General features: G+C 40.4%; 1 protein-coding gene, 1 non-coding gene and 2 pseudogenes across 4 annotated transcripts; 2 read left to right on the top strand and 2 right to left on the bottom strand.

The window, feature by feature from the left end:
- Positions 1-35,693: 35,693 nt before the first annotated feature.
- Positions 35,694-35,788, bottom strand: LOC114111200 (U6 spliceosomal RNA; annotated as a pseudogene).
- Positions 35,789-36,497: 709 nt separating this feature from the next.
- Positions 36,498-75,223, top strand: SLAMF1 (signaling lymphocytic activation molecule family member 1). 3 transcript variants are annotated; one of them, NM_001040288.2, is given in 7 exon segments: positions 36,565-36,658; positions 45,315-45,653; positions 47,603-47,887; positions 61,848-61,946; positions 66,291-66,364; positions 73,501-73,593; positions 75,164-75,223. In NM_001040288.2, coding segments are annotated over 7 exon segments (1,017 nt in total). In that variant the 5' UTR covers positions 36,565-36,582; the 3' UTR covers positions 75,215-75,223.
- Positions 75,224-108,744: 33,521 nt separating this feature from the next.
- TRNAK-CUU (transfer RNA lysine (anticodon CUU)) lies at positions 108,745-108,817 on the top strand. Its single transcript has one exon. It is a non-coding gene; the product is annotated as a tRNA-Lys (tRNA).
- Positions 108,818-123,036: 14,219 nt separating this feature from the next.
- On the bottom strand, positions 123,037-123,468 carry LOC114118707 (small ribosomal subunit protein uS14-like; annotated as a pseudogene).
- Positions 123,469-138,298: the final 14,830 nt, after the last annotated feature.

Genomic DNA, 138,298 nt, shown 5'->3' with positions numbered 1-138,298 from the left:
ACAGTCTCTTCAATAAGTGGTGCTGGGAAAACTGGTCAGCTACGTGTAAAAGAATAAAATTAGAGCAATTCCTAACACCATACACAAAAGTGAACTCAAAATGGATTTAAGATGTAAAAAACCAGAAACTATAAAACTCTTAGAGGAAAGCATAAACAGAACACTGTTTGAACAAATTATAGCAAGATCCTCTATGACCCACCTCTTCAGTCAGTTCAGTTGCTCAGTCATATCCAACTCTTTGTGACCCCATGAATTGCAGCATGCCAGGCCTCCTGTCCATCACCAACTCCCAGAGTTCACTCAGACTCATGTCCATCGAGTCGGTGATGCCATCCAGCCATCTCATCCTCAGTCGTCCCCTTCTCCTCTTGCCCCCAATCCCTCCCACCATCAGAGTCTTTTCCAATGAGCAACTCTTTGCATGAGGTGGTCAAGTACTCAGGATTGATAAGCCCTGAGATCAATCCCAGGGCTGATCTCCTTCAGAATGGACTGGCTGGATCTCCTTGCAGTCCAAGGGACTCTCAAGAGTTTTCTCCAACACTACAGTTCAAAAACATCGATTCTTCGGCACTCAGCTTTCTTCACAGCCCAACTCTCACATCCATACATGACCACTGGAAAAACCACACCTCCTAGAGTAAGGTAAATAGAAACAAAAATAAACAAATGTAACCTAATTAAACTTAAAAACTTTTGCACAGTGAAGAAAACTATAAACAAGGTAAAAAGACAACCCTCAGAATGGGAGAAAATAATAGCAAATGAAACAACTGACAAAGGATTAGTTTCTAAAATATACAAGCAGCTCATTCTGCTCAATACCAGAAAAACAAACAGCTCAATCAAAAAGTAGGCAGAAGACCTAAACAGACATTTCTCTAAAGAAAACATACAGATGACTGAAAATGTGCTCAAAATCACACATTATTAGAGAAATTCAAAGCTGGCTTAAAACTTGACATTCAAAAAACTAAGATCATGGCATCTGGTCCCATCACTTTATGGAAAATTGAAGGGAAAAAGGGGGAAACAGTGGCAGATTTTATTTTCTTGGGCTCCAAAACCACTGTGGACAGTGACTGCATCCATGAAATTAAAAGATGCTTGCTCCTTGAAAGGAAAGCTATGACAGACTTAGACAGCATATCAAAAAGCAAAGACATCACCTTGCCAACAAAAGTTTGCATAGTCAAAGCTAAGGTTTTCCAGTAGTCATGTATGGATGTGTGATTTGGACCATAAAGAAGGCTGAGTGCTAAAGAATTAATGCCTTTGTATTGAGGTGCTTGAGAATACTCCCGAGAGCCCCTTAGAAAATAAGGAGATCAAACCAGTCAATTCTAAAGGAAATCAACCCTGAATATTCATTCAAAGCACTGCTGAAATTCCAATACTACGGTCACCTGATGTAGAGATCCGACTTCAGATCATTGGAAAAGTCTCTGATGCTCAAAAAGAGTGAAGGCAAAAGGAGAAGAGGGTGGCAGAGGATGAGGTGGTTATATAGCATCACCAACTCAATAGGCACGAGTTTTGGCAAACTCCAGGAGATAGTGAAGGACAGGGGAGGCTGGTGTGCTGCAGTCCATGGGGTCACAAAGATTCGGACATGACTTAGCAACTGAAAAACAAAAAGAAAATCAAAACTACAATGAGGTATCACCTCATACCAGTCAGAATTGCCATTCTCAAAAATCTACAAACAATAAATGCTGGAGAGGGTGTGGAGAAAATGGAACCCTCTTGCATTGTTGGTGTGAATGCAAATTGATACAGCTACTGTGGAGAACATTATGGAGATTCCTTAGAAAACTAGGAATAAAACTATCATATGACTCAACAGTCCCACTACAGGGCATATATCTGAAGGAAATCATAATTAAAAAAACAAACAAACATGTATCCCAGTGTTCATTGCAGCACTATTTATAATAGCTAGTACATGGAAGCAACCTAGATGTCCATCAACAAATGAGGTGATAAAATGTGGTACATATAAACAATGGAATATTACTCAACTGTAAAAAGGGACACATCTGAGTCATTTCTAATGAAGTGGTTGCACTTAGAGTCTATTATACAGATGAAGTCAGAAACAGAAAAACAATTACCATATATTAACACATATATATGGAAAGATGATATTTATTATCCTATTTGCAGGACAGCAAAAGAGACACAGACACAAAGAACATACTTTTGGACATAGTGAGGAAAGGAGAGGGTAGGATTATTTGCAAGAGCATTGAAACATATATATTATCATATGTAAGATAGATAGCCAGTGGGAATTTGCTGTATGAGGCAAGGAACCCAAATCCAGTGCTTTGTGGTGACCTAGAGAGCTGGATTGGAGAAGGCGATGGGACCCCACCCCAGTACTCTTGCCTGGAAAATCCCATGGACGGAGGAGCCTGGTAGGCTGCAGTCCATGGGGTCGCCAAGAGTCGGCCACGACTGAGCAACTTCACTTTCAATTTTCACTTTCATGCATTGGAGAAGGAAATGGCAACCCACTCCTGTGTTCTTGTCTGGAGAATCCCAGGGATGGGGGAGCCTGGAGGGCTGCCATCCACAGGGTTGCACAGAGTCGGACACGACTGAAGCAACTTAGCAGCAGCAGCAGCAGCAGCAGCAGCAGCAGCAGCAGCAGCAGCAGCAGCAGCAGAGAGCTGGATGGGATGAGAGGTGGGAGGGAGATTCAAGACAAAGGGGATATATGTATACCTATGGCTGATTCATGTTGATGCATGACAGAAACCAACACAATATTTAAAGCAATTATCCCCCAATTAAAAATTAAACAATTAAAAAAAAATGGGACAAAAAAAAGAACAAAAAGGCTTATCCTCCCACAAGTTTAGAACTCCTCCTGACTGTCTTCAAGCTAGGATATTTGGTTTTTCCTGACACTATCAGCTCTCCTGGGTCTCCAGCTTGCTGTCTTGAGACTTGTAAACTTCCATAACTGCATTAGCCAATTCCTCATAATTAATCTCTGTACATGTGTGTGCACGTGTATGTATTTGTGTGTGTATGTGGTATGTTATTGGTTCCATTTCTCTGGAGAACACTGACTAATACATCAACCAATAGAAAAATTTTTTCCAAGCTCCCTTTTCATCTAACTGGGGCCATGTGCCTGGTTTTAGCCAATAGAAAGTGGGTGGAATTGACATAACAAGAAGCGATGGACTCAGAAGTGGAGCCACATAATGCAATGAACCTGGGTCCAAGCAATTGTTTGGAAGCTGGCTATCTGATCTGCATTGGACATGCATGGTAAGAAAGTTTGGGTTTGTTTGTTACAAGAAGATGGCCTGGGCTCCCTAAGACACCCCTCTCTTTCCCTCAGACCAGCTTGCATATCCATCCCAAACTCACCTCTGATCAGCTCTCATCCTCCAATCTTACTGTCTAGATCTTTCTGTATGCAGCATCATCCATTATTTTGGCAGAGGAGGAAGTTTTGTCGGGAGAAAGACAGACAGACAGACAGACACACACACACACACACACACACACACACACACACATACACGGGCATGCATACATAAATATACATGAATGGAATAAAAGAGCAATTCTGGGGGAAAGAGTAAAAAGAAAGAGAAACCATTGTATATTATAAATCAGCATGTTCCTGGGCTGCTAAGAAACAGGCACACCTCTCCAGGCATCATGCTTCTACTGATTCTAGTTACTTAATACTTGGAGCAAATCCCACCTGAGACAACTTAGGTGCCCCGGCAGCAACTCTTCTCTGCCTCTCCCATCTCTGAGGCAGTGTCAGGCACACATATGTGGGGCTCAGTGAAAAATGAAAATTTGGGAATACTTGTTCAAAAAGTAGAAAAAGAGTGCCATTGTTGTTCAGCTGCTAAGTCGTATTTGACTCTTTACAACCCCATGAACTGCAGCATGCCAGGCTTCCCTGTCCTTCATTGTCTCCTGGGCTTGCTCAAACTCATGTCCATTGGGTCAGTGATGCCATCCAACCATCAAAAAGCAGAAAAAGAGTGCCACTCAGTTCAGTTCAGTTGCTCAGTCATGTCCGACTCTTTGCAACCCTATGAACTGCAGCACGCTAGGCCTCCCTGTCCATCACCAACTCCCGGAGTCCACCCGAACTCATGTCCATCGAGTCAGTGATGACATCCAGCCATCTCATCCTCTGTTGTCCTCTTCTCCTCCTGCCCCCAATCCCTCCCAGCATCAAAGTCTTTTCCAATGAGTCAACTCTTCGCATGAGATGGCCAAAGTATTGGAGTTTCAGCCCCAGCATCAGTTCTTCCAATGAACATGCAGGACTGGTCTCCTTTAGGATGGACTGGTTGAGAGTCTTCTCCAACACCACACTTCAAAAGCATCAATTCTTCAGCGCTCAGCTTTCTTTACGGTCCAACTCTCACATCCATACATGACCACTGGAAAAACCATAGCTTTGACTAGACTGACCTTTGTTGACAAAGTTATGTCTGATTTTTAATATACTGTCTAGGTTGGTCATAACTTTCTGCCGGGGGCCAGCGTGAGGAATTCCGCCCATGGCAAAGGTAATGAGGAAGGAGGCTTGGCATACACAAAGGCGTGATCAAGCCTCAGGAAATCCCCTGTTCCCGAGCATCTAACCCCAAAACCAGAATCTGTTTTATGCTCCCACCTACACCTCTGACTTTACGGGGGCTCTCCCCCATAACCGTTTCTCTCGGAGAAGGAGTAAACGTGCAGCTCCAAGGCAATAAAAATTCCTGGGCGTGACAAGAGTGTTTCAGCTTGCGGACTCCTCTGAAGGTTGTCTAGCCCACCTGTATAGGTTTGTCCGGCCACATGTGATTGTTTACAGCCTCCCAATCTGAGAGGCACAAGATGTTTTAGACTTACTAAAGGCAAATTATTTGGGGGAGTTAGAAATTATTAGTATAGTTGGTTAGGAATTATATTGGTGAAGGGTTTCTTCATTTGTTGTGTCAATAATTGCTGCTAATTCCCTGCTCTGGGTGGGACAAGGATGTCTCAGGTCAAACCTCTCTGCTGACAGACTAGCTTATGTGACAGGATTATCCATACTGCTGCCACTAGGCACATGATTGTTTACCACCTCTTAACCATAAACAGCACAGAGAGTTTTGGAGTATTTTGAGAGTCTTAATTAGCATAGGGCTTTTTCTTCTTGTTGAGTCAATGATTGCCGCCAGGACTCCATATCCTTAGGCACTTGGGAATATAGTAATCAATGTATTTGGAATATAGCAAAGGAAATATAGTAGTTTTTAAGGTTAGCAATACTAGACTTTTTGAGTTAATGGATTTTCTCTTTTGTAATAGATCACTATACTTTGTTATAAATCATTGTGTCCTTGCTATGTAAGAATGTAACTTTATCATATCTTAAGACTAAACAGATCTTAAGGGGAGCATTGGTGAAAGGATTTTCATTTGTTGGGCTGATGTTTGCTGCTAAATCTCCATGTTCCCTACCCTTATAATGAATATAACTAGCATATAGAAAGAAATAAGTATTAACCTTTAAGCATATAGGAGAAATAAGTATTAACCTTTAAGACTAATCATGTTAACCTTGGGTTAAATAAATTCCTTTCTTGATTGTAACTCACTACACCCTCATCCTATAGGAATGTAACTTTATTTGGAGGGTGGTGCCTCGTTTAAGAAAAAACACCCTTGGAAGAAATAAGTTTTTGGTTATCAGAAAGAAAGGATCATAAAATGTCAGCAGGTCTCACTCATGGCCAGAAGATGATGTAATATTCCTAAGACCTTTTTTTTATACATTTATGTGAAGCACCTGATTTTGATAAAGGTCAGGACTGCTGATCCCCACGTGACTCTGTATTCATCCCTATGTGTAACAAAAGATATATAAGCAAACCCCAAAATAAAGAAATTGGATCAGTTTCCGGAAAGACTGATTCCCCCATGTCGCTTCTTTCTTGCTCCCGCTTTTCTGGCTGAATTCCCATCTGCAGCATGATGCTATTCCACGTAATCCAAGTTATTCAGCCTCCTTTTCTCCACTAATCTTTCCACTACACTGTCCATTTCTAATCTCTCTATATCTGTGATTAAATATGTATTTTTCCAAAGACGCTGACTCCGTCCCCCCACCTTCGAATCACCCTGGATCCACCGGGGCTGGACCCCAGCAACTTTCCTTCCAAGGAGTAAGCGTCTTTTAATTTCATGGCTGCAATCACCATCTGCAGTGATTTTGGAGCTCAAAAAAATAGACTGTTTCCACTGTTTTCCTATCTATTTGCCATGAAGTAATGGGACTGGATGCCAAGATCTTAGTTTTCTGCATGTTGAGCTTTAACCATTAAATGTACAAAATAAAGTCTTCCTCAGGCTCTCTTCTTGAGATGGTACTTTCTAACTTGCTATTTAATGTTGTTCTAAGTAAAGGAAAATTAAAAATTTAAATTATTACTATGAGTTTTACTGTTTATATTGTGCAATGTCAGCTTAGAAAGAAATACAAGAACATTTAATTTGTATGTATAATCATTGAAATTACTCAATTCATGTTTCATAGCTCATACATGCACACACATTCCACCAGTACTCAATCTGAGTCTCCTTTGTACTCATTTGAGTCTCACTTAACTCCTATGCTCATGGGGTATGATGAATAAGGCCATAAGGAACAGTTATTGACACATACTGTACAGAACTGCTCAAGAGTGTGCCCCCTTGTTCCAATGAACTTCACTTACAACACAAATTGAAAGATTAAATTATTAGGAATTTCAGCTCCAAATATCACAGGATATTACTTACATGCAAAATCTTAAAAAATGATACAAATGACCTTATTTGCAAAACAGAAACAGACCTTGAAAGCAAGTATAGGGGGAGGGATAAATTAGGAGTTTGGGAATGACTTATACACACTACCATATATAAAATAATCAACAGGGACCTACCATATAGCACATGGAACTCCATTCAGTATTCTGTAACAAACTATGTGGGAAAAGAATCTGAAAAAGAGTGGATATATGTATAGGTATAACTGAATCACTTAGCTGTACATCTGAAACTAACACAACACTGTAAGTCAACTGTACTCCAATATGGGCTTCCCAGGTGGCTAGTGGTAAAGCCAGTGCAGGAGGCATTGGAGTTATGGGTTCAATCTCTGGGTTGGAAAGATCCGTTGGAGAAGGGACTGGCAACCCACTCCAGTATTCTTGCCTGGAGAATCCCATGGACAGAGGAGCTTGGCAGGCTATAGTCCATAGAGTCAAAAAGAGTCAGACATGACTGAAGCGACTTAGCATGAATGGATATTCTAATATAAAATAAAAATTAAATTTTAAAAAGGGAGGAAAAAAGAATTTTAAGATGATGACAACAGAGTACTAAATGAAGTGCAGAGCCCTTCTGAGCACAGGGCCTTGTTTGATTGCTTAGGTTTCATGCCCATGAAGCTCAGTTTGCCTCGAGGGTGTCTGATCCCCTATCCCAAAGGGATTGCTTCTCTGATAGTCCCAGTACAGGGCTCAAACCAGATTCTCATGTACTCCCCAGACCCTCATATGTTTCAAAACTTAGTGGGATGATGATCAGTGAACTCAAGCACTGATGTCTGGTGGTTCCACTGCAGCAAGTTTAAATTTAAATGCCTTGGATTAGATCAGTACTTCTCAAATCTTCACTTTAACGGTAATAAATCACCTTGGGATCTTGTTAAAATGCAAACTCTGGATCAGCAGGCCTAGGGTGGAGATCAAGATTTTGTATTTCTAACAAGACCTCTACGGGATGCTAATGTTGCTGTACATGGACCACTTTCTGAGCCACAAGGTGCAAGAAGACGTCTATAAGCTTTCTTACTTTGAACTTAGCTTCATGGTTCTAGGCCTGTCCATGGGACTTTGTTCTCTCTTCCACTGCCTGCCCTGCTCTGCTCCTGGATACCACCCTCCTCTCCTTCTCAAGTTAAATTTTCCAGTGGTCCCTCCCAGGTGCCTAGTGTCCTCAGGTGCATCACCTATACCACCAGGGACCAGTGCCGGGGTCCAGCCCCAGTGGATCCAGGGTAATTCGAAGCAGGGATGGCATGGCGAGGAAAAACTTATTTATTTGGAAATATAAATGAAATTAAGAAGAAATAATATAGTAGGAAAATTTAGTGGAGAAAAGAGGCTGAATAACTTGGTTTACGGGGAAAGCCAATAAAACTTCAGGACAAGAAGTTTGCACCGTCTACGTTAGGCCGCTGGTGCTCGTTTGAATAGCGGAGGGTGCCCCGCCTTGGGCTCCCTCTCTCACGGGACTTAAAAGCCGGGACAAGTTAGTAGATGTGGCGAGCCTCCCCCCTCCAGATGGGAATTCAGCCAGAAAAGGAGAGGGAGGGAGAGGGAGAAAGAGAGAGAGAGAGACACGGGGGAAACCAGATTTCCAAGAAACTAGTTTGAGAGACTAGTCTGAGAAACTGGTCCATCCTTTATTATTCAGAAGGCTTTTTTATACTTTTTGATTGTACATAGAGATCAATGGGTAATACAAAATTATGCAGTGTCAGCAGCCCTGACTCTTATCGAGATCAGGCTTTTTCTCTGCCTACTTACTTGTCTACACAAGTCTTAGGTGATTTACATCATCTTCTGGCCAGAAGGCCAATTAACATTTTACGGCCATTTTCTGATAAGGGTTTGTCAACCAGAAGACTTATTTGTCTTAAAAATGTTGTTCTTCCCAAAGTCTGGTGCCACTCTCAGAAAGCACTAAATAAAGTTACATTCTTATGTAGCAAGGATACAACAATTTATAACAAGTAAAAGGAGTACAGTGATTTATAACAAAGAGAAAAGTAATTAACTCAAAAGTCTAGTGTTGCTAACATCAAAACTACTATATTCCTATTTCTGCATCCCGATTACATTGATTAATATCTTCCCAGGTGCCTAAAAGATAAAGAATATGGAGGCCTGGCAGCAGTCATTGAGTCAACAGTGAAAACCCATCACCAATATAATTTTTAGCTCTTTAGAAAAGGCTCTATATCTTTAAGATGCTTTAAGCTTTGTGCCTCTCGTGGTTGGGGGGCTGTAAGCAATTCACAAATTGTAAAAGCCCGGGGGAACCTGTCAGGCAAGTTAGAGAGCCATCGAAGGGGTTTGAGCTGAAACATTCCTTTCATATGCAGGAGACTGAAGCCCTGAGTTAACTTTTTTCCAGAGAATGTCAGAAGAGTGGAAAGCACAGTACAATAGAGCATGTAGACTCTGGGGTAGATGTTCAGGAAAACCCAGGGGGAACCCCTGAAGCCAGATCACGCCTTTGCGTTTTGTCGGGCTTCCTTCCTCATGACCTTTGTCACAGGTGGGATTCCTCACACAGGTTCCCAGCAGACCAGTTAGTCCCAACAGGCAGCACAAGGAAGGTTTGCAAGGCCAAGAGCTCCTATGAACTGAGAGGATACAGTTTTCATATCTGGCTCTGCACAAGGCCCTGGTGGTGGGATCAGGCAAACTAAACCAGGACTCTTGGATCAGTGAGTTCATTCATTCTCTGCCCATATTTAGTGAGTGCCTGGCCATGCTTGTTGCCGAAGCTCTATGTTGGGAGCTGCTTAATACGAACTAACATTGATGGAGGTCATCTATGTGCCCAGCTCTGTGATGAGTTCTTGTCTTGAACACTCTCCTTTAGGGGGCAGTGCTGGGAGTTGGGAGAAGTCTTTCCAAAATTCTTCACTGGGTTTTGGATTTAAATAACTTCCTTGACCATGTGTACTTACATGACTCTTGCTGAGACCAAAGCAGTCTTAGAAAGGTTCCGTCTTTTATCTTTATTTCTTGTCCAGGAACAACAGTATCAACCTCCTCCAGTGCCTCTGGGTTATGTTTAAGTGCATTTGTTAAGGTGGCAGACCCTCCACCTGGAGAGGTGTGCTCTCCCCTCCCCCAACCACCTGCTATTCTCCTTTACTCCCTGCACCTTCTCAGCAGATTGCATGGTGGGGGAGGGGAAAATTTAGCCCATAATCACCTGCACCAGCTGGAAAGTGGCAACCACAGGCCCTGATCGTCTTTCACCAGCTGCTCTGCCCATCCTCCCACACTCCAGCTGGGTAAGCGATTTAGCACAGTCCCTTTGCCCAGGCCCCTCAGCATCACCCCCACCTCTTAGTCTTCCCTCCTGTCTCCTCCATTGTCTTCTCTCTTTCCAAATTTCTGTCACCCTCATTTTCTGTTCCATTTTCCCACCTCTTAATTTTTCATTCCTCTGTTCTACCTCACCCTACTGATTGTTTCTTTCATCACTCCTGTCTTTTACCGAGACATTTCTGCCTCTGATGTTCCATCGGTTGATGAGAGTCTGTACATCTCCTGATAGGCAGTGCCTTGGATGGATTCTTTTCCTCCTTAATGAAATAAGAAATGTGACCCCCTATAAATGTTTCCCACCACAGTGACCTCTGTGCCTGGGAGCCCAGCTGGGGCAGAGGATGGAACAGACAGCACAACAAACACATTGGCTTATCCTCTCAACAGATATCTGTAATGGGGTTCCTGGCAGAATTTTTCCAAATGTCTCAGATTTAGAAAGAGAAAGAGATCTCACATTCTAAAGAGAGCTACAAATAAGTCAGGGACAGCAAATGTCTAGGCTCAGTCAGGGATGACTGTGAACTGAATTTGCTGCCTCAGCAATCACCCCAGCACTCTTCACCCCTCTTCTTTTTAAATTTTATTTATTTTTAGCTATGCTGGTTCTTCATTATTGCATGTGGGCATTCTCTAGTTGTGGAGAGTGGGGGCTACTCTAGTTGCAGTGTGGCTTCTCATTGCAGTGGCTTCTCTTGTTGTGGAGCACGGCCTCTAGTGCAGGTGAGCTTCATTGGAGCTAGATGAAAAAGCAGCCTATATACTCACAGCTTGATATGTAGGAGTTTCCACAATGGACTTGGCAGACAGTACCTGGTTTTAGTTGTCTTGCCACCTTGGCCACCAGGAAGGCAGATCTCAGCACCAAGAGGGTGTATAGTACATCATCAGTGGGAGCTGAGTTGGGAGAAGGCAGGAAGCAGCCACACCAGAGGACATCTCCCACATCGGCACTCTTCAGTGGAGAGCTCCTCACCCCCACCACTGCCAAGGCTCTCCAAGTCATGCTCCACGCAACAGCCAGCATTCAGGCATGTGTCAGAGAAGCCGTCTATAGTGGATCAGTATCATCATCTTTCATCAGCTGCTCTGCCTATTCTCCCGTGCTCCAGCTGGGTAAACTATACAGCATGGTCCCTTCGCCCAGGCCCCTCAGCATCATCCCCACCAGAGAAACAGAGATAACTAAGAAGCCAAGTAACTAAGATATAGTTTGGCCCGTTCGTCCCTGACTTAAAACCACGTCAGAAGCTGGAAATGGATGAGGTAAACTAGGAGGATGTGGGGGAGTTCAAACCATATCCACCTCCCTATTATAGATTTTTGGACCATGAGATAAGCCTGAGCTGGAGTGACAGGAAGAGGTTAAAGGGGAGTTTTACACTGAACTGTACTGTTAAGTTACTAGAAGTGATAAAAATGAAACTGAGGGATTTTTCTAAAACATCCTTAAGTGACAGAAGGCAGTTTGACATAGTCCTGATGTAAAGGGTACTCAGGCTTAGATGTTAGCTCCCAACCAATCAAGCTCAAACTGTTTAAAAAGTGGTTATGTGTATTTATTTAGCAGCTGCTATGATTCAAACACCATCCTGATATAGCACATAAAAAGACAGACACATCCCTAGTCTTCATGCAGACTATATTCTACTCTGGAAAGTGAACGTGAAGTCGCTCAGTCGTATCCAACTCTTTGCGACCCCATGGGCTGTAGCCTACTAGGCTTCTCCATCCATGGGATTTTCCAGGCAAGAATACTGGAGTGGGGTGCCATTGCCTTCTCCAGGAGATCTTCCCGGCCCAGGGATTGAACCCAGGTCTCTCGCATTGTCAGCAGACGCTTTACCATCTGAGCCACCAGGAAGTCTTCTACTCTGGAAGACAGCACTAAGTAAAATCAGTAATTTTATTTCAAGTGTGACAATGCAACAGAAGTCAGATATGATAACTGCTATACAGATGAACTTGTAAGAGTTGAGCAAATGCAGACCAGGAAGTTGGGTCTGGTTTTGAGGGTTCAAGAGAACTTCCCTTTGGAATCAGAGGCTGAAAAATGAGGAAACATTAGATAGCTGAAGGAACAGTGTGTGGAGGAGACTTCAAGAAAGAAGAAAGGACAATGAAGCAGGAATGCTCTAGAAGAAAAAAATCAACCCGGTTGTTGGAAAGGCCTGAATTAAAAGGTATCTAAAATAAGCTACCACCACATTTCTAGGTGGAAAATAGAGAGCCATCTTGGATAGAGGCTCTTGAAAAACAAATCAGTTCTCAGAGAATCAAATGTTCCTTAGCACAATAATTCTGGGGCTTTGATGTCACAAAAGTTGGGTCAGATGATGAGAAAAATCATTTTCCTGGGATTTCCCTGGCAGTACAGAGGTTGGGACTCTAGGCTTCTACTGCAGGGAGAATGGATCAGGGAGCTAAGATCCCACAGGGGAGAAAAAAAAATCTCATTTTCATAATATTACTGACATCTACTTATTTCATAAGAATATTAGTGAGAAAATCAGCTGCAAAATTTCACTGACAAGGAGACTCAATCAGAATGGAATGAACCCATTTTCTCCCTCATCCTTTAGACTAGAGCTTACTTTTCTCCACTCCAAAATCAATTTTGATTTAGCAAAGGAGAATTTCAAGCAACATCAGGGCAAAGCCAGGGCATTTGTATTTGCAAAAGATGGGAAAGGACTGAAAGAGCAGAAATGGTAACTCATGTATCAGCTGGTTATATGCAAGATACCCAAATAAAAAAGGTGAGGGAGAATCTTGCTGAAGGGTTTTGGAGTAAACTGAAGAATCCAGAGAAAAGTAAAACACTGACATCTAGGTAGCAAGATTTAGGAGGTAAATTTTTAGGGTTCCCCACCAAGGTGAATCAGCTTCACTTGCAGACTTGTGACATTCTGCTTTATATGCAAATTCCCATGACCACTGTTTCTGATAGAGTTCTCCAGGCTTTTGAGATCCCATGGACAATTCAGTAAAGACCTTTATATATATACACATAGTAGACTGGGGTGTCCTTCTTAAGAGAAAAACTACAAAGGCAGGAGGTACTAAGAAAAGAGCCTATGATCCCTCTCCAATCTCTTGTAAGGGCTGTGGAGAGGTAAGGCTGGAGAAGAATCAACCCCATCCTCTTATGAATGTCTAAGAAGAGTCACAGTTATTGGTACTATCAGATAGTTCCATAGATCAGCACCTATAGAGATGTAGCTCTAATTCCTACCTCCTCTCTCCTTGCATCAGCACCAGAGATACAAGACTGAATTCATAAAACCACAATTCAGGAGAGTCTTGTCATTCCTGAAATTCAGACTGAGAGAAGACCAGTGTGTCTGGAAAGCTAGAGAAAGCATGGCAGGAGACAAGACTTTACGGGGTAGCAGGGGCTGTATCTGGTCATAGAGAACACCCTCTTCCAACAACACAAGAGAAGACCCTACACATGGACATCACCAGATGGTCAACGCTGAAATCAGACTGATTATATTCTCTGCAGCAAATGATGGAGAAGCTCTATACAGTCAACAAAAACAAGACCAGGAGCTGACTGTGGCTCAGATCATGAACTCTTTATTACCAAATTCAGACAGAAATTGAAGAAAACAGGGAAAACCGCTAGACCATTCAGGTATGACCTCAATCAAATCCCTTATGATTATACAGTGGAAGTGAGAAATAGATTTAAGGGCCTAGATCTTATAGATAGAGTGCCTGATGAACTATGGAATGAGGTTCATGACATTGTACAGGAGACTGGGATCAAGACCATTCCCATGGAAAAGAAATATAAAAAAGTAAAATGACTGTCTGGGGAGGCCTTACAAACAGCTGTGAAAAGAAGAGAAGTGAAAAGCCAAGGAGAAAAGGAAAGATATAAGCATCTGAACACAGAGTTCCAAAGAATAGCAAGAAGAGATAAGAAAGCCTTCTTCAGCGATCAATGCAAAGAAATAGAGGAAAAGAACAGAATGGGAAAGACCAGAGATCTCTTCAAGAAAATTAGAGATACCAAGGAAATATCTCATGCAAAGCTTGGCTCGATAAAGGACAGAAATGGTATGGACCTAATAGAAGCAGAAGATATTAAGAAGAGGTGGCAAGAATACACAGAAAAACTGTACAAAAAAGATCTTCACGACCCAGATAATCACAATGGTGTGATCACTCATCTAGAGCCAGACATCCTGGAATGTGAAGTCAAGTGGGCCTTAGAAAGCATCACTATGAACAAAGCTAGTGGAGGTGATGGAATTCCAGTTGAGCTATTTCAAATCCTGAAAAATGATGCTGTGAAAGTGCTGCACTCAATATGCCAGCAAATTTGGAAAACTCAGCAGTGGCCACAGGACTGGAAAAGGTCAGTTTTCATTCCAATCCCAAAGAAAGGCAATGCCAAGGAATGCTCAAACTATCGCACAATTGCACTCATCTCACATGCTAGTAAAGTAATGCTCAAAATTCTCCAAGCCAGGCTTCAGCAATACATGAACCGTGAACTTCCAGATGTTCAAGCTGGTTTTAGAAAAGGCAGAGGAACCAGAGATCAAATTGCCAACATCCGCTGGATCATCGAAAAAGCAAGAGCGTTCCATAAAAACATCTATTTCTGCCTTATTGACTATGCCAAAGCTTTTGACTGTGTGGATCACAATAAACTGTGGAACATTCTGAAAGACATGGGAATACCAGACCACCTGACCTGCCTCTTGAGAAATCTGTATGCAGGTCAGGAAGCAATAGTTAGAACTGGACATGGAGCAACAGACTGGTTCCAAATAGGAAAAGGAGTGCGTCAAGGCTGTATATTGTCACCCTGCTTATTTAACTTCTGTGCAGAGTACATCATGAGAAACACTGGACTGGAAGAAACACAAGCTGGAATCAAGATTGCTGGGAGAAATATCAATAACCTCAGATATGCAGATGACACCACCCTTACGGCAGAAAGTGAAGAGGAGCTAAAAGCCTCTGGATGAAAGTGAAAGAGGAGAGTGAAAAGGTTGGCTTAAAGCTCAACATTCAGAAAATGAAGATCATGGCATCTGGTCCTATCACTCCATGGGAAATAGATGGAGAAACAGTGGAAACACTGTCAGACTTTATTTTGGGGGGCTCCAAAATCACTGCAGATGGTCACTGCAGCCATGAAATTAAAAGACGCTTACTCCTTGGAAGAAAAGTTATGAGCAACCTAGATAGCATATTCAAAAGCAGAGACATTACTTTGCCAACTAAGGTCCATCTAGTCAAGGCTATGGTTTTTCCTGTGGTCATGTATGGATGTGAGAGTTGGACTGTGAAGAAGGCTGAGCACCGAAGAATTGATGCTTTTGAACTGTGGTGTTGGAGAAGACTCTTGAGGGTCCCTTGGACTGCAAGGAGATCCAAGCAGTCCATTCTGAAGGAGATCAACCCTGGGATTTCTTTGGAAGGAATGATGCTAAAGCTGAAACTCCAGTACTTTGGCCACCTCATGTGAAGAGTTGACTCATTGGAAAAGACTCTGATGCTGGGAGGGATTGGGGGCAGGAGGAGAAGGGGATGACTGAGGATGAGATGGCTGGATGGCAGCACTGACTCAATGGACACGAGTCTGGGTGAACTCCGGGAGTTGGTGATGGACAGGGAGTCCTGGTGTGCTGTGATTCATGGGGTCGCAAAGAGTCGGACACGACTGAGCGACTGAACTGAACTGAACTGAAGGGGTCGTATCATACAGGATCTTGGGAATTGTATCCTAAAACATTGGCAAGTCATTGATTGGCTTTCAGCAGGAAAGTTGGGGAGCCAGATTTGTGCTTTGAAAGGTTACTCTCACTGATATATGGGGAACTTCAAGGATGTTATAGGTATTGGTAGAAGTAGTTCCACATGAATTTTCTGCAGGATGAGGCAAGTTATAAAACTGTGAAACAAAGTATTTCATTGAAAAGTTCCAGATGTTAATTTGGTTTTATTTTATGTTTTTTCTAGGTTCAGAATAATTAATGTAGTGTAATACCAAGGCTTTATAGGCAGATCTGTGGGCCTCAGTAATAATCCTGATAAATAGATATATAAATTTTATTATGTGTTTATCTGTGATAATGCTGCTGCATGGCTGCTGCTAAGTCGCTTCAATCATGTCTGATTGTGCGACCCAATAGACGGCAGCCCACCAGGCTCCTCTGTCCCTGGGATTCTGGGCTGCCATTTCCTTCTCCAATAGATGATGGTAAAGTGATATAAATATATTTATATGCTAAATAATTATATACTTCTATACAAAGGGGAAAGAAAATAGGTTCCTAGTGTTGTGACTCAAATGGACAAAACTAGGGAAGAATTTGAAACAAATCTTTAAAAGGCAGTATGTTCTCCCAATCACCTTTTCTCATTGTCTTTCTTTATTAGAATATTACATATCAATGTACATATTAATACATTCTGAAAGGCACTTGGTAAATTTCTACAAAGGAAACATACCTCTACATTTAGCACCCAGGTCAAGAAATTTGCCTTTAACTGTCAATAAATGTGAGGAATAAATACTACTGTGACACTGTTCTCAGAGAAAAGATGAGCACATAATGTTAGTAGATGCCCCCCTCCATTTTCCTAGACTGCCAACAACGTGTTATGCAAGCGCAGGCACCTCCTTCTTTCCATAATCCGATTACAAAGATGTCCTTACTTCCATGATCAAGCCATTCTGTGGGTGGCAGAGACTCATAATTACTTACTAAATAATTCATCTTCCTTTTTTTCTACAACAAACTGATATTTAGTTGAACATGTTCCAGTCATCTAAAGGGTACATTTCCCAACTTCTTTATATGTAACTATGTTGGAGCCATTGCTATGCAAACAGAGATTGTGTGGGATTTCCGGGAATGACTGGAAAGGTATTTTCCATTTCTTCCTTCATCCTGCTGCCCGGGACAAAAATGAATGGAGGGAGCTTCAGTGCCATTTTGAACTAAGAGAACAAAGGTTGCAACATAAGGATAGTATTAATAGAACTACCATATCTCAGATATTCTAGAGATATCCAAAGAATCACCATAGCAAAATTAACTGCCTACCTTTATCTCTTTTAGCTTAGTTGTATACATGCATGCTAAGTCACTTCAGTCGTGTCTGACTCTGTGCAACGCCACCAGCCTCCTCTGTCCATGGGATTCTCCAGGCAAGAACACTGGAGTGGGTTGCCTTACCCTCCTCCAGCAGGGGTCTTCCTGACCCAGAGATTGAACGCACCACTCTTTCATCTCCTGCATTGGCAGGTGGGTTCTTTACCACTATCGCCACATGGGAAGCCTAGTCAGCAACAAGTCCCTGTGTCAGTCTGCTTGGGCTATCAAAACTAAGTACCACAGTTGGGGGACTTAAGCAACAGGAATCTGTTTTCTTACCATTCTGAAAGTTATAAGTCAGAGATCAAGGAGTCAGCACGGTTGGTTTCTGCGGAGGCTTCTCTCCTTGGCTTGTAGATGGCCATCTTCTCCCTGACTTCATGTCATCTTCCTTCTGTAAGTATCTGTGTCCCAATCTCTTCTTACAAGGACAGCAGTCCTAGCGGATGAGGGCCCACCATAATGGTCTCACTTTATCTTATCTGCTTCTTTAAAGACCCCCATCTCAAATACAGTCACATTTTATGAGGTACAGAGACATTACTTTGCCGACTAAGGTCCGTCTAGTCAAGGCTATGGTTTTTCCTGTGGTCATGTATGGATGTGAGAGTTGGACTGTGAAGAAGGCTGAGCGCCGAAGAACTGATGCTTTTGAAGTGTGGTGTTGGAGAAGACTCTTGAGAGTCCCTTGGACTGCAAGGAGATCCAAGCAGTCCATTCTGAAGGAGATCAGCCCTGGGATTTCTTTGAAAGGAATGATGCTAATGCTGAAACTCCAGTACTTTGGCCACCTCATGAGAAGAGTTGACTCATTGGAAAAGACTCTGATGCTGGGAGAGATTGGGGGCAGGAGGAGAAGGGGACGACAGAGGATGAGACAGCTGGATGGCATCACTGACTCGATGGACATGAGTCTGAGTGAACTCCGGGAGATGGTGATGGACAGGGAGGGCTGGCGTGCTGCAATTCATGGGGTTGCAAAGAGTTGGACACGACTGAGCGACTGAACTGAACTGAACTGTTGCGGAGGGGGGGGGAGCGCAGGTGGGGTAAGCACTTGAACATGTGAATTTGGGGAGGATACAATTTAGCCCATAACACTCCCCATTCCTCAATGCTGCCTAGTTGAGGGAATAATAAACATGTTGCTTAAGCCTCTCTTTTTCACACTTTTTCAACTCATCTAATCCTAATGCTAACTGATTCAACATGTGAAGCCTCAAATGGATTTACCTGCTACCCAAGAGGAACCAACTAAAAGTTAGAGCTAACTTTTGTACAGAGAGTCAAGTCACATCATGGTTACAGACTTCTCTGACCTCAATTGTCCAAGTGATGGTTATTCTTTCAGTTCTCTGTATTATAGGCCAACCTCACTTGTGTATAAAATTTTTATACAAAATATTAACAAGCTGAATTTATTAACTCAAAAAGATATACCCTTGGTTTATCCCAGGAATGAAAAGATGGTTTAACTTTTAACAGTCTATTTATGTGAATAACACATTTGGCTCATTAAATGGGAAAAAGCATACAATCACTTCAATAAATGAAGAAAAGATGTACTCATAAAAAGATTTTTATGATAGTTTTAAAAAGTCAACCTAGTATATGGGAATTTCCTTAGTAGAAAGAGAATTTCACACACCCGCAAATAGTAGATGTAAGCAAAAAGTGAGAATGTATGGACCTCCTAAAACGCTCTCATCTATAAAAGCAATGAGAAAACTGGGTAGGTGGGGAATGATTAGAATCAACTTTTTCCAAATTCTAAAAATTGACCAAAAGCTTACAATAATTCAGGGATGTTTATTAAACAAAAAACAAACAAACAAAAAATGGCTGAATCCCAGTAAGAACAGTGAGCTTTAAGGTATTTTAACCTGCTCTCTTCCCATTCTACAGTCTCTAGCCTCTCTGTTGCTTTTAAAACCAAAAGTCCACAGTTAAGGTGAAAACCAACAGCCTGGCAGCCACTGAAGGAGTAGAAAGGGTTGGAACTCCTTTAAAACCTCATTCCCAGAGAACTGTCCTTATTTGATCTGGTGGCTCCTTGAAAGACCCCATCTGCAAAGTTGTCTTTATTAAACCTGGTTGGAAAGTCACACAGTGTGAAAATTTTTCCCCTGGGAGTGTTTCTCAAAAACAATTAGAGGCAGTTAATTAACTTTGCAGCTCTATAAGGTGTGGATAACAGTGCTCTTAACATTTTTCGGTAAAATCAATCAAGAAGAGAAGAGGGCTGCCATGGAATAACAGATAGGTAGGGGCTACAGGTGGGCTGTGGCTCTGGAGGGCCTATTCCACAGATGTCTTTCCATTCCAGTTCCCAGGCAGCAGGAGCAGACCCTTTCTTTGCTGTGCTATTATCTGGCAGAGGGCAGAAATACAGAGCAAAAGGTTTTTTGTTGTTGTTTTGTTTTTTTTTTAAGCACTAGTTTGTGACATTTCTATGCTTACAGTCTTCAAGGATAAACTCTTTAGAGGGCCTCAAGATTACTATTAATGCCTGCATGACTTGGTTTCTGTGGATTTCTCTTATCTAATTTCTAGCCTGGCCCCTTCCTTTGCAGCAAGTGCTGCAATCTTCCTGAAACACTTGCAGTTCCCCAAACTCACTCAGTGCCTTTGCTCAAGCTTTTACATTTCCTGGAATCTCCCCTCCCCCTCCTAACAAACTCCTACTCATTTGTCAAGATTCAAACTAATTGTTGCTTCTCTAAAGCCCCCAAACCACTTCTTAGGGATGAGTCTCTCCCCACACATCACCTCTTTCCATCCCCTTGTGATGGAGATGATTATTACAGAAAAGACTTGAAAATCATCATCAGGGAAGCCCAGAAAATTTACATTTCCCCATATTTTCTTCAGTCTTGGAAAACCAAGAGAGGGAAGTGGTGTGCCCAAGACCATGTAGCAAGTTACCAGCAGAGTTGAGGCTGAAAGCCAAAAATGCTTTCTCCTTACTTTGGGATTTGCTGATGCCCACCAGGCCCTCCCTTGGTCTTGACCATATTTTATGTTCATAAAAGTCTCCTGGATTCTCCCAAACCTCAGATCACTGAATTCTGCAGGGTCTGCTAAGATGGCAAAATTGAAGATCTTACTGGCCCTTAGGGAAAGCCCTGGAATAAACATGTTTGGTATCCATGCTTAGACTTAAGACCTGGAACCACACATAATGGGAACCTCTAGAAGACTGCATGGTATAAGGGAGAGATCATACCCTTTGGAACCAGACAGTCCTAGGTTTGAGTTCCAAATCGACCAGTTTTAGAACCTCAGGAAAGGTAAACTTTCTGGTCTCAGTTTCCTGGTGTTTAAAAAAAGTGGACAATCTTTTTACTGGTATTAAATAAGACAACCTCAACAAATTATCCAGAACAAGATCTTAGCCTAAATTTCTCCAAATGTAAAGTAAGAAGGAATTGATTACATGATTTCTGTGCCCCCATAACACCTTCTTTCTATTCTTGCTTTTATGAATTTTTCATTCATGTCTGTGGACTCCACACAAAAGCTGTCATGGGTATGGCCTACGCAACAGAGATTTGACTCTCAGAGGAAGTGAAGAGAGTCTGGGAGGCACCTGTGGAAATGCAAATTTGGTGACTAAATAGGACCTCCCTGGGTCTGATGATTTCCAAGATGCCACTGAGGTATAATTTCAGAGATGATGTGGAGAGGAGAGGCCAGCCCTTCCTCAAAGAATGGTTATAATTAGTATGTTCATTCTACTCTATGGCAGCTGTTGTTAGATTGGGGAAACAAACATAGAGCAAACTCAGTTAAGGGATGGGTGCACTGACCATGGAGACCTGATTTCTGGTCACAGCTTGACAGAAACTAGCCATGTAGCTTCTGGCAAGTCCCTCAAAAGTGTTAACCTCTAAACCTCAGCTTTCTGAGAGTGAGAAAAGGGAATTGGAAAGGTGGCTTCTAAGGGTTTTTTTTTTTTCCATTTTGTTTGTTGCTTTTTTTTTTTTTTCTCCAGATTATACCTCTCCTCTGACACTCAGCTCTAAATATTCATGTAACCCTTGGAAGTCTCCATCTGGATGAACCATAACCACTTCAACTGAACATAACCTGAGCAAACAAAGGAATTCATGCTCTTGATCCAAATTTTGTCCCAAAGTTATTTCCACCTCCTATACATCCTATCTCAGAGAATGACGTTGTTCTATATGCCTAGAAACTACACCATAAGTCTAAAGGCCACTCTAGAGGCCCTTCTCCTTTACACCCCACATCCTATCAGTTGCCAAACTGTACTAAATCCAGCTTTAAAATAATTCTCCAATGGACCTCCTTCTCCCCGATCTCATTGCCACTTCTTAGTGGAGACCATTATTTCTTCTAATCATCTCCCAGCCTCTAGTTTTACCTAAATTTCTCACACACTATGGCCAAAGGAATCTTTCTAAACAGTAATATGACCTGGTCACTCACCAACTTAAAATTTTTGCTGGCTCCCATCAAGACGGTGAAAGACTTTCCAAGCATGTATTTAACTATTTGTATGCGAAAAGGAGTTTTGATCAGGTTGGAAAGTCTAGGTTCACTAGACCAACTATCACTAGGAATAAAAGAAAGAATAGAAAAATAAGAAGAGGAGGGAAGTAGCAAACATTGAGTGTCCATACTATATCAAATACTGTGCTTTATATACCCAATGTTGTCTCAACATTCAAAAAATATATGAGATATCTTAAGTCAGGTCTTCCCAGCATAGACTGAGATGGAGATGTGTGTGCAGGAAGTTTACTGGGGAGTACTTGTGGAATCCACGCCTGTGGAAAGCAAGGAAAGCAGAACTGAGCAGACAGAAAAGTTGAACTGTGGATGCACTTATTGCATAAAGCCTCAGCTGACTCTGTGAGGAGCTCTGGCACTGGGATGCTGCTCAAGAGCTGCTCTAAATTTAGGCAAAGAGTTCATTGACCAACTGACCAGTTGTTAGATGTGGGTGGCCCCCAGGAAAGGAACTTGCTGAAGGCAGTGCCTAGAGATGGACTCAGCTGAGAGCTGTCAACCACTAATGCTTCCAGCAACTGGGGAATGATTGCTTTGGTCCTGAGAAGATCCAAGCAGCATATCACAGTATCCACCGGGTAACTTGTGGTGCATTATTTTATAGGTAGAAAATCTGCATCCCATCAATAATGTGACTTATCCTAGAGGTTATACAAGTTGTAAGTGAAGCTTCTGTGGCTCACATTCGTATTTTTCTGATTCCATCCTCCTTTGACTACCTATACTTTTCTAATTTGGAAAAAATTTTCATTAAAGTCAAACTTGAGCCCTCAGATACCTGAATGGCAGTATAAGCTGTCACATACATTAATCCTTTGAGGAAAAATTAGAGAAATAGTAAAGGCAGGTATTGAAAGTCTTAGATACAAATATCTATTGACATCACTTATATGTTCAGTTCAGTTCAGTGGCTCAGTCGTGTCCTACTCTTTGCGACCCCATGAATCGCAGCACGCCAGGCCTCCCTGTCCATCACCATCTCCCGGAGTTCACTCAGACTCAACGTCCATCGAGTCCATGATGCCATCCAGCCACCTCATCCTGGGTCGTCCCCTTCTCCTTTTGCCCCCAATCCCTCCCAGCATCAGAGTCTTTTCCAATGAGTCAACTCTTCACATGAGGTGGCCAAAGTACTGGAGCTTCAGCTTTAGCATCATTCTTTCCAAAGAAATCCCAGGGTTGATCTCCTTCAGAATGGACTGCTTGGATCTCCTTGCAGTCCAAGGACTCTCAAGAGTCTTCTCCAACACCACAGTTCAAACGCATCAATTCTTCAGCGCTCAGCTTTCTTCACAGTCCAACTCTCACATCCATACATGATCACAGGAAAAACCATAGCCTTGACTAGACGGACCTTAGTCGGCAAAGTAATGTCTCTGCTTTTGAATATGCTATCTAGGTTGGTCATAACTTTCCTTCCAAGGAGTAAGCGTCTTTTCATTTCATGGCTGCAGTCACCATCTGCAGTGATTCTGGAGCCCCAAAAAATAAAGTCTGACACTGTCTCTACTGTTTCCCCATCTATTTCCCACGAAGTGATGGGACCAGATGCCATGATCTTCGTTTTCTGAATGTTGAGCTTTAAGCCAACTTTTTCACTCTCCTCTTTCACTTTCATCAAAAACAAAGAGATACAAATGAACTTATTCACAAAACAGAAACAGACCCACAGACTTTGAAAACAAGTGTATGGTTACCAAAGGGGAAACTTGGGGTGGCAGGATAAATCAGGAGTTCAGGACTGCTATATACACACTGCTGCTGCTGCTAAGTCGCTTCAGTCGTGTCCGACTCTGTGCAACCCCATAGATGATAGCCCACCAGGCTCTGCTGTCCCTGGGATTCTCCAGGCAAGAACACTGGAGTGGGGTTCCATCGCCTTCTCCATATACACGCTAGTATACATAAAATAGAAAATCAACAAGGTACTATTGTATAGCACAGGGAACTCTACTCAATATTCTGCACTAACCTATATGGAAAAGAATCTGAAAAATAATAGATAGATGTATATGTGTAACAGAATTGCTTCTCTGTACACCTGGAACTAACACAACATTGTAAATCAACTACAGTAAGTTCCCTACATACCAAAGAGTTCCATCCCAAGAGTGCATTCATGAGCTCAACTTATTATTAAGTCCAACAAAGTTAGCCTCGGTATCCGACTAACACAGTCAGCTATATAGAACTGCTCTGTAATAGGTTTATAACGCTTTCTACACAAATATTACATTAAAAAAAAAACACACCAAAAAATAACATTTTTAATCTTACAGTAAAATACCTTGAAAAGTACAGTACACAGTACAATAGCTGGGAGACAGGGACATGTTCACATCTTTGAAAGTTTACACCTTGAAGGTTTGTATGTAGAGGGACTTACTGTGTACCCCAATATAAAGTAAAATTTATACTGAAAAGAAAAAGAAAGTCCTATAGATTACTGAGAAAAGACAGAGTAAGAATCAGGACCTGTGGAGCCTCAATGTGAAATTGAGGACAAGGCAAGCAGGATCATGCTTATGGCAGGACCAGAATGAGTCTGTAGAAAACTGGCAGCTGAAAAATCCAACAAAGCAGTGACCACAGACCTGGACCAGTCGCCAGAAACGTTCTGAGAGCTAGAGAGCTCAGAGTGCTAATAGGAGAGGGACAGAGGGAGGGGAAGAAAGAGGCAGCCTGGGGTCAAAAAGGAGGCAGTTCTGAAGAAGAGGACAGGAAATACTAAAGAAGTCAAGAGTCATAGATACTTACAGATATTTACATAGAATATAGGGTTCAGAGCCCAGAAAGAATGCGATGGAGTGAGGGCACAGGGGTCATAGCTGTTCTCCCCTGATCTCTGATTACATGGCCTTCTTGTCCCTGGACTTTAAAGGGCTTTGATAATGGCTTTGCTAGGAAGCATGTATTCCAGGCCAGTGGGGCAGGAGGTAGGAGAACTTATCATTCAAGTTCTGTGCTTGCTATTTATTTACTGTGTGACCTCAGGCAAGTTATTTAACTCTCTAAGCCTCATTTCCTCATGTGTAAACTGGGGATAATTGTCATGTCTAGGCCTGGTGCAGAGCTCATGGGAGAAATAAGCTATTTCTATTTTAGAATTCTCATAATCTTCCACACCCATGACCTAACACACCTGTGTGGACAAACCAAATTTAGAACCCAGGCTCTTAAGGTAGATTCTTATATTTTAGAGAGTTTAGTAAATAACATGGGAAGCAACACGATTGCCTACCTTTCTCCCAGCTTTCTGTCCTCGTGTGCCAGGAGCCAGTGTGAGGAACTCCGCTCATGACAAAGGTCATGAGGAAGGAGGCTTCAGCATTGCAAAGGTGGGATCAAGCATCTACCTCCAAAACCAGAGTCTGCCTACTTTACTGTTTTATGCTCTCATCTACACCCTGACTTTATGGGGGGCTCTCCCCCACCTCACCTCTCTCGGAGAAGGAGTTAACCTACAGCTCCAGTTAATAAAAATTCCTGGGGGTGACAAGAGTGTTTCAACTTACTAACTCCTCTGAAGGTTATCTAGCCTGCCTGTACAGGTTCGTCTGGCCACGTGCGATTGTTTACAGCCTCTCAACCGTGAGAGGCACTAGATGCTGTAAACTTTCTAAATACAGATTCTTTTCAGAAGTTAGAAAATTATTAGTATAGTATAGTGGGTTGATTAGAAATTATATTGGTGAAGGGTTTTTCATTTTGGGGGCCAATATTTGCTGCTAAGTCTCCATATTCCCTGCCCTTATAATGAATATAACTAGCATATAGAAGAAATAAGTATTAACCTTTAAGATTAATCATGTTAACCTTAGGCTAAGTGAATTCCTTTCTTAATTATAACCCACTACATCCTTACCCTATAGGAATGCAACTTTATCTGGTATCTTTGGAGGGTGGTGCCTGGTTTAAGAAAAATCACCCCTGGAAAATAAGTTTTTTGGTTGACTGACCATTATAAGAAAGAAAGGATCATAAAATGTCAGCAGGCCTCATGGCCAGAAGATGATGTAAAACCCCTGAGACCTTTTTGTATACATTTATATGAAGCACCTGATTTTGATAAAGGTCAGGACTGCTGACCCCCGCATGACTTTGAAATTTCCATTTGTCTCTATGTGTAACAAAAAGTATATAAGCAAACCTGAAAATAAAGAAAAAGGATCAGTTTCTGGAAAGACTGATTCCCCCAGGTCTTTCTTTCTTGTTCTCCATTTGTCTGGCTGAATTCCCATCTGGAGCGTGGGTACTCACCAAGCCTGCTAATTTTGCCCTGGCTTTTAAGATCCATGTGAGAGGGAGCCCAAGGAGGGGCACTGTCTGCTACTCAAGTGGGTGCCGGTGGCCTACATAGGTGGTGCAAGCTTCTTGTCTCGAAGCTTTATTGGTATCCCACGTAAACCAAGTTATTCAGCCTCTTTTTTCTCCACTAATTTTCCTACTACACTATTCCTTTCTAATCTCTCTTTATACTTCTAATTAAATAGCTTTTTCCTAGGATGCCAACTCCATCTCTGCTTTGAATTACCCTGGATCCACCAGGGCTGGACCCCAGCACTCGTGTGGAAGTCTCTCCCAGGAGGAAGAATGGACAATCTGAGATTTAGAGGGAACATCTGCAGAAACCCTTGTGGGAGGCTCTAGCTCATGGAAGATTTGAGGATAGCTGGGGCTCAGGTTACCTGAGCAAGTAGGACTTAATATCCCAGCCACCTGGGGCCCAATGAGACCAAGATTCAGCATTTAATGTCCTGCTTCTGTCATCAGAACTGGGAGCTATAAGGCATCCTTCTTAAAGATAAGACAACATAAGTAGAGGCCTCTTCTTTGCAAGAGACGTAAGAGATGCAAGTTTGATCCCTGAATCAGGAAGATTTCCTGAAGGAGGAAATGGTAACTCATTCCAGTGTTCTTGCCTAGAGATTCCCATGAACAGAGGAGCCTGGTGGGCTGCAGTCCATAGGATCACAAAGAGCTGGACATGACTGAAGTCACTTAACACACTTTTTTTTTAGAGGCCTCCTCTCAATTGATTTATTTATGCCCTGGAAAATGTCATATGATGGGAACTGCTCCTTACTGTTTCAATTCTGTTGTCTTGCTAAACAACGCAAAGTTTAGAAACAGCAAAACTAAACAAGGAAATCTCTGTATCTGGTTACAGTCTATAATTCTTTTACCTCATAGAATACCTTCTAATACTTAGCAATTTAAACAGTCTCATGATCTTCCTTTGCTCTCTTTTCAAGGCCAGATAATTAACATAATATTATTTTTTTCATCCTAATATATCTTTTCCATGCCTGTGGGACCTCAGTTTCCTGACCAGGGATGGAACCTGTGCTGCCTGTAGTGGAGCTCTGTGACAACATAGACGGATGGGATGGGAATGGGTGGGAGAGAGACTTAAGAGGGACAGAATGTATAGACACAGCTGATTCTCACTGTTGTATAGCAGAAACCAGCACAACTTTGCTAAGCACTTATCCACCAATTATTAAAAAATAGAATATATTATCTTCACACAGAGGCAATAAAGAAGTCTGTGTTCATAAACTAAGCAACAGATATAGCAATACATTTTTATGTATTATGTTAAATTTAAAAAAGCAAAAGTGTGTGCATACCTGTCATTTTAGTTACATATGTGCTTATAGAATGAGCAGCCCACTGCAGCAAGAAAATACTTCACTTAAGCGACTGCACAGTAAGGAGTATTGCTTCCACTGTCTGCATACTGTGCAGCTGCACCTTGATTGTAATTATTTGGAAGTATCCCAACTATCAGAGCTTCCCAGGAGGTGCTACTGGTAAAGAACCCACCTGCAAATGCAGGATACATAAGAGATGCGGTTTCGATCCCTGGGTCTGAAAGATCCCCTGGAAGAGTGCATGGCAACTCAATCCAGCATTCTTGCCTTGAGAATCCCATGGACAGAGGAACCTAGAGGGCTACAGCCTATAGGGTCACAAAGTGTTGGACACGACTGAAGTGACTTAACACATGTACACACAGCCCAACTATCAGATGTTTAGTTATGATGATACCCAAAGGCATTTTTAATTGAAATTTCATAACACAGCAAAAGAATAAGTTGAAGTGACCAAACCCACACTACAGGATGAGAATAAGTCCCCCATAGGTATTTTATATAGTTACAGTTGAAGTAAGTAACAAATGCAGTTATTATACTGTGTAATTTTGATATTGGCTTCAAATCCTCTCACACGTGAGTTTTGCAAAACTGTATCAGGTGTAACTAAGGGTTCAGTTCATATTTTCATTCTGTTTCAAATTTTCAGTTCTGATTCATATTCATATTCTGATTCATATGTTACTGTTCCTGTTCTATTTTATACACTGATATTTTTCCTGATCAAATGTGATAGTCTGTTCTGAGAATTTTTGATTGCTTTATCCTTTAAATATTGATTGCAGAAGATTTATCTTTCTGTCTTCAATAGCTAAAAGTTCTTAATGGTTCATCATGTGCTTTGCCTCTAATTTATGCTGGAAATTTACCGTCGGTCTTATGAAGAAGCCTAGGAATGATGTTCCTTTCCAGAGTGCCTGAAGCATTCTGTCTCAGGTCTCTGAGGATGGTCCCTGGTCTTGACCACAGGTAGTACTCCCTGTGCCTCACCTGCTGCAGCTTTAAGGCTCATCATTTAATCACTTACACCTACTTTCAGGAAATAATGAAAATGACAGACACCAAATGCAAAATGCCCACCAAATACTGCGCTGTACACCTTGAAGTGAAGTGAAGTGAAGTGAAGTCGCTCAGTTGCATCTGACTCTTTGCAACCCCGTGGACTGTAGCCCACCAGGCTCCTCCATCCATGGGATTTTCCAGGCAAGAATACTAGAGTGGGTTGCCATTTCCTTCTCCAGAGGATCTTCCCGACCCAGGGATCGAACCCATGTCTCCTGCATTACAGGCAGACGCTTTAACCTCTGAGCCACCAGGGATGCCTGGACACCTTACTTGAATTAATGTCTTTTAGGTCTCCCAACAAACCCATGAGAGGGTGGTTCATCTTAACTCTGCTACTGATGAAGAAAGAAAGGCTTAGAGATATTAAATAACTTGCCAGAGTCACATGGTTTATAAATAACAGACTAGGGACTTAACCTCAGGTCTGTCTGACTACGGAACTGAGCTCTTTCTTTTAACTTTCTAAAACTTTTAATTTTGTATTGGGATTTGGTCTACAAATGTTGTGATAGTTTCTGGTGACTAGCAAAGGGACTCAGCCATACATATCCATGTATCCATTATTTCCCAAACTCCCCTCCCATTCAGGTTGCTGAATAACATTGAGCAGAATTCCATGTGCTATACAGTAGGTCCTCACTGGTTATCCATCCTAAATATAGTAGTGTGTACATGTTCATCCCAAAGTGGAAGTGTGAAAGTGAAAGTCAGTCGTGTCAGACTCTGCGACCCCATGGACTATATAGTCCACGGAATTCTCTAGGCCAGAATATTGGAGTGGGTAGCCTTTCCCTTCTCTAGGGGATCTTCCCAACCCAGGGATCAAACCCAGGTCTCCCTCATTGCAGGCAGATTCTTTACCCGCTGAAGCACAACCGAACTCTTTAGCTATTCCTTCCCCCCAACCTTCTTCCACTCTTTGGCAACCCTAAGTTCATTTTCTAAGTCTGTGAGTCTGTTTCGATTCTGTGAGTAAGCTCATGTGTATCATTTCTTTTTAGATTCCACATATAAGGGATATCATACAAAATTTCTCCTTCTCTGGCTTACTTCACTCAGTATGACAACCATGTTACTGCAAATGCCTAGCCAAAATTCTGAACCAGTCACTCCAGCACGTTATAAACAAAGATTTAGAGGAGATTTGCAAAATTGAAAAGTTGTGACAAGGCTAGGAAACTATGGAAGATTTTATTTTCTTTCTTTAAAAATTTTCTTCAATATTGTGCTATATTTGCAATTTTTAAAAGAGGAGACAGAATCCTAATATTTAAAAACTCCAGTTCCTAAATATTCTGCTCTTAACTAGTAGTGATATCTGATAAAATAATCCAGGTGGTTGATAATTAGATGTGTTAGTCCTCATACAATTACATGAAAAAAGAGCGTTTGGAGTCATTATATTTTAACCAAGTGGAATGGTTTTCTCAGGGTTAGTGTTGGGGCAAGCAAGTGGATGGAGAAGAGGAAGCTACTAAACTTCCTCTACCATCCTTCATCTGGGTCTCTCCACATAATTCATTGTGCTCTCCAGTGACCCCAGCTAGACTCTTCGCTGAAGCTTTCTAGTCTATAGCTCATTGTTGGTTTTTTGTTTTGTTTGCTGCCTTTAAGAGCCTTTCTTTTATTGGGAAATCAATACAAACAGGTGAGTCAGCCAACATATGTAGTTCTAGGGGCTACATATGTAAGAGGAAAGAGGCTCACTTTCTCAGAACTCAGCTAGTATGCTAACTTCTCCCTTTTCCCTGGACTCGCTTCAAGTCAGTCCACTTCATTGGCATGATGACACAGAAATCCCTGTTCTGGGCTGGTCCATTAGCATCTCAGACAATCATTGAATGATCTCACAGAAGGTGCAGTGCTCATTCCACAGCTCTGTCTCTCAGGGAAGCCACGGTGGTTGGAGACTGGATCTATTCAAAGAGAAAGGAGCATTTTGCTCCTTGCCAACCTTTGCAGGAGAAGTGCTCAGTAATGTACCAAAAAGCCTTCCAGAATGACTGAAGATGAGGCCTTGGGTTAAGCTGTGTATAGAGGGAAGAATAAGGTCGACAGTGATTTTTCGGGGTTTCTAGAGTACTTCACAAATTATTGTCATATTTATCTATCTTGTCTAAAAAGGTAGATCAGGGACTTCCCTGGTGGTCCAGTGGTTAAGAATTCACCTTCCAATGCAGGGGATGTGGGTTCAACTCCTGATCAGGGAGCCAAGATCCCACATGCTGCAGGGCAACTAAGCCTGCATGCCACTACTACTGAGCTGTGTGCTCTAGAGCCCATGAGCTGCAATGAAGAGCAGAGTGTCACAAGGAAGACCCAGTGCAACAACAACAAAAAAAAAAAAAATGGAGAGAGAGAAGGTGGATCAGAGTTATGGGAGGCAGTTTTTGGTGCACAAGAAAAGGTTTGAGGTTGGTGCCTCAACAGCCACTGTTACTGGTTCCTGAGGCTTGTTCCTTCCTAGAAGGTGTGGGCTGATAAGGGCACTTCCCTCTTTCTAGTGGCTTATGCCTGTAGAAAGCAAGCTAGCAAACTACATGGCTGCCATGTAGGGCAATTTGGGGGACATTAAAGAATACCCCCAACCCTACCAAGAATGCTTCTCAAAGAGCTGCGGAAACTTCAGGTACATGAGAAGTTCAGGGTCAATTTCCAAAAAGGTCTCAGAAAGGGAGAGCTCTCCACACATTGGCTCTGAGGTCTGGAACGATGGCAAAAGCATCAGGGAAGTGAGAAGATTTGGGAGAGAAAATCCTCAGATTACATATGCTCATAGATTTCTCTCTTCAACCTCCAGACTCCATTGCTCTGAACCGGATTAGAGCAGGCACTGATGTGGGAAACTTGGTAAAAAGCTTTGAAGTGGGCAATCTGATTAGCACAGATCAGGTAAGGGTCAGAAGACACTGCCAGTGGGCATCATCACAGACTGTTCTGTGCTACATACCCAGCTCCCTTCCTTGAGCCTGGGCACATCGATCTGCTCAGGAAGGTAACTTCCTGAGTTCTCAGGGGAAAGATGCTGGATAAAACCTGGGTCTAGATCTGAGTGACAGCCACCTCATAGTCTCGTTTTCGCCCCCGTCTCCCCTCAACCCTACAACCCCAGGCCATGGTAGGGCTGTTTGGTACACTGTTCTGCTCAGCCTCCATAGCAGACACCTGTCCCCAGTGAGCTTCCTCATCTCACCCCACAGGGCAGACCCCAGGGTGTTTTTCCCAGTGATTTCCCCAGGCCAGTTTTAGACTGCAATCAAGTCTCCTAGGAGATGTTTCAGAGTTTGGGGGAATTTCATACTTTCATTTTGTTTTTGTGGGGTTTTTGTTTTGTTTTGTTTGTTTGTTTGTTTTCACTTATCCAGATAAATGAACTCATCATGGGCTCCAAGTAGCCAGGTGGTCTGGAGAGCTTCTCAGTGACCCTTCCCTGTGGGGCTGGCTTATATTATAGGGACCTCTGGTATGAGACCAGAGAATGGTCATTGGCTGGGAAGCTGGAATGCTCAGGGGCAGTCCAGAACCAGGAACCTTCAGGCAGGTCACTTTGCCATCTCTCACCTTAAAGTGTCAGAAGAGAGAGTAGCAAGTCTCAGGGGGATTTATACTGTCCTGTTTAAGAGCAGGAGATTACCTCATTGTGCAGCCCACCTGAGATTGTTTGCAGAGGGGTTTTTTTTCACAGACACATGGTCCTCCTTGCTCTCAGAGAGGGGCTCCACATAGGCAAAGGGAAGGAAGTGGTGCTTTGTGACAAGTGATGAATGTGTGGGGCAGAAATTGTACTCATCTGGATGTTCCTGATGCCTATGCCCGTCTCTGTGCCGAATGGAATCTTTTATGGATAATGGGCTATTGATCAACACAAGCTTGAAGATTGGTTAGGATTCTTGTCCAGTGTAATGTGAAGGCTTTTGAATATGACTCTGTATATACAAAGCGTTATCACCGGTGTATCTTTTGTTGTTGATCTGTCAGAGTCTGTTCTTTATAGCTGACGAAGCAGCTTGGTGCACCAAGTTAATAACTGCAAACCTCAGGTTAGTCACCTTGCCCCTTAGGTTTTAAAATAGTTTCCTGTGACAGCTGTAACAAAGCAGCTATAACAAATTACCACAAACTTGATGGCTTAACTATAGGATTTTGTGGATATTCTTTATCAAATTGGGAAATGCCCCTTCCCCCATTTCTAGGTGGTCGAGAGTTTTTATCATGAAAACCTATTCAATTTTGTCGAATGTTTCTCTTCATCTATTAATGTGATCATGTGAGTCTTCTTCTTTAGCCTGTCGATATGATGGATTAACTGATTTTCACATGTTAAACTAATACTTGCGATAAATGCTATTTTGTTGGAAGTATATAGCTTTTTTTTCCTCCTTGTAGTTCTAACAGTTTTCACCTTATTATTTGAGCTCTGTTGTTAGGTGCATACATGTTAAGGATTGTTATGTCTTTGTGGAGACTTCCTTACCATTATGTAATACTCCTCTTTATTTCTTATAGCTTTCCTTACTTTGATGGCTTGCCTGTCAGAAATTAATATAGCCACATCTGCTTTCTTTTGATTAGTATTAACTTGTTTTCTTTTTCCATTCATTTACTTTTAATTTTATATGTGTTTATATTTAAAGTGGGTTTCTTGAAGACATATAGTTAAGTCTTGTTTTTGGATGCACTCTGACAATGTCTGCCTCTTAATTGGTTCATTTAGACTGTTAACATTCAAAGTGTTTACTGATATTGTTGAGGTAATATCTACCATGTTTGTTACTATTTTCTATTTGTTAACCTCATTCTTTGTTGAGCTTTTTGTCTTCCACTCTTTTTCTGCCTTTTATGGTTTTGATTGAGCTTTTGTAAGATTTCATTTTTTCTTTCTTAGTATGTCAGTTACACTTCTTTTTTTAACTTCTTTTATTGATTGCCCTAGATTTTGCAATATGCATTTACAACTAATCCAAGCACGGTTTTAAATAACACTATACTGCTTTATGGGTAGTATGAGTACTTAATAGTAGCAAAATAACCCCAATTCCTCCCTCCTGTGATTTGTGTATCATTGCTGTCATTCATTTCGCTTATGTATAAGCATATATACACAAGGCATATGCATAAGCATACATAATTTGGTATGTTGTTTATATATTGTTGCTATTATTATTTTGAACAATGTGTTATCTGTTAGATCAATTAAGAATAAAAGAAATAAAAGCTTCTATTTTTACCTTCACTTATTCCTTCTCTGATGCTCTTCCTCAGTAGATTTGAGTTTCTGACCTTTATTATTTTCCTTCTCTCTAAAGAAATTCTTGTAACATTCCTTACAAGTCAGAACTATGGCAACAAATTCCCTCCATCTTTGTTTGTCTGAAAATATCTTTATTTCTCCTTCACTTTTGAAGAATAATTTCACAAGATACAGAAAATTATAAGTTGGTGGTTATAATTATATAATTATAATTATATTGTTATAATTATATATGTATTTATATAATTATGTTTTTTTCTCAACACTTTTAAGTATTTTATTCCATTCTCAATTGTTGCTTGCAGTTAATCCTTTTCAAGTTAAAGAAATGTGAAGACATATAGAAGACATATATTGTGACACTAGTGACTTTATGTTAAAAGTTTTTAAATACTAGAAAATATTTCCTCGATTTTTTATGCATTTCACAATTAAAACTACAGTCTTGACACACTTTTAAGTTTAATCTTTTTCTCACTTTCTTACATCTAGACAAGTAACAAAACAATAAATCAAGGGACTTCCCTCACGGTCCAGTGGTTAAGAATGCCCCTTGCAATTCAGGAGATGTGGGCTGGATCTCTAGACAGAATGCTAAGACCCCGCATGCCACAGAACAACTAACCCCGAGCAACGCAACTACTGCGAGCCCATACACCACAAGAGAGATCGAACATGCTGCAACTAAGACCTGATGCAGACAAATAAATAAATATTTTTAAAGCCCAATGAATCAAAACTCTGATATATATCATTTTCCTCTTTTCATGGCATATATACTCTCACCCTGGCTGATTTCAAGCTACCAGCATGATGTCATTGAGTGCAAAGCTGGGGAAAGCCATGTAGCAGCACCCATGATCAGATATTTTGTTCCCATGACAGAGATACAATAGATGTAATGTTCTCAAGAGCATAAAGAATAGTGAAATGTAAAATAATTAAGAAGTAATGAGTTTTGAGTTTTCAATTCCCTCAGTTTTGGATGTATTTTATTTAATTGTAAATTTATATAATTCCATTTTTTAGTAATATAATGTTTATCAATAACCAGCTCACAAGCTTTCTGAAACTTTAACAACTGGCTCTCATGAGTTGATACGTGCTGACTCCAGCACAGCACTGGCTAGTGTTGTGGGCAGGATAGTTGGGTGCCAGGTGTTTATGTACGCGGAAAGGGGAATGATGAGAATAAAGAGCACTGTCACTATGTCACCAGCTCTTATTACCCTTATCCTCTTAGGGAGGCCCATTGGAAAGTGACTTTGACCTGTTATATGGACTTTAAAAATACCTGTTACAGGGGCTTCCCTGGTGGTCCAGTGGTGAAGAATCCACCTTGTAGTGGATTCTTAGGCAGGGAACATGAGTATGGGAAGATCTCACATGCCATGGGGCAACTAAGCCCGTGCACCACAATGACTGAGGCTAAACACCTAGAGCACTAGAGCCACAACTCCTGAAGCCTGTGCTGTGCGACAAGAGAAGCCTGAGCACCATGGTTCAGAAGCCCCCGCTTGCCGCAGCTGGAGAAGCCCGAGCCCAGCAATGAAGACCCAGCACAGGACCCCCTCCCCCAAAAGAAAATACCGGTTACAGTTGCATCTCAAAGTTTCCTTGTGAGCCAGTAATAGTGTGTTTCATATTTATTGCTTAACTTATGGAAAAGCACAACATCTTCTGTCAGTTTTAGTCCCTTCTCAATAAAAAGATTAGTTGCAAGTTCTAAAACAAGGCAGCCCCTCCAAACACAGCATAGGGCTCACTAAATTCTACCACAATGTACCCAGCAGGGAAATTGGGTTTCTGCCAGCTGACCCACCCTTGCCCACCTCCATCTCTCTGTGATTTTGGCACCAGGACCTAACTGCATGGAGAGATGTTCTCTGAAATTATGGAACAAATTAGAAGTAAAATGTCCATCAGCTATTAAAAGTCAATCATTCTTGCGCAGGAGTAATGCTAATCTTCTCTGTATTGTTCCAATTTTATTTACAGGGGAACAATGGAGAAACAGACATAGAGAATAGACTTATGGACGTGAGGAGAGGGGAGGAGAGGGTGAGATGTATGGAAAGAGTAACATGGAAACTTATATTACCATATGTAAAATAGATAGCCAACAGGAATTTGCTGTATGGCTCAGGAAACTCAAACAGGGGCTCTGTATCAACCTAGAGGGGTGGGATGGGGAGGAAGACAGGAAGGAGTTTCAAAAGGGAGCAGATATTTGTATACCTATGGCTGATTCATTTTGAGGTTTGATAGAAAACAGCAAAATTCTGAAAAGCAATTATCTTTCAATAAAAAATAAATTAATTTTTTAAAAAAGTAAATCATCCGAGTACAACCTGAGCTAACTCATCCAAATTTGGGGTAGCCTGACACAACTACATCTTTTCTTTTCACTATAAGAGTTACCAGACAGAACCACCCAGAGAGGCTTGACATCCCTTTCCCGGAGACAGCTAAGAAAGGGAGAGGGGGGAGGACATTTCTGCCAAGGCTGGGGGTTTGACCGAGGTGATTACACAGATCCCTTCCCGGCTCTTGCACTGTAACCACCTGACTCTGACTTCTTGGGAAGAGCAGAGTGACTTAAGGCTTGAAAGAGATGACCAATCCTCGAGGCACAGGCAGAAAAAGCCCCAGTGAGACAGGAAGCCTGCTGGTTTCTGATGCATAAACTAGACAGTAGAGGCAGCACTTGGCTGGTGCAGAGCTCTCTCTGCTCTGGCTGGTGTCTGAGAGCAGCTGTTGGGCTCTCGCCAGACTCCCTTCCCTATCCTCACTGGCTGATGGATCCCAAAGGGCTCCTCTCCTCGAATGTCCTGCTGTTTTTCTCTCTGATCATTGAGCTGAGCTGCAGAACAGGTAAGTGTTCATCTGTTTGAGGGCTTGGGTCCTAGGATTACCTACGAGGAATCAGCTATAGCCACCTAGACAGAGAGAGAACTCAGCAGCCAGGGGTTGTTATTTGGCTGCGGGTAGAGGGCAGGGGGTAGGGGGAGAGCTGTGATCTGCTGCCTCTTCCTCAGAGACTGAGTTCCTCCTGCCTCTGTCGGAGAGGAAGGAAGATTGTGAGTTACTGGGCTCCTGGGTCCAAGGCTTAGCCCCGCCTGTCCTAGCTTCCAAGGTAACCAGGAGTTCCAGTCAAAGACACTGGTCACATTCTAGACCGGCCTCTCTGGGTGAGAGGCTGCAATCAAAGTCCTGGCTGAGTGGTTGGTTTTGTGTGAGTATCCTTCTGGCAAAGGCACAGGCTAAGGGAATGAGCTGGGGAGAGGGAGCTCTGAGAGAAAATTACTCCTACAGCCCTGTCCTGGATGGGGATCTTCACACACACACAAGCAGACAAACCAAAAACATGGTCCACCTACAAGAAAGGGCTGTAGTGGGAAGAGAGGGTAAAAGTAAAAACCCCAGGCAATGGTTGGGAACAGACAGTGGCCACAGCGTGGTTGTGCTGGTGGTTACTTTCCTGGAAGTAGCACTCCAAGGCAGCAAGAGGGGAAGAGGCCAGGATTTTTGGAGCCCAAGGCTGGTTACATTTAGTGAGAAATGTAAATGAGGAATGCTCAGAGTAGCTTTAGTGTTCAGTGTTTGGAACTGAACTCGGCTCCTATTTTCCGGTTTGCTGACATTCTCTTGTTTAGTAGTTTTGTGAACTACTGTTTAGAGCTCTGAGAAAAGGTGTTTGAAAAAGAAAAAGCCAAGCAAGGAGCAAACTTTGGGTTCACTAAGGAGTGGATGAGCATCTCCATTCTGCTTAAATGCCTTCAGACTTTGTGGGAGGCAGCCTAAAGTGGAAGCGGCATTAGGGAAAGAGGGAAAATCCTGAGGCTCTGGATGTTTTGTTCTTGGGGTTTTCAAGACCGCAAATCCATTGTGGACTTTTCCAGGAGAAGCCCAGAGATGTGCTGAGTTTATCTGAGGGGCTGCACCTGAGATTGATCTTTTGACAGATTCCCAGATGAATAGCTTTTCCTTGGCCCTGTGTTTCCTCAGAATCAGACAGACTGATGGCTCTTGCTGCCCAAGGTCTCAGAGAGCAGTAATTGAACTCAGGGTTCAGAAAGCTATATGGAACTACTTTAAGCCATAATGAGGAGATGGCTTAGATGGTAAAGAACCTGCCTGCAATGCAGGAGACCCAGCTTCGATCCCTGGGTCAGGAAGATTTCCTGGAGAAGAAAATGGCAACACACTCTAGTATTCTCGCCTGGAGAATTCCATGGACAGTGGAGCCTGGCGGGCTACAGTCCACGGGTTCGCAAAGAGTTAGACATGACTGAGCGACTAACCCTTCACTTCAGGAAGAGTCAAACCTTCCTAGGGGCACCCCATTCATGACTCCACCATTTTTGGAATACTTTCTGGTGACTATCAGGAGTGACGAGTTTGAACAGTGAGCTGAACTTTTCTATCCCTGTGCTGACTTGCCGTCTGGTCAGCCTGGCCCTGGCATCTCAGGATCTGTTGACAGCAGCTGCAGGCAAAGCTTCGGAGGTCATTGGTTAGTAAGAAACAGCCCAGCCCTTTAGAGGCGTGTCTATCCAATCAGCAGTGTTCATCTTTCTTACGATTATCTTCTCTGAAATATGTACAAAAATTTTATACTGTTTTTATTTTTAAACATGCACTGTCTTGTGAAACCCCAATGAAACCCAGGCGGAAATGCTTTGCAAATGGGACAGGTCAACCATGACAGATTTACCCAACCAAGAAGCCCACTTCTTGTAAAATTAGTACCCACTCCCCTTCCCATCTCTACTCAGCTCACCTTCCAATTCCCAGTCAAAACTGTAAAAGTCAAAAAGTCCACATGTCCCTTCCCCCAGTGAACTGAAATCTCCATTTCCCTCAGTGATACATTTTTTAATAGGCTTCTCTTTTTCAGAGCAGTTTTGGATTCACAGCAAAATAATTGAAAAGTACAGAGATTTCCCATGGCCCTCACATACACATAGCCTCTCCCATTATCAATGTCTCCCACCAGAGTGGTGCAGCTGTTACAGCTGATGAATCTACCCCAGTAGGATTTTTTATTCCTCCATTCAGGTCCTCCTCACTTCCTTCACACACATAAGAGGAGAAGTGAGGGGCAAGTTGGGGGGTGGTTCTAGACTTTGCCCAATCTTGCGTATTCACTGTCCCATTCTACCCCAATATTTAGATCTAGGCACTTTTATTTCTCAAAAAGTTTAATACTGTGACATAATGCCACTGACTTCACTATGTCCGGTGTTAGACTGGAAATCAGAACTTCAGGGCTATTTGGTTTTATCCATAGACTGACTTTGGACCATCTCATTCAGCAACTATCTATTAGGACACATGGTATGCCTGGCGCTAGGTGACATGTGGGGTAAAATGAACAACCACAGCCTCTGTCCAGAGCTTGGCACAGAATCTGGCACACGAGAGCCCTTCTACAAATGTTTGTTGAATGATTAATAATAGTATGTACAGAATTTTCTTGCTATATACCAAACACTATTGTAAGTGCTTTATGTGTATTATTCATTTAATAATACCAAATATGAGTTGGTATTGCTACATTATGATTTTATAAAAACAGGCACAGAGTAGTTAGTAATTTCTCCTTAATCACACAGCTGGACTCCAGAGGCTCAAGGAATGAAACTGGATAAGCTTATGTTTAGGGAGGAGAATCCTAAAATTTGTATTCAGGTCCCATGGTAAAAATTAGACTGTGCTGTCTATAATTGAACCATATGAGTTGATTCTAATTGAGTTGAAATTAAATGTAGGAATTCACAAAAGGTGAGAGAAGTTGGATAAATCAGAGAAGGAAGCAGAAGGCATATGGAAGTATTTGATTCAGGATTTGGAAAGTAGAAACATCTTTCATCATGTAGTTTTTTTTTTTTTTTCAATTTTTTGTTAACTAGTTGTTTATGGAGGAGTATCCTACGTAGGTCTATAAAACTTCAACAGTATAAAAAGGTATTGAAGAGAGATTTGTCTCCCTGTTATAGTGGTAAACAAAACAGACACAGACCCTACTCTTAGAAGCTTGTAATTGCATAAGGATAAAAAGCATTGAACGAGAGTTAAAAGTGTGGTGGGTGATATGAAAGGAGGGACCCAGAGTGCACTGGAAGCACATGGCAGAGCAGCCGTATCTCAGCCAAGGGCTAAACGTAGAGGCCTGAAGGACAGAAGGAGATAGCCAGGCAAATAAAAGGCAGTGGCTGACTTTCAGGCTGGGGAACGGTAAGCACAAATATTCTAAGAAAGACCCAGCAGCATCAAGGAATGGGACTAGAAGGACACCTGGTAGGACTTCAATTTACAAAGGAGACTTAGACACATTATCTTTTCTTTGTGAGCCCAGATTTCCCATAAGAACTATGAGGGCTCTGAGTCCTCCCTGAAAGAAATGCTATAGCAAGATGCCCAGTGTCAGGGCTGCCCCCCACCAAAAATGGTTATCATTAGGTAGAGTCCCATCTTATGAAAGGGTCGGCTAAATGCTACTAATTTCAGGAAAATATCCATGGGCTCACGTGAATCACTCTACTTTCTAAGTAGAATTGCCCTGGAAGGAAAGTGAGTTGGTGTTAACAGCTACAAATGTTTCCTCCAGACTCTTAATAAACAGGGTCTGACTGAATCACAAACCCACTGGAAAACAGTCATCAGGCAGTAGGATGTTTCAGGAGCTGGTACTCTACTTGAAGGGTTTTATGAACCACTTTAAAGTCCCCACTTGTTTTTCCACTCTTGCTCAGGTGTCAGTGAGGTCACACACCCCCTACAGACCCGGCCACTCACACACTCAGTTGTTACATCATCATTCTTATGTGGGTTGTGGTGTGTGAGGGTCTGTTCTTAATGAAGCTTTGATTCCATTCCCCATGGCCAAGTCTGCTTAAACCACTCATCCTGTCATTCTCATCTGCCCTTTCCTTCCCTCTTAACCTCTTCTTTTCTATAAAAAAAATTTAAAAAAATTTGTTTTCCTTTTTTTGGCTACTTCTTGCCCCATCCTCTGTCTCCTCTTCTCCTGGCTCCCTTTCATTTCTAAATTCCAAAAACAACCATGGTGTAAAGAGTCTGTTGGATTGGGTGGGTGGAAAGGACACACACGACACAAGGGAGGGTGGAGGCTTATGGTCTATAAATGGGTATCATTTGCATTTTTTTCTCCATATCAAAATTGATCTAAAAAAAATAAGTGTGATGGGAATTCTCAACCTTGATTTGAAGCCCAGACACCTTTGAGAAGTGACATTCATGGCTATGCTCCCAGAAAAAATGTACATATGCTTACTTATATGACTTCTATATTCAATTTAGGGGGCCTGTATACCATGTGACATTTCTACTTGCATGGATGGTTCTAGTTTTCTGCCATCCCTTTATTGGTAGAAGTCTAGGTTCAGGATTCTTTTTTTTTTTTTTTGCTTTTTATTAAACAATTTTTTAATATAAATTTATTTATTTTGATTGGAGGCTAATTACTTTACAATATTGTATTGGTTTGCCATACATCGACATGAATCCACCACGGGTACACTTACACGTGTTCCCCATCCTGAACCCCCCTCCCTCCTCTCTCCCCGTACCATCCCTCTGGGTCATCCCAGTGCACCAGCCTCAAGCATCCTATATCATGCATCGAACCTGGACTGGCGATTCGTTTCATATATGATATTATACATGTTTCAATGCCATTCTCCCAAATCATCCTACCCTTTCCCTCTCCCACAGAGTCCAAAAGACTGTTCTATACATCTGTGTCTCTTTTTGCTGTCTCTCATACAGGATTCTTGGGTATTATATGTACCACATTATCTGGACAGCCAGGCATCCATAAGTGCAACTAGAAGGAATTTCAACATGTTCTCTAACATATCTTTGTAAAAATAAAATACCAGCACCAAGAATAGCATTCCTGTCTAATAAATTAAGCAACTGTTTAATTAGGCACTCTGTTTCAAGAGTTGATTTAATAGCAATATGCAAAAGAACAAATGCTGATTGTCTTTCCACCATTCCTTAATAATTATGTGCCAGGAATTCCCTAGCAATCCAGTGGTTACGACTCAGTGCTTTCACTGCTGGGGGCCAGGGCTTAATCCCTGGTTGGGGAAATAAGATCCCACAAGTCACATAGCATAGGAAAAAGAACGTACAAGAGTCAACCATTCAAATCTGAATTTTCTTTTTCCCAACCTTTAAATCTCTAGTCTGATATCAGCAGGGCCCTTTGCAGGATATCAAAGCATTTTGCTATCAAGAACATCTGAATCTGTTTGCCCAAATTTCCAACAACCCATCTTAACCACAAGTTAATTGTGCCTTCTCTAGGTGTCTGCATTATTTAAGCAGACAGTTTTATTGTACTCTTTTGACTTTCTTATCAACTAGAACAATCTGTGCCCTCTCTGAGTCATGGGCTCCTTCTTTTATGAACATTAGCTTATGATTAAGTTCAGTTATGAAGTGAAGCCACATATGGGTCAAAGCTAAATAAGAGAGATTTTAGTCAGGTAACATGGCTTTCAGCATTCATAAATTTAACAGATATTTATTTAAAACCTATTACATGCCAACCACTGCTGTAGGTCCTAAGGAAAAAGCAATGAACAACATGAACTTCTTCCTCTTGAGAAGTTGGCATTCTAGTGGGGGGGAGACAAAAATAAAAATGACCAAATATACAGTATAACATCAGACAGTGATAAGTGCAGCAAGAAAGGATAGGATATACATAGGATCATCAGAGCAGGTCTTTCAGAAAAGATGACTTTTTTGAGCAGAAATCGAAAAGAAAATGAGAGTATGAGCTCTTTAGATACATAAGGGAAGAGATTTCCAGAAAGAGAAAGAACAATAAATACAAAAGCTATGAGATGAGAATGCTCTGGATGAGTTAGGGACCAGCTGGAGCTGGTGTGGCCATAGTGTAGTGAGCAAAGAGTAGACAGAAGAGGGAGTCAGAGAGGTCCAAGGGACCGGATTATTCAGATTCTCTGAAGCCATAACAAGGACTATGGATTTTGTTTCTCTTTGAAGAGAGACAAAATCTGGCATAGCTTTAACAGGTTTCTCTGTCCATTGTACAGATGCAGGAAGATTAGTTGGAAGACAAAAGAAGAGCCAGGCCTGTGATGACGGTGGTAGAAATGAAGAGGGTTAGAAGTTCTCAGATGCTGGATATATTGTGAAGGCAGAGCCAATAGGATTTGCTGATAGATTGAGTATGGAATATGAAAGGAAGAAAGGAGTCAAGGGTGATTCCAGTGTTTTGGCCTGGGAATTGTAATGTTGTTTGCAGAAGAGGCTACAGAATCAAGAGTTCATTTGCTAAGTCTAAGATGCCCTTTAGACCTCCAAACACTAATACCAATTGGTGTAGGCAGTTTGGAGTACAGTGAAAGATTTGGATGGGAGATACATCCCTGGAAGCATTCCAGAAACCTGTCAAACTATGCAACTATTAATAGATAAGTGTGGATGGAAAAGAGAAGAAGTCTGAGTACTGATCCCTGGAATGCTCCAATTTTAGAGGTCTTTAAGAGCAGAAGATTTTAGTCAAGGAGACTGAGAAAGGGCAGCCAATGGAATAGGAAGAAAACCAAGAGAGTGTATTGTTCTCTGGGCCAAATGAAGTCAGTGTTTCAATGAGGGGATGTGAACTTTCTCAGCACTCTTGAGAAAGCAAGATGAAGATGGAGAATTGACTTAGTATCATGGGGTATACAGTGACTTTGACAACCAGTGAGGGGTAAAGAAGAAGGCTTATCTGGAGTGAGTACAAGGATAAATAAGTCAAGAGATGGGAACAGAAGGGATAAATACACATTAAAGAACTTTAGGATAAAGGAAAACAGAGAAATGGGAAATTGGCTGGGGATGGACCTGGGATCAGGGTTTTTAAGATAAGGGAAATTACATGTTGGTATGTCGGGTGTTAATAGAAATAACCCACAGTGTACCATAACAATAACAAAATTGATGGTGCAAGGGGTGGCAGAAGTTGCAGGAGCAAAGCCTTGAAGTGGGTGAGTGCTCCACGAAGGAAGAGGCTAGCCTTACCCAAGAGCAGAGACCATCCATCCAAGTATGTGGGTTGACTTGGTAGCGGGAACAAATGGAAGCTCTCTTTTGTTCTTTTCCTTTTTCAGTGAAATGAGAGGCAGTTTCATCAACTGAGGTTGTGGGTTTGAGGAGAGAGGAGGTGTTAAAAAGTCAGCAGTAGGATCACTTACAGTGGGTATGAAGGGTTTGGGTGTGTTTTTTGTTTTTGTGTTTTTTTTTTTGTTTTTTGTTTTTTTTTTGGCTTGGCACTTTTGAAAAAGAGAAATAAAATAATTTCTTTCCCTCAACATTATTAAATATCTCAATGGCTTTTTGGAAAGATAACATTCCACAGGCTCACCTCCTCCTTGACTCCACATCCCTTAGACTTTTCTCTTTCCTTCTCATTTGAAATGATGCTTCTGTAACCTTGGTCTCTTGGGCTCACAAGCTCAGAATTAGCTTCAGTTACTCTCCTTCCTTCATATTATTTATGAGTAAGTCCCATATGTATGAACGGGTTAAGTCCCCTATGTGTGAATGAGTTACATTCTGAGAGGGAGCTCATAAGTCCAATTTGCTCATAAATCCTATTTGTTGTACCTAGTTAGCCTAGGTACTCAACTAATACAATTGGCTATATAGTACTGGACTGCACTAGGTTGATGATATTTTTCACACAAATAATACTTTAAAAACAAACACATAAAAAGCATTTTGAGAAGATCATGTATACACTGCTATATTTAAAATGGATAACCAACAAAGTACCTATTGTATAGCACATGGAACTCTGCTTGATGTTATGTGCCAGCCTGGATGGTAGGGGCGTTTGAGGGAGAATGAATACGTGTATATGGGTGGCTGAGTCCCTTCACTGTTCACCTGACACTATGACAACATTGTTAACTGGCTATACTCCAATACAAAAGTTTTGGGTGTTAAAAATAAAATTAAATTAAATTAAAAGAAAACATTTTTAATCTTACAGGATAGTACCTTGAAAAGTACAATAGCACAATACAGTAAACAGTTGGCATATAAGGGCATGTTCACATCTATGAAAGTCTGCAACTTGAATGTTCATATGTAGGGGAGTTACTGTATCCAGTGGTGGTGAGAAGTCTGGCTGAGGAATTAATCTTGTAACTAGTTATATGACTTTAGGCATGTCATTTAACTTCTCTATGCCTTAGGTGCCTTAACTGTAAATCTGAGTTGATAGAATTCCCTTCTAGATCATAAAGACCAAGAATTCTAGTTAGTCTATACAGCTCTATCACAAGACTTCCATTGGGATTTTTTAAATACTGAGAATGCAGTGAGATCCTTATGACAGTCCTTATAAACTACTAAGGATCTGGCAACCCCAGGGATTGGCCAAGAGGAAGAGAGATGCTCCAGTCTGTTTTTCCTGATGCACGGACTTAAGTCTCAAAGGCTTCTATGATAAGATACTTCCCTCTCCTTTCTACAGGTGAGGGCTTGACCAGTTCCACAAAGACGATTCGTGGGCAGCTGGGAAGCAGCGTGCTGTTGCCCCTGGCATCTGAGGAGATAAGTAGGAGCATGAACAAGAGCATCCACATCCTTGTCACAATGGCAGAATCACCCAGAGACACTGTCAAGAAGAAAATAGTGTCCCTAGATCTGCGGAAAGGTGGCTCTCCACATCTGGAGGATGGCTATGAGTTTCATCTGGAAAACCTGAGCCTGAGGATCCTGAAGAGCAGGAAGGAGGATGAAGGCTGGTACTTTATAAGCCTGGAGGAAAATGTTTCAGTCCAGCACTTTAGCCTGCAGCTGAAGCTCTATGGTAATGACCGTGGCTTCCTTGGCCCACAAGGAATGCCGTAGTGCCTTGCCTAAGAAATCAAGCTTCTCTCAGAAGCAAAGGGCGTTCAGAATCAGAAGCAACTTGAAAGACATGTTCAGTCTAGGGTTAAACAGGGTTTCAGGGAAAAGTTTTAGAGGTTCACAAATCTTTTTTTTTTTTTTTTTGGTCCAAATTGCACATTAGTAATAGCTGATTAGCACTAGTTACCTTTTCCCCCATTTTCTAAAGGAAAGGAGCCCAGCTGTCTGTATGCTAGAGGGCCTGGAGCCCCAAGAGTCTCAAATTACAAATAAGATTTTGTTTGAAAAAAGTGGGTTTTTCTTCTGATTTTTAAAAGTTTGAATACCACTGATCAAGCAAAACCTCTCTTTCATAGGCAAAGACACTGAAATCAAGAGATAAGTGGTTTGCACATGCCTACTCAAATCTGCGTAGGTGGTTCACTACACTAGGGGTCCTGGGAGAAGGAGAGCTGAAACTCAGCCCACACACCACTCACCACTCACCAAGCCCTGCATCCTGGCAGAGGATTTCATCTACCTGGTGGAAGAAGCATAGTTTTCTCAGTTAAACAAAGGCCCTGGTTATAAAAAAAAAAAAAATCGCCTAGTTGCAGAACTGAAACTAAAACCTAGGTCCATCTGAATCCAAGACCAGTGGGTTGGTTTTTTTTGTGTTTGTTTTTTTTTTTTTTTGAGCCTCTTTAACTGCCAGCCCCTCTTGAATGTGCCCAAAGTTTGTCTTTTCAGTCCCAAAGCTCCTTTGAATTCCCAGGGATCCTGGCAGCCATGTGTGGTGTCCTGCTTCTTCATAGTGGTTTTCTTATCTCTGAAGATGGGTCAGGAAGCCCCATACACACAACATTTCTTTAAAATTCTCAGGTACCACAAGATAGCAATTCCCTCCCTGGCCTTCCCTTGGTATCTTTCCTTTCAATGTCTGCAGAATTCCCACAGCCCTTCACCAGGTATCAGGGTGTTCTGATCATTCCAGCAGTGTTTCCAGGGCAAGGCTGCCATAAGCACAAAGGTTACACATAGGTTTTCTAGAATGGTTCACTGTCTTTGTCACATCTTATCACATTTTATGATCAAATTCTCACCTTAGAAAATATGTTTTCTGCAACCATGGTATTCTCTCAAGTCAAAGAAAGAGGGTGGATTTTGGAATCAGACAGACATACGTTCAGATCTCAGCTTGGCTGTTAGAAATTGAGTGTCATTATGTAAGACACTCTACCTCACTGGGACTCAGTTTCCTCATCCATAAAATGAGAATAATTAGAACTAGGATAATAATTGTTGAGAAAGTTGTTGAAAAGATTAAAGAACATGATGAGTGTGAAATCCTAGTATTCTGCCTGTCCTATAGTAGTTACTAAATAAAAAGGACTTTCCCTTTTACCTTGCCAATTTTACATCATTAGAGTGAAAAAGTTTGGTGAGGCCTGTGGCTATCCCAAGTTCAGACATCCTAAAGCACTTGCTGTACACACACACACACAGAGTACAGATGAAATCCCACCACTGAAAAGTCATTCTTTTAGATTTAGAAGGTAATACTTTAGCCAAGGACATTCAAACCCATGGGAGAATTAGCTGAGAGAAAACTCCCCAGATGGAATACAGGAGAGCAACCTAAATTAGAAACAAGAGGAATGCAAGGGGAGCCATAACAGTCTTGGTGGCAGGGAACTAAAAGACAGTATTTCTCTTCTCTGTTTTATTCCTGGTCCTGGCAAGGAGTCTAGAGGAGTAGTAAGGGGAGGGAAGGTGTGAAGTAGTAGGTTCCTACTAGAAACATATTACACAGCAGATCCATAGGGAGGGAAAGTGCTGTTAGGTTGCATTTTTTTCTAACAAAAAGGTTAACTCACCATTCCAGAGGATTCATTTCAGTGATGGCTCCCTTCCTCCCCCTCTTGACAGAGCAGGTCTCCACTCCGCAAATTAAGGTGTTGAACTCCACCCAGGAAGATGGGAACTGCAGTCTCATGCTGGCCTGCATGGTGGAGAAAGGGGACCACGTGACTTACAACTGGAGTGAGGAAGCAGGCACCCCCCTGCTGAGTCCCACCAATAGCTCCCACCTCTTGTATCTCACTCTTGGCCCTCAGCATGCCAACAACGTCTACATCTGCATTGCGAGCAACCCCATCAGCAACAGCTCTCAGACCTTCATCCCTTGGTCCAGATGCAGCTCCAGGCCCCCAGGTAAGTGTCTGAGAGGCTGCTGTTATGCCACATTAATGATATGGACTGAGTCCCCACCTGGACCAATGCTCTGCTTCCATAGCCATAGCCTTCACCTTAGGAACAACACTTTATATTTTCTCTATGGTTTGTAAAATCCTCCCATGTGCATTCAGTGAGTGGCTACTCTTCATAATGAGCAAGGTGTCGTTATGCTCCATTCATAGTTGAGAAAACTAGTGAGAAATGATGGAACTAGACCCAGAGCCCTGGGTGAACCCTCCCCTCCCCTCCCCTCCTGCCTTTGTGCCAACCTACAAGGCAGGCGGGGTAAGGGAGTGTTGGGGGCAGGTCCTGACTTCCAATTCATGCTCCACTAACAGTGGGACGGTTCTACACCATCAATAAGTATTTATCAGTCACCTGTGCTGTAGGAAATTGGGAATAGATATAACATACAACGTCTGCTGTCCAGATAATACATGAAACATGTGCTCAATAATGAAAAGCAAGATGTAACAAAGGGAAACATTTTATGAAATGGACTATGACTCCCACAGCAGGTCAGAGGGTCAAGGGAGTCAGATCTCTGACTAAGACCTCTTGGGAAAGTGGTAAGTCATATAGCACTTTATTGTTGACAAAGCATTTCAACTGTATGATCTCTTTTTGTTCCTCACAATGGCCTTATCAGATAAGTGTTGTCCTCATTCTCATTTTATTACAGATTAGGAACTTGAAGCTCATAGCCTGTAAGAACCCTTCTTAAGTTTTTTCAGCTTATAAATGATAGTCAGAACCTAAACCTAGATCTTCTGATTAATCTTTCTCTGGAAAGATAAAGCATCATTATTTTGTTATCAAAAAGGAAGGAAGGGCTAGTTAAGTAAGCCCATCTCACTACTTGAGATTGGAAACAGATGACTGAGCCTTTTCACTAAGATCTTGTGTCTGTGCCTCAGGTAGGTTCAGGGGCAGAAGAACCAGTGTGCTGGCCCTGCCAGTCATTACCTGTGCCCCGACATTCTTCCTTCTGCATCCACTGAGGGTAAACAGGAATCATTCTGAGGAGACTCTTGCCCACAGTAGACCTGAGGTATATTTGGAAGGATTTTCCAGATAACCAAGGATCTAGGGACAGGGGAATCCAGCCAGGTCATGCCCTTCAGCATAGCATATCCAGTCAGCAACTCCCCTGAGGTATTCCAGATGGACTTCTGGGGAAATCCACCTGCCTTCTGCAACTAAGAGCTCCTTGGTGAGCCTCACCCACTGCATGTTACCTCCCTCAGCCACTCATGGCAGAGTTTTTCGGCCACCTATCCACTCACCTGAGGTGTCTGGCTGCTTGCCTACCTTGCACATGAACCACATTCAGAGGTTCTCCCCCAGTTCAAACCTCTCTCCCTGCCCACAGCTATTCAGAATGTGCTGGTGGGATCAAGAAAGCAGTCTTTCATGAGTGTAGAGTTTACAGAATGTAAACTCTAGGGGATCACAGACCCTTCATCCCTGCCTGACCCTGATCTCGGGTGCCTGCACCCGCAACTCCACTCAGAGTCCCCACAGATGCTGCGCCCACGCTGAGGGGATTACCAAAGTGCGCCATCACAAAGCTACCACCCTGATTCCAACTACTCTCCTCTTTCGCCTGGTTTTCTACAATAGCCTTCTTCCTGGTCTCCCTGCTGCCACCCTTGGCCCCCTGCAGTCTGTTCTCTACAAGCAGTCAGAACTAACCTTTGAAAACAATACTATGAGGAGCATCATTTTCTGTTTGGATTACTATTGGATCTCAAGTGTCACAGACCAAGCCCGATATATAGCAGAGATCAAACCCTGAGCCTTTGGAGTGGGAGCACTGTCTCCAAGACCCTAGACCAGAGAACTAACCCTAGGGGGTATCAAATAGTGAGAACTCACAAAAAGAAACCACTTGAATGCAAGACCCGGCATCACCCAACCACCAGTAACACCCTGTGCAGGACACCTCATCTAAAGAACAAACAAAACAAAAATACAAACCCAATCATCAGCAAACAAGATTACTGCTCACTCAGCCTTGCCCATCAGAGGAAAAACAAACAAAAACTCAGCACAAATCTCACCCAATATGAAGCTTACACAAACCACTGGACCAAGCTTAGGAGAGCAGAAATCAAAAGGAAGAAAGAATTCAACCTTCTTCAAGGAAAGAATTCAACTTTACTTGAAGCCTGGGAAAAGGAAACCTCAAACACAGTAAGTTAAAAGAAAATAATGAAAAGGCAGAGAAATACTACACAAATGAAGGGACAAACTAGAAACACAGAAGTCTAAATAAATGAAGAGGAAATAGAAAAACTACCTGAAAAAGAATTCAGAATAATGGCAGTAAAGTAGATCAAAAACCTTGAAAACAAAATGGAGAAAATGCAAGAATCAATTCACAAAGACCTAGAAGAATTAAAGAATAAACCTGCAAAGACAAATAACACAATTACTGAAATTAAAAATACTCTAGAAGAAATCAATAGCAGAATATCTGAAGCAGAAGAATGAATCAGTGAGCTGGAAGATAAAATGGTGGAAACAACTTCTGAAGAGCAGAATAAAGTAAAAAGAATGAAAAGAACTGAGGACAGTCTCAGAGACCTCTGGGACAATATCACATGCACCAACATTCTAATTATGGGGGCTCCCAGAAGAAGAGAAAAAGAAAGGGTATAGGAAAAATTTTGAAGAGATTATAGTTGAAAATTTCCCCAATATGGAAAAGGAAATAGTCAATCAAGTCCAAGAGGCACAAAGAGTCCCATATAGGATAAACCCAAGGAGAAACACACCAAGACACACACTAATCAAACTAACAAAGACTAAACACAAACAAAGAATATTAAAAGCAGTGAGGGATAAGCAACAGGTAACATACAAGGGAAACTCCATACACTTAACAGCTGATCTTTCAGCAGAAACTCTGCAGGCCAGAAGGGAATGGCAGGATATATTTAAAGTTCTGAAAAGGAAAAATCTACAACCAAGTTTGCTGTATCCAGCAAGGATCTTATTCAAAATTAATGGAGAAATAAACAGCTTTTCAGACAAGCAAAAGTTAAGAGAATTCAGTACCACCAAACCAGCTTTACAACAAATGTTAAAGGGTCTTATATAGTTAAGAAATACAAGGGAAGGGGAAAGATCTACAAAATCAACCCCAAATAATTAAGAAAATAGCAATAGGTACATATATGTCAATAACTACTTTAAATGTCAGTTCAGTTCAGCCGCTCAGTAGTGTCCGACTCTTTGCGACCCCATGAATCGCAGCACAGCAGGCCTCCCTGTCCATCACCAACTCCTGGAGTTCACTCAGATTCATGTCTATCGAGTCAGTGACGCCATCCAGCCATCTCATCCTCTATCATCCCCTTCTCGTCCTGCCCCCAATCCCTCCCAGCATCAAAGTCTTTTCCAATGTCAACTCTGCATGAGGTGGCCAAAGTACTGGAGTTTCAGCTTTAGCATCATTCCTTCCAAAGAACACCCAGGGCTGATCTCCTTCAGAATGGACTGGTTGGATCTCCTTGCAGTCCAAGGGACTCTCAAGAGTCTTCTCCAACACCACAGTTCAAAAGCATCAATTCTTTGGTGCTCAGCCTTCTTCACAGTCCAACTCTCACATCCATACATGACTACTGGAAAAACCATAGCCTTGACTAGACGGCCCTTTGTTGGCAAAGTAATGTCTCTGCTTTTGAATATACTATCTAGGTTGGTCATAACTTTCCTTCCAAGGAGTAAGCGTCTTTTAATTTCATGGCTGCAGTCACCATCTGCAGTGATTTTGGAGGCCCAAAAATAAAGTCTGACTCTGTTTCCACTGTTTCTCCATCTATTTCCCATGAAGTGATGGGACCAGGTGCCATGATCTTCGTTTTCTGAATGTTGAGCTTTAAGCCAACTTTTTCGCTCTCCTCTTTCACTTTCATCAAGAGGCTTTTGAGTTCCTCTTCACTTTCTGCCATAAGGGTGGTGTTATCTGCATATCTGAGGTTTTGATATTTCTCCCGGCAATCTTGATTCCAGCTTGTGTTTCTTCCAGTCCAGCGTTTCTCATGATGTACTATGCATAGAAGTTAAATAAGCAGGGTGACAATATACAGCCTTGACGTACTCCTTTTCCTATTTCGAACCAGTCTGTTGTTCCATGTCCAGTTCTAACTGTTGCTTCCTGACCTGCATACAGATTTCTCAAGAGGCAGGTCAGGTGGTCTGGTATTCCCATCTCTCTCAGAATTTTCCACAGTTTATTGTGATCCACACAGTCAAAGGCTTCGGCATAGTCATTAAAGCAGAAATAGATGTTTTTATGGAACGCTCTTGCTTTTTCTATGATCCAGTGGATGCTGGCAATTTGATTTCTGGTTCCTCTGCCTTTTCTAAAACCAGCTTGGACATCTAGAAGTTCACAGTTCATGTATTGCTGAAGCCTGGCTTGGAGAATTTTGAGCATTACTTTACTAGCATGTAAACTCTAGATCTAGTGTTACCCTTTTTACTCACAAGGATAAGCCACTTAACCTAAGACTCGGATTCTTTATCTAAAATAATACCTGAAAAATTTTCTTGACTATGTATCAATTATGTGGACTCTCATTTAATCCTCACAGCAACCAAATAGTATTTATATCCCCACCTTACAGATGAGGAAACAAAGATATGCAAAAGTCACACACTGAGCAAGTGGCAGAGTTGAGTTGTCTGATCCTGAAATCCTCATGGGTACTATCAGAATAGATAATATACTTTTAAAATGCCTTATAAATCATAACAAATATGTGTGTTTTTCCTTCGTAGCTGAAAAAACGGTAGTCCTCACCTCAGCACAGCCTTCTCTGGCCATAGCAACCCTCTTAGGGCACCAAATGTTTTACCCTGACCCATCTCAGAAAAGAAGAATAATTCTCTTCATGTTCCTCAGTATGGTTTAACAAGAATTTAGTTAATGCATCTCAAAGTCTTGGCCATAAAGCTTCTGCTAGAGGCACTTAGTTCAGGACATTCTTAAAAAAACATATAAAGGGACTTCCCTGGTTGTCCAGTGGTTAAGACTGCACTTCCACAGCACAGGGCATGTAGCTCAGAGGATAAAGCATCTGCCTACAATGAGGGAGACCCACGTTTGATCCCTGGGTCAGGAAGATCCCCTGGAGAAAGAAATGGCAACCCACTGCAGTACTCTTGCCTGGAAAATCCCATGGATGGAGAAGCCTGGTAGGCTATAGTCCATGGGGTTGCAAATAGTCAGAGACAACTGAGCGACATCACTTTTTCTTTCCAGGGAATAAGATCATACATGGCACATGACATGGCCAAAAAATAAAATAAAAATTGAATATAAAATGTTTAAAAAGGAAAGAAAAAAGAAACATGTAAAGATGTTTGAGTGGTCCATCTAAACCACTTTGAGGACCGAGTATGCACTAGTGTGACCAGATTTACTGGATATGGAGCAGGCCTTCATGAGATGGGGAGGGACAAGAAGCAGCAGAAACATGGAACCATGGGAAAACCCTGTCAGGACCTCAACTCAGGCATTAAGGCAACTACTCAGCAGCCATTGCACTTTCTTGGACCTCTGTTTCATTATATGTAAACTGAAAAGGGTGAACTCCTGAAGCTCTTTCCCGAGTAAGTAGTCTATAAGTCCATTTTTATGTACATTAATAAGAAATGCTAATGAAGGATTACCGTTTGTATATTCATTTCCTAGGGGTGTTGTAAAAAGGTGCTGCAAAGTCAGTGACTTACATAACCGAAGTTTATTGTCTCACAGTTCTGGAGGCTAGAAGTTCAAAATCAAAGTGTCAATAGTGTTGTTTCTTCTGACGGCCATGAGGGAAGGAGCTGTTCCATGCTTCTCTCCTTGGCTTGGAGATAACTGTCTTCTCCTTTTGTCTCTTCACATTGTCTTCCCTCTCTGCGTATATCTGTCCTGATTTCCACTTATTAAAATGACACCAGTCATATTGGATTAGGACCCACCTATAATTACTTTGCTAGGGTTGCCATAACAAAAACACCACAGATGAGGTGGTTTAAATAACAGAAATTTACTTTCTCACAGGAGAAAGGAGGCTAGAAGTCCACGATCAAAGTGTTGGAAGGGTTGATTTTTTCCTGAGGGCTCCCTCCTGTACGGCAGATGGCTGTCTTCTTGCTGTGTCTTCATGTGGTCTCTGCATGCTCATCCCTAGCGACTTTGTATGTCCAGATTTCCTCTTACAAGGACACTAGTAAGATTAGATTCAGATCCACCCTAATGACCTCATGTTAACTTGATTACCTCTGTAAAGACCCAGTCTCCAAATAAGGTCACATTTTAAGGACTTCAACATATGAATTTTTGGGGAAACACAGTCAACCCATAACACAAATAGAGATCCCCTGCCCTGCCTCCAGGGATGGGGAACCACAGCATTCGAGAACCAAATCACACAGCTAGTCTGTGGCATGCCATTTTCAGTACACCAGATTGCCTAAATATGGAAAACAGAATTTTATTATTTCGTTGATTTGGGTTTGCAAAAGAATATCACTGATTTTTAAAATACCATGCTTGGTTCAACAAACAAAACATTACTGAGATTCTGCTATGTTCCAACGTTGTGCTAGGTGCTGAGAACACAAAGACAAAAAAAAAGACACACTCTTTGCTCTTAAGAAAGGGAATAGCTCTATAAGTAACTATTATTCCAGGTTAAGTAGTACAATAGGGGCAAAACAGAAATATGTGCAAGTTAACCCAGAGGAGGGAATGATTGACATTGTTTCAGGGAATCAGAAAGAGCATCATGGAGAATGTGACACAAACTAGGTGTTGAAGAATAGATAGAAATTACCCAAACAGATAAGAGAAAGACACTCAAGGCAGAGAGAAAAGCAGATATAACTGGGCCTTGTTCTGTATTGTCCTATGGTATTCTGATGGGAACTAATAGATAGTTTTAGACAGAGGATAATGTGATTAGTTTTGCATTTCAGAGAGAATTTTCAGTGGTGTGGACAGTAGACTGTGGTGGGGAAGAAGCAGAAGAAAAAGAAACTAGCTGTGGGGAGGGCCCATTATTGCAGTTACCCATCAAGAGATGATGAGTCCTGAGCCAGAGCACTGGTTGTTCCCTTAACAAAGATCTCATTCAAGGGAGGGAAATCCCAGTCTTGGGATGATGTGGTGGGGTATGAGGATTTGCTAGAGGTCTCTTTGTTATCTATAATAAGGACAGTGATCTTGAGACATTTTTCACTTTCCTTAATGAAAAATTCGAATGGTAATGATGTGATGAAAGCAAATGTAACATGATGTCAGCACTGGTTCTCATCAGGACTCAGACTAAACCACACAAGAACGTATTTGTTTTTCAAGATCTTTTTTTCCTAACAATTGTCCAGGCTCTCCATCATATATTCATCTTTATTCCACTTGTTATCTCAGTGTTTTACAGCAAGAAATACCTTCATATCTATTGTTATGAAGCCTCTTTACTACAAAGTACTTTCTTCGTGGCTCAGTGGTGAAAAAAAAAAAAAATCTACCTACCAATACAGGAGATGCGGGTTCAATCTCTGGGTCAAGAAATTTCCCTGGAGAAGAAAATGGCAACCAGTATTTTCCAGTATTCCTGCCTGGGAAATCCATGGACAGAAGAGCCTGGCAGGCTACAGTATACAGGGTCCCAAAGAGCTGGACATGATTTAGTGACTAACAACAACAACAAAAAAACAAATCCAAGGATGCTACCAAGCCTTCTCCTAGGTCATGTTAATGTGGGTCAGCACTGGACAGTGAGTGACTTGCTGCCATCTTTCATGACTGTGTTCTGAAATAGTTCTGTCTGTGCAGTAGTGAGTAATACTAAACCTTAAACAGTTGAACTCAGAGGGAATGCCCCTGGGAGCTCATTTTGAAAAGAGGACCCCTTTCAGTAGATTAGCAAAAGGTTGGCTCAGCAAGTCTAGGTTAGCTCAGTGGAAGGAAAATCTGACGCCTGCCAGTGAGCTCCGGGGGCTCCCCCTTTCTAACAAGGCCATCTCATCAAAAGGGAGCTCCCATTGCTACTGAGTCATCTAGCTGTTCTGTGTACAGGCAAGTCCCTCTCCCTGGTACTCCCAACCCAGGAAACATGGCAACAATCTTGGAAGGATGAAACCTGTCCCCTCTCATGGACCAGAGCCCTGTCACGTGGCCACACCTGCTACACAGGAAGCTGAGAAATGGAGTCCTTAGCTGGCCAGTCATGTGACTGGACAAGACTTGCTTTGTCGGGGAAGGATGAAAATGGCCCCAGGGGTTACACCCAGTCGTCCCTGCAACGCAATGCTGGGTGGGATAGCAAGTGTGAGGGATTTTTCTGGAAGCTGAGAACTCTGTGTAATAATTTTTACTTGGGTGGCGCCATATCTTAAATTAGTGTATGGTTTGGGACCACCCTTCCCCCACTCCCAATTCTGAGAGGAAGCTGCCACCAACAAAAAGGTGTCTCTTGAAGATGACTGACTTCTTCACGTTGATGTGCTCCAGGCAGACAGCCTTGCTGACAGACCACATGAAAGGCCGGAAAGAGATATGGCGCTCTCAGACCGTTATATTAGCATCTCGGTATCTCCTGGGGTGAGCTACATTTGTTTCTCAGATCCTTTTTATTTTCTTCTTTATCTTCCCTTAAACAATTAGAATTTGGGGACTTGAGAGAGACTTTTGTGTTTCTGTGGCAGCAGACTTTCAGAGATAAATAAAAAAGGCCCTTCAGCCTTTTCCTTAGAGGCGTGGCTACCTGCCGAGTTATCAGGTCTAAAGCACAGCCAATCAAATAGAAGACCAAAGGATGGAAACTCACGCAAAGAACTCTTCATAAATGGCACTGGAGTTCTCAACCAGCCTGCTCAGCTGTCTCTAAGAGGTTCCACGGAGGGGGAAAGTCCTAAGTCTCCTCTTTAAGAATGTTCAGGGACTTCCCTGGCAGTGGTTAAGACTTTTCCTTCCAGTACAGGGGGTGTGGGTTTGATTCCTGGTTGGAGAGCTAAGATCTCATGTGCCTTTGGCCAAAAAACCAAAATATAAAACAGAAACAACGTTGTAACAAATTCAATAAAGATTTTTTTTAATGATTTTTTTATTTTTATTTTTTAAAGAAGACTGTTCAGATAAGGATTCTTTTTGGACAAAGACCGGGACCTGTGGACCCCAGAACAATGTTGATCTGATTTCTGAGCATCGTCATCCTGAGGGGCCTCACTATATGAGCAAAAAGAGGGAGAACAAAAAGAGCCAGAGTCCCTGCCACAGGAAGTGGTGGTTTGAAAATGGGAACACAGATGGTGCTGAGAGCACAGATGCACACCTTGTTTCTGGTTCCATTCGGCTATAATAAAGCACTGCCAAGTAGGTCATTGATTGTTCCCTTCCACTCCTGCCTTGGGCCATTCAGAAGGTGACCCTGCATTCCTTCTGAGACCTTCTTATTTTGTGTATGTGCATGCACGCTCAGTCATGTCCGACTCTTTGCAACCCCACAAACTGTGGCCCTCCAGGCTCCTCTGTCCATGGAATTTCCCAGCCAAAGGGTATATGGCAGTCTTCTCCAAGCTTCATTCTATGGCTCCTAATTTAATTTAACTTAAATCACTTGTCCACCACGTGCATATTGAGTGCCCCCTGCGCTATACTGTGTCATGTGGAAAGGGGAATGCGTGTGAAGCATAAGGTACAGGATCTACCTTCAAGGAGTTTACCATCTAGATAGGATTCCTACACCTTACTGGGTTAGAACTCATGGTCATATTAAAGAAACCACTATTAGAATTCCTCTCTGGGAGGGAACAGAGCTTCTTTAGGATAAAGAGCTTCATAAATGCTTTATGAAGAGTATAAGCTGCTCTTTATGGAGAACAGAAGATAAGACCTCCCTTCCCCAAACAATCCAGCTGTAGGTTCAATACTTCTGTGTTATAATGGGGGAAGCTGTTGCTTATGCAGATATAGGAAGAGAAAGATAGGGTCTGAGCCTCTCACGTGTTAGAAACCTTCCCTTTTCATGATGGAATCTGCTCCTTGTGAACTTCCAAATCTACAGTAGAGGATTTGAACCCATGACATTCTCTTTGTTTGTTTGTTTTTGCTACACCACACAGCATGCTGCACCGCACAGCAGGCAGGATCTTAATTCCCAGACCAGCTACTGAGCTCATGCCCCGTGCAGTGGAAGCATAGAGTCTTAATCACTAGATCACCAGGGAAATCCCCCAACAAAATTCTTAGTATAGGTTTTTTGGTTTTGTTTTATTTGTGTGTGTGTGTGGAAATGGGTGAAGACACTGAACCTTGCACTCAGGACAGCTCAGACTACAGGGCTGCAGGAGAGAAAACTCAGGGGACTATAGGAAGTTATTGACAGAAATTAAAGAGATCGTGAGCAGCCTGACCCCCGCAAGCTGTAGAAGTAGCTTTTTGTCCATATTTATTTAAATTCCCAAAGGCAGTCCATAACATTTAGTTTCCGTATGCATATCATAATTGAATAAGAGCACCAAAAAGGTGAGCACCAAGTGTAGAAGCTACACCTGGGAAGCATGTGGTGAATAAACATCAATTCCACTTGCCTTGGGATTCCCAGGTGGTGCTAATGTTAAGGAACCCCTCTGCCAATGCAGGAGATGCAGGTTTGATCCCTGGATCAGGAAGATCCCTTGGAATGAGGGCATGACAACCTACTCCAGTATTCTTATCTGGAGAATATCCATGGGATGGAGAATCTCATGGACAGAGGAGCCTGGTGGGCTACAGTTCTTAGGGCCGCAAAGAATCGGATACAACTCTTTGTTGTGATAAATCAGAAGTGATTTATCATGCACTCACTACATGCTAGATTCTAGGCATTGCTCTAAGCATTTTCCATATGTTATTTCATTGGTTCATCAGAACAACTCTGCGAACTGAATATTTTTATGTTTGTTTTGCCATTGAGGAAACAGGGACCCCAGCGGGTAGGCGGCCTCTGGAGGTCACAGAGCTATCAAGCGGTAGACCCAGAATTTGAGTCCATCTGTCTGGCTCCAGGTGCCCTCCCTGAAGACAGTCTCCACAGCAAAGATAATTTTAAGATGTAGGACATAAATCAAGGGGCTTCAGAGTCCAAAGGAGAGGGAAGAATGGGAGCTGGAGTGGAAGGATAAGTTACACAGAGCAACTAAGCTTGGCCTGGGACCAGGGCTAGGCAGGCGACGGGACTGGTGAAGGTGCTGTGGGAGGAAGCACACCTGCAGATGTGGGATGAAGGGTGGTGAAGGGTGAGCTGGGGCTCAAGAGCTTTTGACTCCGAATATCTGCCAGGCATCCTACCCTGCTGCTGCTCATTGTAAGAGGCCTCACCTCCATAGGCTAGAACAAACAGTGAAGTCTTCATGTCTCTTCTCACCTGTTTTGGCCTTTGCCCTCTTCTGTGACTCTAGGTATGCTTGCCTGAGTCTCAGTTTTCTCAACATAAAACTAGTGAGCTGAGTCAGATAAACTCAGTAATTCCTTTAAAGTTAAAAAAGTCTGTGGTCCTATAACTTACATCCTCCAGTAGATTCATATGAATCAGTATCCAAAGATTAAGGGGGAAATTGGGGCTTATGAAATATCTTTCAGGACTGTGACCAGGTTGCCTTTCAGATGAGGCTGACCTGGCAGAAGTTGGTCATATATGTCATAGGACAAGAGGAGCAGATAGCTTTCATCCTCCTGAGACCCTGAAAAGAGAGAGCCGTTGCTATTATGTCCTCTGGGCCAGTAATATGCCCCACTTATTTTTAGTTTATCTGAGTAGGTAGGTGGCTGGGCTGTCACAACAGAAGAAACTCTCATTTGGCAGGTGTTACTTATGCACTTATGTCATCTTCTATTTTCTAGTTTTACTTTAATTAATTTACTTAACTATCTTGCTATTTTCTAGTTTTAGGTACACCACCTTATTGGTTTTATTATTTTTATAAACGAAATTTGAAAGAAATGCTACTTTTTAAATTCACTTTTGTACTTGCAGTGCTTATTCTTAAATTAACTGTTGTTTTAGAAGGTCTCAAAATACATGAGGGAAGAAAAAAGAGGAAATAGTCTTGAAATACTACGTGCTACTATAACCGTCTGCTGGGTCCATCCCATGGGTTGAAGAAACCTGGTGGTACTTAGGCTGCGGGCCCTGCTTCTTTATCTTAGGTTCGAAAGGTTTCTCCATGAGTTTTCTGGTGTTGGCAACATAAGCACTAATCAATCTGTCACTATTCCTCAGATACACACACACACACACACACACACACACACACACACACACACACGTGAAGCGGGCTCTCAGCAACCGTCAGCCATTCAGGCTAGAGCTGTTCACAGGGCAACTCCAGCTTCCGCACTGACTTTGTACTCATTTCAGGCTTTATGTAAATTTAAAAGCCTTCTTACAATTCTGCTTGCACCCTTGGTTTTTGATTGGGGGTCATGTGACTGCTAAAATTGTTATCTGGCAGGGTTAAAATGTGTTTAGTTCTGGGAAGAAACGCTATAATCAAGAAGCTTACAAAACCCCAGTTCAGTGGGATTCCCTGGGATGACTTGATGTGTTAAAGACCTAAAAAGAAAAAAATATTTTCAAATCCTGGAGGCAACTTCTGCTCATCTATCAGGCCCAGCTGGATCTTGGCAGGATGCATTTTCAGTTTGTTGCAACTTCAGGCTATATACCCCTGGCCAACTCTGTAAATGTCTGAATTGTTTCTGTAAGTACCCTGCCCTTCTGTCCCCTACTTATTCCTTTCTTTCAGTTACTTCCCAGCAAATCCATCACAGATTTAACAACAAACAGCCTGATTCCACAATCACCTTAACAAGTTACCCTTACACATTAATGTAACAGTACCTCCTGATGTCTTTCTGCTTAGAATGTGAATGCTATTACTTCACTTAGAACCCTAGTGCTTTGGGTTGTCTGCCACTGTTCATTACCCTGATGTAACTTAACCCCAAGCCCATATATCTCCCTGACTCTCCAAGAAGTCTGCCTTCAATATTCAGCCATATTTCTACTCTTAGACCAACTTATAGTTCTCAAGGATCTCTGTGCCCGCTTCCTTATCCACAAAATGGGAGTAATGAGTATCTACCTCATAGGATTGCTCTGAGGATTAAATGCATTAATAGACAAGATGCACTAAAAAATGCTTGGTCCATTGTAAATGCTCAGTAAGTATCTATTATTATCTTATTGAGACAAATGTCTTATTTACTAAGGTTCAGAAGGATTTGGTAAAGGAGGGAGAGGAGAGAAAGCAATGAAAACTGGCTCTCTGATTTTTAACTTAGTGACTGGTACTCTAGTGCTAATATTAAACACGGGAATGATTCAGAGGAAAACTACATGCTTTTCTTTCAGTTCAGGTCTAGTGGGTTCAATACAATTATTTGCATGGAAGGACAATAATAGCACTATTGTGTTTATTTTAGAAGTAAAGTAGACCCTCCTTCCTTCTGGTGTCTCATGAGAACTGTGTGGGAGCGTGGGGACAGCATGTGGAGCCATCATGTTGTTTTTACCGAAATGGATACAGGACACATTAGAAATTTACAGAGAAACCTAGCAGAGAGATTGACTTAGGAAAAAACAAAGATAAGTTTAGCTTTAGTCACGTGGTAAAATGTCTAAAGTGAAGTGAAAAATAAAACATCTGAGTAGAAGAGTCTTTACAAAAACTAGGTGTATGGAAGTCAAATATAGCGACAGAAATCAGGATAAGGAAAGAGATCTGGAACTCTTCAGTGGGCTAAATTTGATCTCTAAAGCCATGAGAATGAATGCCTCCCTTGAGAAAGAACATAGGCAGAAAACACGAGGCTAGGTCTCCCCACTTCTGCGTGGGATGTTTTTAAACTCACAGCACTTTTGAGTTTGCCCTTTAACTTCTTATTTTTCAGAATCAAGACAATGGGGACTATATACTGGGCTCTTCTTAGGGGGCATCGTTGGCATTATCATGATTCTCCAAGTGGTGATACTACTGTTGAGAAGAAGAGGTAGGTGTTTGACAACAAAGAGATTCTTATCAGGCTCCCTGTGGTAAGCAGGGGACCTCTCCCCACAATCACTTGCTCTCACCATTTGGCTTTCTGCAGGGAGCAAGCGCCTTTGCAAAAACACTAAATAAACATATCCTGAGACCTTGCTTAATTCAGTCTCATTCAACATGTCTTGCTTGATCGCTACCCCCACCCCCCCATGCTAGCCTATAGGGATGAAAGGAAAGATGAACCACAGGTATCTAACACAGGAGACATTACACAGATAATTTAAATTCAGTATGACTAGCACTGCAGCTGAAGTGTGTATAGGATGCTGAAGGGGGCCAGATAAGAGGCTGAAACTAGGAGCAGAGTTCAGAGGAGTCTTGGATCTTGTTTAAGTGAAGCTATATCTACTGACTGATAAAAAGAACCTTATAGTAAGATGTTTTTACCCAAGGGTTGAAACCTTTCTATATTTTCTTTTTACGCTTAAGATATGTCTCTGAGACTTAGCAATGGGGTAACCAAGGCACAGAGAGGCTAAGTGACTCCTGCAAGTTAGCCCAACTGGTTGGTGAGGGAATCAGAACTGCAACCATATGTTCTAACTCCCAGGGTATGTTCCTCTGGGAAGGCCCATAGGTCATCAGAAGACAGCAGAGGGAATACAGTTTACTACGATTTAGCACATATTCTGACTCACCTTGGTCAAGCGTGCAATCTATAAGGTCACTTAAAGCCAAACTAAATAGTTATGGAAAGTCACCCAGGGTGGACTGAAACAATTAAGATCCAATGACTCCCTTGAAGTTTCAATGCCTAGCATTAGTATCTCCTGGCCTCTCCTCCACATTGTCCTGTGATTCAATATCTCAAGCCCGTGTGCTCTCCTTGGCCACATTACCCACCACCCGCCCACGCTAGCAGCAGAAGCTCCTGCTCCACAATCAGGACAGGTCCCTGGGCTGGTCTGCCCACGGGGAAGGTGGAACTTGATCTTCACACCACCGATCTGATGGCCAATCTCATTCTCAAGCAGATTAATGTTCTCCACATACAACCTTCTTGGAAAAGCCCTACCTCAGCACTCTGATGTTGGTTTTGCTTATATAAAATAATCTAGGTCATAGCAGGCCACCTACCTTGTCTCATTTCCTCCATCTAAGTGGTAGCTGGGGAGGAACTGTGAGGGGGTGGGGCGATTCAGACAGACACCACAATGAAAGCTTATGGGGATGAGGCAGGGTAACCACTGTTGGCTAAGACGATGAAGAAGCACTGAAATACTAGCAGTGAGAAAACTGAGATTAACATACCTGCATTAACCCTGCTGGTGAAGGCCCTGGGATCCTAACCCACACTGTCCTCAGCTACATGCTGCTATCACGTGGTTGCCTCTGAAGGGACTAGTACTCCCCACCCCGCAGTAATTCTCTATCACTTTTCCCAACACAAATACCCATCCTTGTTTCTAATCACTGTGTATTCTTTGTAAGCCAGGAACACTCAAAAATCTTGCCTTAAATCTGTGGTTAAAACCTATACTCAATTACTGTAACCCCATAAGACTTGGTTCAAGAGATGTTATTGGCAACTTCTATCGGTGTCATTTCCAGAATGCAGTCCATGCAAAGGATTTCAAATGGACTCTCTGGAAATTCTGGGCTCAAAAGGTACATTGGGTAAGAACAGAGATTTTAGCCTTCAAGTGCAGACTTTGCCACTTATGAGTTCTGTGATCAAACAGATAATCTAACTTCTCCTCTGCAAAATGGGGATAATAATACATACTTCATGGCGTTTTTATGTGGATTCAAGAGTCAATACCAGAAAGCACTGATAAATGATGGATAATAGATGGATAAATAGATGGATCGATGCATATACACACACAAATAAAGTGTTTAATGCAGGCATTACTATTTAAATCCTGTTGCCAGCAGAGGGCAGCACTGGAAGGCTCTGGGATGGGCACAGAGAGTGGATTTAAAGTATCAATACTTGAGGTTAGGGCAGCATGAGATAACTTAAGGCTGCAGGTAAGAGCTGAAAAAGAATAGTAGACAGTCCACTCCTTTATTTTACAGTGAAGGTAGGAGAAGAGATCCATTGAGATGGCATGTGTTACCTAATGCCACACAACTAGTGAGGACTAGAAGGTAGATGCCCCAGTTTGAAGGCCAAGAACTTTTTCATTAGATCCTAAGATCTCAGTGACTAGAGTTGAGCTGGCTCATGAAAACTTGTCCCTGCATTGAGGAGAAAATGCATGAGACTGAATTATCTTGATCCAGCAGTCTTTTTGAGAAGCAACATTCAGCCTTTTGCATCTCTCTGACCGTTTAAGACTGTCCCCTCTATTGTAATTTTCAGCTTGAGCTGACCTGAAAGGCTGAAAGTCCTTAAGGACTGGAATTTATTCTGTACCATCTCTGTTCCCCTGCAACACTGATGACAGTGCTGAGTGAGGGTTATAACTGTGCAGACACTCCAGATTTGAACTGAAAGGATGTATTTCACAGAACTAACTTGCAACCCCTCTGTTATCTCCTCTGATCACCCAACTTCTATTCTCCATTCCCATATCCAAACATATGCACACTCCTCAGCCAATGATCCACTCAGACCAAAAAAGGGAAGTTGCAACCACCAGGAAGGTAGGCACTCCATGCCCACACCCACACAGGAAAACCATATTTTGGTTTCTTTGAATTCTCTGAGCTTCTCCTGGGGCTGCCCATCATTTCCTCCCCAAGGGTCACACCTCAAGCAGCACGTTCCACCACCTTTATCACGAACATACACACAAGGCCTTTTCCTTCCAAATAAAAATATACCTCTCCTAGGTGCTATTTCCTCAGATACATGTCTAGCTTTTTAAGAGAATAAATTAACTGCTGTTAAAATAAGTCTGCCCTAAATACTGTGATTTCCTCTGCGTTAAGCCCCATTGCTTTTGCTTAGATTTTGGAATAGTCCCCAAAACAGGCATCCTTGCTTCTGTATTTTCCCTCCATCATTCTCATCGCTACATGATGCATGCAGGGAATACCATGAAACATCAGAAAGAATGAGATTGATCTATTGCTTTAGCAAGGAAAATGTCCTCAATATATGGTAAGGAAGAAGGTCGTATTACAGAGAAGTGTGTATGGAATGACCATATTTGCATTTAAAAAATCTATACAAGTGTCCAGAACCACACTGCCTAATTTGGTGGTCACCAGCCACATGTGGCTATTTAAATTTAAATTAATTAGAATTAAGTGCAATTGTTTTAAAATTTTTATTGAAGTATAGTTCATTTATAACATTGTGTTAATTTCTGCTGCACAGCACAGTGATTCAGTTATGCATTTATGTATATTCTTTTTCATAGTATTGAAAGCAATTTAAAATTGAATTGAGTTGAACTGAAGGTTCAATTCCTCAGTTGCATTAGCCTCAGTTCAAGTGCTCAGTAGTCATGTGAGACTTGTGGCTACTTAGACTGCTGACAAGGAACATTTCCATCATCAAAGATGAAGTTCTGTTGTTCAGAGTTCATCTGGAAGGAGATACATCAAATTGTTGAAAACTATTACTTCTGAGAATGAAATCATGCTGGTTACTGGGTGAAGGAGGAAGGAGGAAGTACTTTTTGCTCTCTACTATTTAAACTTTTGAAGCAATGAATTATTTCTATAGATTTAAAAAGAAAAAAGATTAAAACTATTTAAAAATGTAAATGTTATGCAGCATATTAATTTTCAGAGAGTCTGGACTTAGAGGGGAAAAAAAAGATGGTAGGCATTAGAATGACATGGCAGCTTTATTCCAAATAGTCCCTGGCAGATCATCCCTCTTATACCCCTCCCACTACACATCTACCAGGTTCCCCAGAAACAAGGAGGTGAGAAAGCTGTGAATGAACCTCTATGAACTGAAGAATACAAAAGAGGTATAAATAACTTTCCATACCCTTAAAAAACTTGAAATTCTAATAGGAGACTAGATATGCACATCACACAATAGAGATCAAAATAATTAAATGGCATATCAATTACACGTAACACTATGTGCCAGGCACCGTCCTATACACTTTACAGGTAATATCTCATGTAATCATCACAACAGCCCTGAGAGGCAGGTATTTCAATTTCATTTTACAGATAGGGACATTAGGCTCAGAGAGACCAAGTGACTAACCTAATGTCATAGGACAAATGTGCATGGGATTTGGGACTCAGTGCTTTTTTCTGTGGTACTCCTGGGGTATGCGGGTATGCACCAAGGTGCAAAGACCAGAAAGTGCAAGCAGAGAGTTCATGCTGGAAACCAGAGAGAGAGATAACGATTATGGTTTCTTTTCCCCAGGTAAGACAGACAATTGCCAGCCAACAATGGAAGCAAAAAGCCTTACTATCTATGCCCAAGTCCAGAAATCAGGTGTAAGTTCCATACTTTCTTTGTCTGGGGTGGACCTGTCATGCTTCCCATGGACTCCCTGGCCAGTCAGTTCATTTTGCATGCCTGACATTCGTTGTTCTACATGAGTTAAGAAGAAATTTGGAAAGCAGAAAGCAAGAACAAGAGCTCTCTAAAAGGGCATTAAACTTCAGTATCAGATGGGATGATTTATTATTTGAAATGATGGGAAACACTGGGTAATTTTCTAGCCATCTGTTTCTTCATAGGAAAAAAATGAGGACACTAGAAACATGTAATGTATGGCTCCTTTCCCCTCTGGCATTTTAACAGTTTACAGTTCCATGTTATCAAACTCTTTCCTTCTCTAAGGAAACAGATGCAGCTTGAGGAGAGAGGGAATGGTTGAGAAAGCCTATTGTGTGACATATTAGTCTGATCTAAGTTTAAGAGTTTGCAAACATCAAAGAGATAAAGAAGGAGGATCTTGAGGATTCTGCCTAGAGAGTTGGTGAGATGGAAGAGGGTATGTAGGCAGGAGATGAAAGCAGAACTGTGATGGAGTGTTGGGTGGATTGAAATAGAAGAGCTGGATTTTTAAAAAGAGTCAAGATAAAGTTGAGGAACAGATATGTTAGAAGTAAGAGGGTGGCTAAAAGATAATGGTTAGATATGAAGATATTATATCTCTGGGAGTTGGTGATGGACAGGGAAGCCTCATGTGATGCAGTGCATGGGGTCGCAAAAAGAAGGACACGACTGAGTGAACTCAACTGATGAAGATATAGTTTTTCAGAACTGAAAGCAATTCTAAGTGATGTATAGGCCAGAATCTGACCTTTAGGCTACAGGGGAAGGCAAATTCTTGAGTAAAAGATGTGAAGGTAAATACAGTTTTGATTAACACCTTGGGAAATTGCATCAAATGACAGTAAATGCATTTCTGTAAACCAGAGATGAACTCTTGGACAAAAATCTTTCCGCTGTCCCCTAGAGGCCTAGAGGATTTGTTTCACAGGCCATGACTACCATTGAGAACCAAATTCCGTTTAAATACATGAGGCCCAATAGCAACCTCTTTCGCATTTATACTTTTAGGTAATCAGGTTCAAGCTTACCATGGTGCCTTCCCTATCTATTCTATCCCATTTTGTTAGCATCTCTCTTTTTACTCCCTGGTGGCTCAGATGGTAAAGAATCTGCCTGCAATGCAGGAGACCTGGGTTCAATCCCTGTGTTCAGAAGATCTCCTGGAGGGGGAAATGGCAACCCACTCCAGTATTCTTGCCTGGAGAATTTCATGGATGGAGGAGCCTGGCGGGCTACAGTCCATGGGGTCACAAAGAGTCAGACACAACTGAGTGATTAACAGCGTGACATACATACTAAACAGTGCACAATCTATAAATGTCACCTCAATGAATTATCCCATCTTCATATCTAATAAAGTCTTCTCATCCTGTTTTCCTTCAAGAGTTTTGAGTATCCTTTTCCCTTTGTACTTTCATATGTATTTTAGAATCAGCTTCTCAAGCATCACAAAAAGGGAAAAAATCCTATTAGGATTGCACTGAATCTGCACATCTATTATATTCGAGGAGAAATTATAGCTCTCAGTATTGAGTCTTTTAGGACCATAAAATGAACCCCTAGATCAAGGAACAGAACATCATCTGGACCCCTAGAAGACCCCCTTGTATGTCTCCTAATCACTCTTTTCTGTCTCCTCCTCAAAGATGCCTTATCCTGACTTCCAAAAAATAAAGTTTACTCCTTCTTTTGACTTTATAAAAATGGAATCCTACAGTATTTTTCCTCCTATATCTGGTTTCTTTTGCTTAATATTACCTTTATAAGATGCATCCATGTCTTTGAGCTTAGATACAAAGCATTCATATTCATTGTTTTATGGAATATTGATGTATACATATACTAGAGTTTATTTTTCCAATTAACTATTGATGGACAATTACTTTATTTCTAGTCTGAGGGATTATGAACACTACAGCCATTCATATTAATATGTGTGCTTCTTGGTAGATATGTGCACATATTTTTGTTGGGGATACGTCTAGAGGTAGAATTGCTAAGTCATACAGTATACATGTCTTCAAACTGACTAGACAAGGCCAAGCTGTGTTTCTAAATATGTATATCAATTTACTTTTTTGCACCTGTATACCAGAGTTTCAGCTGTTACACATTCTAATCAAAACTTGATGGTGGTGTTGTTCAGTCGCTAAGCTGTGTCTGACACATTGCAATACCATGGACTATAGCATGCCAGGCTTCCTTGTCCTTTGCTATATCCTGGTGTTTGTTGAAATTCATGTCCATTGAGTCAGTGATGCTATCTAACCATCTTATCCTCTGCTACCCCCTTCTCCTTTTGCCTTCAATTTTTCCCAGCATCAGGGTCTTTTCCAATGAGGTGGCTCTTTGCATGAGCTGGCCAAAGTATTGGAGCTTCAGCTTCAGCATCAGTCCTTCCAGTGAATATTCAGGATTGATCTCCTTTAGGATTGACTGGTTTGATTCTTTTCAGCCCAAGGAACTCTCAAGAGTCTTCTCTAGCACCACAATTTAAAAGCATGAATTCTTTAGTGCTCAGCCTTCTTTATGGTCCAATTCTCACATCCATACATGGAAAAACCATAGCTTTGACTATATGGACCTTTGTTGGCAAAGTGATATCTCTGCTTTTTAATACATTGTCTAGGTTTGTCATAGCTTTCCTTCCAAGGAGCAAGTGTCTTTTAATTTCATGGCTGCAATCACCATCTGCAGTGATTTTGGAGCCTAAGAAAATAAAATCTGTCACTGTTTCCACTTTTCCCTACTATTTGCCATGAAGTGATGGACCTGGATGCCATGATCTTAGTTTTTGGAATGTTGAGTTTTAAGCCAGGTTTTTTCACTCTTCTCTTTCACCTTCATCAAGAGGCTCTTTAGTTCCTCTTCTCTTTCTGCCATTAGAGTGTTATCATCTGCATATCTGAATTTGTTCATATTTCTCCTGGCAACCTTGATTACAGCTTGTGATTCATCTAGCTCAGCATTTCTCATAATGCACTCTGCATATAAGTTAAATAAGTAGGGTGACAATATATAGCTTTGATGTACTCCTTTCCCGATTTGGAGCCAGTCCATTGATCCATGTCCAGTTCTAACTGTTGCTTCTTGATCTGCATACAGGTTTCTCAGCAGACAGGTAAGGTAGTCTGGTATTTCCATCTCTTTAAGAATTTTCCATAGTTTGTTGTGAATCACATTGTCAAAGGGTCTAGCATCGTCAGTAAAGCAGAAGTAGATGCTTTTCTGGAATCCCCTTACTTTCTCTAATATCTGGTGAAGGTTGGCAATTTGATCTCTAGTTCCTCTGCCTTTCTAAACCCAGCTTGTACATCTGGACATTCTCTAGCAAGTTTCACCTTGCTAGCATGTGAAATGAGTGCAGTTGTGTGGTAATTTGAACATTCTTTGGCATTGCCTTTCTTTGGGATTGGAATAAAAACTGACCTTTTCCAGTTCTGTGACCACTGCTGAGTTTTCCAAATTTGCTGACATATTGAGCACAGCACTTTAACAGCATCATCTTTTAGGATTTGAAAGAGCTCACCTGGAATTCCATCACCTCCACTAACTCTGTTCACAGTAGTGTTTCCTAAGGCCCACTTGATATCACACTCCATGAGGCCTGGCTCTGGGTGAGTGACCACACCATCATGATTATCCAGGTCATTAAGACTTCCTTTGTATAATTCTGTCCGTTCTTGCCACCTCTTCTCAATCTTTTTTGTTTCTGTTAAGTCTTTGGCATTTCTGCCCTCTCTTGTGCCCATCCTTGCATGAAATGTTCCCTTGATATCTCCAATTTTCTTAAAAAGATTTCTAGTCTTTCCCATTCTATTGTTTTCCTCTATTTCTTTGCATTGTTCACTTAAGCAGTCTTTCTTATTTATTAGTCTTTTAAATTCTAGTCATTCTGTTGGATACCTTTTTATAGTTTCATTTTGCATTTCACTAATTATTAAGCAAGTTGAACAATTTTTCATACTGTTTGTTGCCATATTAATATCCTCTTTCTTAAAGTGGCCATTAAATCTCTTACTCACTTTTCCTTTGAGTCTCAGTCTATTTGGGGTGGGATTTTCTTTAGATACTTAAATATTTGGCTTTTTGGCAGTTATATGTTATCAGATACCTTCACCCATCTTATGGTTTGCCTCTGAAATTTCTCAGAGATACATTTTGATAAAGGAACATTCTCAATTTTTGCATAGAACAATTTAGTAATCTCTTCCTTTGTAGATAAAACTTTTTGTATTCTGGTTAAGAAATTTTCAAGATATTCCAGTTAAGAATATTAGAAGATATTCTCCTATAGTCTTCTAAAAACAGTGTGGTTTATCTTTTAAACGCATGTCTGTTATGTACCTGAAAATGGTCTTTTGAGTATGGTATGAGATGGGTTGTTTTAAATTTTTCCGTATGGATATCCTATTGACTATATTTAAAAGACTATTCTTGACCCACTGCAGTGCCACATCATTATAAATCAAGGGTCCATATATGTGTGGATCTATTCTGAAGTTCTCTGTTCTGCTCCATTGTTCTATTTCTTTACACTTGCACCAGTACCCATACTGTCTTTACAAACCTGTGCTTACAGATTTATTATAAATCTGTGGCTCACATGGTAAAGAATCTACCTGCAATGCAGGAGACCCAGGTTCCATCCCTGGGTCAGGAAGATATCCTGGAGAAGGGAATGGCAACCCACTCCAGTATTCTTGCCTAGAGAATCCTATGGACAGAGAAGCCTGGTGAGCTACAGTTCATGGGATTGCAGAGTCAGACATGACTGAGTGACTAACTCTTTCTTTTCACTTGTTCTTCTTCAAGTTCTTGGCCATTTTTAATCCTTTGCATTTTCATCTATGTATTTTAGATTCAATTTTCAAGACCCTCCTTAAAATTTTCCTGGAATTTTAATTAGAACTGCATTGATCAATTTGAGAAGACCATGTATGTTTTAATATTGAACTTTAAATTCACAAAATGTTATGTTCTTTCCTTTATTTAGATCTTCTTTAATTTCACCCAGTTACTGCATGAATTATCTTCTACAACATTACTTCCAAAGTGCTGGCTAGCTCCTTTTTACTAAAACAATCTTTTACTAAAAGCATTACCTGGGACCTAATTACAAATGCAGAAATTTCCCGCCTCAGATCTTCTGAAATAAAACTAAACTTCTAACAAGATCCCTAGGAAATTCTTATGCACATTAAAGTGTGAGAACTCCTGCTCTACCCCAACCACTTCCAGTGGTGGGGAATTCACTGCCTCTCAAGACAATTCATCCCACATTTGAGCACCTCTTACTTCCCTGTTGGCTCTGATGGTAAAGAATCTGCCTGCAATGCAAGAGACCTGGCTTCAATCCCTGGGTCAGGAAGCTCCTCTGGAGAAGGGAATGGCAACCCACTCCAGTACTCTTGCTTGGAGAATATCACGGACAGAGGAGGTTGGAAGGCTACAGTCCACGGGGTTGCAGAGAATCGGACACAACTGAGCGACTAACATTTTCTTTCTTTTCTTTACTATTAGAAAAATCTTCATTATACTGAACCAAAATCTTACCCTAAAGCTTCCAACCTTGGTTTAAAGCTAAAGTACTCTATAGAACAAATGTAATTCCTCTTCTACATGGCAATTAATCAGATATATGAAAAGAAAGATCATGTCACACCTTGAATCTTCTTCCCTCTAGTAAACTTTTCCAATTTCTTATCTCTTCCATCAGATGACAAGATTCCAAGTTCTCTCCCATTAAAACCCATGGGCTTCATCATTAAGTCTTTATGTTCAGGAAAGGAAGAGTATAATATTATCCAACACCAGTGCCCCTATGTATGTTGAAAGGATGACTTTCTAGGCATCAGATATGTCATCTCCATCTTAGAGAGATGTGGTCTCAGTTGACACCTACATTGATTTTGTCCTGGTATTGTGCATTTTAATTCATTCTAAGTAACATTAACAAACATCAACTGAAGGTTCTTGTGTGCCCAGCGCTGCTTTGTAGGGAATGCAAAAAAAAAAAAAAAATAGGCTATTTGTCAAGGAACTGATGGTTTGTTTGGAGAAGCAACATATAAATATATCAGAGTGCCTTGTATACAGTGAGAATTAGGCTTTAAGTACCTAAGGAATTTAAGTAAAGGAGAGGTTATCATAGGTTGGGGCAACCAAAGAAGAACATGATGGAAAGTACATGTGCTTTAAGTTAAACTCCTGTCTTTGATATTTCTTGTACATGCCATTAAGAAAGCACTAAACCTTTCTGGACTTTAGCATCTTCATCTATGAAATGTGAGTAATAATAGTATTTAACATATAGAGTGGTTGTGAGACAGATGGGAAGATATATGTGAAGAACTTTGTAAACTTAAAACACTTGCATATGTATGGTTATTATTAAGTTTGGTATTTAGATAGGAAAGAGAATTGATGAGAAGCCATGATAGTGAGGAATAGCAGGACCTCTGCATGTTATGAGTGATATGCGTGTGTGTATGCGGGTGTTAGTCACTCAGTCGTGTCTGACTCTTTGCAACCACATGGGCTACAGCCTGCCAGGCTCCTCTGTTCATGGGATTTCCCAGGCAAGAATACTGGAGTGTGTTGCCATTCCCTTCTCCAGGGGATCTTCCCAACCCAGGGATTGAACTTGGGTCTTCTACATTTCAGGCAGATTCTTTACAGTCTGAGTGTTGAGAAGTCCTATGTAGGTGATATGAATGAGACTAAAATACTATATATATCTCATTCTCGTCAGCTATCCATGTAAGAGCCACACCAATTTCAGTTCACTATGAGGAAGACTTTTAACACAGTTGGGAAGTGGTAATGGTAAATCAGGCTGCCTCACAAGTCTGTAAGCTCCAAGATGTCACTCGAGGAGTCTTAAGCAAAGCCCAGGGAATTGAGTTCCAGGGAATCTGGGGGAGAATTTTCACCTGAAAAGGACCAAATGACTCCAAAGAACTTTGCAGCTCCTAACTTCTTGATTCTGTGCTTCTCCATGAGGAGAATTAGATGGGAAATAACTCACTGCTCAACTAATGGCTTGTTCACTTTGTTTCCCTTGTAGTCCATTCAGAAGAGACCTGACCCCCTGCCAGCACAGGACCCCTGCACCACCATTTATGTCGCTGCCACAGAGCCTGTCCCAGAGCCCATCCAGGTGAGGCATTGCTCTGTGCCTCCTCTCTGTAGAGAGGAACTAGGTGGAGGCTGGGAAAGGGTGGAACCTGTGTGGAGCTGAAATGGAGAACGCAGGTCCTAGCAAGCAGGCAGCAAGAAGCATCTGCAGCCTTGATTGCAGGGCTTCTGGGAAAACCCTCATGGCTTCTCACCTGCCGTCCCTGCTCGCTTTCTCTTCGCTGGTATTTCTCTGAGAGCTGTCTAAGGACCACATCAGAATCAGCTGGCATAGTTCTTAAAAATAAAGATTCTGGAAACTTCTCTCTAAGATCTGTTCAATCAGAATGTCTGTAACAGGTCACCAGGTATCTGCACATTGAAAAACAACATCTTCCAAGTGGTCCTGATGCATGCTTAAGTTCAGGAACTGCATCTTGAGTCCAGGACTTCTCAAGTCCAGCTGCATATAGCCAGGGGAGCTTTGTAAAAATTGCCATGCCTAGTTTCATTCAGCCCTATTTATCAGAATATTTAGGAGTAGAGCTCTGCAAATGTGTAAAGAATATGACGCCTAGCCCACCTGTTTTATCCCATTGCAAGAAGTTTACTTGACAAAAATCTTCCTTTTACTAAATGGACAGAAGTAAATTCTGGGCTGAAGTCTTGGCTCCAGTTGGGCTTTATTAAGTAAAGAATTTTAGGAGATAATGGAGGATCAAAAGACCACAGAAATACCTACTTTTACCTATTTTCCTCAAGCCTACTGTACGCATACCCAGCAATGCCTGGAAAGATGCCTTATCTTCATTTTGAGGTTTAGTTACAGAACACTCCTCTCCAAAGGGAAGTAAAAACATAAATCTGACTTTAAAAAATCATGTAGGTTTTTAATGATGTTTTCTTGGGGAAGAAACACAGCGCTTGGTATATATTCACATTTTGCAGCAAAACCACCTGAATTCCCCCACTCCTGTCTCTTTGTGTCTCTGACTCCTGAATCTCCTCTCCTTACGAGAATTCTCTGCTCAGTCTCCATCTCCTCCCCATCCCTCTCCCACCTGAACCTCTTCTTCCTTCTCCCTTTAGGTCTCACTGATCTTCCCTTTTTAAAAACTTGCTAATTTAGAACTCTCTTGGCTGAGTTCTCTCTCTAAGTTGAGTGCCTGGGTGAGTTTTCCTAGTCTCCCTGATGGCTTGCATATGCTTGAAGGAAACTGTAGCCCATCTGTGGGCAGGCAGACAGTCTGGGGACCTGAGTGCTGCCTCTAGCTCTATGGTTTCCCAGAGGTCTTGTGGTTAGCACTTTGCCTTCCAATGCAGGGGATGTGGATTCGATCCCTCATTGAGGAACTAAGATCCCACATGCCTCATGGCCCCCAAAACCAAAACATAGAACAGACACAATATTGTAACAAACTCAACAGAGACTTTAAAAATGATTCATATCAAAACAATCTTGATAAACCCAGCTGTGACAGATGCTGAGCAAGGTGCAATGCTACCTGATTCTTGAGAACCTTTCCTTTTCCTAAGCATCACACTTTCCATTTATAGCCTGTAAACCTAGTGCTGGTCCCTCCTCTTATAGACTTGTTCTATTTTTCCCCTAGGAATCAGGTTCCTTCACAGTCTATGCCAGTGTGACGCTTCCAGAGAGCTGACATCACAGAGTCAGTGAAAGGACTTTCTGAAGGAATATAGAAGAGCCAAAATAAACACTGAACTTGGTCCCAGACCCCAAGTATTTTGTGACATCTGCACATCTGCATTCTTCTCAGTTCGGTTCCCTGGTGATGTTGCTTCCACATCTACCTGTGAAATGGATACGGAAGTGAGGCTTCCCAAGCGTGGCCCAGGCTCAGAGCAGAGAGCTAACTGATACAACTTTACATCTCCGGGGTATAGCCGATGAAATGGATAATGCTAGTCCAGTGAGTCTGGACCTTCAGGTGTCTTGTGTTTTGCCGCAACTTGATGATAAAAGCTAAAGGCAGAAAGCCAGCACAGGATGTCTAGGACCTATCTCACACAGCTGACCACCAGCCACAGAGTCTGGAACTGCTTACACCTTGGCTGCCTGGACTCAGTCTGAGAGCTGCTCCTGATCACCAAATAGACTTGATCAAGGTTCTGTGTCTCAGTTTCTCTCTCTGAACAGACAGTGAAGGGTGAATTCCTCATTGTATGTAAAACACTCTGACATTATTCTATCAAAGAAGCTAATAAAGTATTTTATTTGTAAAACCTGGAAGCTAAAGAGTCAATAAACTGAAAACACGATTTTGAGGTCTCTGAGCTTTGAATAACAGAATGAAAAAAATCTAAGATTCTTAAGAGTACTGTTCTGTGGAAATGGCAGTCAGATTTAAAGAAAATCAGCCAGTGTTCGGTGATGCTATTACAAAGGAACTTGACTTTCACTTCCCAAAATGGTTTTTAAATCCTAGTTCTCTGTTTGTTCCATCTAGCAACGAACCTGGAGCCTCAACTAAGACTGCAAACTGATTGTGAGACCAGTTTACACCCATGGCCTCATGTCTTCAGGGTCTCTATCAAACATGTCTTAATCTTTGCATACCTCTCCTCACCACTAAACCTATCCTGAAGTAGAAAATTAACATATTTTGGCCCAACAGTTTCAGCTAATTGAATACTTAATAGTTTAAATTATAGGCTGCAGACAGAAAGAGCCTCTTCCAGTGAAGTCCTATTTCCCATCTATTCTCTGCTTTCAGACAAGCCTTCTTGAATTTCAGCACTTCTTCTTTCTGATAGGGTCTTTTATGACCTCAGCAAACACTTTAAGAAACTGCCAACAGTCTTACAACCATATAACAAGGGTCACTAACTTTCCAGCTCAAAACTCTGAGGTCCTCATAGCCTTATACTTTACCCTCTCTAGTCAGTCAATTCACATTTGAGTTCTGTTGTTCAATGCATCTCATTTCTTAGAACCAATTCCAGTCGTATTCCAATTTGTGATGAACAGAAACTGACACTGAATTGTTTATAAAGAAAAGGAATCTCCTGAAAAGATGCTGTGTAGTCCCAATAACTACTGGGAGGTTCTGTAAAACGATGGTTTGAAAATGAGCAAGAAGAGGGGAGACTTTGGCTGCGGCTAGGAGTACCGCCCAAATAAAACCAGCCCAGGGACGACAATGCTGGCTACCAGTTGTATTCCTGTTGTCCTCCCACCACTAGACTCAGACTCCACCACTCCCTCCCTGCCTCAGCTAGACTTGGACTCCAAATTGCTATTGTACCGTCTGTACCAAAGTGACTTCTCCAGGGTCCATTCTTCATTTTTTCTTCAATAGTTTCTAAATCAGAAGCTAAGATCAAGTGACTGATCCCAGGACATACGTCCATGTTCTACTTCCAAGGGAGGTTGGGAATTGAACTTCTGGCATTTTCCACTTTCATAGTGGTGGTTGGGTCTTTCACAAACACAATGACTGGGATTCAATGCTGGGCAGGTACATGCACACATGCACACACACACAGACACACACACTTCCCACTATACACTTTTGTATAGTTGAGGCTATGGTTTTTCCTGTGGTCATGTATGGATGTGAGAGTTGGACTGTGAAGAAGGCTGAGCACTGAAGAATTGATGCGTTTGAACTGTGGTGTTGGAGAAGACTCTTGAGAGTCCCTTGGACTGCAAGGAGATCCAACCAGTCCATTCTAAAGGAGATCAGCCCTGGGATTTCTTTGGAAGGAATGATGCTAAAGCTGAAGCTCCAGTACTTTGGCCACCTCATGCGAAGAGTTGACTCACTGGAAAAGACTCTGATGCTGGGAGGGATTGAGGGCAGGAGGAGAAGGGGACAACAGAGGATGAGATGGCTGGATGGCATCACTGACTCGATGGATGTGAGTCTGAGTGAACTCCGGGAGTTGGTGATGGACAGGGAGTCCTGGCGTGCTGCTATTCATGGGGACGCAGAGAGTCGGACACAACTGAGTGACTGAACTGAACTGGACTGAACTGAAGCTCATTAGCTGCCTATACTAAAAAAAAACAGGATTTGCAAACCCCAGGGTGATGAGCAATCACTTGTTTACTATAACTCAGACTTTTTAGCAGCTCAGTTCCCAGCAGTTGGGTTTTTCCTGCGGCTGAATTCTACCTGACGGAAGGGAAGAAACAAATGGGGAAAAGAAGAGGCTATCCCTTCAAAATTCCCTTACCAAGGCTTGCGAACTCACTGGGAGAATGGCTGTGTCTTGGCATCTTTCTGGCTGTCCTTGAAATAGCATTCAGTGCATGTCTTACATCACCAGGCCCCAGATTCCAGCCGAAAATCAAAGAACCCCTCAGATCACTCTTTTACTGCTCCCCAGTTTCCCCCTAAGACATTGTGGGTGAGCTGGAGCTTTCTTTTTCCTCAGTCTTAAAAAAAAATAAAAAATAAAACTGATATTTTAGAATCTGGTTTCCCCGTGTTTCTCTAATGTTTTCTTTTGACTGAGCATATCTGAATTCTGGAGAACTCAGGAGGAACAGACCTATTCTCAGTTTTAAGGGGCTAGGGTTTCTGAAATAAACTGGGCGTAACCTTAAGCTTCCTTAGGACGCTTACTCTAGTCACACAACCAGGATCTGATAGATAAAGCGTCCATATGCTGACTGTGAAGCCACTGACTACAGCAAGTTACTTCTCTCCCTCAAGATTTTGTTTCTACCTCCCGGAAAGAGTAAAATACAGACAGTCCACCCAAGAAATTGTACTTTTGTCTTTGTTACGCAGAGAATATGTGATATAGCAATGTGGCAAAACAGGTTTCATGACCTTGTGTCTCTATAGCTATAGTCGTAAAGCCCTGAAGATGGCTGATTTGATTTGATGAACTGCGAGGTTGTCCTTTTCCTAGGGGAAAAGTCAGGAGTCACACTCCACACCGAGAAGAAACAATTTTTAAAGGGTTAATTTTTGTCACTGCCAAAGTTATTGCCTTCCCTGAATTTCTTCAACTTCCCCCTGTGGAGCAAATCTAGATTGGGTTTCTCAACTGCAGCAGCACTATTGATAGTTTGGTCCAGATAACTGCTTGACATGGCAAACTGTTCTGTACATCGTATGATGTTTAACAGCATCCCTGGCCTCTGCCCATTAGATGCCAGTAACACATCCCCTGTCTCTGGTCATGACAATCAAAGATGCTTCCTGACATTACCAGATATTTTTGCAGGGCAAAATCTTCCTACTGACTGAGAACTCCCAAACTGAGAACCACTGATCTAGAAACATACTGGCCACCTAGTTGTCTTTGCATAGACTAAATATACATGAATATACCAAGAAGTGGATCTATCAAAAATCATTAAAGATTAACTACAAGGGGAAAAGAACAGTAGGAAAGGCAAACAAAGGATAGCCAACGGGAATTTGCTGTGTGGCTCAGGAAACTCAGACAGGGGCTCTGTATCAACCTAGAGGGGTGCAATGGGGCAGGAGATGGGAGGGAGGTTCATAAGGGAGGGGATATATGTATACCTATGGCTGATTCGTGTTGAGGTTTGACAGAAAACAGCAAAACTCTGTAAAGTAATTATCCTTCAATAGGAAAATAAATACATTTTTTAAAAAATCATATTTTGAAAGTGGCCACCTAGTCACTTAAGAATGGCCCACATCTGCCAATATTAAGAAGGTTGTCTACTTTCGAGCTCCTTGCCCAAGTGAAGTGAAGTGAAGTCGTGTCGGACTCTGTGACCCCGTGGACTGTAGCCCACCAGGCTCCTCCGTCCATGGGATTCACCAGGCAAGTATACTAGAGTGGGTTGCCGTTTCCTTCTCCAGAGGATCTTCCCAACCCAGGGATCGAACCCAGGTCTCCCACATTGCAGGCAGATGCTTTAACCTCTGAGCCACCTGGGAAGCCTTGCCCAAACCCTACCTCAAATCTGAATGATGTCTGGGTGAATATCTATAGAAGCAGCAATTTAGAGGCTATGATTATAGCCAGAAAGGATTCTGTGAAGAGTTCCACACAGCAGCCACTAGAGGGAGCCATAGCAATTCAGTCCACCCTACACCAGCATACCCGACATCACTTTGCCAGTATTTGAAGGATGTGATCAGGGACTGGTTGAAATGGTGGCTGAATTCCCACCAGTTCACAGCATTTACATGCTGGAGGGAAAGTCAATCCTTTCCCCTTAGAGATAATGAGGTCCATTGTGGGTTTGTAACAGACTTTAATCAAAGTTGACTGCAAAAGTTTATCTCACAGAACTCCTAATTCTCCTCAGTGCCCTTCTCATTCAACAAATAGTTTCTGGTTTTCCCTGGTGGCTCAGTGGCAAAGAATCTACCTGCCTGCCAATTCTGGAGCCATGGGTTCGATCCCTGGTCTGGGAAGATCCCACAACTTCTGAGCTTGTGTTCTGGAGCCTGGGAGCCACGACTACTAAGCCAAGTGCTGCAACTGCTAAAGCCTGCATGCTCTGAAGCCTGTGCTCTGCAACAAGAGAAGCCACCACAATGAGAAACCCATGTACTACAACTAGAGAGTTGCCCCTGCTCACCACAGCTAGAGAAACAGCCTGTGCCACAACAAAGACCCAGCACAGCCAAAAGTAAATTAATAAACACACCCACACACAAAATAGCTATTAAGTTTCTACTAAGTGTTAGGGATTGTCATCCAGTGCGTGTGTGCTCACTCACTCTAACCCTTTGCAACGCTGTGGACTGCAGCCCCCCCAGGTTCCTCTGACCACAAGATTTTCCAGGCAAGAATACTAGAGGGAACTGTCATTTCCTTCTCCAGAGGACCTTCCTGACCCAGGGATCGAACCCACATCTACTGCATTGCAGGTGGATTCTTTACCTCTGAGCCACTGGGGAAGCCTCTGTACATATATACAATGGAATATTACTCAGTCGTAAAAAAATGAAATAATGCCATTTGTCACAATGTGGACCTAGAAGTTTTCATACTAAGTAAGTCAGAGAGAGAAAGACAAACATCATATGATATCACTCATAAGTGGAATTGAATATTTTAAAAAGATACAAATGAATTTATTTACAAAATAGAAATGGACTTACAAATATTGAAAACAAACTTAATGGTTACCAAAAGGGAAACATTGTGAGGAGGAGGGATAAACTGGAAGCTTGGTGTGACTACTATCTATAAGATTGATAATCAACAAGGACCTACTGTATAGCACATGGAACTCTACTCAACATTCTGTGATAATCTATATGAGAAAAGAATCTAAAAAAGAATAAATATATGTATATCTCAATTACTTTGCTGCACACCTGAAACCAACAATGCAAACCAACTATACTCCAATAAAATTAAAATAAATCAATAAAATACTGCCATAGGTAGACAAGCACCTGATCTACTGGGACTACTTGAAAGTAAAAGGAAGTGCTATTAATAATTATACTGTGGCAATGGCTAGGCAAATTAGAATCTGTAGTTACCCTAATGACAGAGGGTAAGGGATGTACAGTGAGTACAGAGGAGATGCCCAAATCTCAGACTTCAGGAGTGAGGAGAGTAAGCTTATTTTAGTTTAAAACTCCTAGAAGAGAACATAGGCAAAACACTCTCCGACATACATCACAGCCCCATCCTCTATGACCCACCTCCCAGAATATGGGAAATAAAAGCAAAAATAAACAAATGGGATCTAATTAAACTTCTGCACAACAAAGGAAACTATAAGCAAGGTGAAAAGACAGCCTTCTGAATGGAGAAAATAATAGCAAATGAAGCAACTGAGAAACAACTAATCTCAAAAATATACAAGCAACTCTTACAGCTCAATTCCAGAAAAATAAAAGACCCAATAAAAAAATGGGCCAAAGAACTAAAGAGACATTTCTCCAAAGAAGACATACAGATGGCTAACAAACACATGAAAAGATGCTCAACATCACTCATTATCAGAGAAATGCAAATCAAAACCACAAAGAGGTACCATCTCACGCCGGTCAGAATGGCTGCTATCCAAAAGTCTACAGGCAATAAATGCTGGAGAGGGTGTGGAGAAAAGGGAACCCTCTTACACTGTTGGTGGGAATGCAAACTAGTACAGCCACTATGGAGAACAGTGTGGAGATTCCTTAAAAACTGGAAATAGAACAGCCTTATGACCCAGGAATCCCATTGCTGGGCATACACACTGAGGAAACCAGAATTGAAAGAGACATGTGTACCCCAATGTTCATTGAAGCACTGTTTATAATAGCCAGGACATGGAAGCAGCCTAGATGTCCATCAGCAGACGAATGGATAAGAAAGCTGTGGTACATATACACAATGGAGTATTACTCAGCCATTAAAAAGAATACAATTGAATCAGCTCTAATGAGGTGGATGAAACTGAAACCTATTATACAGAGTGAAGTAAGCTAGAAAGAAAAACACCAATACAGTATACTAATGCATATGTGTGGAATTTAGAAAGATGGTAACGATAACCCTGTATGCAAGACAGCATAAGAGACACAGATGTATAGAACAGTCTTTTGGACTCTGTGGGAGAGGGCGAGGGTGGGATGATTTGGGAGAATGGCATTGAAAGATGTATAATATCATATGTGAAATGAATCGCCAGTCCAGGTTTGATGCATGATACTGGATGCTTGGGGCTGGTGCGCTGGGATGACCCAGAGGGATGGTATGGGGAGGGAGGAGGGAGGGGGGTTCAGGATGGGGAACACGTGTATACGTGTGGTGGATACATGTTGATGTATGGCAAAACCAATACAATATTGTAAAGTAATTAACCTGCAATTAAAATAAGTAAATTTATTTTAAAAATAAAAATAAAGGTCTCCTTGTCCTAAAATTCTATTGTCTAAGTCTCCCTTTCTTCAATTACCTGTTACATGACACAAGCCCCTTACATGCCCTTCCCATTGTTCTGACTGGTCTCTTGAACACAGTCTGATTCATCAATGCTCTCAAAATTGAACTCTGCTTCAGATGTAAATATACCAATGTAGACTAAGAATTGTTATCTTCCACGATAGGAGCAATATACAATCATTTTGGCTTTTAAGTTGGACACAAGTCTACAGAAATGGATGAATATGATTAAGCATATTCCTCAGTTCATGGTGGCTAATCATCAGTGGTCCATGTACCACATCTCTTATACCTTGTTTTCATTTTTTTCTTACTTTCCCCCTTCACACCACAACCCTGTTCTCTTTCCCACCTTCATGTCCCTGAATAGAACCTATCTAATGTGGGCCCTTTTAGACCATTATCTATATATTTATTTATGTGTGTGTTTGCAAGTGGATGTAGATATCTAGAATTGCTTTTGAGTTACATATATTCAGACATCTCATTCTGTTTCTCAGTTTCATTTTCATTTTGTCGCTCAGTGTTGTGATTTTTAGATCTTTCCAGGTTGAAACAGGAAGATTTAGTTCCATCTTTTCGAATAATGTCTAGTGTTACAGCCTCCAGACATGCTACATTTCATCTATCTATTTCCCTTTTGATAGACATTGAAGTTTTTCTAACTCTCTCTTATTACATATAATGCCATGATGAGCAACCTTATTCCCGTTCTTTTATATCTCTTTTGCCACCCATGTAAGTGATTCTCTGGGTAGTACAAGGGGTGCAGTTTCTGGGTAATAAATTATGTAAATACTCACCTCTCTAGATATACGCAATTGTTCTACAAAAGTTAAATCCTATTTAGGGTATACAAAGTTTCTCCTTCCCCCTTCCTCAACAGCACTTGATAGTCTCTGGATTTTGTTTTTGGCCAGTCAAGTATGTGATCTAACATAGTTGTTTTAATATTGACTCCTCTGGTTCCTATTAAAGGATTCTGCTTCTCTCCATATGTTTGCTTGCTTTCCTAGTTTCCACTTTAATGAATTTCATATGCATATTATTGACTCATTTTCCCATGAGATATTCTGTTCTTGATAATATTCAGATTATTCCTATTTATTCGGGATATTCAGTCTCAGCTGGTTACATACATGCAGCTCTCTTTTAACACTGTGCATAGTGTCTTTCACAAAGTGTAAAACAATTTTGATGTAGTTATACATTTTCACTTTTTGATTAGAGTATAGCTGATATACAATGTTGTGTTAGTTTCAGATGTATAACAAAGTGAAGCAGTTAAACATACACATATATCCACTCTTTTTTAGATTCTTTCACCATATAGGCCATTACATTTTTTTCTTTTTTAAAAAATTTATTTATTTTAGTTGGAGGCTCATTACTTTACAATATTGTGGTGGTTTTTGCCATGCATTGACATGAATCAGCCATGGGTGTACATGTGTTCCCCATCCTGAACTCCCCTCCTACCTACCTCCCCATCCCATCCCTCAGGGTCATCCCAGTTCACCAGCCCTGAGCATCCTGTTTCATGCATCGAACCTGGACTGGCAATTCACTTCACATATGATATTATACATCTTTCAATGCCATTCTCCCAGATCATCCCACCCTCACCCTCTCCCACAGAGTTCAAAAGACTGTTCTATACATCTGTGTCTCTTTTGTCATCTTGCACACAGGGTTATCATTACCATCTTTCTAAATTCCATATATATTCCTTAGTATACTGTATTGGTGTTTTTCTTTCTGGCTTACTTCACTCCTTATAATAGGCTCCAGTTTCATCCACCTCATTAGAGCTGATTCAAATGTATTCTTTTTAATGGCTGAGTAATACTCCATTGTGTATATGTACCACAGCTTTCTTATCCATTCGTCTGCTGATGGACATCTAGGTTGCTTCCATGTCCTGGCTATTATAAACAGTGCTGCAATGAACATTGGGGTACATGTGTCTCTTTCAATTCTGGTTTCCTCAGTGTGTATGCCCAGCAATGGGATTCCTGGGTCATATGGCAGTTCTATTTCCAGTTTTTTTAAGGAATCCCCACACTGTTCTCCATAGTGGCTGTACTAGTTTGCATTCCCACCAACAGTGTAAGAGGGTTCCCTTTTCTCCACACCCTCTCCAGCATTTATTGCCTGTAGACTTTTGGATAGCAGCCATTCTGACCGGCATGAGATGGTACCTCTTTGTGGTTTTGATTTACATTTCTCTGATAATGAGTGATGTTGAGCATCTTTTCATGTGTTTGTTAACCATCTCTATGTCTTCTTTGGAGAAATGTCTCTTTAGTTCTTTGGCCCATTTTTTTATTGGGTCTTTTATTTTTCTGGAATTGAGCTGCAGGAGTTCCTTGTATATTCTTGAGATTAATTCTTCGTCAAATACTTCATTTGCTATTATTTTCTCCCATTCTGAAGGCTGTCTTTTCACTTTGCTTATAGTCTCCTTTGTTGTGCAAAAGCTTTTAATTTTAGTTAGATCCCATTTGTTTATTTTTGCTTTTACTTCCAATACACTGGGAGGTAGGTCATAGAGGATTCTGCTTTGATTTATGTCAGAGAGTGTTTTGCCTATGTTTTCCTCTAGGAGTTTTCTAGTTTCTGGTCTTATGTTTAGATCTTTAATACATTTTGAGTTTCTTTTTGTGTATGGTGTTAGAAAGCGTTCTGGTTTCATTCTTTACAAGTGGTTGACTAGTTACCCAGCACCACTTGTTAAAGAGATTGCCTTTTCTTCATTGTATATTCTTGCCTCTTTTGTCGAAGATAAGGTGTCCATAGGTGCATGGATTTATCTCTGGCCTTTCTATTTTGTCCCATTGATCTACATTTCTGTCTTTGTGCCGGTACCATACTGTCTTGATGACTGTGGCTTTGTAGTAAAGCCTGAAGTCACGCAGGTTGATTCCTTCAGTTCCATTCTTCTTTCTCAAGATTGCTTTGCTTATTCAAGGTTTTTTGTATTTCCATACAAACTGTGAAATTATTTGTTCTAGTTCTCTGAAAAAAACCGTTGGTAGCTTGATCGGGATTGCATTGAATCTATAGATTGCTTTGGGTAGTTTACTCATTTTCACTATATTGATTCTTCTGATCCATGAACATGGTCTATTTCTCCATCTATTAGTGTCCTCTTTGATTTCTTTCATCAGTGTTTGTAGTTTTCTATATATAGGTCTTTAGTTTCTTTAGGTAGATATATTCCTAAGTATTTCATTCTTTTCATTGCAATGGTGAATGGAATTGTTTCCTTAATTTCTCTCTATTTTCTCATTATTAGTGTATAGGAATGCAAGGCATTTCTGTGTATTGATTTTATATCCTGCAACTTTACTATATTCATTGATTAGCTCTAGTAATTTTCTGGTGGAGTCTTTAGGGTTTTCTACGTAGAGGATCATGTCATCTGCAAACAGTGAGAGATTGACTTCTTCTTTTCCAATTTGGATTCCTTTTATTTCTTTTTCTGCTCTGATTGCTGTGGCCAAAACTTCCAGAACTATGTTGAATAGTAGCGGTGAAAGTGGGCACCCTTGCCTTTTCCTGACTTTAGGGGAAATGCTTTCCATTTTTCACCATTGAGGATAATGTTTGCTATGGGTTTGTCATATATAGCTTTTATTATGTTGAGGTATGTTCCTTCTATTCCTGCTTTCTGGAGAGTTTTTATCATAAATGGATGTTGAATTTTGTCAAAGGTTTTTTGTGCATCTATTGAGATAATCATATGGCTTTTATTTTTAATTTGTTAATGTGGTGTATTACATTGGTTGATTTGTGGATATTGAAGAATCCTTGCATCCCTGGGATAAAGCCCACTTGGTCATTGTGTATGATCTTTTTATTGTGTTGTTGGATTCTGATTGCTAGAATTTTGTTAAGGATTTTTGCATCTATGTTCATCAGTGACATTGGCGTGTAGTTTTCTTTTTTTGTGGCATCTTTGTCAGGTTTTGGTATTAGGGTGATGGTGGGCTCATAGAATGAGTTTGGAAGTTTACCTTCCTCTGCAATTTTCTGGAACAGTTTGAGGAGGATAGGTGTTAGCTCTTCTCGAAATTTTTGGTAGAGTTCAGCTGTGAAGGCTTCCAGTCCTGGGCTTTTGTTTGCAGGAAAATTTCTGATTACAGTTTCAATTTCCATGCTTGTGATGGGTCTGTTAAGATTTTCTATTTCTTCCTGGTTCAGTTTTGGAAAGCAGTACTTTTCTAAGAATTTGTCCATTTCTTCCATGTTGTCCATTTTATTGGCATATAGTTGCTGATAGTAGTCTCTTATGATCTTTTGTATTTCTGTGTTTTCTGTTGTGATTTCTCCATTTTCATTTCTAATTTTGTTGATTTGATTCTTCTCCCTTTGTTTCTTGATGAGTCTGGCTAATGCTCTGTCAATTTTATTTATCTTCTCAAAGAACCAGCTTTTGGCTTTCTTGATTTTTGCCATGGTCTCTTCTGTTTCTTTTGCATTTATTTCTGCCCTAATTTTTAAGATTTTCTTTCCTTCTACTAGCTCTCGGGTTCTTCATTTCTTCCTTTTCTAGTTGCTTTAGGTGTAGAGTTAGGTTATTTATTTGACTTTTTTCTTGTTTCTTGAGGTATGCCTGTATTGCTATGAACTTTCCTCTTAGCACTGTTTTTATAGTTTCCCACAGGTTTTGGGTCATTGTGTTTTCATTTTCATTTGCTTCTATGCATATTTTGATTTCTCTTTTGATTTCTTCTATGATTTGTTGGTTATTCAGAAGCGTGTTGTTTAGCCTCCATATGTTGGAATTTTTAATATTTTTTTCTCCTGTAATTGAGATCTAATCTTACTGCATTGTGGTTAGAAAAGATGCTTGGAATGATTTCAATTTTTTTTAATTTACCAAGGCTAGATTTATGGCCCAAGATGTGATCTATCCTGGAGAAGGTTCCGTGTGCACTTCAGGAAAAGGTGAAATTCATTGTTTTGGAGTGAAGTGTCCTATAAATATCAATTAGGTCTAGCTGGTCCATTGTGTCATTTAAAGTTTGTGTTTCCTTGTTAATTTCCTGTTTAGTTGATCTATCCATAGGTGTGAGTGGGGTATTAACTCTCCCACTATTATTGTGTTATTTTTAATCTCCCCTTTCATACTTGTTAGCATTTGCCTTACATATTGCATTGCTCTTATGTTGGGTGCATATATATTTATAATTGTTGTATCTTCTTGGATTGATCCTTTGATCATTATGTAGTGGCCTTCTTTGTCTCTTTTCACAGCCTTTGTTTCAAAGTCTATTTTATCTGATATGAGTATTGCTACTCCTGCATTCTTTTGATCTCTGTTTGCGTGAAATATCTTCTTCCAGCCCCTCACTTTCAGTCTGTATTTGTCCCTTGTTTTGAGGTGGGTCTCCTGTAGACAGCATATATAGGGGTCTTGTTTTTGTATCCATTCAGCCAGTGTTTATCTTTTGGTTGGGGCATTCAACCCATTTACATTTAAGGTAATTATTGATAAATATGGTCTTGTTGCCACTTACTTTTTTGTTTTGGGTTTGAGTTTATACACCCTTTCTGTGTTTCCTGTCTAGAGAAGACCTTTAGCATTTGTTGGAGAGCTGGTTTGGTGGTCCTGAATTCTCTCAGCTTTTGCTTGACTGTAAAGCTTTTGATTTCTCCTTCATATCTGAATGAGATCCTTGCTGGGTACAGTAATCTGGGCTGCAGGTTTTTCCCTTTCATCACTTTAAGAATGTCCTGTCATTCCCTTCTGACCTTAAGAGTTTCTTTTGAATGATCAGCTGTTATCCTTATGGGAATCCCCTTGTGTGTTATTTGTTGTTTTTCCCTTGCTGCTTTTAATATTTGTTCTTTGGGTTTGGTCTTTGTTAATTTGATTAATATGTGTCTTGGAGTGTTTCACCTTGGATTTATCCTTTTTATGACTCTCTGGGTTTCTTGGACGTGTGTGACTATTTCCTTCCCCATTTTAGGGAAGTTTTCAAATATTATCTCCTCGAGTATTTTCTCATGGCCTTTCTTTTTGTCTTCTTCTCTTGGGACTCCTATGATTCAAATATTGGGGTGTTTCACATTGTTCCAGAGGTCCCTAAGGTTGTCCTTATTTCTTTTAATTCTTTTTTCTATTTCCCGCTCTGTTTCATTTATTTCTACCATTCTATCTTCTACTTCACTTGTCCTATCTTCTGCCTCTGTTATTCTACTGTTGGTTCCTTCCAGAGTGTTTTTTATTTCATTGTTCATTATGGATTGACTTTTTTATTTCTTCTACATCCTTGTTAAACATTTCTTGCATCTTCTCAATCCTTGTCTCCAGGCTACTTATCTGTAACTGCATTTTGTTTTCAAGATTTTGGATCATTTTTATTATCATTATTCTGATAGAATAAGGTAGACTCCCTATCTCTTCCTCTTTTGTTTGGTTTGGTGGGCATTTATCATGTTCCTTTACCTGCTGAGTATTTCTCTGCCTTTTCATCTTGTTTGGATTTCTGTGTTTGGGGTGGCCTTTCTGTATTCTGGCAGTTTGTGGTTCCTCTTTATTATGGAGGTTCTTCCCTGTGGGTGAGGTTGGACGAGTGGTGTTGTCAAGGTTTCCTGGTTAGGGAAGCTTGCATTGGTGTTATGCTGAATGGAGCTGGATTTCTTCTCTCTGGAGTGCAGTAAAGTGTCCAGTAGTGAGTTTTGAGATGTCTGTGGGTTTGGTATGACTTTGGGCAGCCTGTATATTGAAGCTCAGGGCTATATGTATATATAGCTCAGGGCTATAAATTCTCCTGCATTGCTGGAGAATTTGCGTGGTATGTCTTGCTCTGGGACTTATTGGCTCTTGGGTGGTGTTTGGTTTCAGTGTAGGTATGGAGGCTTTTGGATGAGCTCTTGTTGATTAATGTTCCCTGGAGTCAAGAGTTCTCCGGTGTTCTCAGGTTTTGGGCTTAAGCCTCCTGCCTCTGGTTTTCAGTCTTATTCTTATAGTAGCCTCAAGACTTCTCTATCCATATAGCCCTGATAATAAAACTTCTAGGTTAATTGTGAAAAGATTCTCCACAGTGAGGGACACCCAGAGAGGTTCACAGAGATACATGGAGAAGGGAAGAGGGAGGTGGGCGATAGAGGTGACCAGGAGGAGAAGAGGGGGAATCAAAAGGGAGAGAGCAATCTAGCCAGTAAACAACTCCCTATGTGAGCTCCACAGTCTGGAACCCTCAGAGAGGTTCATGGAGTTACATAGAGAAGAGAAGAGGGATGAAGGAGATAGAGGTGAGGAGGAGGAGCAAAGGGGGAATCAAAAGGAGAGAGATAGATCTAGTCAGTCCTCTGTTCCCTAAGTGTTCTCTGCAGCCCAGAACACCTGCAGAGATTCAGAGTTGGGTTGAGAAGAGAAGGGGGAGGGAGGAGATAGAGGTGACCTGGGGGAGAAAAAGGAGAGTCAAAGGGGGAGAAAGTAATCAAGCCAGTAATCACACTCCTAAGTAAAAATGGGTACTGAAGATGGGATTCTTAAATGTACAAAATTGATAACAAATACTATAAAGCAAAGATTAAAAATCTAGAGTAGAGGTTAGACTCTCAAAAATACAATTTTTTTTTAAAATCACAAAAGTATAAGAAACATATATGAAGTTTGCTTTAAAAATAGGGTCTTTTTTTTTTGCAAGGTAATAGTAGGTTATATGAAGAAAGCAGTGACACCCCACTCCAGTACTCTTGCCTGGAAAATCCCATGGATGAAGGAGCCTGGTAGGCTACAGTCCATGGGGTCGCTAAGAATCAGGCACGACTGAGCGACTTCACTTTCACTTTTCACTTTCATGCATGGAGAAAGAAATGGAAACCCACTCCAGTGTTCTTGCCTGGAGACTCCCAGGGATGGGGGAGCCTGGTGGGCTGCACAGAGTCAGACACGACTGAAGCAACTTAGCAGGAGGTTATAAAAATGAAAATTAAAGGAGTAATAGAGGACTTAAAAAATTTTTTTAATTAAAAAAATGATAATAGTGAAAATATATCTAGGAATTTCTCTGGTGCTGTTGCAGGCAGTGTGGGGTCAGTTCAGTTTCAGATTGTTCCTTGTTCCAGCTTATACTTCTCAAGATCTATAGGCCCCTTCCAATGTAGTCAGTGTTAACTACAGGGATTTTAATCTGTTGCACCTGTCACTTCCAAAGAGGTTCCCTCTGTTTATTCGGCTTCTTCTGTTTGCAGGTGTCTTCAGTGTCTAATTTCCACCCTGACACAAGGGGGCAAAGGTGGATTCTTGTTTGGGCTCACTTGTTCAGTCGTGCTGTGGGGAAGGAGGAACACTGTAAACAAATATCACTGGTGTGTGTGGGGAGTGCTTGCGGTTTCTCGGCCACACTGGTTTGCCCCCGCTCACAGGGTGTGTTCTTTCCCAGTCTACACTGCTCAGGCTTCAGGTTGCTCTGCAGGGAACGGGCCCTGGATTGTGTGCACTTCTCAGGTCTAAGCCAGTCAGGTTCAGGTTCTCAGGTACTCCACAATGGCGCAGACTCAGTTGGGCCTGCGTTTTGTGCCATTCCCTGGTTAAAGCAGCTCAGGCGACCAGGTGCGTGGCGAGCACACTCTCCTCAGGTGCAGTGCGTCTTATCAGCTCCCCGGTCCCAGCCGTTTGGGTTTCCGGGAGTGCTGGTCTCCAGTGTGCCATGTGTCTCTTCTGGGGAGCTGATCTCTGGCTGTGGCCCTCCCAGTGGATGTCAACCGTCCAGAATCCCAGGAAGTCTTTGGTTAGAAACTGGAAGCCTGTGTGCCGTTTGGTAGGGGATGCCCTCTCTGGGGCTGAGTTTGCCCCTTCCTGCTCTGGCTGGTGCCCGCCTGACCCCTGTGTCCGGTGGGGGATGGGCCGGTCCGCAGCCAGCTAGCTCTCCTCTGGTATTCACTCAGTCCTTTGTTCTGTGAGTGGCCTGGCATTGCCTCAGGTTAGGGTTTTTCGCAGGATAGTTCTCTCTCTCTTTCCCCGCCACCCCTACCCACCCCCCCCCCCCAACCCGGCTATCCTACAGTTTAGGTTGCTATCCCACATTAGCTCCGTCAGATTGCCTTCAGGGCATTCAGGCCCAGTCCTTATCCTAAGCAATGCCGCCCACTCTTCTCCATTTAGCCCCCACTGGCTGGTGGCAGATGCAAGCATCTGGGCTACCTCTTTGCTGGGAGTTGCCTTTAGACACGTAATCTGTGGGTTTTATTTATTTATATTTCCTCTCTGTTATGTTGCCCTCTGAGATTCGAAAACTTACCCCAGACCTGCCCATGAGAGGGTTTCCTGGTGTTTGGAAACTTCTCCTCTATTAAGAATCCTTTCCTGGGATGAATCTCCATACCTAACTCTTTTGTCTCTCTTTTTATCTTTTACATTTTGTCCTATCGCCTTTCAAAGATGATGGGCTGCTTTTCTGGGTGCCTAACGTCCCCTGCCAGTGTTCAGAAGTTGTTTTGTGGAGTATGTTCACCGTTCAAATGTTCTTTCAATGAATTTGTGGGGGAGAAAGTGGTCTCCCTGTCCTATTCCTCCACCATCTTAGGACCACCCCCATTACAGAGTATTGAGCAGTTTCCTGTGCTATTCAGTAGGTTCTTACTAGTTATGCATTTTATGTAGAGTAGTGTGGTTATGCCAGTCACAATCTTCCAATTTATCACTCCCTTCTCCCAATCTCCAGGTAACTATAAGTTTACTATCTACAACTATACCATTTCTGTTTTGTAGATAAGTTCATCTGTACTCTTTTTTCTTTTTTTTTTTTTACAATCCACATATAAGTGATACTATCTGATATTTGCCTTTCTGTGTCTGACTTACTTCACCCACTTTAACAATCTCTAGGTCCATCCACATTGCTGCGAATGGTATTATTTTGTTCTTTTTATGGCTGAGAAGGAAAGTTATTGTAAGGCTTGGAGAACCGCACTCTGAAAAGGACACTCAGGGACAGCCTCTAGTGGACTGACAAAGTTTATGATCCAATTGTGTAGTTTTATAATTTTCAGGAAATAGAGCATAATGCTGACTTGCACGTAGCCATTCCAGATAAACATTAAAGTTTCAAGCATAAAATACAGTTCCTACCGCCCAAGCCATAACATAGCTTTGGCGAAACTCTAAAGGGAGTCTTATCATGAAACAACAGTCCTTGCTCTCAGAAACAGGTGGTCAGAAGGAAGTCTTCAAACGCCTCAAGGCTGGGCATATTGACCCTTCGTCATCTGTTCACAGCCTTGGGCACTCAGTGAACGCTCATAACCCTTTGTTATGCTCATCCCAGCTTCCAACCTTCATCATAAGTGGAGCAAATACATTTTCAGTATTTGCTTAAAGCTTCCTCCCAGCTCCTCCAGTTATGACCAATCTAGATAACATATTAAAAAGCACAGACATTACTTTGCCAACAAAGGGCCATCTAGTCAAGGCTATGGTTTTTCCAGTAGTCATGTATGGATGTGAGACTTGGACTGTGAAGAAAGCTGAGCGCCAAAGAATTGATGCTTTTGAACTGTGGTGTTGGAGAAGACTCTTGAGAGTCCCCTGGACTGCAAGGAGATCCAACCAGTCCATTCTAAAGGACATCAGCCCTGGGTGTTCTTTTGGAAGGAATGATGCTAAAGCTGAAACTCCAGTACTTTGGCCACGTCATGTGAAGAGTTGACTCACTGGAAAAGACTGTGATGCTGGGAGGGATTGGGGGCAGGGGGAGAAGGGGATGACAGAGGATGAGATGGCTGGATGGTATCACTGACTCGATGGACATGAGTCTGAGTGAACTCTGGGAGTTGGTGATGGACAGGGAGGCCTGGCGTGCTGCAATTCATGAGGTCGTAAAGAGTTGGACATGACTGAGTGACTGAACTGAACTGAACTGAACTGAATATTCCATTGTATATATGTACCATACCTTCTTTATCTATTTCTCTGTTGATTGAGTTCAGTGGAACAGGTTAGAAAGCACAGAGATAAACCCAACATCTATGGTCACCTAACCTATGACAAAAGAGGTAAGAATATATAATGGAGGAAAGACAGTCTCTTTACTAAGTGGTGCTGGGAAAACTGGACAGCTACAAGTAAAAGAATGAAATTAGAACACTTCCTAAATACAAAATGGGTTAAGGGCCTAAATGTAAGGCTAGATACTAGAAAACTCTTAAAGGAAAACATAGAACACTCTTTTTTAAAAAATAATTTTTATTGATTTATTTTTATTTTTGGTTGCACTGAGTGTTACTGTGCAGGCTTTTTTCTAGCTGCAGAGAGTGGGGGCCGCACTCTAGTTGCAGTTTGAAGGCTTCTCACTGCAGTGGTTTCTCTTGTTTCAGAGCCCAGACTTTAGGGTGCACAAGCTTCAGTAGTTGTGGCACATCGATTCAGTAGTTTCAGCTCTCAGCTCTAAATCACAGGCTCAGTAGTTGTGGTGCATTGACTTAGTTGCTCCATGGCATGTGGGATCTTCCCAGATCAGGGAACGAACCCATGTCTCCTACACTGGCAGGTGGATTCTTACCAATGAGCCACCAGGGAAGCCCTGGCAGAACACTCTCTGACATAAATCACAGGAAGACCTTTTTTGACCCACCTCCTATAGTAATAAAAAAAAAAATTAAATAAACAAATGGAACACAAACCGAAAAGCTTTTGTACAGCAAAAGAAACCACAGACAATATGGGAACACAGCCCTCAGAATGGGAGAAGATATTTGCAAAAGAAGTCATTGACGAGGAATTAATATCCAAAATACACAAATAGCTCATGCAGCTCAATATCTAAAAAACAAACAACCTGATCAAAAAAGAATTGGAAGACCTAAAGAGACATTTCTCCAGAGAAAACACGCAGATGGCCAAAAAGTACATGAAAAGGTGCTCAACATCATTAATTTTTAGAGAAATGAAAATCCCAAAGCTACAATGAAGTATCACCTCACACCAGTCAGAATGGCCATAACCAAAAAATCTACAAACAATAATACTGGAGAGGGTGTGGAAAAGGGGAACCCTCTTACACTGTTGGTGGAAATGTAAACTTGTACAGTCATTATGGAGAACAGTATGCTGTTAAAAAGCTAAAAAGAGAGCTACCATATGATCCTATAACATATATCCAGAGAAAACCATAATTCAAAAAGATACAGGCACCCCAGTGTTCACTGTAGCACTATCTACAATAGTCAGGACATGGAAGCAACCATCAATGTCCATCAATAGAAAAATGGATTAGGAAGGTGTGAGATTATATATATATATATATATATATAGAGAGAGAGAGAGAGAGAGAGAGAGAGAGAGAGAGAGAGAGCTGGAATATTACTCAGCCATAAAAAAGAACAATCTTTTCACTTTATTATTTGTGCTTTTTATATTTTGGTTAAAAAATTTCCTCACTCTCAGAGCTATAAAGATATTCTTCTATTTCATCATCTAATAGGTTTAGTACATGAAATTAATTTTTTAATAGATTCAAATTCTTTATTGAAGTTCTTCATCTTTTCATCTATTATGTACTTCTTTCCCTCTATTTTCTTCAGAGTTATTTAATCAGTTATTTTTAAGTCTTTAACCTATATATGTAGATCTGTTTCTAATGTCTGCTTTCTCTCTTTATTATCAATTACAGCTTTGTCTGCCTAGAATTTTTTCAGTGTCATGTATTCTTGTTGTTTAGTCGCTAAATGGGGTCTGACTCTTTGTAGCCCACTGGGCTTTTCTGTCCATGGAATTTCCTAGGCAAGAATACTGGGCTAGGTTGCCATTTCCTTCTCCAGATGAACTTCCTGACCCAGGGGTCAAACTTGCATCTCCTGCATTGGCAAGCTGAGCCACCAGTTTGTGTAAAAGAACCAAAGAGGCTTCAGATTATGTTATCTTTCAGCAGAAAGGGTTCCCTTTACTTCCTGTTAGCCAGGTAGGGTAAAAGGCTGATCACCTCAGTGCAATCAGGGAGTTAGTTTGTTTGGGTTGAGTTTCAACTTAAACAAGACAATTTATCTCTGCTTTACCCTATTCTTTGGTGTGGCCCCTACAGGTCTCTGATCGAGGGACTGTCACGTATCACTCTACACCCCATGGACTGCAACATACCAGAAAGGACAGGAGTCACAAAGAGTCAGATACAACTGAGCGACTGAACAACAACAAGCATCAATCTCCTCAGATCCGAGAGACAATCAGAAGATCTAGTTTTCAGCCTCCATCCCACACAGTTTCAAAATCTAGAAAGTGAATTAGGGAAAAGACCATCACAGTAGGTCTCTTTCATAGAACTGCAGGACTGAAAGAGTTCACTCTTCTTTGAGAAGATGTCAGTCTAACTCATCATCATCCAAGGCACTCCTGGAAACAAGCAAATGTATGTTGAGAAAATCAGCCATGTATTAGAGACTGCCTCAGTTTTCCAATTTTCCCTCTAGATTTGCACAGTAAAAAAAAAAAAAAAAAACCTTTCTGTCCCTAGCTTGCTCAACTTGGACCAAATTAAATATTTAGCCTGTGAATGGAGTACATCAATCTCCCCTACCTCCAGGTAGAAAAATGGCTGGTGATGATCAGCTCACCTCAGAAAACTTCTACATCACGGGAATTTTATGTCATGGAGTCCCATTGTTTTCACAGTTAGCTGATATCTCTAAGAATAAAATTTTGTAATTCATCTGGCTTTTTAAAATTTGTTTTAAATTTTTGCAGTATTGACATGGTGCAAACTGCTACATCTCACTTGGCGGTGGAAGACATGTTTTGTAACGTCTGCACTTCTGCAAAGAATTTCTGAGTCAAATTCTTATTTTCAATTGGATATATTTTTATTCTATACCAGACTTGAATGGAATTAATATGGCATATAATTTTGTAGCATTTAACTTTAGCAAAATATCCAAAGAATTATAACCAGATACAATGTATTTGACATTGTATCATTCTGTACTCCATGGCCAAATTTGCTTGTTACTCCAGGTGTTTCTTGACTTCCTACTTTTGCATTCCAGTACCCTATAATGAAATGACATCTTTTTGGGTTGTTAGTTCTAGAAGGTCTTGTAGGTCTTCATAGAACCATTCGATTTCAGCTTCTTCGGCATTACTGGTCAGGGCATAGAACTGGAAAACAAATAGGTCTTTCAGAAGGGACAGTATGGTAACTATGAGTGAAAAGTCAATCTCCATTCTTGTTCTCTGGACTCTACCCTTTCCCCCCCCCCCCCCCCCCCCACCCCCGCCATCCTGCATTATCAATTTCTGCCTCATCACTGAGGTAATGTAGACACACAAATATGCTTTATAAAAAAATCCCCACAGTATCATATCCTGACCTCATATCCTCTACCATATACCATTTTATTTTCTTTCCTCCTATTAAAAACAATTGAGCTATGAAAATATTCCACTTAATTTCCATGATTATGACTTTTTTGTAAGTCACATAACTATAATAACATATAGAATAATTATTCCTGCTACATAGTCACAGAATTTCATCAGTCTCTCATTTGTATCTGTTTCTAATTCCAGGTTGCTGGAATTTTTTAGAAGAATATACTTTCTAAACTAGCATTGATCTTATAGTTTTAAATTAGTTCTCTTCCCCTCAAATAATTTTTGAAAAAAATAGAAGAGAAAAAGAATAAGAGAGATGAGGAAAGAAGAAAAAATGAGTTTTATCTAAGAATCGAATCTGTCCCTATGCAATGAAATTATGGATTAGATGCTAATAATGGACTCTGAGCAAATACCTTAAGGAGGATGTGCACATGAGTGTGTGTATGTGTTTGTGTAGGGGGCTTGCTGTTTTTCACATGAATCTTTCTCAAACAACTAGAGAGAGCACTTGTGAACTTCAGGTGTTTCACACACTCTCTGATTAACAGTTAAACATAAGCATCTTTGTTTTTTATGACCCTAAAATAGATTTCCATGTGTTGATATAAAAAGTGATTGATTCTTTTCATTTCAGCCTGAAAGCTGAGAATATCAAAATTGTTGCAGAATTTATCCCCTCCTCCTCTGATACTTATAATTTTAGGTTACCCACAGGCAGCTGATGGTTTTTAAAGCCAACTTGAAAAACAAAATCTATTAGATAAACAACCTCTAAGTTCATGGCATCACACACTAGGTAGCTGGGAGAATTTCATAACAATGAAACAGAGAATTTGAGGCTGGTGCACTGGGATGACCCAGAGAGATGATATGCGGAGGGTGGTGGGAGGGGGATTCAGGGTTGGGAACTCATGTACACCTGTGGTGGATTCATGTCAATGTATGGCAAAACCAATACAGTATTATAAAGTAAAAAAATAAAATTAAAAAAAATAAAAATAACTCAGGGAAAAAATTAGAAAAATAAAATAAAATAAAAATAGAAAAAATAGGCGGTCCTAAGATGGCGGAGGAATAGGACAGGAAGACCACTTTCTCCCTCACAAATTCATCAAAAGAATATTTCAACACTGAGCAAACTCCACAAAACAACTTCTGAATGCTGGCAGAGGACATCAGGCACTCAGAAAAGCAGATCATTGTCTTCAAAAACAGGTAGGAAAAAATATAAAAGATGAAAAAAGAGACAAAGGAGGTGGGGAGGGAGCTCCGTCCAGGGAAGGGAATCCTGTCCCGGGAAGGGAATCTTAAGAAGACAGGTTGCCAAACACCAGGAAACACTCCCTGCTGAGTCTGTGGGGAGCCTTGGAAGCACAGAGGGCAACATAACAGGAAGGAAAAATAAATAAATAATTAAAACAAACAGATTACAAGCCCAACAGTAACTCCCCCAGCAGAAAAGCAGCGCAGACGCCTGCATCCGCCACTAGCAAGTGGGGGCAGGGCAGGGAGGGGCAGGAGGCGCGGGCTGCAGTGCTTTTTAAGAATTGGGCAGGAACGCCCTGCACTAACCAGAACGAACTAACTTGGGCTAGCAAACCAGACTGTGGGATAGCTACCATGTGAAAAGCTCGAACATAAGACACCCAGGACCATGCACAGAACAAAGGACGGAATGGAATACCCAGCTGCAGACCATCCCCCGCTGGGGACAGGCAGCCAGAGCCATAAGGGCTGGAAGGGGGCAATCGCAGCCCTGGGGAGACTTTACCTACCAAACTGCAAGCAGGCTTCTTTGCTAAGACTTCTGGGGGTGCTGGACAGTCACCATCTGCCTCACAAGGGGCGCCAGAAAACTGAGCAACAGAGACAGGAAAGGCGATAAGTCTCAGTGACCGCGCTCGCCAAACACCTGAGCTACTCGAACCTGGGAAGGGCACAAAACGCAGTCCCAACCGAATCTGTCCCTCTGAGGGCTACCTGAGCGCCAAACCTGAGCGGCTTAGACTGGGGAGGTGCATGCAGCCTAGGGCCGGCCTCAGACGGTTTCCAGCAGAGCAACATAAACCCTGAGCGGTTTGTGCGCTGCAAGCAGGGGCAGGCCCAGCGGGGCTGAGACACTGCATGCACACGACAGTGTTATTTGTTTGCAGCATCCCTCCCTCCCCACAGTGCGACTGAACAAGTGAGCTTAAAAAAAAAAAAAAAGTGTCCACCACCACTCCCACTGTGTCAGGACGGAAATCAGACACTGAAGAGACCAGCAAACAGAAGTTAAGCAGAGGGAACCGCCTTGGAAGTGACCCCACACTGCCCACACCACCAGAGAAAGGGCCAGAAATATCTTTACTATTTCTTTTTTGTTGTTGTTTTTTGTTGATGTTGTTGTGTGGTTGTTTTTTCTTCTTCTTTTTTTTCTAACTGTTTAAAATTGTTAAGTCCTCTATTTCTCCTTTAATTCTTATTTCTATAACCTACTATTACTTTTCAAAAGAAAAAGACCCTATTTTTTAAAGCAAACGCATATATAGTCTATGTGTGGTTGTTGTTGTTGTTGTTTAATAATTATTGTGGCTTTTTTCTTTTTCTTTTTTTTCCTTCTTCTTTTCTTTAATATTGTATTTTTGAAAATCCAACCTCTATTCTAGATTTTTAATCTTTGCTTTTTGGTTTTTGTTGTCAATTTTGTACATTTAAAAACCCAATCTTCAGTACCCAATTTTACCTGACAGCGAGATTACTACCTTGACCACTCTCTCCTCCTTTGGACTCTCCTTTTTCTTTACCAGGTGGCCTCTGTCTCTTCCCTCCCCCTTCTCTTCTCTACCCAGCTCTGTGAATCTCTGTGTGTTCCAGACGGTGGAGAACACTCAGAGAACTGGTTACTGGCTGGATCTGTCTCTCTCCTTTTCATTTCCCTCTTTTATCCTCCTGGCCACCTCTGTCTACTTCCTCTCTCTCCTCCTCCCTGTATAACTCCGTGAATACCTCTGAGCGGTCCAGACTGTGGCAGGCACATAAGGAAGTGATTACTGGCCAGCTTGCTCTCTCCTCTTTTGATCCCACCTCATCTCATTCCAGTCACCTCTAACTACCCCCTCCCTCTTCTCTTCTCCATGTAACTCAGTGAACGTCTCTGGGTGTCCCTCAATGTGGAGAAACCTTTCATCTTTAACCTAGATGTTTTATCATCGGTGCTGTATAGATGGAGAAGTCTAGAGGCTACTGTAAAAATAAAACTGAAAACCAGAAGCAGGAGGCTTAAGTCCAAATCCTGAGAATATCAGAGTAACTCCTGAATCCAGGGAACATTATTCGATAGGAACTCATCAAACGCCTCCATACCGACACTGAAACCAAGCACCACCCAAGGGCCAACAGGTTCCAGAGCAAGACATACCACGCTAATTCTCCAGCAACACAGGAACACACCCCTGAGCTTCAATATACAGGCAGCTCAAAGTTACTCCAAACAATTGATGTCTCATAACCCATTACTGGTCATTCCATTGCACTCCAGAAAGAAGAAATCCAGCTCCACCCACTAGAACTCCAACACAAGCCTCCCTAACCAAGAAACCTTGACAAGCCACTGATACAACCCCACCCACAGTGAGGAAGCTCCATAATAAAGAGAACACCACAAATTCCCAGAATATAGAAAGGCCACCCCAAACACAGCAATACAACCAAGAGGAAGAGACAGAGGAATATTCAGCAGGTAAAGGAACAGGAGAAATGCCCACCAAACCAAACAAAAGAGGAAGATATAGGGAATCTACCTGATAAAGAATTTCAAATATTGATAGTGAAAATGATCCAAAATCTTGAAATAAAAATAGAATCACAGATAAATAGCCTGGACACAAGGATTGAGAAGATGCAAGAAAAGTTTAACAAAGACCTAGAAGAAATAAAAAAGAGTCAATATATAATGAATAATGCAATAAATGAGATCAGAAACACTCTGGAGGCAACAAATGGTAGAATAATGGAGGCAGAAGATAGGATTAGTGAAATAGAAGATAGAATGGTAGAAATAAATGAATCAGAGAGGAAACAAGAAAAAAGAATTAAAAGAAATGATGACAATCTCAGAGACCTCCAGGACAATATGAACATTCGAATATACTCCAACATTCAAATTATAAGAGTCCCAGAAGAAGAAGACAAAAAGAAAGGCGATGAGAAAATCCTTGAGGAGATAATAGTTGAAAACTTCCCTAAAATGGGGAAGGAAATAATCACCCAAGAAACCCAGAGAGTTCCAAATAGGATAAACCCAAGGCAAAACACCCCAAGACACGTATTAATCAAATTAACAAAGACCAAACACAAAGGACAAATATTAAAAGCAGCAAGGGAAAAACAACAAATAACACACAAGGGGATTCCCATAAGGACAACTGCAGATCTTTCAATAGAAACTCTTCAGGCCAAGAGGGAATGGCAAGACATACTTAAAGTGATGAAAGAAAATAACCTACAGCCCAGATTACTGTACCCAGCAAGGATCTCATTCAAATATGAAGGAGAAATCAAAAGCTTTACAGACAAGCAAAAGCTGAGAGAATTCAGCACCACCAAACTAGCTCTCCAACAAATGCTAAAGGATCTTCTCTAGACAGGAAACACAAAAAGGGTGTATAAACCCAAACCCAAGACAATAAAGTAAATGGCAATGGGATCATACTTATCAATAATTACCTTAAATGTAAATGGGTTGAATGCCCCGACCAAAAGACAAAGACTGGCTGAATGGATACAAAAACAAGACCCTTATATATGCTGCCGACAAGAGACCCACCTCAAAACAAGGGACACATACAGACTGAAAGTGAAGGGCTGGAAAAAGATATTTCACGCAAATAGAGACCAAAAGGAAGCAAGAGTGGCAATACTCTTATCCAATAAAATAGACTTTAAGACAAAGCCTGTGAAAAGAGACAAAGAAGGCCATTACATAATGATCAAAGGATCAATCCAAGAAGAAGATATAACAATTATAAATACATATGCACCCAATATAGGAGCCCCACAATATGTAAGACAAATGCTAACAAGTATGAAAGAGGAAATTAACAATAACACAATAATAGTGACAGACTTTAATACCCCACTCACACCTATGAACAGATCAACTAAACAGAAAATTAACAAGGAAACACAAAATTTAAATGATACAATAGACCAGTTAGACCTAATTGATATCTATAGGACATTTCACCCCAAAACAATGAAGTTCACCTTTTTCTCAAGTGCTCACAGAACCTTCTCCAGGACAGATCACATCCTGGGCCATAAATCTAACCATGATAAATTCAAAAAAATCTAAATCGTGCCAAGCATCTTTTCTAACCACAATGCAGTAAGATTAGATCTCAATTACAGGAGAAAAACTATTAAAAATTCCGACATATGGAGGCTGAACAACACGCTTCTGAATAACCAAAAAATCACAGAAGAAATCAAAAGAGAAATCAAAATATGCATAGAAGCAAATGAAAATGAAAACACAATGACCCAAAACCTGTGGGAAACTATAAAAACAGTGCTAAGAGGAAAGTTCATAGCAATACAGGCATACCTCAAGAAACAAGAAAAAAGTCAAATAAATAACCTAACTCTACACCTAAAGCAACTAGAAAAGGAAGAAATGAAGAACCCGAGAGCTAGTAGAAGGAAAGAAAATCTTAAAAATTAGGGCAGAAATAAATGCAAAAGAATCAAAAGAGACCATAGCAAAAATCAACAAAGCCAAAAGCTGGTTCTTTGAGAAGATAAATAAAATTGACAAACCATTAGCCAGACTCATCAAGAAACAAAGGAAGAAGAATCAAATCAACAAAATTAGAAATGAAAACGGAGAGATCACAACAGACAACACAGAAATACAAAAGATCATAAGAGACTACTATCAGCAATCATATGCCAATTAAATGGACAACGTGGAAGAAATGGACAAATTCTTAGAAAAGTACAACTTTCCAAAACTGAACCAGGAAGAAATAGAAAATCTTAACAGACCCATCACAAGCATGGAAATTGAAACTGTAATCAGAAATCTTCCAGCAAACAAAAGCCCAGGTCCAGACGGCTTCACAGCTGAATTCTACCAAAAATTTCGAGAAGAGCTAACACCTATCCTACTCAAACTCTTCCAGAAAGTTTCAGAGGAAGGTAAACTTCTAAACTCATTCTATGAGCCCACCATCACCCTAATACCAAAACCTGACAAAGATGTCACCAAAAAAAGAAAACTACAGGCCAATATCACTGATGAACATAGATGCAAAAATCCTCAATAAAATTCTAGCAATCAGAATCCAACAACACAAAAAGATCATACACAATGACCAAGTGGGCTTTATCCCAGGGATGCAAGGATTCTTCAATATCCGCAAATCAATCAATGTAATTCACCACATTAACAAATTGAAAAATAAACGCAAATAGACGCAGAGAAGGCCTTTGACAAAATTCAACATCCATGTATGATAAAAACTCTTCAGAAAGCAGGAATAGAAGGAACATGCCTCAAAACAATAAAAGCTATATATGACAAACCCATAGCAAACATTATCCTCAATGGTGAAAAATGGAAAGCATTTCCCCTAAAGTCAGGAACAAGACAAGGGTGCCCACTTTCACCACTACTATTCAACATAGTTCTGGAAGTTTTGGCCACAGCAATCAGAGCAGAAAAAGAAATAAAAAGAATCCAAATTGGAAACGAAGAAGTAAAACTCTTGCTGTTTGCAGATGACATGATCCTCTACATAGAAAACCCTAAAGACTCCACCAGAAAATTACTAGAGCTAATCAATGAATATAGTAAAGTTGCAGGATATAAAATCAACACACAGAAATCCCTTGCATTCCTATACACTAATAATGAGAAAGTAGAAAAAGAAATTAAGGAAACATTCCATTCACCATTGCAATGAAAAGAATAAAATACTTAGGAATATATCTACCTAAAGAAACTAAAGACCTATATATAGAAAACTACAAACACTGGTGAAACAAATCAAAGAGGACACTAATAGATGGAGAAATATACCATGTTCATGGATCAGAAGAATCAATATAGTGAAAATGAGTATACTACCCGAAGCAATCTACAGATTCAATGCAATCCCTATCAAGCTACCAGCGGTATTTTTCACAGAGCTAGAACAAATAATTTCACAATTTGTATGGAACTACAAAAAACCTCGAATAAGCAAAGCAATCTTGAGAAAGAAGAATGGAACTGAAGGAATCAACCTGCGTGACTTCAGGCTCTACTACAAAGCCACAGTCATCAAGACAGTATGGTACTTGCACAAAGACAGAAATGTAGCTCAATGGAACAAAATAGAAAGCCCAGAGATAAATCTACACACCTATGGACACCTTATCTTTGACAAAGGAGGCAAGAATATGCAGTGGAGAAAAGACAATCTCTTTAACAAGTGGTGCTGAGAACACTGGTCAACCACTTGTAAAAGAATGAAACTAGATCACTTTCTAACACCACACACAAAAATAAACTCAAAATGGATTAAAGATCTAAAAGTAAGACCAGAAACTATAAAACTCCTAGAGGAGAATATAGGCAAAACATTCTCTGACATAAATCACAGCAGGATCCTCTATGATCCACCTCCCAGAATTCTGGAAATAAAAGCAAAAATAAACAAATGGGATCTAATTAAAATTTAAAACTTCTGCACAACAAAGGAAAATATAAGCAAGGTGAAAAGACAGCCTTCAGAATGGGAGAAAATAATAGCAAATGAAGCAACTGACAAAGAACTAATCTCAAAAATACACAAGCAACTCCTGCAGCTCAATTCCAGAAAAATAAAAGACCAAATCAAAAAATGGGCCAAAGAACTAAATAGACATTTCTCCAAAGAAGACATACGGATGGCTGACAAACACATGAAAAGATGCTCAACATCACTCGTTATCAGAGAAATGCAAATCAAGACCACAATGATGTACCACTTCACACCAGTCAGAATGGCTGTGATCCAAAAGTCTACAAGCAATAAATGCTGGAGAGGGTGTGGAGAAAAGGGAACCCTCTTACACTGTTGGTGGGAATGCAAACTAGTACAGCCACTATGGAGAACAGTGTGGAGATTCCTTAAAAAATTGCAAATAGAACTGCCTTATGACCCAGCAATCCCACTGCTGGGCATACACACTGAGGAAACCAGAATGGAAAGAGACACGTGTACCCCAATGTTCATTGCAGCACTGTTTATAATAGCCAGGACATGGAAGCAACCTAGATGTCCATCAGCAGACGAATGGATAAGAAAGCTGTGGTACATATACACAATGGAGTATTACTCAGCCATTAAAAAGAATACATTTGAATCAGTTCTAATGAGATGGATGAAACTGGAGCTGATTATACAGAGTGAAGTAAGCCAGATAGAAAAACACCAATACAGTATACTAACACATATATATGGAATTTAGAAAGATAGTAATGATGACCCTGTATGCGAGATAGCAAAAGAGACACAGATGTGTAGAGCAGACTTTTGGACTCTGAGGGAGAGGGAGAGGGTGGGATGATTTGGGAGAATGGCATTGAAACATGCATACTATCATGTAAGAAACGAATCGCCAGTCTATGTTCGATGCAGGATACAGGATGCTTGGGGCTGGTGCACGGGGATGATCCAGAGAGATGATATGGGGTGGGAGGTGGGAGGGGGGTTCATGTTTGGGAACTCATGTACACTTGTGGTGGATTCATGTCAATGTATGGCAAAACCAATACAGTACTGTAAAATAAAGTAAAGTAAAAATTAAAATTAAAATTAAAAAAAAAACAAAAAGTGAAAAAAAAAAGACTTTCATAATACTTAAAATCAAATATATGTGTGAAATCAAGCTAACAATTGTTTAACTAACATAAATGTACACAATTGTTAAAATATCACCTATTTTATTAGCAATGCTGTTTATTGCTTGCCATTAAAATTCTGCACAGTAGCATTTATGTGGTAGTAAGTTAGGAGTTAGGTTTCTATATATATAATAAACAAAACAATGACAAATTTATAAAAAATGTTCTGTATGGTTTATAGCAAAATAAAAATAAGTAATATCACTGGGAAAAAAAGAAAAAATAAAATATAAAATAAATAAATAAAAACTTTGGGTACATTCAAGATTCAACTACCTCCAATTAAGATAAATAAATTTATATTAAAAAAAGATTCAACTACAAAATGAGACATTTCCACAACTACATCTGCTTTCCAGAGGTCCAGGTGAAGTCCTTGTGGAATGAAACGCTTGTAAGTAGAGGCAGGGGGAGCAGAGGCAATCTGAATGTTGAACTGAAGTCAGCTTCCTGGAACAAGATCCTTGGTGACTAGTTTGGCCTTATAGACACACCTTGATGCCATCATCCAAACAACAGTGTTTCAATATCTGACCATAGTTATTACATTGTTCCATTTGTTGTCTTAATCCCAGCCCTTCTCACCAGATTTCCTCTTTTCCAAGCTAATCACCCCTATTTCTTCAACTGTTTCTCATTAGGAAGTATTTAACACAGTCTTAGAAACAAATTCTACAATCAATAAATGATAATTATATCTTAGTGTTACCAGTACCTGATATTTCACCATCAGTTGCCCTCTGGTGGACAGTTTCCTGATCATTAATGTTGTTCAAATGCTATTTATTATTCACTTCTTAATGATGATAATATTAAGAACTAACATTTATGGTGTGCTATGCTGTCAGTGTATCAAGCACTTTGCTTATAAACAATTTGTTTACAGACAAATCGTGAAAACAATGTGTTTACAAACATTCTAATTGAATGTGCAGAACACACATGGTTGTCCTCATTTTACAAATCAGGAAACCAAGGCCTAGTATCATTAAAAAAAAAAAGAAAAAGACTGTTGACGTAACATAGCCAAGGGGTTGCAACTGTAGTCTTGTGCATCTTCTCCCATGCTTTCAACTATTTGTACAGCATTGTCATCTTATAACTTTCCCCTGTTTCTCACTTAAATTGTGGTAGCCTCCATTCTCTTTCCACTTAACAGTGTTTCTAAGGTCAAATCTATGGCCATACAGGTGGATGGATTTGGAGCCTTTTTATGCTACTTGGTTATTTGGCTTATTTCTTTCTCAAAATCTAACTTTTGCTTGTGGTGCATGCATGCTCAATTATGTCTAACTCTTTGTGACCTCATGGACTGTGGCCCACCAGCCTCCTCTGTCCATGAAATTTTGCAAGCAAGAATACTGGAGTGGGCTGCCATTTCCTTCTCCAGGTGATCTTCCTAATCCAGGAATTGAACTCAGATCTCTTATGTATCTTGCATGGGCAGGTGGGTTCTTTACCACCAACACTGCCTGGGAAGCTTACTTTAGTTTAAAAATTGCATATACTCTTTCATTTATCTTTTAATTATCTGCAGAATTAAAAATGTTTCAATATTCCTTTCTTATGTAAATCCTTCTTTGTTTGAATTTCATGACATTTCATCTCCTGTTTTCCTCTGACTACTGTAACAACTTTTTCTCAGTTTTCTTCTCTTCCAATCATAGTTGTTTCCCTCAGGATTTTGTCAGTATGTTTTATTTTTTACATTTTCACTAGCATAGAGAATTTCCAAACATGGAATTAAAGATAATCACAAATCAAGAATTAAGTGTGACTGAAAGCTAAGAAAAGACTCTTGGAAATCAATGTATATTAGCAAAATTTAAAACTCAAGCAAAAAGCTGAAGATCAGTATGAATATGGTTGAAACCCATGTTTGGAAGATGTCCCATAAGATATCTATAAATAAATATATCAGAAAGAGGCTGATGCATGTTGATGTATGGCAGAAACCAACACAATATTATAAAGCAATTATCCTTCAATTAAAAACAAATAAATCTTAAGAAGAATTATTGGAATGTAAAATAGAAAGACAAAAAGAGAAAATTGGGATATAGTAATTAATCAATATGGAAGATACCTACAGATATCTTAATAGGAATTTCAGGAAGAAAAATTAGAGAGGCCAGAAAAGAAGTAATAATCAAGGAAATAGAAGAGAATTTCTCCTTATTTAGTTCTTCCCCAAGCACTACAGATAATACTCTGAGCCAAGTCCTTTGGCTTATTGTTTTGCAGATGCTGAAACCCCCACTAGGTGGAAGAAGTTAACTGTATGCTGTCCACAAGCATGTAGACCTCAAGACCATTTGGAACCAGAAGGTTGATGATATTGACTCCCAATTACCTCACCACCAACCAATCAAAAGCATATCCATGAGCTGATCACATACCTTACAATCCTCTGCCTCATCCAGTCTTAAAAAACCTTTCCCCGAAAGGCTTCTGGGAGTTTAGACCTTTTAAGCACTAGCTACTTAGACTCCTTGTTTGGTATCCTGCAATAAATGTTGCACTTCCCTTCACCACAACCCGGAGTCAGAAAATTGGCTTTGCTACACACAGGCAAGTGGACCCAAGTTTGGTTTGGTAACAATGTTGGCAACCCAGATGGAGCAGAAGTCCTAAGGGGGCATCTTGTCCATGACACATCAATTCCTGAAGGATGGCAATTCTTGCATACTGTCCAGAAGCTGCCTGAGCACTTTTGTCTTGGGGACAGCCCCAAGTGCTTGCCATTGACCAGGCATTGCTGGCTCACAGTGCTTTCAATTCTGAGATGAAGGAAGCAAGGCTCTGGTTTTGGTTCGTCTATACAAATGAACATTAGTAGACATTTGGGGGTTGAGAGACTCAATATAGGAGGGTAAGTCGCTTTCGTGTGTACAACCAAAACCTCCCTTCCTCTCTACCCTGGGCTTTCCTCCTCAAATAAGCCTGTTTGTTTTGTATTGATGTGGGGTACCCTGTTGGAAAGAAGAGTAGTGTAGGGAACTAGGTTTAAAGAAGGTTGAGAAGTGCTTGCAAATGAGACTCTCAACCAGGGCTGAACATTCTTGCAAACAAGATGTTCTGCCCAGTGTAGGGAACTAGGTGCCCGGCTAGCTCAGTCGGTAGAGCATGGGACTCTTAATCCCAGGGTCGTGGGTTCAAGCCCCACGTTGGGCGCCAGATGCCGGTGACGGAATGAAACACCTACACTGCAGAGTGGTTTAAATCTTTATATTTTAACACTTGCTTCTTCCAGCTGCTTTATTTTATATCCCTTGCACAACAACCTACAGGGCAAGCTGCCAAGCACTATGATTCAGAGACTATACAGTGCGCAGGCACAGGGCGAGATAACCTTTACGTTGGCTTATTTACTGCAGCTAAGACTTTGTTTTGGGGAACTTCCTTATCAACTTAGAATCCATTTTGTCCCAAGGTCTGTTCCTTTTGAGGAATCAGAGAAACATCCTTGTGTGCAAGCAATGTTCTTTTCCCATGGGAACAAACAGGATTCTTAGCTGAACATCTCGTTTGCAAGAATGTTCAGCCCTGGTTGAGAGTCTCGTTTGCAAGCACTTCTCAACCTTCTTTAAACCTAGTTCCCTACAGAGTAGCTATTGGACGTCTATCATATTTGTGAAATGATTCCTTGCTTATTTAGATGCGAATGTTTGGCTTTGGAGCCACCATTTATGCTTTGTTTTTCGTTTCTGGGGAGCATGCCCTCCGGGTCACATTTTGGAAAAATAATCTTATTATAGCTATGAACCTATGACTAAGAAATATTATTTAAAACTGTGTGGTCACAAAATTGTTTAGACTCTGGAAAAAATTTGTTAAGATGAAACTCTTTTGAAATTCCAAAACTGGTTCTTTTTTGCATACATAGTTAGAAAAAGCTAGTTTGATAAAATTAGAATTCTGACCCTGAGACAACAAAAATATTCCTAGGAAAAAGCTTGAAGTTTTAACTCTAATCATGTCTTTGAAATACAAACACAGCCCACTTTGCCTGAGAACTTTGGCCTTAGAACTGCAAACCAAAGGTAAAATGTGTAAAGAGACTCTTTAAGCTCAAATAAGTAAATGTAACCTGTTCTGAATGTTATTTTTGGTTTTGCATTTGCCAGTTAAATTGCCGTGATATCCATGGTCATGATTCCCCTATCCTTCTATGTACATTTTATTTGTTCTTTAAAGGAGAGATTCTTCCTTAAAAAACTTGAGAAAATTGTTGGACTTCGCCCTTTTGTTTTTGTCCTGAAGGAATTAGATTCTGGTCTTTGTGTGTATGTCTGCATTTGTCTATGTGTAAGTGTGCCAGCCATGGGAAACTCAAATTTGTTTCCCAATGCAACCCCTTGAGGTACATTTTCCAGAAATGGAGAATTTCAGCTGTAAGCCAATGAAATATGAAAAGATGGTTTTCCTTTGTAATATATCCTGCCATAATACTCCCATGATTCACGGCGAAAACTGGCCTTAAATAGATCTCTGAACTAAGTTTATCTACTTTTGCCTTTGATTAAGAGAAAAAACTTAAGATATTTGAATTTATCAGACACATGTCTTGTACCATATTAAAAATTATTCTATAAAAATGTATGTTTTTAGAGTTAATCATATATGTTTGTTTGTTAATCCTGAAATACTGGTATGACATACAGTTCACAATTTCTTGCTTCTTGGTTTTAAATTGATATTAAGGCTTTTACCATATCAATATCAATTTAATTTGAAATCAAGAAGCAAGTAATTGTTAACTGTATGTCATACCAGTATTTCAGGATTAACAAACATATATGATATTAAGGCTTTTACCCCTGGAGAAGGAAATGGCAACCCACTCCAGTACTCTTGCCTGGAAAATCCCATGGATGGAGGAGCCTGGTAGGTTACAGTCCACGGGGTCGCAAAGAGTTGGACACGACTGAGCGACTTCACTCACAAGGCTTTTACAGGTTACAATGATAATACATGTAATTAAAGCTACTAAAATGATCAAAAAAAGTATTTTGGTGTCTAAAGAAATCAGTATATATGTTGTCGATGATAGAAGATATGAAGACTGGATATATATTTGTTGGAGACAGGGTGGGAAAAAAATGGGAGCAATTAAAATGGATTTAGAAAGCTATGAAAATTTTGTAGAAAAAGAATCTTGAAAAAAGAGTTTTGTACATGGCCAGAATTTATTAAGATTAGACTGAAATTAATTAGTTAAATGAATATTGTTATTAACAGTAAGCTAATACAGGTTGGAATTTGGTTCTGTCTATTATGAACACAAAGTTCTGTTAGAATGCTGCTTTTGATAATACACTGAATTTCTTTCTCTAGCTAACTTTAGGATGCTTCAGGGAACTCAGAAAAATATTAAACTAACTGGGATTATTTGGTAGATTAAATTTCATGGGAAACATCATCAAGTAAAAGGTAACGTTAAGCCTTCTTTATGCTATGTCTATAAAAATGTATTTTATAGGTGTTCCAGAAATTATATGAAATTCCTGGAGATCATATATGTTCTGATATAAAATGTTATCTGTCATCAAAATTGAGGCCCACACTAAATGGACTGAACACAAGTCTTAAGAAAATGCCCTAACTGGCTTTCATGCAAAGGCAAAAACAGAATCTGTTAAGATTGTGGCACAGGTAGATAAAGGCCATTATACTTATTTAAAAAAATTAGCCCCTCATGTCAGACTTTGGCCATCCTGATGTCCTTGAACCATAGCAACAGTTTGTCCTAAATGAGAGGAATTAGGATGGGTAAACAATAGCTGTGAATTAAACAGTCAGGGCTATGGCACACCCAGCGTTTCTCATGATGTACTCTGCATAGAAGTTAAATAAGCAGGGTGACAATATACAACCTTGACGTACTCCTTTCCATATTTGGAACCAGTCTGTTGTTCCATGTCCAGTTCTAACTGTTGCTTCTTGACTTGCATACAGATTTCTCAAGAGGCAGGTTAGGTGGTCTGGTATTCCCATCTCTTTCAGAATTTTCCACAGTTTATTGTGATCCACACAGTCAAAGGCTTTGGCATAGTCAATGAAGCAGAAATAGATGTTTTTCTGGAACTCTCTTGCTTTTTCAATGATCCCGCGGATGTTGACAATTTGATCTCTGGTTCCTCTGCCTTTTCTAAATTTAGCTTTAACATCTGGAAGTTCACAGTGCACGTATTGCTGAAGCCTGGCTTGGAGAATTTTGAGCATCACTTTACTAGCATGTGAGATGACCGCAATTGTGCGGTAGGTTGAACATTCTTTGGCATGGCCTTTCTTTAGGATTGGAATGAAAACTGACCTTTTCCAGTCCTGTGGTCACTGCTGAGTTTTCCAAATTTGCTGGCATAATGAGTGCATCACTTTCACAGCATCATCTTTCAGGATTTGAAATAGCTCAACTGGAATTCCATCACCTCCACTAGCTTTGTTCATAGTGATGCTTTCTAAGGCCCACTTGACTTCATATTCCAGGATGTCTGGCTCTAGGTGAGTGATCATACCATCATGATTATCTCAGTTGTGAAGATCTTTTTTTGTACCGTTCTTCTGTGTATTCTTGCCACCTCTTCTTAATATCTTCTGCTTCTGTTAGGTCCATACCATTTCTGTCCTTTATCGAGCCTATCTTTGCATGATATGTTCCCTTGATATCTCTAATTTTCTTGAAGAGATCTCTAGTCTTTCCCATTCTGTTGTTTTCCTCTATTTTTTTTCCACTGATGGCTGAGGAAGGCTTTCTTATCTCTCCTTGCTATTCTTTGGAACTCTGCATTCAAATGGGAATATTCTTCCTTTTCTCCTTTGCTTTTTGCTTCTCTTCTTTTCACAGCTATTTGTAAGGCCTCCCCAGACAGCCATTTTGCTTTTTTGCATTTCTTTTCCATGGGGATGGTCTTGATTCCTGTCTCCTGTACAATGTCCCGAACCTCCGTCCATAGTTAATCAGGCACTCTATCAGATCTAATCCCTTAAATCTATTTCTCACTTCCACTGTATAATCATAAGGGATTTGATTTAGGTCATACCTGAATGGTCAATTGGTTTTCCCTACTTTCTTCAATTTAAGTCTGAATTTGGCAATAAGGAGTTCATGTGCTGCGATTCATGGGGTCACAAAGAGTCGGATATGACTGAGCGACTGAACTGAACTGATGGCACACCCAAGACAGTCACTTGACTCTTTCCAGCTCCCTGAACAACTCCATTTTTCTATCTGATGGGTTAAATCCTTCCCGTGATGCAAAGCCAATGCTCTCACAGTGAAAAAGGAAATGACATTCTACTTGGTGGTATACTTTCTACAATCTCCAGTGACCAAGGCACTCCCTTCACTGGACAAATTACACTAGCCTTAACAAAAACCTCACAAACTTATTGAAATTATCTGTCATTATCATCCTCAATCATGAGGCAAGGTCAACAAAACTAATGGAAAGAAACAGGCTTGAGCAGAACAAAAATTAATTACATAGGATTGAATGAACCAAAAAATATAATTATAACTTGTATGACATTTGTCTGACATATTACTGGCTTAATCTTTGTATTTCAGATTTAAAGGAAAATTTGCCCTTAAGCTGATTATGATTTATAGCAACTTGGTAAATTATACTTTGTAAATAGGATTGAAATGTTTCTCTTTCCTCCCTACGTGATCCCTCCAGAAATTAGAAACTCTCAGGAGCCAGAAGCCTTATCAATGAGTAAGGAAGGTCACCTCTTAACAAGTTCAAGAATCTCAAAGGAGTTCCCTGGTGACCTAGTGGTTAGGATTCAGTGCCATCACTGCTCTGGCCCAGCTTTGATCCTTGGTTGGGAACTGAAATCATGCAAACTGGGATTATACATAGTACAATTATATATGTGTGTGTGTGTCTATGTGTATATCTCAAGATATTTTGAGGACCTTGAGAAGAGAAGAATTCACCCAAATTGATAGATACTGCAGGCAGAATCTGTTACAAGCCATTGGTGTGGCTTGACTGCCCTTGACACTCCTTTTAAAAGTTCAATCTGAGAGGCTTTTAAAAGCTCAATGTGAGATTCCTTATGAGTTTCAGCACAGCTGATTTTTTCAAAGTCTATGTGATTAGATAACCAGACTTATTTTGCAAACAAACTAATATTAACTTGGCTGTGTTTGGTAAAAATTAGGGTAATTTTAGAGAAAAAAATGATTGTGCTTCAATATAAAATTCTGCTGCTGCTACTGATGCTGTTTAATCACTGAGTCATGTCCAGCTCTTTGTGACCCCATGGACTGCAGCCCACGAGGCTCCTCTGTAAGTGGGAATTTTCAGGCAAGAATACTGGAATGGGATGCCATTTCCTTCTTCAAAGGATCTTCCCGACCTAGGGACTGAACTCATGTCTCCTGCTTGGCAGGGGGTTCTTTACCACTGAGCCACATGGGAAGCCCATGTTAAATTCTAGTTTTGTTCATTGAGATCCATATTTATTGTCTAAATCTCATTTCCCAAGTAGCTATTTTTACTATGTTACATTGTTGTAAAGCTTAATTAATTGAGTTATTTAAAAAATATTCTAAGCTTGTTTCTGAAACTGATCACTGTAATCTATTTTGGGGTGAAGATCAGATGCCCCCTGATCTATAATCAGGGGATTATGCATACCGGAAGAAGCATAGTTTAAAGGATTGTCTCCAACCTAGAAGAAAGATGACATCAGGTAGCCTTAAGTACATCATGCACTAAGAAACTGAAGGAAATTAACTCAAATTTATATTACCTACTTAAGAAGGGCCACTACATTGGGCTGGTCTGTAGAAAGGACTGCTGTCCCCAAACAATATTAATACCAGGATGAGAAGGCAACAGCAGTGATATGCAACTGACCCAGACAGGCCTTAAGATCTGACATACAAATCTAAGTGAATTGTTTACCAAATGTTTTTCTCCCTATCAACACTGAAAGTTACTGTTTCAGTCATTTCAGTAACAACAACTATATGTTGTCACATAATGGAAGTCTAGAAAAAATTCCAAGTAAGAACTAATTAATAGCTACAATTTACTGAGTTGTATATAGAATAATGACCCTCCAAAGATAATTATACTCTAATCCCAGAATTTGTGAATGTGTTAGGTTACATGGTTAAGGGAAATTAATATCACAGATGGAATTAAGGTTGTTCCTTATCTGACTTTTTTAAAATTGATGTTATATGTATTTTATGACAATTTTAAACATTTAAAAATACTTTCAAATGACATACAATAAGTTTCACATATTAAAACTATATAATAGATTTTACTTTTGGCGTATGCATACAATTGTGACATCATCACAATGAAAACAATGAACATATTTATCATCTCCAATATATTCACTGTGTAATCCTGTGCTTCCCGTAGCCCCAGCTCCTACTCTCAGCCAACAACTGATTTTGTAATTACTAGAGATTAATGTATGTTTTCTAAAATTATATATATATAGAATCAGTATGTAAAAAAAGAAAAGAAAGTTATTGTTTTACTTTTAAACCACACTGTTGCCCTCAGTAGTTATGATAGAAATAAAATTCTCTAATGAAGTTTTACAGAGTATTACCACTATGATGTGTAATACTGCTGGCTAAAATTTATTGCTGAAAGCACAAGTATAATGCTCATGAGACAATTGAGTATGATTGATAAAATGTATAGCCTATAAAATGTTTCCCCATTAACATACCTCTGAGCCTGTCTGCAATATCTGATTAGTTTTCCCCCAACATGGATAACTAGACAAATAGAAAGGAGGTCTAAAATAGAGGACATGATCTAACCCTGTGGCAGGCAGCTGAACTACCCCAGCATTAAGGGACAGATACTCTGATCATCAATGCTTTCTATTGAAAGATTCAGAATCAAAAGGGCAAAATCATGAAAGAAATTTTTGCATATTGAGGTATGTAGGGTCTTTCTGGCTTTAGGCTAACCAAAATAGCCTGTTTGTGGCCTTTTAAACATGCATTGTACATCTGCTTTAACCATTAAGAAAAAAATGCGTTTAAAAAATCAGAATGGAATAACTATGGTTCAAACATCCAAACTAGAGCTCGGTGGCCATTGTGGATATGAGTTCAGATACATTCCTACGTTACCAAGAACTTGAGTTTTCTAAATTTATTCAGCTCAGTGCAGCTGCTCAGTCGTGTCCGACTCTTTAAGACCCCATGAATCGCAGCATGCCAGGCCTCCCTGTCCGTCACCAACGCCCGGAGTTCACTTTTCTTATATGCAAGCCTAATTCCTAAATAAAATAAAATAAAACAATAATGGAGTCTAGGGCCAGCTAAGTTATTTACATAAGAGAGTAAGTAAGGACATTTGCAAATATTTATGGACTCAGACTATATACTTCCTGAGTACACTTAATTTACTCAATAGCATACTCTAACAAAATTTAAAATAGATCAATAACCTCAGATATGCAGATGACACCACCCTTATGGCAGAAAGTGAAGAGAAACTAAAAAGCCTCTTGATGAAAGTGGAAGAGGAGAGTGAAAAAGTTGGCTTAAAGCTCAACATTCAGAAAACGAAGATCATGGCATCTGGTCCCATCACTTGATGGGAAATAGATGGGGAAACAGTGGAAACAGTGTCAGACGTTATTTTGGGGGCTCCAAAATCACTGAAGATGGTGACTGCAGCCATGAAATTAAAAGATGCTTACTCCTTGGAAGGAAAGTTGTGACCAACCTATATAGCATATTGAAAAGCACAGACATTACTTTGCCAACAAAGGTCCATCTAGTCAAGGCTGTGGTTTTTCCTGTAGTCATGTATGGATGTGAGAGTTGGACTGTGAAGAAGGCTGAGCACCAAAGAATTGATGCTTTTGAACTGTGGTGTTGGAGAAGACTCTTGAGAGTCCCTTGGACTGCAAGGAGATCCAACAAGTCCATTCTAAAGGAGATCAGCCCTGGGTGTTCCTTGGAAGGAATGATGCTAAAGCTGAAACTCCAGTACTTTGGCCACCTCATGTGAAGAGCTGACTCATTGAAAAAGACTCTGATGCTGGGAGGGATTGGGGGTAGGAGGAAAAGGGGACGACAGAGGAGGAGATGGTTGGATGGCATCACCGACTCGATGGACGTGACTTTGAGTGAACTCCGGGAGTTGGTGATGGACAGGGAGGCCTGGCGTGCTGCGAATCATGGAGTCTCAAAGAGTCAGACATGACTGAAGGACTGAACTGAACTGAACTCAACTGAAAACAACAAATTACCTGATTTAAAAGTGGGCAGAAGTCATAAATAGACATTTTCCCAAAGATATACAGATGGCCAACCAACACATTAAAAGATGCTTAATTCACTAATCACCAAAGAAATGCATATCAAGACCACAATGAGATATCATCTAACACCTGTCAAAACTGCTATTATCAAAAAGTCTACAAATGACAAATATTGATCATAGTGATGATGTGGAAGAAGGGAACCCTGGTACCCTTATGATGGGAATGTAAATTAATAAAGTCACTATGGAAAACAGTACGGATTTTCCTCAAAAACTGAAACTACAGCCAACATCAGTCCAGTTCAGTCGCTCAGTCGTGTCCGACTCTTTGCGACCCCATGAATCGCAGCACGCCAGGCCTCCCTGTCCATCACCAAATCCCAGAGTTCACTCAGACTTGCATTCATCGAGTCGGTGATGCCATCCAGCCATCTCATCCTCTGTCGTCCCCTTCTTCTCCTGCCCCCAATCCCTCTCAGCATCAGAGTCTTTTCCGATGAGTCAATGCTTCTCATGAGGTGGCCAAAGTACTGGAGTTTCAGCTTTAGCATCATTCCTTCCAAGGAACACCCAGGGCTGATCTCCTTTAGAATGGACTTGTTGGATCTCCTTGCAGTCCAAGGGACTCTCAAGAGTCTTCTCCAACACCACAGTTCAAAAGCATCAATTCTTTGGTGCTCAGCCTTCTTCACAGTCCAACTCTCACATCCATACATGACTACAGGAAAAACCACAGCCTTGGCTAGACGGACATAAGTCGGCAAAGTAATGTCTCTGCTTTTGAATATACTATCTAGGTTGGTCATAACTCTTCTTCCAAGGAGTAAGTGTCTTTTAATTTCATGGCTGCAGTCACCATCTTCAGTGATTTTGGAGCCCCAAAAAATAACGTCTGACACTGTTTCCACTGTTTCCCCATCTATTTCCCATGAAGTGATGGGACCAGATGCCATGATCTTCGTTTTCTGAATGTTCAGCTTTAAGCCAACTTTTTCACTCTCCTCTTTCACTTTCATCAAGAGGCTTTTGAGTTCCTCTTCACTTTCTGCCATAAGGGTGGTGTCATATGCATATCTGAGGTTTTTATATTTCTCCTGGCAATCTTGATTCCAGGTTGTGTTTCTTCCAGTCCAGCGTTTCTCATGATGTATTCTGCATATAAGTTAAATAAGCAGGGTGACAATATACAGCCTTGATGTACTCCTTTCCCTATTTAGAACCAGTCTGTTGTGCCATGTCCAGTTCTAACTGTTGCTTCTTGGCCTGCACATAGATTTCTCAAGCGGCAGGTCAGGTGGTCTGGTATTCCCATCTCTTTCAGAATTTTCCACAGTTTATTGTAATCCACACAGTCAAAGGCTTTGGCATAGTCAATAAAGCAGAAATAGATGTTTTTCTGGAACTCTCTTGCTTTTTCCATGATCCAGCAGATGTTGGCAATTTGATCTCTGGTTCCTCTGCCTTTTCTAAAACCAGCTTGAACATCATGGAGTTCACGGTTCACGTATTGCTGAAGCCTGGCTTGGAGAATTTTGAGCATTACTTTACTAGCATGTGAGATGAGTGCAATTGTGCGGTAGTTTGACCATTCTTTGGCATTGCCTTTCTTTTGGATTGGAATGAAAACTGACCTTTTCCAGTGCTGTGGCCACTGCTGAGTTTTCCAAATTTGCTGGCATATTGAGTGCAGCACTTTCACAGCATCATCTTCCAGGATTTGAAATAGCTCTACTGGAATTCCATCACCTCCACTTGCTTTGTTCATAGTGATGCTTTCTAAGGCCCACTTGACTTCACATTCCAGGCTGTCTGGCTCTAGATTAGTGGTCACAACATCGTGATTATCTGGGTCATGAAGATCTTTTTTGTACAGTTCTGTGTATTCTTGCCACCTCTTCTTAATAGCTTCTGCTTTCTGTTAGGTCCGTACCATTTCTGTCCTTTATCGAGTCTATCATCTGCTGATGGACATCTAGGTTGCTTCCATGTCCTAGCTATTGTAAACAGTGCTGCAATGAACATTGGGGGGTACATGTGTCTCTTTCAATTTTGGTTTCCTCAGTTACACCACATCTTTTTAAATCCATTTATTTGTTGATGAACACTTAGGTTGCTTCCATACCTTAGCTATTGTAAATCATGCTGTTAATAACATTGAGGTGCAGACATGTTTTCACACTAGCATTTCTTGTTTCAGATATATACCCAGGAGTGGAATTGGTTCATGACAGCCAACATATGACCCCACAATTCCACTCCTGGGTATATATCTGAAAAAAAAAATGCTAGTTTGAAAAGATGTCTGCACCTCAATGTTATTAACAGCATGATTTAAAATAGCAAAGATATGGGAACAACCTAAGTGTTCATCAACAAATAAATGGATTTAGAAAGATGTGGTGTAACTGAGGAAACCAGAATTGAAAGAGACACATGTACCCCCAATGTTCATTGCAGCACTGTTTACAATAGCTAGGACATGGAAGCAACCTAGATGTCCATCAGCAGACGAATAGATAAGAATGCATTTGAATCAGTTCTAGTGAGGTGGATGAAACTGGAGCCTATTTTACAGAGTGAAGTAAGTCAGAAAGAAAAACACCAATACAGTATAGTGATAGTGAAGTCGCTCAGTTGTGTCCAACTCTTTGCGACCCCATGGACTGTATGTAGCCTGCCAGGCTCCTCCCTCCATGGGATTCTCCAGGCAAGGGTACTGGAGTGGGTTGCCATATATTAATGCATATATATGGAATTTAGAAAGATGGTAACAATGACCCTATATGTGAGACAACAAAAGAGACACAGATGTAAAGAACAGACTTTGGACTCTGTGGGAGATGAGGGTGGGATGATTTGAGAGAATAGCATTGAAACATGTATATTATCATATGTGAAACAGATCACCAGTCCAGGTTTGATGCATGAGACAGGGTGCTCAGGGCTGGTGCACTGGGATGACCCTGAGGGATGGGATGGGGAGGGAGGTGGGAGGGGGGTTCAGGATGGGGAACATATGTACACCCATGGCTGATTTATGTCAATGTATGGCAAAAACCATTACAACATTGTATAGTAATTAGCCCCCAAATAAAATAAATAAATTGATTTTTTAAAAAGATGTAGTGTGTATATATATATACACACACACATATATGTGTGCATGTGTGTGTAATGAAATACTACTCAGACATAAAAAAAACATAAAGTTTTGCTATTTGTAACAATATGGATGGACTTGAAGGATATTATACTAAGTAAAATAAGACAGAGAAAGGTAGATATTGGAGGTTAAGTATTTGTGGAATCCAAAAATAAAACAAATGAATACAACAAAACAGATTTTCAGGCATAGAGAACAGACTGGTGGTTACCAGAGGGGAGAGAGAAGTGGGGAGAAACAGGATGGGGCATGGATTGAGAAGTACAAATGTATAAAAACAGACAGGCTACAGGGATGTATTGTATAGCACAGGGAAATATAATCATTATGTTTTGGTGACTTTCAGTGGAATATAATCTATAAAAGTGTTGAGTTGCTATGGTGTACACCTGAAACTAGTATGGTGTTGTAAATTAACTACACTTCAATTTAAAATATAGAGCAAAATAAATATTTCCAAAAAGAGGGGGAAGCTATGGAACTTCAAGATATACTAGTGACCAAAGAAAACAATAGTAGTAAATTCCCAAACTGTTGAGAATAACAATTTTAACATAAATATTACTAGGAGATAATTAATAAAGCAGAAAATGATTTTAAAAACTAATAAAGAAATAAAACTCCAGCTGATTTCAACAAAATGAAGAGATTGAAAGAAACAAATGCTAATATTTCATCTTGCTCAGGATTGGGAATATCAACACTAATTAATTCTCATTAATTAATAGAAAAATGGAGATTTTATAACTGATAGAAAATAATAACTGATAGAAAAATATAGATTTTATATTTATTAAATGTTTTTGTGAAACCATTAATAGAATAGATTATCTTTGAGATTTAGCCCAGTCTGTTAAGGCATTGTAACATATTGATGAAAGAAAGAACTTAGCAGTAAGAAAACTGACTTCTAGGTAACCAGTTTGTGAATATTAGGCTACATAGCTCAACCAGATAGAAATTAGAAGAAATCACTGCAGTGAGCAGGACAAGAGACACCATCAAGAAATTGTTTAACTGGCCAAGTTAACTGGAATGAAAAGAAATATAACCATCTTTCTGGCAATTTCCACTTGTATTTCAAGCAATGTTTGATTTAAGAATGTAAATGCTATACCATTAGGTGACTAAAATTTTATGATAACTATGTCTTTTAAGTAGATTGCATATATTTTTCTCATCATGCTTTTTCTGGTTCAAACCACACACTACAATGTGCTTACTGCACAAAGCTCACATTAAAAATGAAATCTAGAAATTATGTTGGAGTCTTGGTGACACCCAGTGTCTTGACAATTTAATATAAATTTGAGGACTTAGAACTAAATGATGTACCATTTTCCAAGGAGAGGTGAAAGCAATTATTTAAAATGTCTACGAGTAATTTGAGAGTATGACTGATGAGGATATTCAGTCAAATCTGCATACTTAAAAACTGAAAACTGTACATTGAGTTTCAAGCACAATAGTTGCTTTCTACTCAAGGAGACAGATGTTGGAGACTCCAAAAGTTCTTTGCTTAAATGTCTGGAAACAAATTTGCACACATGTATACACAGCAAAGGGGTGTCCCAGGTGGCTCGGTGGTAAAGAATTTGCCTGTAATGCAGAAGATGTAGGTTTGGTCCCTGAGTTGGAAAGATCCCCTGGAGAAGGAAATGGAAATCCATTCCAGTATTCTTACATGGGAAACCCCATGGACATAGAAGCCTGATGGCCTACAGTCCATAATGTCACAAAGTTGGACACAACTGGAGTGATTTAGCACACACACACACACACACACACACACACACACACACACACACACCTCTGACGAACACAGATGCAAAATTCCTCAACAAAATATTAGCAAACCAATTGAAAAATACATTTAAAAGATTATATGCCATGACCAGGTAGGATTTACCTCTGCAATGCAAGGATAACTTAACATCTGCAAATCAATCAATGTGATGCATCACATTAATAGAGTAAAAATAATATGACTATTTCAGTAGATGCAAAATTTTTTGAAAAAAATTATCATTAATTAATCATAAAAATTCTCTAAAAATGGGTATAAAGGAAATACCTTAACATTATATAGACCATATATGACAAGCCCGCAGCTAGTGTCATACTCAACAGCGAAAACATGAGTTCCTCTAAAATCAGGAACAAGCCACTGCCACCACTTGTATTCAGCAGAGTAGTGGAAGTCATAGTACTAGCCAGAGTAATTAGACAAGAAAAAGAACTAAAATGCATTCCAACTGAAAAGGAAGAAGTAAAATTCTCTCTGCAGATGATATAATATTACATATAGAAAACCACAAACCCTTCACCAAAAAAAAAAAAAAAACCTGCTAGAAATAATAAATTTAGTAAAAATGCAAGGTATAAAACCAATATACAAATAACTTGTTTTTATATACACTGATAATGAGCCATAAGAAATTAAGAAAATAATCTTATTTACAATTAATCAAAAAGAATAAAATATTAATATTGGGATAAATTTAATAAGGAGGTGAAAGTTCTGTACACAAAACTATAATACATTAATGAAATAACTGCATTCATGTATATCTTAGAGAAAGCAGTGATACCTCCTTTCTTGAGGTCAGTTATTAAGGATTCAGGAACTAATGTTGAATGCTTCAGTTCAGTTCAGTTCAGTCGCTCAGTGGTGTCGGACTCTTTGCGACCCCATGAATCGCAGTAAGCCAGGCCTCCCTGTCCATCACCAACTCCCGGAGTTCATTCAGACTCATGTCCATTGAGTCGGTGATGCCATCCAGCCATCCCATCCTCTGTCGTCCCCTTTCCCTCCTGCCTCCAATCCCTCCCAGCATCAGAGTCTTTTCCAATGAGTCAACTCTTCGCATGAGGTGGCCAAAGTATTGGAGTTTCAGTTCTGTTTAACATCAGAAAGTATGCTGTAAATGTCTTCAAATTTCCTGGAAGTAAAACAAACAGATGAGGAATGCTGCTATTTCTTTCTTTCTTTTTGAAGTTTTTAAAGCTTTTTTTATATATATACAAAGAGCTAGTACTGTTTCTGCATAAGGCAGGTGTGCTGCAAAATGTTGATGTGTTCCTTCCATTTAAGGAAGTTTGGTTAGTCCAACTTAATGAAGCCGATGTCCATCGCGTACAGCTGGAAACGCTGGCGGCACATATTGCGGCCGTATTTCCAGATCAGACCTTGCTGGTTTGAGCAGACCTAGCAAGAGTGAGAACTCTGGCCGAAATTTCTCAGATGGCTCCTGTAGAGCTGTTGGTGACCTATATTGCTTTCTCAGCTGCAACGAGGTAAAAGGTGTTATTTCTTATCAATGCATATAACCTATACAACTGGTAGGACACATCTGAACTAAATTTAAATGTTCCATCACATGTCCGGTACTCATATTTAACCAAATCATCCAAGCCAGATTCTGTGCCAAATATCAATATTCTCCACTATCAAATAGAAAAACTTTCCACCATTTTCAAGAACATATTCATCAGGAATCGTGATTTGACAGAGCTAAAGAAAACTTGATATTTCTTTTGTCTCCATCTTCTAATATTGCATGATACATTTAATAAAGATGGCATTAGAGAACAAACAGTTGTATCTAAAGTAGCTAAAGAATTGAGAAATAATTCTCTCAAAGAGTGTTGTCAATTACTAAACACCTCTTTTATATTTGCTGCTGCTGCTGATGCAAAGTCACTTCAGTCGTGTCCGACTCTATGCGACCCCATATACGGCAGCACCCAGGCTCCCCCATCCCTGGGATTCTCCAGGCAAGAACACTGGAGTGGGTTGCCATTTCCTTCTCCAATGCATGAAAGTGAAAAGTGAAAAGTGAAAATGAAGTCGCTCAGTTGTGTCTGACTCAGCGACCCCATGGACTGCAGTGCACCAGGTTCCTCCATCCATGGGATTTTCCAGGCAAGAGTGCTGGAGTGGGGTGCCATTGTATTAGCTATAACTTGGTAAACTTTTAGTTTTAAGGGGGGTTGGGGATGACTGACAGAGAAGGCAATGGCATCCCATCAGAAAAACTTATATATTAAATTTTAAAATGTGATAAATGTTCAAAAAAAAAAAAAAACCCTGCTGGGCTTTTGAGTGGGATTATGTTGAATCTACAGATCAATCTGGGGAGAAGTATTACTTTTAAAAAATGCATTTATTTTTAATTAAAGCAAATTGCTTTACAGTATTATATTGGTTTCTGCCAAACATCATCATGAATGATATGTCTCCTCCCTCTTGAACCTACATCCCACCTCCCTCCTCATCCCACTCCTCTAGGTTGTTGCACTGGTTTGAGTTCCCTGAGTCATACAGCAGATTTCAATTAGCTATCTATTTTACATATGGTGACACTGCTTCCATGTTACTCTTTTCATACATCCCACCTTCTCCTTGCTCTCCCCCTCCTCCCATCACTGTGTCTACAAGTCTGTCCTCTATATCTGTCTGTCCATGGCTACTGTGAAAATAATTCCCTCAGTACTATCTTTCTAGATTCCATATGTATGTGTTAGTATACAATATTTGTTTTTCTCTTTCTGACTTACTTCATTCTGTAAAATAGGCTCTAGGTTCATCCACCTCATTAGAACTAACTGAAATATGTTCCTTTTTATGGCTGAGTATTATTCTATTGTGTATATGTACCACAGCTTCTTTATCCATTCATCTGTCAATGGACATCTAGGTTGCTTCCATATTCTAACTATTTTAGAGTGCTACAATGAATATTGGGGTACATGTGTCTTTTTCAATCTTGGTTTCCTAAGGATCACTATGAACAAAGCTAGTGGAGGTGATGGCATTCCAGTTGAACTATTTCAAATCCTCAAAGATGATGCTGTGAAAGTGCTGCACTCAATATACCAGCAAATTTGGAAAACTCAGCAGTAGCCACAGGACTGGAAAAGGTCAGTTTTCATTCCAATCCCAAAGAAAGGCAATGCCAAAGAATGGTCAAACTACCACACAATTGCACTCATTTCGCATGCTAGTAAAGTGATGCTCAAAATTCTCTAAGTCAGGCTTTAACAATACATGCACCGTGAATTTCCAGATGTTCAAGCTGGTTTTAGAAAAGGCAGAGGAACCAGAGATCAAATTGCCAACATCTGCTGGATCATGGAAAAAGCAAGAGAGTTCCAGAAAAACATCTATGTCTGCTTTATTGACTATGCCAAAGCCTTTGACTCTGTGGATCACAATAAATGGTGGAAAATTCTTCAAGACATAGGAATACCAGACCACCTGACCTGCGTCTTGATAAGCCTATATGCAGGTCAGGAAGCAACAGTTAGAACTGGACATGGAACAACAGACTGGTTCTAAATAGGGAAAGAAGTACTTCAAGGCTGTATATTGTCACCCTGCTTATTTAACTTCTATGCAGAGTACATCATGAGAAATGCTTGGCTGGAAGAAGCACAAGCTGGAATCAAGATTGCCAGGAGAAATATCAATAACCTCAGATATGCATATGACACCACCCTTATGGCAGAAAGTGAAGAGGAACTCAAAAGCCTCTTGATGAAAGTGAAAGAGGAGAGCGAAAATGTTGGCTTAAAGCTGAACATTCAGAAAACAAAGATCATGGCATCTGGTCCCATCACTTCATGGGAAATAGGTGGGGAAACAGTGGAAACAGTGTCAGACGTTATTTTGGGGGCTCCAAAATCACTGAAGATGGTGACTGCAGCCATGAAATTAAAAGACGTTTGCTCCTTGGAAGAAAAGTTATGACCAACCTAGATAGCATATTGAAAAGCAGAGACATTACTTTGCCAACAAAGGGCTGTCTAGTCAAGGCTGTGGTTTTTCCTGTAGTCATGTATGGATGTGAGAGTTGGACTGTGAAGAAGGCTGAGTGCCAAAGAATTGATGCTTTTGAACTGTGGTGTTGGAGAAGACTCTTGAGAGTCCCTTGGACTGCAAGGAGATCCAACCAGTCCATTCTAAAGGAGATCAGCCCTGGGATTTCTTTGGAAGGAATGATGCTAAAGCTGAAACTCCAGTACTTTGGCCACCTCATGAGAAGAGTTGACTGATTGGAAAAGACTCATGCTGGGAGGGACTGGGGACAGGAGAAGAAGGGGATGACAGAGGATGAGATAGTTGGATGGGTCACTGACTCGATGGACATGAGTTTGAGTGATCTCCAGGAGTTGGTGATGGACAGGGAGGCCTGGCGTGCTGGAATTCATGGGGTTGCAAAGAGTCGGACATGACTGAGCGACTGAAATGAACTGAACTGAACTGAATGATGCTGTTAGGAAGTGTTCTCATTTCATTCTTTTACATGTAGCTGTCCAGTTTTCCCAGCACCATTTAATGAAGAGGCTGTCTTTGCCCCATTGTATATTCTTGCCTTCTTTGTCAAAAATAAGGTACACATAGGTGTATGGGTTTATTTCTGGGCTTTCTATCTTGTTCCATTGGCCAATATTTCTGTTTTGTGCCAGTATCATACTGTCTTGATGACTGTAGCTTTGTAGTATAATCTGAAGTCAGGAAGGTTGATTCAGCTCCATCCTTCTTTCTCAAGACTCCTTTGGATATTTGGCGTCTTTTGTGTTTCCATATGAATTGTGAAATTTTTTGTTCTGGTTCTGTGAAAAATGCCTTGGTAATTTGATAGCGATCAAATTGAATCTGTAGATTGTGTTTGGTTCAGTTCAGTTCAGTTCAGTCACTCAGTCGTGTCCGACTCTTTGCAACACTATGAACTGCAGCACACCAGGCCTCCCTGTCCTTCACCAACTCCCAGAGTTTACTCAAACTCATGCCCATTGAGTCGGTGATGCTGTCCAACCATCTCATCCTCTGTTGTTCCCTTCTCCTGCTGCCTTCTATCTTTCCCAGCATCAGGGTCTTTTCAAATGAGTCAGCTCTTCACATCAGGTGGCCAAAGTGTTGGAGTTTCAGCTTCAACATCAGTCCTTCCAATGAATATTCAGGACTTATTTCCTTTGGGATGGACTAGTTGGATCTCCTTGCTGTCCAAGGGACTCTCAACAGTCTTCTCCAACACCACAGTTCAAAGGCATTTTCACAATATTGATTCTTCCTACGCAGGAACATGGAATACCTCTCCATCTGTTTATGTCACCTTTGATTTCTTTCATTAGTGTCATAATTTTCTGTGTACAGTCCTTTTGTCTCCCTAGGTAAGTTTTTTTCCTAGATATTTAAATTTTTTGTTGCAATGGTGAATGGAATTGATTCCTTAATTTCTCTTTCTGATTTTTCATTGTTAGTATACAGAAATGCAAGTGATTTTTGTGTATTGATTTTGCATCATGAAACTTTGCTAAATTCACTGATTAGCTCTAGTAACTTTCTGATACTATCTTTAGGGTTTTTATGTACAGTATCATGTCATCTGCAAACAGTGAGAGCTTTACTTCTTTTCCGATCTTGATTCCTTTTATTTCTTTTTCTTCTCTGATTGCTGGAGCTAGGACTTCCAGAACTATGTTGAATAATAGTGGTGAAAAGTGGACACACTTGTCTTGTTCCTGATCTTAGGGGGAATGCTTCAGTTTCTCACCATTGAGAATAATGTTTTTTACAGGCTTATCATATATGGCCTTTACTATGTTGAGGTAGGTTCCTTCTATGCCCATTTTTTGAAGAGTTTTAATCATAAATGGGTGCTGAATTTTGTCAAAGGCTTTTTCTGCATCTATTGAGATGATCATATGGTTTTTTTTCTTTCAGTTTGTTAATATGCTGTATTCCATTGATTGATTCATATACGTTGAAGAATCCTTGCATTCCTGGAATAAACCCAACTTAATCATGGTGTATGAGCATTTTGATGTGTTTCTGAATTCTGTTTGCTAAAATTTTGTTGAGGGTTTTTGTATCTATGTTCATCAGTAATATTAGCCTGTAGTTTTCTTTTTTGTGTGTTGTCTTTGTCTCATTTTGGTATCAGGGTGATGGTGGCCTCATAGAATGAGTTTGGAAGGGTTCCTTCCTCTGCAATTTTTAAAAATAATTTTAGAAGGATAAGCATTAGCTCTTCTCTAAATGTTTGATAGAATTATCCTGTGAAGCCATCTGGCCCTGGGCTTTTGTTTTTGGGGGGAGATTTTTTATCACAGCTTCAATTTTAGTGCTTGTAATTGGGCTGTTCATAATTTCTATTTCTTCCTGGTTCAGCCTTGGAAGATTGAACTTTTCTAAAAATCTGTCCATTTCTTCTAGGTTATCCATTTCATTGCCATATAGTTGTTTGTAATAGTCTCTTACAATCATTTGTATTTCTGCTTTGTCTGTTGTAACCTCTCCTTTTTCATTTCTAATTTTGTTGATTTGATTTTTCTCTCTTTTTTTCTTAATGAGTCTGGCTAAAGGTTTGTCGATGTTGTTTATCTTCTCAAAGAACCAGCTTTGAGTTTTGTTAATCTTTACTATTGTGTCTTTCATTTCTTTTTCATTTCTTTTTGTTCAGATCTTTATGATTTCTTTCCTTCTCCTAATTTTTTGTTCTTCTTTTTCCAGTTGTTTAAGGTATAAAGTTAGGCTGTCTATTCCATGTTTTTTCTTGTTTATTGAGGTAGGATTGTATTGCTATAAAATTCCCTCTCAGAACTGCTTTTTCTGCATCCCGTAGGTTTTGTGTTTTCGTTGTCATTTGTTTCTAGGAATTTTTTAATTTCCTTTTTTATTTCTTCAGTAAGCTGTTGGTTATTTTGAAACATATTATTTAATCTCCATGTGTTTGTGTTTCTTATAGTTTTTTCTTGTAATTAATATCTATTCTCATAGCATTATGGTTGGAGAAGATGCTTGATATGATTTCAGTTTTCTTAAATTTACTGAGGTTTGATTTTTGACCCAAGATGTGGTCTATCCTGGAGAATGTTCCATGCGCACTTGAGAAGAAGGTGTATTCTTCTGCATTTGGATGGGATGTCCTGAAGATATCAATGAGATCATCTCATCTAATGTATCATTTAAAACTTGTGTTTCCTTATTAATTTTCTGTTTTGATGATCTGTCCATTGGTGTGAGTGGAGTATTAAAGCCCCCTACTGTTATTGTGTAACTGTCAATTTCTTGTTTTATGTCTGTTAGTGTTTGTCTTATGTATTGAGGTGCCCCTATGTTGGGTGCATAGATATTTACAATTGCTATGTCCTACTAGCAGGTCCAGTCCTACTAACATTCCCATTTTTCCCCCTAGTTCCTTCATCCTACCTAGTTTTCTGTGGGTCTATATATTCTTTTCCACTGGTCAGATTCTCCTGTCTGCTCTCAGCTGGTGTTTTTCATGCACTTCTGTGTCTGAAGGTGTATTCCTCATATATGTGTGGAGAGAGATGTATTCCATGTCCACCTACTCCTCTGCCATCTTGTTCCCCCTTCATTGTTTTTGATTTTCATTTCTCTAATAATGAGTGATGTCAAGCATCTTTTCATGTGTTTATTAGTCATCTGTATGTCTTCTTTGGAGAAATATCTGTTTAGGTCTTTTTCCCACTCTTTTATTGGGTTGTTTGTTTTTCTGGTATTTGAGTTACATGAGCTGCTTGTATATTTTGGAAATCAATCCTTTGTCAGTTGTTTCATTTGTTATTATTTTCTCCCATTCTGAGGGTTATCTTTTTACCTTGTTTATAGTTTCCTTTGCTGCGCAAAAGCTTTTAAGTTTAATTAGGTCCCACCTGTTTATTTTTGTTTTTATTTCCATTACTCTAGAAGGTGGGTCATAGAGGATCTTCCTGTGATTTATATTATAGAGTGTTTTCTCTAGGTTTTCCTCTAAGAGTTTCATAGATACTGACCTTACATTTAGGTCTTTAATCCATTTGGAGTTTATCTTTGTGTGCTGTTAGGAAGTGTTCTAGTTTCATTCTTTAACATGTAACTTTCCAGTTGTCCCAGAACCACTTATTGAAGAGGCTGTCTTTGCCCCATTGTGTATTCCTCCCTCCTTTGTCAAAAATAAGGCACCCAGCGGTGTGTAGGTTTATCTCTGGACTATCTATCTTGTTCCATTGGCCTATATTTCTGTTTTTGTGCCAGTACCATACTTTCTTGATGACTGTAGCTTTGTAGTATAGTCTGAAGTCAGGAAGGTTGGTTTCTCCAGTTCCATTCTTCTTTCTCAAGATTGTTTTGGTTCTTTGGGGTCTTTTGTGTTTCCATATGAATTGTGACTTTTTTTGTTCTAGTTCTGTGAAAAATGACATTGGTACTTTGATAAGGATTTTATTCAATCTGTAGATTGCATTTGATGGTATAGTCATTTTCACAATATTGATTCTTTCAACTCAGGAACATGGAATATCTCTCCATCTGTTTGTGTTGTCTTCAATTCCTTTCATCAGGGTCTTATAGTTTTCTGTATATAGCTCTTTTTCTCCTTAGGTAGGTTTATTTCTCAATATTTTATTCTTTTTGCTGCCATGGTAAATGGGATTGACTCTTTAGTTTCTCTTTATGATTTTTAATTGTTAGTATATAAGAATGCAAGTGATTTCTGTGTTTTGATTTAGTATCCCATGACTTTGCTAAATTCACTGAATACCACTAGTAATTTTCTACTAGTATCTTTAGGGTGTTCTATGTATAGTATCATGTCAGCTGCAAACAGTGAGTGTTTTACTTCTTCTTTTCCAATCTAGATTCCTTTTATTTCTTTTCCTTTTTTGATTGCCATGGCTCGGACCTCAAATGTTGAATTATAGTGATGAGAATGGGCATCCTTGTCTTGTTCCTGTTTTTAGAGGGAATGCTTTCAGTTTTTCAACACTGAGAATAAGGTTTGCTGTGGGTTTATCATATATAGCCTTTATATGTTGAGATAGGTCCCTTTTATGCAGATTTTTGAAGAGCTTTATCATAAATCATTGCTGAATTTTGTCAAAAGTTTTTTCTGCATCTATTGAGATTACCATATGTTTTTATGTCTCAATTTGTTAATATACTGTATCACATTGATTGATTTGCATATATTGAAAAATCCTTCCATCCTTGGGATAAACCTAGGTTGGTCATGGTATATGATTTTTTTTAACTTTAATTTTATGTTTTTACTTTACAGTACTGTATTGGTTTTGCCATACATTGACATGATCCACCACAGGTGTACATGAGTTCCCAACCCTGAACCCCCCTCCCACCACCCTCCCCATATCATCTCTCTGGGTCATCCCAGTGCACCAGCCCCAAGCATCCTGTATCCTGTATCAAACCTAGACTAGCAAATCATTTCTTACATGATAGTGTACATGTTTCAATGTCATTCTCCCAAATCATCCCACCCTCGCCCTCTCCCTCAGAGTCCAAAAGTCTGTTCTTTACATCTGTGTCTCTTTTGCTGTCTCACATAGCATATAGAGTTATAATTACCATCTTTCTAAATTCCATATATATGTGTTAGTATACCGTATTGGTGTTTTTCTTTCTGGCTTACTTCACTCTGTATAATCAGCTCCAGTTTCATCCACCTCATTAGAACTGATTCAAATGTATTCTTTTTAATGGCTGAGTAATACTCCATAGTGTATATGTACCACAGCTTTCTTATCCATTCGTCTGCTGATGGACATCTAGGTTGCTTCCATATCCTGGCTATTATAAACAGTGCTGCAATGAACATTCGGGTACACGTGTCTCTTTCAATTCTGGTTTCCTCGGTGTGTATGCCCAGCAGTGGGATTGCTGTGTCATAAGGCAGTCCTATTTGTAGTTTTGCAAGGAATCTCCACACTGTTCTCCATAATGGCTGTACTAGTTTGCATTCCCACCAACAGTGTAAGAGGGTTCCCTTCTCTCCACACCCCCTCCAGCATTTATTGCTTGTGGACTTTTGGATCGCAGCCATTCTGACTGGTGTGAAGTGGCACCTCATTGTGGTCTTGATTTGCATTTCTCTGATAATGAGTGATGTTGAGCATCTTCTCATGTAAACACATGAGAAGCCATCCGTATGTCATCTTCAGAGAAATGTCTATCTAGTTCTTTGGCCCATTTTTTGATTGGGTTGTTTATTTTTCTGGAGTTGAGCTGCATAAGTTGCTTGTATATTTTTGAGATTAATTCTTTGTTAGTTGCTTCATTTGCTATTATTTTCTCCCAATCTGAAGGCTGTCTTTTCACCTTGCTTATAGTTTTCCTTTGTTGTGCAGAAGCTTTTAAGTTTAATTAGATCCCTTTTGTTTATTTTTGCTTTTATTTCCAGTATTCTGGAAGGTGGGTCATAGAGGATCCTGCTGTGATGTATGTCGGAGAATGTTTTGCCTATGTTCTCCTCTAGGAGTTTTATAGTTTCTGGTCTTACATTTAGATCTTTAATCCATTTTGAGTTTATTTTTGTGTATGGTGTTAGAAAGTGTTCTATTTTCATTCTTTTACAAGTGGCTGACCAGTTTTCCCAGCATCACTTGTTAAAGAGATTGTCTTTAATCGATTGTATATTCTTGCCTCCTTTGTCGAAGATAAGGTGTCCTTAGGTGTGTGGATTTATATCTGGGCTTTCTATTTTGTTCCATTGATCTATATTTCTGTCTATGTGCCAGTACCGTACTGTCTTGATGACTGTGGCTTTGTAGTAGAGCCTGAAGTCATGCAGGTTGATTCCTCCAGTTCCGTTCTCCTTTCTCAAGATTGCTTTGGCTATTCGAGGTTTTTTGTAGTTCCATACAAATCTTGAAATTATTTGTTCTAGCTCTGTGAAAAATACCACTGGTAGCTTGATAGGGATTGCATTGAATCTATAGATTGCTTTGGGTATTATACTCATATTCACTATATTGATTTTTCCGATCCATGAACATGGTATATTTCTCCATCTATTAGTGCCCTCTTTGATTTCTTTCATCAGTGTTTTATAATTTTCTATATACAGGTCTTTAGTTTCTTTAGGTAGATATATTCCCAAGTATTTTATTCTTTTCGTTGCAATGGTGAATGGAATTTTCCCTTAGTTTCTTTTTCTGCTTTCTCATTATAAGTGTATAGGAATGCAAGGGATTTCTGTGTGTTGATTATATATCCCACAACTTTACTATATTCATTGATTAATTCTAGTAATTTTCTGGTGGAGTCTTTAGGGTTTTCTATGTAAAGGATCATGTCATCTGCAAACAGTGAGAGATTGACTTCTTTTCCAATTGGGATTCCTTTTATTTCTTTTTCTGCTCTGATTGCTGTGGCCAAAACTTCCAGAACTATGTTGAATAGTAGCAGTGAAAGTGGGCACCCTTGTCTTGTACCTGATTTTAGGGAAATGCTTTCCATTTTTCACCATTGAGGATAATGTTTGCTGTGGGTTTGTCGTATATAGCTTTTATTATATTGAGGTATATTCCTTCTATTCCTGCTTTCTGGAGAGTTTTTATCATAAATGGATGTTGAATTTTGTCAAAGGCTTTTTGTGCATCTATTGAGATAATCATATGGCTTTTATTTTTCAATTTGTTAATGTGGTGAATTACATTGATTGATTTGTGGATGTTGAAGAATTCTTGCATCCCTGGGATAAAGCCCTCTTGGTCATGGTGTATGACCCTTTAAATGTGTTGCTGAATTCTGATTGCTAGAATTTTGTTAAGGATTTTTGCATCTATGTTCATTGGTATATGATCTTTTTAATATGTTGTTAAATTCTGTTTGCTATAATTTTGTTGAAGATTTTTGCATCTATTTTCATTGGTGATATTGGCCTGTAATTTTCCTTTTTTGTGTTGTCTTTGCCTGGTTTTGGTATCAGGGTGATAGTGACTTCCTAGAAAGAGTTTGAAAGTGTTCCTTCCTCTGGAATTTTAGGAAAGCACTTTAAAAGGATAGGCATTATCTCTTCTCTAAATGTTTGATAGACTTCATCTGTGAAGCCAGCTGGCCTTGGGTTTTGTTTTGGGGGAGATTTTTAATCGAAGTTTTGATTTAAGTGCTTGTAATTGGCTTATTTATAGTTTCTATTTCTTCTTGGTTCAGTCTTAGAAGATTGAACTTTTCTAGGAATCTGTCCATTTCTTCCAGGTTGCCCATTTTATTAGCATATAATTGCTGATAACAGTTTCTTATGATCCTTTGTATTTCTGCATTGTCTGTTGTACCCTCTCCTTTTTCATTTCTAATTTTGTTGATTTGATTCTTCTCTCCTTTCTCTTGATAAGTCTGGCTAAAGGTTTGTCAATTTTTTCTTCTCAAAGAACCAGTTTTTGTTTTATTAGTCTGTACTATTATTTCTTTCAATCCCAAAGAAAGGCAATGCCAAAGAATGTTCAAACTACCACACAATTACACTCATCTCACATGCTAGCAATGTAATGCTCAAAAGTCTCCAAGCCAGGTTTCAACAGTCCATGAACCATGAGCTTCCAGGTGTTCAAGCTGGATTTAGAAAAGACAGAGGAACCTGAGATTAAATTGCCAACATCTGTTGGATCATAGAAAAAGCAAGAGAGTTCCAGAAAAACATCTACTTCTTTATTGACTATGCCAAAGCCTTTGACTGTGTGGATCAAAACAAACTGTGTAAAATCCTTCAAGAGATGGGAATACCAGACCACCTGACCTTCCTTCTGTGAAATCTGTATGCAGGTCAGGAAGCAACAGTTAGAACTGGACATGGAAGAACAGACTGGTCCCAAATTGGGAAAGGAGTCCCTTGACAGCTTTATATTGTCACCCTGCTTATTTAACTTATATGCAGAGTACATCATGCAAAATGCCAGGATGAATGAAGCACAAGCTGCAATCAAGACTGCTGGGAGAAATATCAATAACCTCAGATATGCAAATGACACAACCCTTATGGCAGAAACAGAAGAGGAACTAAAGAGCCTCTTGATGAAAGTGAAAGAGGAGAGTGAGAAAGTTTGGTTAAAACTCAACATTCAGAAACTAAGATCATGGCATCTTGTCCCATCACTTCATGGGAAATAGATGGGGAAACAATGGAAACAGTGACAAACTTTTTTTTTTTTTTTTTTTTTTGCTCCAAAACCACTGCAGTTAGTGACTGCAGCCTTGAAATTAAAAGACCCTTGCTTCTTGGAAGAAAAGCTTTGACCAACCTAGACAGCCTATTAAAAAGCAGAGACATTACTTTGCCAACAAAGGTCCGTCTCGTCAAAGCTATGGTTTTTCCAGTAGTGATGTATGGATGTAAGAGTTGGACTATAAAGAAAGCTGAGAGCCAAAGAATTGATGCTTTTGAACTGTGGTGCTGGAGAAGACTCTCAAGAGTCTCTTGAACTGCAAGGATTTCCTAAAGGAATCAGTCCTGAATTGGAAGGACTGATGCTGAAGCTGAAACTCCAATACTTTGGCCACCTGATGCAAAGAGCTGACTCATTTGAAAAGACCCTGATACTGGGAAAGATTGAATGTAGGAGGAGAAGGGGACAACAGAGGATGAGATAGTTGGATGGCATCACCTACTCGATAGACATGAGTCTGAGCAAGCTTCGGGAGTTGGTGATGGACAGGGAGGCCTGGTGTGCTACCATCCATGGGGTCACAGAGAGTCAGACATGACTGAGTGACTGTACTGAACTGATTATTTCTTTCATTTCTTTTCATTTATTTCTGCTCTGATCTTAATTATTCCTTTCCTTCTGCTAACTTTCCGGTTTTCTTCTTCTTCTCTACCAGTTGTTTTAGGTAAAGTTACCCTGTCTATTCTGTTTTTCTTGTTTCTTGAGATAGTATTGTATTGTTATAAACTTCCCTCTTAGAACTGCTTTTGCTGCATTCCTTAGGTATTGAATTGTCATGTTTTAATTGTCATTTGTTTTGAGGAATTTTTTTATTTCCCTTTTGATTTTTCAGTAACCTGTTCATTATGTAGAAATGTATTATTTAATCTCCATGTGTTTGTGTGTGTGCATATGTGTGTGTGTGTGTGTGTGTGTGTTTTCCAGTTTTTTTCCTGTAACTGATATCTATTCTCATAGTGTTGTGGTCAGAAAAGATGCCTGATATGATTTCAACTTTCCTAGATTTAGTGAGATTTTGATGTGTGACCCAAGATGTGGTCTATCTTGGAGAATGTTTATGTGCACTTGAGAAAAAGTGTATTCTTCTGCATTTGAATGCAATGTCCTGATGATATAAATGAGATTCATCTGGTCTAATATGTCATTTATATCTTGTGTTTCCTTATTAATTTGCTGCTTTAATGATCTGGCCATTGGTGTAAGTGGGGTGTTAAAGTCCCCTACTATTATTGTGTTACTGTCAGTTTCCCCCTTTATATCTGTTTTATGTATTTTGCTTTATGTATTGAGGTGCTCCTATGTTGGATGCATAAATATTTACATTGTTATGTCTTCCTCTTGGATTTGTCCCTTGATCATTATGTAGTGTCCTTCCTGTCTCTTGTAATATTCTTTATTTAAAAGTCTATTTTGTCTGATATGAGGATTGCCATTCCAGCTTTCTTTTGATTTTCATTAGCATGGAATATCTTTTTCCACCCTCTCACTTTCAGTCAGTAGGTGTCTCTAGTTATGAAGTGGGTTGTGTAAATAGCATATATATGGGTCTTGTTTTTGTTTCCATTCAGCCAGTCTGTATCTTTTGGTTGGAGCATTTAATCCACTTGCATTTAAAGTAATTATTGATATATATGTTCCTATATATATCAATAATATATAAATGGCAATATATATTGCCATTTTCTTAATTGTTTGGGCTCTTTTTTTGTTTGTTTGGTAGGTCTTTTTCTTCTTTTGTGTTTCCTGTCTATGTAAGTTCCATTAACATTTCTTGTAAAGCTGGTTTTGGGGTACTAAATTCTCTTAACTTTTGCTTGTTGTAAAGCTTCTGATTTCTCCATCAATTTTGAATGAGATCCTTGCCAGGTAATGTAATCTTGGATGTAGTTTCTTCCCTTTTAGTGCTTTAAATATATCCTGCCATTTCCTTCTGACCTGCAGAGTTTCTGCTGAAAGATCAGCCATTAATCATATGGTTTCCCTTGTATGTTACTTGCTGCTTTTTCCTTACTGCTTTTATTTATTTATTTTTTTAGGTCTGTAATTTTTAATTAATTATAAAAGAATGATTCACATCCTTACTGCTTTTAATATTCTTTCTTTGTGTTTAATCTTTGTTAGTTTGATTAATATGTGTCTTGGGGTGTTTCTCCTTGGTTCTATCTTGTATGAGGCTCTCTGAACTTTTTGGACTTGATTGACTATTTCCTTTCCTGTGTTGGGGAAATTTTCAACTATAATCTCTTCAAACATTTTCTCATACCCTCTGTTTTTCTCTTCTTCTGGGACCCCTATAATTAGAATGTTGGTGCACTTAATATTGTTCAAGAAGTCTCTGAAACTACCCTCAGCTCTTTTCATTCCTTTTCCTTTCTATTGCTCTTCAGCAGTTATTTCCATCATTCTGTCTTCCAGCTCACTTATCCTTTCTTCTGTCTCAGATATTTTGCTATTGATTTCTTTGCAAGTATTTTTAATTTCAGTAATTGTGCTGTTTTTCACCATTTGTTTATTCTTTATTTCTTCTAAGTCTTTGTTAAATGTGTTAATTGATTCTTGCATTTTCTCCATTCTATTTTCAAGGTTTTGGATCATTTTTACTATCATTACCCTGAATTATTTTTCTGGTAGGTTGTCTATTTCCTCTTTGTTTATTTGGACTTATATGTTTCTAGGTTGTTCCTTCATTTCCACAATATTTCTCTGTCTTCTCAGTTCTTTTAACTTATTGTGTTTGAGGTCTTCTTTTTCCAGACTTCAAGGTCAAATTCCTTCTTCCTTTTGGTTTCTGCCCTCATGGGTAACGTTTGTCCAGTAGCTTATGTGGGCTTCATGTAGGGTGTGACTTGTGCTTGCATTCTGGTGGAAGGATGTGAGGTTTTTATGTCCCCTCTGATAGGCAGGGCTGTGTGAGGTGGTAATACTGTCTGCTGATGATTGGGTTTGTTTTTGTCTTGTTGTTGCTTGGATTAGACATTCTGCACTGGGTGCTGCCAGCAGATGGGTGATGCAGGGTCTTGTATACAACAGGGTGCCTTTGTGGGAGTACTCACTAATTAATACTCCCTAGGGTTAGGAGTTCTCTGGCAGTCTAGGGTCTTGGAGTCAGCACTCTCATTCCAAAGGCTCATGGCCTGATCTCTAGCTGGGGAATGGAACTTGCATAGGTAATTTGTTATGGCATTAAAGAGGATTAAAACAAACACACAAAAACAAGAAACAAAAGATACACCTCATACAAATGGCAAATACAAA

Source organism: Ovis aries, chromosome 1 (genome assembly GCF_016772045.2).
Source record: "Ovis aries strain OAR_USU_Benz2616 breed Rambouillet chromosome 1, ARS-UI_Ramb_v3.0, whole genome shotgun sequence".
Classification (NCBI taxonomy): domain Eukaryota; kingdom Metazoa; phylum Chordata; class Mammalia; order Artiodactyla; family Bovidae; genus Ovis; species Ovis aries.
This window is presented reverse-complemented; position numbering and strand designations above follow the sequence as displayed.

What these genes read in the sequence shown, in the direction of transcription:
- SLAMF1 (XM_060413872.1), top strand. Translation starts at nt 36,583, where the DNA reads ATGGATCCCAAAGGGCTCCTCTCCTCGAATGTCCTGCTGTTTTTCTCT. An exon ending in TGAGCTGAGCTGCAGAACAG is followed by an intron (nt 36,659 to 45,314) that starts GTAAGTGTTCAT and finishes TCCTTTCTACAG; the next exon opens with GTGAGGGCTTGACCAGTTCC. An exon ending in CCTGCAGCTGAAGCTCTATG is followed by an intron (nt 45,654 to 47,602) that starts GTAATGACCGTG and finishes CCCTCTTGACAG; the next exon opens with AGCAGGTCTCCACTCCGCAA.